Genomic DNA, 133,011 nt, shown 5'->3' on the forward strand with positions numbered 1-133,011 from the left:
ATCAGCTCTTTCTTTCAGCCTTACTTCTAATTAGCCTCAGAGATTCCCACTGGTTCCATGAAGCTCTTCTCAACAAGAAAAGGGTGACCTACAGTGACTACACAGAACTTGTAGAGCAAGTTCTGTGATGCTTTACAAGGACATAACGAATCTTTCCAACTTGTTGAAAAATGGAATATTGTGGCATAAAATACACTTCACCAATTACCAAATCTATATGCCCTTTTATTCCACCTCCCCATAATGGTCTTTGTGCTGAAAACAAAAGTATTTATTTCACAATCCAGCTAGAATGAGAAATCAGTGAGTCAGAATGAAAACTTGGCGATAGGATTTTGCTTATATCATGTTCTTTTACGTTCTTCTTTCTATTCCAGAGGCAATATGAATATTTCACCCAGTTTACTAAGTTTTTTCTTACAAACCATTGAGCCTTCACTGTCATTTGTACAGTCTTATCTTGCACCTCCTTCAAAATGGAGAAAAGACATTAAAATGTAATTTTTATTACATTTTATGGGGCTGTCGGAGATTTTTGCCCTAATCCCTTTTGGTGGGGCTTCATCACTCCAGTTCCCCCAAACACCTATTACTTTCCTCAACTTCTACTCAAGTGCCTTGGCCATTCCTCCCTCCTCCTACCAATCAAGGAGCCCAGTTTCTTTGCAGAACTGGGTAACTGTAGAAATCTCTCTGCTACCAGCTGCTGGAACCAGCCTTTCCTGAGGAAATTGATTCCTAGAGGAGGAGGGAAGACAAACGTTGGGTTTAGAGCCTGAGTTTTTTAGACTTCCTCTCCTTCCTGGCTTCTTCCTCTATGACACAGATTCAATGTTTCTTCTTTCTTTATAACCATCCCTAGAAAGCCAGGGACACCTCTACAAGAAGATCTTGTCTTTTCCACAAGGAATCCATAGAGTGGGTAGTTTGAAAGTACAGGTGCAGAGAGGTTCCCTCAGGCTATGACTGTCAAGTGAGTCTAAGATGTCCCCAAATTGGTACATGGGTTTGTGAAAAGTTTTGGAAGAAGGTGAGGCAAAGTTTCTAAGTCCTGAGATATGCCCTCAATTCTCCACACCCACACATTTATTTTAAAGTTGAATCTACAACTTCATCTTTGCATAGGGTCAGACAAATATTGTCTAAAGAGAGGAAGACAAATTGTGTTCTAAATATTCCCAGGACTTTAATTCTGGGAAGCCTCATTTGGTGTAATTCATATGCAGAAATTGTCTGGTTCCTCACAATTTGATCCATCCTATGGCCAAGCACAAGCTTCACCAGGTATCATCTTTGGACCCCTTTCTCCAGGAAGCCGGCCTTCTCTTGTCCCAAATACTCAATTCTTTTTACGTACCTATAACATCAATCCCAAGAAGCAACCGGAATGTTCTTAGGTCCTGAAACATAATACTCATCCATTTAAAATACTACATTACCTTATGTTTATCTCCGTTACTTGGAATTCCTAAGATTTCTCTCTTTTTTGTTGCTTCAGATTCTAATTGAAACAAAATCCTTCATCAGACCAATGGCACATGTCGTGTACCATGAATCTGCCTCAAAATGACTTGTTGCATACACTGGTACTTCTTTATACAAGGCTCATGGTTTCTTAATATTTATTAAAAATCAAAATGCCATCCCTTAGTTTTCATATTTCCCTTTATAGGCCATGCGTCACCTTTAGTTCTTTGCTAATCCTAGGCACTAGTAGGTTTTTCATTTATTATGTTGCTTTATAATTAATTTGAAGAGTGAAATTTAGATGCAATATATTGTTATGGTTTTCTAATACTAAGGGGAGTATTTCATTTGTTTTTAATGTTAAGGCCATTGCAATAAATTTGCTTCCCCAAATTCTGACACTTACTGTTCTTAGTTTTTGTAGGAGACAGCTGTAACTTTCTATTTGTAAACATATAAATGTCATCCAAGGGAGGAAAGAACTTTGTGCTCTGTCATATGAGGGACACAGATTTTCTAACAGAGCAACTTGGGAAATGGAAAAGTTGAGAATTCCTGAGTCAGGTGCAAACTCCCTGCAAGGCAGGGAGCCTCAGACTTCGTAGATGTCCCACCCACTCTCCCTCCCCACTCACTCCTCCCGGGCTCCCCCCCGCCCCGGGCGCACTCACCGCCACCGGCTGGCCGCGGTCGAAGCTGCAGCTGACTCTCCGGCTGGCCTGGGCAGCGCGCGTGTCCTCCCACCATCCCGCGCCAGACTGACCGCCCACTGCCCGGGGAAGTGACAGTCGCAGCACCTCTCTCGGCCGCCAGTCCCAGGGCGCCCCGAGGACCATGTTTTGCAATCCGCGGAAGTGGGGCGCCAGCGGCTCCTACGAGAGGGTCCCCAGGGGGCTCGAAGTGCAGGTGAAGCTCCCCGGTGTTGGGGGGACAGGAGGGACAAGTCTTTGGCCAATCTGAGTAGGGGATTGGAAGTGGGAGAGCTGACTCCTAGGACCTGAACGTGGACTGATGGCTTAGAGCCTTGTTTTAGTAGCAATCACACACACAGACACACACACACACACACTCAATCGTGAGAGCCGAGATCAGTCCCCAGGGTGATGTCGAACCGGAGCCATCACCGTTTCAGTTTGTGTGGTGGCTGGAGGAGAGAAAGAGGCATCTTTGTGTGAGGAGTAAACAGAAACAAGCTTTTGAGAGAATGAATGGAACTGTCATCGCTCAAGAGGTAGGATTGAAGTGGAATTCTACAGCCGTGGGTGATCCCGCTGAAACCGCAGGCGCGATTCGGTACGAATGATACATACTCACCGTGTTGACTGACGCGGGTACTGGGGCACTGAGGTCTGCGGCAAATCCACAAACTGCAGACACTTACTGTGCTTTTGCAGTGCACCATAACTCCTGCTTCCTCTGCAATAGGAGTCATATGGTACTGGGGCACTGAGGTCTGCGGCAAATCCACAAACTGCAGACACTTACTGTGCTTTTGCGCTGCACCATAACTCCTGCTTCCTCCGCAATAGGAGTCATAGGCTAAATAAGGCAGTAGTCAGAGAAATGAACCCTTTGGTCGTGTATTAGGAGCAATTTCCCTAACAAAAGTTCTATTTTTCCCTCTTATCATCACTATAAAAGACATGGGCTTAGAAATTGCCCTTGACACAAGTAGTTCTGTAGCCCTAAGAATGAAAAAAAAAAAAAAAAAAATCAGATTCTGGGGACCTTGCTCTATTCCTGGCTATTGTTAGTAACTCCAAGTGTCAAATAGATATGACAACTATTCTTCTGATAACATATAAAATGAAACTATAAATTTCTTTAAAAGTAAAATAAATTACAGTGTATATATAAAGTACTCTTTTTAAAAGTCTCTAAAATAGAGGGACTAAGTCCCCTGAAAGTGTGAAAAAGCTCCCTCCAATATGCATTTTTTCCTATACTGTAGAAATGGCAGGCTTAATCAGGCAAATTTGTGTAATATCATCAGTGTAACAGCAAAAGTAACCAATGGCAGATAATTACAAATTTGTGAGGTGGGAAATTATAAAACTCAAACAATTTTCTCACCCCAAATCTCAGTCAATTCTTCTTCTCGGATTTGAACAAAGTTTATTTCCTTGATTATTATTCAAGTTTGATAATCTTCATAGATCAGGAATCCACTTAGTATTGAAAATACTCATATTTTTAAAAAAGATTGATGGTTTCAAAGCATGTCAAAACCTTGCATTATTAAATTTCATGGTTGAAAATTTAAATTGTTCATATACTAGATCTCAGGTAAAAATTTCTACATAACCTATAGCTGTAAACACGCCTTTGTGATCGAGTTTCTAGGGCTGGCATGGTGACCTGTGAATAGAATGCTCCCAAATACTTTTTGTTGATAGTGATTAGCATCCATATGTTCATTCCTTCATTCATTTATGCATCCAAAACTGTTTATTATGAGCTAATGGGCTATAACTGGAGATACAGAGATAAATATAGTGTCTGTCCTCCAGGACACTGAGTTTAAAAGGAGAGAAGCATCAGCCAGGAATTGATGAGATATTCTGATAAGGTGAGGGTAAATTCAGTAAGTGCAGCTGAGCCTTGGATGCTGGAATGAGAGAAGAGAACTACCAAAGGCTGTAAACCCTGAATAGGATAGAAATCCAGAGCCAGGAGAAGCCAAAGCCACTATCTTCTCTTGATATACTAGATCTCATATACATGCTCTGATATACTAGGAGGAAAGGTCTCTCTAAGTAGTGGAAAAGTTTGTAACAATTACAGAGTTGGGAGTGTGAAACTGTGACCAGGAGATATTAACTAACTGGATTAAATCCAGTTTCTTATTTTTCTTAGTTGGAAGAACTTGGGCAAGTTTCTTAAACTCTGAGTCATAGTTTCCTTATCTGTAAAATGGGGATGACAAAAATGGTTACATCATAAAGATATGTTATATTTAGTGATATAGCAGTACAGAATCGGTTACACGGCAAGTGATAAAAAAACATTCTTTTTTATTTCTAGATGTTTCATTTTCTTCATAAGATATATGTAAGCCTTTTTGAGGCTTAGAACGGAAGCTTTTTCAGTGTTACTATTGTTGCATTATCGTGATCAAAACAAGGCATAATGCCAGCCGAGATTCAGGGAGTGGGAAGTAAACTCGACCTCTTGATGGCAAAAGCTGTAAAGAATTTGTAGCCATTTGCACTCTGCAACAGAAATAAACATGCTTTGGATATATATAAGATGTTCTCATCGGTTGCAAATTATCAATTTGGCAACTCCCTGTGAAATTTGAAAATATGTCATAAAATATGTCCTCTAGTTGATTAGAGAATTTTCAGAAAAATTTCCCCATTAATTTGTGTACTTATTTTTCAAATAATATGTTTGGTGACAATATCATAGTTCACATAGTTGATTGGTTGTTTTGGGCCAGCAATGTGATAGATGTTTTATATTCATCAGTGTATATATAGTTCTTACAACAATCCTATGAGGATTGATAACCATTTTGCTAAGTTACACATATCTTAAGTGATTTATAGTATATACTTTGCTGTAACACAGAGAATAACTTGGAGTTGAACATCATGAATTCTTTTCTATACTCAGGACATTTTGCTGTATAAGACGGAATTTTGTTTTACTCATTTCTTCTAGGTTTAGAATTTTTAAAATGCGTAAACACTTTAAGTTTGAGTGTGGGATCAGAATTGGCTTAGAGAGGATCAATGTAAAAGTTGTTAAATGTGGGACAATTTCTAAGAATCAAATTTAACTTGGTACTCAGTTTTACTTTTTAAATTATAAAGAGATTTATGCTGACTCTAAAAATGTAAAATGATTTTTGAGGTCTTTTCTCTGTAGAACCCTCTTCTCTTGATCAAACCCACCAAGTCAATGGGAAGAATTTTATGGAAATGTTATAACCCAATTCCCCCCAATAATATGTAATTGTAATAAATATATAATTGTGTGGGTAATTACAAAAATTTGTAATTAAACACTCTACACAGAAGTAAGCCAAATACCGATTATAGTCTTTTATTTTTCTATTTTTGAGAAAAAAAAGGTAAAACCATCTTTTGTAGCAATTAAAATACTTTAAATTTGGATTTTACATATATGTATAAGCTAAATTATGCATATATGTATATGTTCATATATATACATGTATACACTGTCATATCGTTATATTATTTGTAAATTGCCTTTATGTACTCATCAATTCAAGGAACTGTACTGAGATATACATATATATACACGGAGAAAGAGAAAGAAAGGAATTTTAGAAATAATTTTCTTTTCTAACATGATTTATTACTATGTAAACAAAGCCATAATTTTGGGAGATATCTGAAAAATTCTATAGTTCAACCATCATTCAAGACTATCTTCACTTAACTATATCCCCTAAGGTTTATGATATCAACATATCTGTAACTGTTAGTAGAACAAGCATGGTTAGAAGCTAGTTTCTTCTGAGTCCATGTTTCATGCTTTTATTTGTTTATTTATTTATTGTCTCTGTTGTTTTATCTTTACTAGGAATACTCTTATATATACTTATATGTACTACTATTAACACACATATGCACACACAAACACACAGCTAATCATTTTTATAAGATATGTATTATGGTTTATCTCAGAATAATTCACCCATAATGTACAATGAGAGCTCAGAAGTTTTTTAGGAGATACCAGTGTAATCTCTGACTTTAACACAGGAATTGAATCATATTAAATGAGAAGAGTTGACTTTTTCTTATTTGATAAATTCAGAAGCTTTCTTTAGAAATGTATTTTTCCTTCATTACAGAAAGTTCATGATAACATGAAATTAAATTTGCTTTCTTAGCTTTATGCCCCTTGCTCTATAGTTGGTAGAAACAAAATTGCCCAATTTAATCTGCAAGAGTAGATGAATCCTTAAAAAAAATTGATTGGGTACTACTAGACACCCTAAACTCTACTAACCTTTAAAAATGCAGGGATAGGGCTGTGGCTCACTTGGGAAAGAGCGGTGCTGGGAGCTCAGTGGCGCGCCATGGCTGCAGGTTCGGATCCTATATAGGGTTGGCGGGTGCGCTCACTGGCTGAGCATGGTGCGGGCAACACCAAGCCAAGGGTTACGATCCCCTTACTGGTCACACACACACACAAAAAATGCAGAGATAAATGACTTTATTTCTGCTTTCCAGGAATTCATAGTAGAATTAGAAAAATTAAAAGGTAGACCATCAATCACCAAAAATAAGCAAAAGGCAACATAAGTATGAGCTAGAAACACAAATTTTCTGGAGTGTCATCTAACCAAGTTTGCACAATTAGGGAACATTTCACAGATACTAATGCTTTAACCCAACATTTAAAGATGGGTAGGAGTGAGTCAGGTGGCCTTCCAAGTTGAGCAAATACCATGTGCAAACCGTAGAGGTGAGAGATAACTGCAAGTGTTGGAGGGAGTGGAAGGAGATTAAGGTGGAGAGAGAGATCATGATGAAGAGTCCTCTAGGACATCCTGAAGGCAACGAGAAGCCACTGAAGAATCATAAATAGGGGAGTGTAGTGGATAGAATTATGTCCCCCCAAAACTCCCTGAAGCTTGAACTGTGTCCCCCAAGTTTTATGTATTAGAAACTTGGCCCCCACTGTGTCTGTTAAGAGGGTGGGAAATCCTATTATGGTAATTGAAAGGTGGGGCCTTGAAGAGGTGATTGTATTGTAGGACCACGCAGTAGTGAATGGATTAAAAATGGAGGTCAGGGGCATGGTTCTGAGGGCTTTACAAGAAGAGGAGAGTCTGTCTCTCTGCTCTCTCTTCCACCAACTTGCAATTTGAGACCCCTGGGTCACTGTTGCTACCACCAGGACCCTCAGCAGATGTGTTCCCTGGACTTTGGACTTTCTAGCCTCCGAAACTGTAAGCAATAAATTTTGTTTTCTTTATAAAATACCCAGTTTTGTGTATTTTGTTATAAGCAACAGAACAGACTAGTACCAGGAGTGACATGATCCTCAGTAATCAAATGGCAAGAGGAGGAGGAGTCCACAAAGGAAGCTAAGTAAAGGTGTTCAGAACGTAAGAGAAGTATCCAAGGAAAGAGTGTGAAAGAGCATTTCAGAAAATCACCTTTGCAATTGTGTGGATATGGTTTATAGAAAATGGAAATGAAGACAGGCAGAGTCATCAGGAGGCTCTTCAGGTATCCTGGAAGGTTTATGGTCACAATCTGAACTATGACAATCATAAAGAGTAATGAAAAGGAAGGAACAAGTTAGCAGAGCTCTTTAGGATGGAGTTGATAGGATGAGAAAATTGAGGATCTGGGAAAAGTGTATGATAAATGTCAGTTTCTAGCTCAGATAACTGTGAGGTTCAGGTGCGGCGAAAAATTGTGGGTTCAGTTTGAGGAAGCTTCAATTTGAAATGCCTGTGTAGTATCACATGACATCGTTTGGATATGTGGTTCTTAGGCTTAGGATAAACCTTTGTCCTATGGGTATGGATTAGGGAGTCATTGATTATGCATCAGTAGTTGAAGCTGTGAGTATGAATGAGATCACCCTTAAAAAGAGCCCACTGTATAGGAAGCACAAATGAAACACTGACAGGTCTCAGTATTCAAATGGCAAGAGGAGGAGGAGTCTGCAAAGGAAGTTAAGAGAACTATCCAAGGAAAGGGTACGATTGACAGCGAAGGAAAGAGAAACCTTCAAGAAAGGAGAAAAGTAAGGTGGTCAATAGGACCAAATATTGAAAAGGGGTAAATTAAAATAAGAAATGAATATTCTCCATTAAATTTGGTAATGTTAAGATCATTGGTGTTTTTTACGAAAGCAGTTTAAGTAAGTAGAAAATTTATATCCTTGTAAAAAATACTTGAACAGAAGAGGTTGAATTATAAGATGTGCAAGTTACACAATTCTAGAAATACCATAAAGAAGATGGCCAAAATTTTACACCGCTATATAACATTAAGCTGCACATTAGAAAAAAGAAAAGTTAGATAGAAATTATGGGAATGTGGGCTATTTACAGTTAATGATGTTGATTTTTCATAGAATTGTTTTTAAAACCTGAATTCTGTTTCGTCCATGAGTTGAGAGAAAGAGTGATGTCCATTCTGACTTTAAAAATTATCAGTGTTATTTTAAAGTCATAAGTATCATAGAATTTAAATAACACAAATAAAATTCATTTTAAGTAAACGTAATTGTAAAGCTTGTATTTTCAAACTATAAAAAAAGTACATATATTCAATATTACAAACACCATTTTAGGAGGCCTAAAGTAAGAAGCTGAAATTAATTTAATACGTAAGATAAATTGTAGCAATTCAGAAACATGACAACTTAGTACCTTGAAATCCATAGCTTAAATCAATCATACAAACTTATGAACTATAGTTGCTGAATATCACATTTATTTTCTGTTTAAATTTAACATCTCAGAACTAGATAACAAATATTTTCATAGCATGCTGTTATCTGGAACTGTCATTGGCATAAATTTAATTTGACTTCATATCTGGTAATTAAACAATTGCAGTTGAAACAAAACTATTGTTTAAGATAATGTGACTTTGAAGACAATAGCTAGTTGTATTCTCAGATCTGTTTTTGGAGTTACAGTATGAAGTCAGAAATTATTTTTGAGGCCAAATTCAAATGCTTATAATTATGTGAATAATTTAATTAAAACATGCTCAGATGATACAATAATTAGGAAATTATATGCTTATGAGCCTTAATTCCTAAGACAGTAGCTGTCTATATAATTTTGATGATCAAACAATTACCAAGTCTTTACTAGCAAGTATAATCTATCAGTATATAATAATCATGGTCATAGAATAATCCACTCGATACACATGGAAAAATGTACTTAGAGATTTTATAGGTCACAGTTGAGTCATCATTCTAACCACGGATACGGCATTCAATATGTCCTAACTTTTCCCCACACCCTAATAAAATTCGTACATTAACTGACTTTGTTCCCCATCCTGTAATTTTGGGACAGACTGACTTTATTCTTTTCACCATAATACAATCACCTCTTTCCAGAAATGTTTGAAAAGGTGGTAAATAGTAATAAAATTGATTTTGCTACTACATATTTATATTGTCCAAGTATTCAAATATTACTCACCTACAAAAGTTACATTTTACCTCATCATCCCAGCTGAATGCCACTATTTTGCTATTCACTTTACATCAGTTGGAGGAGACATTTATACATACTTGTTAATGCGAAATATACTCAAAACTTCTCCCTAGGATAACAAAATTAAAAACAGAGAGGAAGTAGTGCATTTCAAGTCACTGTTTGCCTTATTTAAGCTAGCACTGGTTTATGTCACATATAAAAGACAGTGGCCATCCTCTGGAGTTCTTGGTGTTTAACCACCTTTAAAAATGAGAATTTAATACTACTCTACCTGCTTTAGGAAGCTGTGAGGATCAAATTAATTGAAGTACATATCCTTTGAAACAAAATATCATTCTAAAAATAGAAGATGTAGATATGAACCTTAACATTGCTTTAGGCATAAAGTCCACACGTTTGTGGGACTTGGTGCATGCTACATTCAACTCAATGCTGCCTCAACGTTTGATTTTAAAAAATACCATTTTTTTGTTTTCTCTTTTCCCAAACCCTTACGCACGAAGGTAAGATCAGCCCATGTGATCAGAATACTTAAGTCTACCAGAAGAGAGAAAAAGACAGGGAGGGATCACACGCTTGGGAAAAGGGAAGTCAAGGTAGTTGAGCATCACAGCCATGAAAATCCCCACCAATTTCGTTTAAGTGTGACTTTTAGATGCTGCATTATTTGGAGCCTCAGCATGAAAACCAGGGGTCACTTATCCCCATGAACCAAATGACTGCTGAGTTTTGCACAGTTCTAACACAGAATGCTGAGGCAGTAAATGTTATTAAAAGTACTTTTGTGAAAATCAATGCAATCTTATTTTGAAAATGAATATTTTATGGAATGGAATAGAAGGTCTTACTATGACATGAAAATAGTTTATTGCTTAATATGTTTTTAAAAGTGCATTGCAGGAAAATGTCCAGCATATTTGGGCCAACAGAAACATGATTACTGAAGGTCTTTTCTTATTACATTTAAGCATTTTTGTTAAGTATGAATTGTGGTACAATATTATGTATTATAATAAAAGTAAAATTGAGTCCAGTAGAGACTCTGGTCACCACAGGGTTTAAATTCATCTCAATATAAGTCAATTGAGATTATTCAATAACGATGACAATGAAAGCAGTCTCAATTTAGAGTAGTGTAATGCTTTGTGATGGTCTCTTGGGCACATGAAGTTTATAACGGAAAGAACTGAGGCTATAGAGTCAGAAGGACTGAGTTTAAATATGGGTTTTATTTCTTATTGAACAAGTTGTGTCACCAAGCTTACAGAGTATATCTGCACTGTATCATTTAGGAGTGCATATGGCTTCAAGTAACAGAATAGCCAAATAATAATAGCCTAAATAAATAGGCATTTATTTTCTTATGTTATTGGGAAGAAGTCTGGGAATAGGCTGGTGAACTACCTCAGAAATATTATAAAGAGCCCAGGTTTTTCCATCTATCCATTTCCCATCCTTATTATGTGGCTCTTCACCCATGGTGGCAAAGAGGGTTCTATATCTCAGAGCATTATGTCTTCAGTGCACACGGGAAGGAGAAGGGAGGCAAAAAGTGTCTCTTCCTGAAGTTTTGTGCTTTCCTTTGAAAATGAAAGTTCTTCCCAGCATGCTTTTGTTTAGGTATCATTAGCCATAACTGAGTTATAGTATTCATTCTACTGGTTCAGACCAATCATAATTAATAAGTCTGTGACTGGAATAAGGGCTTATCCTGAGTTCATATCAGATTCCTGTTAGCAGGAAGATGGTAGGGCAGAGATATGGCTGTGGTTAAGAACAACTGTCCCTGGAAATAACTTTTGAGGTATAACTAAACCATGCATCTTTGTTTGCCTCCCAGTTTAGACCCACTGTTCTTGCATAATTATTCATAGTGCCTCTGTGGCAAGCTCTTTGAATGGAGGAGAGTAGTAACCCTAAGAGGCAGGCAGAAACTTGCCATGCTTCTTAAGGAATCAACTCAGAAATGGCACTCTAACATTGACTCATGTTCTATTGGTCAAAGTCAGTCATATGGCCAAGGCAAAGTTTATGGAGTCAAGACCAGTACTCCACATCTAGTTGGACGATATATAATGCCTAGTGGCAAAGGGTATATTAAGTCCAAGTGGAAAAGGAGAAAGTTGCAAATGTAGAAGTTGGATCTATATATCTTCTAATGCAACCTAAGGTAACTATAGGTTATTGGATGGTTGGGTGAATACCTTACTGTAAAAGTTTGCTATTTAAATTTCAGAATGGGAGGTGGGGTAGGTGAATTGTATATCCCCCACATATGAAATGAGTAAATTAAGTTAGTGTTTCACTGAATAATTAGATGTCTAAACAGCTCTTCTAAAAATCTACAAAAGATAACTGCATGTTATTGAATTTTGAAATAAAGTTGTATCATTTTTCAAACATACAATCTAGTCATTGTATACTGATCAATAAAATAATTTATAAATCAAGGAATGAAATGCATGCATGCAAAACTATTTTTAACTTGATTATTGGTTTTGTTGAATTATTTACCTTACTCTTTCATTTTTTTAGAATAATAATTTTAGGATATTACAAACCTTTGGAAAGAGAGGATCTTTGTGAACTAAATGAAAGTTATTCCTTCTATATTGTGTGTCCCATCTTTGAAAAACAATGGAGGAAGGAAGTTTTAAGAAATCAAAAGAGGCAAAAAATAAAGGTAATTAATTATTAAGTCCCATTAAAGTTAATTACTATCTAAAACTAGATAAAGCTTTTTTCAAATACGAGATATTATTGTAATTAATATAGAAAACCCCTAAAATATGTGAAATGACAAGCCATTTTTATGGTATAATTGCAATCCATTTCTGCCCTCAGATTATCCAGCATCCCTTCCCTTTAGTGTTTAGGAGCAAATGCATTCATATGTATATGTGTCTTTGGCTTCCCACCTATGTAAGGAAAAATGGCCTCTGTATCTCAAGCATCATGTCTGTTGCTCCAAGTAAGTCACACGGTGGCCAAAGCCAAAGTTTACAGGGGCTGGGTTAAGTACAGTAGATAAAAACTGTATTTATACTAATGAAATAATTTCAAAACTCACAAAAATGATGAAATATAACTATTGCTCTTACACTTTTATATCATGTGGTATAAATAACACCAAATCATCTTGATACATACCATACAAATAACATGGGTCGTATTTTCAAGTTTAACTAAATTCATTCCCTTCTTGTTACCTTATTGTGTTGGAGTACATTGCTAATTTATGATTAGTTTATATATATTTGATTTTTACTCATATTTGTTCTGTTCAATTTTCTTCTTGTTTCTATTTTTTTAATTATGTAGGCATATTTTCATAAAGAGGCACATACCAGCAAACCATCTTTACTCTCTGCATTGTGGATCACCTTTAAGTCTGTCCTGATTCAAGTTGCTTTATTCAAAATGTTTGCTGATATCTTGACCTTCTTTAGCCCACTCATAATGCAGTAGGTTGAAGCCTTGCTGGGTTTTCTTTTCCTCTCCCCATAGGTAAATGATAAGCAAGTGTTCCACTATAAAAATTCTACTAAAAAATGTAGGGAGGGTTGTTATTGCAAATTTTATTTAGGAAATGGGTATTCTGCTAGGATTGTCTGTGATACAGATGAGAATTATGATAATATAGTCAGTATTTACTAAAGCCAACTATGTTATAAGCACTCTTCTAAAGTCTTTAAGTTAATTGTGTTAAGTTAGGGTTCTCCAGAGAAACAGAACCAATAGGTGTATATATTTATATATGTGTGTGTGTGTGTGTGTGTGTGTGTATATATATATATATGTGTGTGTGTGTGTGTGTGTATAACAGAGCCAATAGGTGTGTATATATATGTGTGTGTGTGTGTGTGTATAACAGAGAGAATATGTGTGTGTGTATATATATGTGTGTGTGTGTGTGTGTGTGTGTGTAACAGAACCAATAGGTGTGTATATATATATATGTGTGTGTGTGTGTACACACACACACACACACATATAGATATATGAGATTTATTATGGGAATTGGAGGCCCAAAAGTCCCACGATCTTCTGTCTACAATCTGGAGACTGAGGAAGGCCAGCAATGTAATTCAGTCTGAGTTTGAAGGCCTGGGAACCTGCAGCTCTGATGTCCAAGGCCAGGAGATGATGGATTTCCCAGCTCTAGAAGACAGAGCAAATCTTCCCTTCCTCCACCTTTTTGTTCTATCCAGGCCCTCAACCATTGGATGAGGCTCTATGCTTTCAGATCTTCTTTACTAAGTCTCCTGATTAAAATGCTAGTCTCTTCCAGAAACATCCTCTCAGATATACCCAGAAGTAATGTTTTATCAGCTATCTGGGTATCCCTTCACCCAGTCAAGTTGGTACATAAAATTAACCATCACATTAATTATACTATTTAATCTTAAGTGGAAAATATTATTACACCCATTATTAAAATGCAGAAACAGAGGCAGAAAGGCCCAAGTCAATTGCCCAAGTCCATACAAGTTTGACCAGAAAATGCCAGAGTCATGATTAAAATCCAGGAAGTCTTGCTTCACTGTGTGTTTAGAAAATCAAATGATAGATATTTTCACTATGTTTCTTAGCTGTGGCCTTTTGAGAACTGAACTTTATCAGCCAAGATAATTACATATGTAAACACACACACACACACAAAACTCTATACATGATATGTAAATAATGTATAGTTTTGCTACTTTATGTATATAATGTGATATATGTTTGTTTATATATGTTTATATATGTATATACACACACAGAGAGACACAAGGTTATTTCAAAACGTTCATGGAAAATAGAATTAAAAAATAATACAAATCTTTCCCTAAACTTTTTGAAGATAATCCCTTGTTGGATATATAGCATGCAAATATTTTCTCCCATTCTATAGGTTGTCTTTCTGCTCTGTTGATTGTTCCTTTTAATTTGATATAGTCCCATTTGTTTATTTTTTCTTTTATTGCTTGTGCTTTTGGGGTCTTATTCATACCATTCCAAGTATGTTTGTGAAAGTTTGTTTTGGGGGATATATATATATAAATAGATAGATAGATGTGTATGTATGTCTCTCTCTCTATATATAGTGAGATGACCTGAAGTATTTCTGTAATATTGTCTGCAAGGATTCACAGCGAGACAATGAAATTGAGGCCTTGACTGTGTGCCACTTTTCTCAAGGAGACATTGCCTTAACCTCTGTCATATGAAGAAAACACAAAGAAACATTTTTTATTAACCTGTGATTATATTTTTAGTACTGAAATTGTTTCCAAGTTGTTAGAGTTTTGAAGAATTCTTTAATTCATAAAAATATTATTAATCCTGAGTTATCTGATACCCAGAAAATACCCAAGAATATACTGATTCAATATTTATTGAGCACCTACTACATGCCAAACACTGTTCTAGGTGGACTGTGGGGATACAGCAAAAGCCAAAATGCAGAGATTAATAATTAATAAGTGAATAAGTATAAACAGTATTAAGAAATAGTCAGTGCTTAGGAAAAAAGTAAAGCAAGGTAAGGAAATGACACTTTGGACAATTGGAAGTTGCTGTTTTATGTAAGATGATTAAGGAAGACATCGATGAAAATTTGACATCTAAGCAAAGTCCTGAAGGAAGGAGGGCAAGACAAAATCTATTGCAACTAGAGGGAGCAGAAAGGGCAAAAGCCATGAAGTGGGAATGTGCTTGGTATCTTTGAAGGCCTAAATGAGGCAAGTGAGTTTGGAGCAGAGAGGCTGAGAGGCAGAGATAGGATTGAGGTCAAAAGGGTCCAGAAGGAAAAAACGATCTTGTAGGGCCTTATGGAATATGATGGAGATATTGGTTTCTATTCTGTTCGATGGGAAGACTTTTGAAGATTCTGAGCAGAGAATGATATTATTAAACTTCAGTTTTATAGGAATCACTCTGGCTGCAGTGTGGAGAATAAAGAAGATCAGTAGTGGAAGAAGGAACACCAGTCAGAAGTCTATTGAGACAATCCAAGCAAAAGTCAGTAGTGCCCTCCACTAGGTTGTAGCTATGAATGTGATAAGAAGCGGTCAGATTCTGTCTCTATTGTAACGGTGGAGTCAACAAAATACACTGCAGGACTGCATTTAGGTTTAGAGAGGAAGAGAAGAGCCAAGGATGCCTTCAAGTTTTTTATTTTTTATTTTTATTTTTGTTTAAATTACAAGGTAAATGAGTCACCATATACTATACTGAGATATAGAAAACTCAGAAAAGACTAGAACAGGGAATGGACTTTACTTTTGAACTTGCTTAAATTTGAAATATGTATTAGCTATTGTGCAAGAAATAATTAACATAGTAGGCCTACTGTGGACTTTGGAAGGCCTGCTTACAGGAGTGGTCTTCAGCTGGCATCTGGATGCTGAGTTTCTTGTGAGCTTGCCTGGCAGACAACATTTTTCATGTGTTGCCACAACTAGTTGCTGGGGGAATTAAGAATGCTCTGTGTCTTCCTTGGGAGAGGACTTTTGGAAGCTCGTGCCTGTTTTCCCCTAGACTTCAACCCCATGCACCTTTTCTCTTTGCTGATTTTGTTTTGTATCCTTTCAACATAGTAAATCACAGCCATGAATATGACTACATGCCAAGTCCTGTAAGTTCTACTAATGAATTGTTGAACTTGGGAGTTGTCTTGGGGATAAAAAAAAAGGCTGAGAAAGCAATTGTCTATATAAGTCTTGACTTAAGAAAGATATAGGCTAGAGAGATATAGGCTAGATGGATAAATTGAAATTGTTCTAAATTGCATTGAGTTTGTCAAGTCATTGTACTGGATGAAACCACCTTGGCATAAGTGAAGAGAAGATGTCCACAAACAAAACCATCAACTATTTCAATGTGTAGAATTGGTGAAGATGGGGAATCTATCAAAGTGTATTGAGAAGGAGTGGCTAGTGCAGAAATAAAATAACCAAGAGAGAATGGTATCAGGAAATCTAAGGTAAGGAGGTGTTTATTGTTGTCAGAAAACTGTTCCTGTCATTTTTTTACCCCAAATTCTGTTTGGCTCCTTGTCTATAGAAGTATAAGCCAAATGTCTCCTGGATTGAAGCCCTTCCCCCAGACAAAATAAGGGACCTCTTCTTTCCCCTGCCCTTGCCCTTCATCTCAGTATACCCCAGGTGACACCACAGGATCATCTTATGTTTGACCAGAAATCTGTCTATCAGAGGTACTGACCGGCGTCTTGTTTTTCTCTTGCACTGTTCTGATTGTCTAATGCTGCAAAATTAACCACATCTTAATTTAGTGGCATAAAACAACAATTTTATTATGTTCACATTTTGGGGATGAGGACTTTAGACAGGGATTCCTATATTTTGCTCAACAATGATTGACTCCCTCCCCTAGTTATCAACCAGTTATTCAATCCACAGATACATTTTGTTCTTACTTTTAACTCTCCTGTAAATTGTGGACTCTTCAAAATTTGAAACAGAATTTACCAGTCATATCCTTATCATCTAAGACAGTGAGTTTTACACATTTTTATAAAAGTTGGATGACTGAGTAAATGAACAAATGAATGAATGAATGAACTCCCATTTTCAAGAAATTGGGGAGAAGTGTAAGTGCAAGTAGTGTGTGAAATTAAATGCAGATTTTATAAGAGACCAGATGAACAGGAAATCTACAAGGGTTATATAAAGTTAAGGATGTTTTCACATGGAAACAAAACCTTGAAATGATTTTTAAGAGAGCTATAGAATTTATATAAGTGGAAAAAAATATTACAATTGAGGCTGAGCTGGGTATCAAGTGTTATAGGTCATTTCACCCTATTAGGCCAAAATGGGGACATGGAGTCATTTTCGGGATCCTGGAATGACCTAGGACCAAATGAGGCAGTAAATGGGAACTGAATTTGCAGCAGAGACTAGCTCTGTAGAGTACATCCCAAAAACACAGTCAGAAAGACTGTCCCAGTCCTGATTCTGCAGCGTATGCTGAGGAATCTAAATATGGAGAAAATATATAAAAGAAGCTCAGAATCGGTTTAAATGCTAACACTTGTTTGTGATGTACGGTCCATATGGAACATGATTTCATTCAGTGATTTGAGCATTGGAGTTTGGGCATGGAATGTGGGTGGATTTACAAGCATGAAAGAGTAAGCTGCCATAAAAGAACACAAGCATTGAAGAGTGGGTTTACAAGCCTAAAAGGTGGAGCACAGAGGATTTTTAAAGCAATGAAACTACTCTGTATGATGTCATAATGATAAATACATATCACTATACATTTGTCCAAACCCATAGAATATATGACACCAAGACTGAATCTGATTGTAAACTATGGATTTGAGTGATAATGATGTGTCAGTGTAGGTTCATCTGCTATAACAAATGTACCTTTCTGTGGGGGATGTTGATAACTGGTGAGGCCATTGATGTGTGGTGGCAGGTGATATATGGGAACTTTGTACCTCTCTCAGTTTCCCTGTGAGCATAAAATTGCTCTTAAAAAATAAGAAAAAGTCTTTAGAAAAAACAAAAAAAGAGGCTGGCTGGTTATCTCAATAAGTTAGAGCACAGCATGATAGCAAGGTCGTGGGTTTGGATCCCCATACTGGCCAGTTGCAAAAAAAAAGTGGACAGCAGTAGAAATAAAAAGGGAAATCAAGAATCCTGTGTGAGTCCATTACAAGTACAAAGAGACCCTGGAGATAATGTAAGTAAGGACAATGACTATAGGGGAGAGACTTAAGCTTTCCTTAGAGATTGCTTAAGAACAAGGGCACTGATACAGTCAAGCCTATTCAGTGGACCCTGATACAGCAATTACAGTTTAATACCAGACACAAGTCTCTCTCCATGGGGTTAATCGGGGTTGTTAAATTTCCTTTCTCTTTCACAGCTTTTGGGATTCTAATTTGCATATATTTAGATATCTTTAAGATCCTAAGTGGCTCTCATAGTGGACACCAGATGACAAATATTCATCTGAAATTGGTTCTACTTCATCAGGGACTTGTTTCTAGAGTGGAGCAAAGCTGGTCTTAGACTCTTTTCTTGATGAGGAGTAGAGGTGTCAGGACTTATTTGTTCCTTATCCATCCATATGACTACTGTTGGTTTGGAATAAAGTTCAGGGAATATCATTTTTATGTTTGCTCGGAGAAACACAGGTCTCCTTCCCTAGATCACTGTAAGAGTCTGTGGGTCTCGAAACTCAGGTTTTGTTACCCCTTAGATCACAAAGCAGCATCAGTTTATCCTGATCTTTATGTGGGCAGTCTGGGGGCATTTCTCCATCAAACACCATCCAATAGAAATGTTCTTAATTTTAAAAAAGTTCTGTATCTGCACTTTGCCATATGGTAGCCACTAGTCACATACGGAGTTTGAGCCCTTGAAACGTGACTAGTATGCTAAGGAAATAAATTTTTAATTTTAATTAATTTAAATGTAATAACCACACCTGGCTAATGGATATCATATTGGACAGTTCAGTGTCTAGACGGTCTCCACTTGTAGTTTAAAGGTTTTATCTTACTTTAATTATGGTAATTATAAAACAGAAAGAAAACTGATAAAGTTAAGTTGCATTCTTTAAAGTAGAGATACTTAAGGATGGTCAGGAGGAGAGAGGCAGAATTCAAATCCTGCACTAAGAATTAGAAAGAGAATCCTGGCATACTTTTAGGCACAAAAAGGGATTGAAGAAGAATAAATTCTTATAAATGTCATGAGGTCTCCTCTTTAGATACACCAGTGTCTTCTACAACTGGTTGAGGATCATGGAAATAGGAATTTTAGCACCCTTCCAGGTGTACATTATATGATATGTATGAACTCCAGCTAGGATGGTCAGGAAAAGTTTTACAGTTAATATTGCATGATGTGGGTCTGAAGGTTGTACTGTATAATGCAAAGGCTCTGCTGTTCCAATAACGAGGGAAAAAATTACGGAAATGAGTACAAGTTCTGGTCAAAAAATGGTGAATAGGTTAATTCAGCTAGAGACAGTGTTTCATGTATAGAATGGTAAAGAGATGTAGCAAAGATGGAAGGGATTGCTTTTTCAATCTTTTTTTTTTTTTTTAAAGAACCTTGAAAGATGCATTGTAAAAACATACTTTAATTCTGTAGGGAGTTGGGACTCAGTTGGATGATCAGGACAAAAGGATCGAAAACAGATGGGCCTCGAAAGAACTAATGCTTTAAAGTTATTGTAATAGTTCAAGAAATAATGATATGAAGTAGAACCATAGCAATGAGTCTAGAAAGAAACAAATAGAAAAAGAAACAAAACAAAAAAATAGAAAAACAAACAAAAAGAAAGAATGTGAAATTGCAAAACAAATTTAATCATCAGGTAAAATGAAATATTAGTGAATTGAATTCAGTGATAATCGAAATATTTCTAGTCAGTAGGAAGGGTTTGTGAGGCTTGCAAATATATCTGATTTATCTGGTTGTCCTTAGAGCACAATTCAAAAAGTGAAATGAGTAAGGTTTTGAAAAGAGGTGAGTTACACAGTTGTGCTTTATGTGTGTGTGTGTGTCCTAGGATTCATATGATATGAAAATACTACGGAAAAAAATCTAAAACTTGGATAGAATTTAAAAATAAGAGTTTCTCGGAAAAGTGATCATGATCACAATATCCCTGGCTCATTTTCATTTTGATTGAGGCGGCCTTATAAACTCTCAAACTTTTTACATTATTTTAGATATTAAAGGTGGAGTCCTTTCTTTTTACCAAAGTCACACTTTTCTTTTATAGGGTAAAATACTTTCTCTCAAACAATTCTAGAAATGTTGCAACCATCCACCGTAATTGTGGTGCGCCTTGCAGTATTCTTTCAAATTGTTTCATATAATAAAAAAGCAGTTTAGATTGTATAATTTGGCAATAAATGTTAACTAACTTGGCCTTCGTGGCTTGCGAATTTTGTCCTTTACAAAAATAAAGATTTATTTGGCAGAAAAAAATTATTGAAAGAAGTCAGTTCTCCTAATGTTAAAAATGCAGTGCAAACAATGTTCAATTATATGATGCCCTTTAGTCTTTTCTTCAGTATTCTGAAAGCAACTCATTCTTTTCTCTTGTTATTGTAAGAACACTTAACATGAGATCTATCATGTTAACACATTTTAAGTGTAAAATGCATTATTGTTGACTGTAGGTACCATATTGTACAGTAGATCTCTAGAGCTTATTCATCTTACTTATCTGAAACACTGTATCTGTTGATTAAACTCATAAGTTTTCCCTTCCTCCAGTTCCTGGTAACCACCATTCCAGGCTTTGATTTTATGAATTTGACCATTTTAGATACCTCATATAAGTGAAATGATGTGGTATTTGTCTTTCAGTGCCTAGCTTATTTCACTTAGCATATTGTCCTTGAGGCCCTTTCATGTTGGCACATATTGCAGAATTTCCTTCTTTTTTAGGCTGAATAGTAATTTCTCCAAAGAAGATATACAAATGGCCAAAAGTTATATGAAAAATGTTCATCATCACTAATCATCGGGAGAATACAAATCAAAGACATTATGAGATATCACCTTACACCTGTCAGGATGTCTATTTTTATTAGAAAAATAAAGAAGAAAGAAAGTATTGGCAAGGATATGGAGAAATTGGGACCTTTGCACACTGATGGAAAGAATGAAAAATGGTGCAGCCACTGTGAAAAACAATATGGAGGCTCCTCAAAAAATTAAAAGTAAAACTGCCATATGATCCAGCAATCCCACTTCTGGGATGTCCAAAAGAATTAAAGTCAGGATCTCCAAGAGACATCTGCACTCCTGTGTTCATTGTACCACTATTCACAATAGCTAAGATGTGGGAACAACCTAAATGTCTATGGATAGATGAATGGTAGAGAAAATATGGTATATACAAACAATGAAATACTATTCAGCAAGTTATTTTTAAAAAGTATTTTCTCTTGTTCATTGAAGAAAATACGTTCAATGTATAAAACATGAAAGAGAAAATAACAAGCATCTATAATTCTAGACTCCAAAGGTAAGCATTGGTGTATTTCTTCCAGTATTTATTTTTCCAAGTGTACATATGTATGAGGGTATTTCAAAAAGTTCATGGAAAAATATAACTGAAAGATAACACAATTCCTTCTATGAACTTTTTGAAATACTCTCATGTATATGATTTTTTTTTTTTTTTTTTCTTTTTGGGGGGATTTGTTTTCTAAAATTTGCATGATATTGTAAACTTCTTTTTTGAATGTTTTATTTTGCCTCTTTTGTTCAAAAATTGGACATCTCATCAGTGTAACTCTAAACATACTTCTAACAGTTACATAATCTATCTTGTGTCTGTAAACAAAATCGATTCAACCGTTATGAGCAATGCTGCAAAAAAAATCTATGCCATGCAAAGATATCTGTGTTTTTGTCCCAGGAGTAGAATTTCTGGGCTTAAAGATGGATGGACATAATTTTAATTTTTATAGGTATTTTTCAAACGATCTGGAACAATAGACAGTTATTCAAGTACCTCCTCCCTTGGTATCCATTGCAACATTGTCTTCTGATATTAGGTATGACAGAGATAGCTGCAGCCAATCCCCCAACTCCACCCACCATTTTAGGATCATCTGTTTCATTTTGATTTTTCCCTGTCTGGATGCTTATCACAATTTCTTTTTATCCTTAGAGTTCATAAATTTCAACAAAATAAGTAGAAGTGCTGTTTTCTAATTAATTTGGCTGGTATTTCTTGGCTACTTTTGGTTTGAAATCTTTCACTCAGAGAAAGTGTTTTCTATTTTTTTCTTTAATGATTTCTTCTTATTCTCTACTCGTGAAATAATAGTATGCTTATATATTATATATAATTAGTATATTAGTATATAAATTAAAATATTTTGCTTCTCTTTTTACAGGCCCTACTTTTATCAAATGCTTCTCAAAAATTTTTCCACTGGGGAAATTATTAACTTGATGTCAGCAGATGTGCAGCAGGTCATGGACTTGTCAGCAAACCTCAGTCTCCTCTGGTCAGCCCCTTTTCATATCCTGAAGGCCATATCCCTCCTTGGGCAGGAGCTGGGTCCAGCAGTGTTAGCAGGGGTGGCAGTCCTTGTGTTTGCTATACCAGTAAATGCTTTAGTTGCAACTAGAGCAAAAAAGCTGAAGGTAAGAGAATGACTGCCTCATGTTACATGTGTCAAACAGAAGCTGAGTTTTCTGACTTGAGTTGACAGTAACAATCTAGCTAATTCTCTATACATGAAAAATAAAGGTTGTAAATGGAAACCATCCAGATTTATCATTCATTCATTCATTCAGTATTCACTGGGCATCTATCCTGTGCTGGCGGCTGTTCTAGGAACAGGAAGTACTGACAAGTTCCAGCTCTCCTGGGGCTAGTGGGAGAGACAGACATGAGCAAGTAAATAAACATATAGCATAATGTCTTGTGGTAATTTGCACATGAAGAAAAACAAGTAAGGCAAAGGCGATAGAGAAACAAAGGGTGCCATTTTACCTACAGGGACAGGAAAGTCCTCAGGAAGGAAATGATATATCAGCAGAATAAAGGAGTAATCTGTGTGGATGTCTGAGGAAAAGATATACCAAGCAAAGGGAACAGTATGTGCACCTCCTAGAGGTAAAGGCATGCTGGGTTGTCTAAAGAGTGGGAAGGGCTGATAAGCTAAGGTGAGCAAGCATGCAGCCGTGGACAGGAAATGCTTCCCTGATCATTCAGGCAGTCTTTCTCCTTACTATCAATATGTTTTGACATCTGCCATGTGTCAGACAGTGTGTGCTATGCTGTACTGTAGGAATGGAGAAACAGCATCGCTCACTGCACTGAAGGAAAGCACACCCTGGGGAGGAAGACAAATGATTTCAGATATTCAATACCTTGCACAGATGCAGTTGTATTCTGAAAACACAGTTTTTTAAATATTATTTAAGTGGACCAAAGATTAACAAAATCTATTTACTGACATGTAAATGTGTCAATCATATACTAGAGGAAAAAGCAAATTAAAGAAATACATATGTTGGCATATATGTGTATGTATATATACATACACATATGTACATATATGACTAGTATCACCAATCCAACTTTTAAATGTGAATATACCTATGTACATGTGTACTGACAGAGAGAGAAATAAATGAAGCCATATAGCTACAAATGGATTTGTATGCACATAGAAATAAACTAAAGATAAAGCAGCACTCTTTTAAGAATAGTTACCTGTGGAGTGGAGTTAGACAGAAGAAGGGGAGATTTTTACTTATTATTTTAATACATTTAAGTGATGAAAATTTATACCTTCTTTTCTATTTTTTTAATTTTTCAAATCAAAAATGACTAGTCTATAAAGGTGAAAACTAGAAAATAGCATATAATTATATACTTCTAAAGGAGAAGTATTAAATACACTAGTGTTTAGAATAACAGGTTTGTTTATAATTACAATGACTACTTTTAAACTAGTTTTTTTTTTTTTTAAATGTTGTGAATTTTAAATAATGCTATTTAAAATCAACTTATTAGCCACGGAAATACACCCTTAATCTAGGGTCCTAAAGCCTTCAAAGAGACTTCAATATTATGTGCAAATATACCAAACAGAAAATATGCCTTTAAATCACACAAACTATTATGGGTATTAACATGTAAATATGTTCTTTATAAAATATAGAAATACTTATTATTACAAAAATATAAAGTGGCAATGCTAGTGGAGAAAACCCCTAAGAACCGATACCCAAACAATGATAGTACAATATAGTATAATTGGTAAATATTTAAATAAATGTATATTAATTACACAGTATTTATTTTTAAAAAAGAGCTGGTCATTGAAAATATAAATTTGAAGTACTCTAATTTCCAAATAATTAATAAAACTTATTAGTTTTATTTTTATTTCTGTGATGCTTCTGTTACAAATACATAAATATATATATAATATACATATATATAGGTAGTTGGTGGAGTTTTTGAAAATTTATCCCATTTTAATAGAAAGTGGGTGTTATTATTTTATTCAATCTTAAATGAATCACATTTAGGTAACTATTGTATTTTCTAGTATTTTTATCCTGCTTTTATTCTACTGCTGGCTACTTTTAAGTTACCTATTTATAACTATTTTCTAACATTATCAGTAGAAAAATATTGTATAAATATTTTAAGGTGCTTTGCTCAACTAAATCTTATATAAAATAGAGAAAATGGCTTGTATTTAAAAAAATAACTGAGCCATAAAAGTGAAATTATTGCCAACTTTTGACAAATATGCTTTCCATTTCTTTCCATTAAGTAGAAAAGCCAAACAAAGAACAAAGATAAACAGATAAGACTACTCAAAGAAATCTTACACGGGACTAAGGTAATAAAAAGAGACATGCCTTTGATTTGACTATTTAGAATGTAATAACAAATTAGCCAATAAATGAAGTTTGCACTATTCTCAATATCTCAAAATGATGATATATATATATATAATTGCTGGGAGGGGATTTCAGAGTTCAAATATATAAGAATTCTTATTGCTAAAATAGTATTTAAATGTAAAGACAAATAAAATGCAGGCATTTTTGTTGTTGCTCAACCAACAATTAATCACAAATATCCTGAGATACACAATATTACATAATTTAAGGAATTACATGGAAGAGATGGGATGAAGCAGGCAAAAGTGACAATAGCATTGTCATCAGCATAAAGGCAGATCTATATGAGGGAAGTGGCGAGATGTCATTTAGGCTCTTTTATGTGGGATAGAAATAATCGTATAAGTGCTATTCTACAAAAGGTATACTGAAAATTATTTTTTCTCTAGGAAAGTTAACCCACGTGTGGTGCTAATATTTTCTCCTCAGCAAAATGAGTGAAACCTCATGAACTTTTATATATATAAAACTTCAAATCCTATTGCTCCTACATTGTGCTTTATCAGATTTTTCTAAGGGGCAAAGTTTGCAAAGCCCACATGGAATTTCTTTCTGGCATTGACAATCGCATAGGAAATTCCCTCTATCTGGTGCATCTATTATTATATACACATGATATACCCGTAATATGTACAGATTAATTCACTTTAGAATCAGTAAATGCTCTGCTGTATTGAGCTGTGTAGGACTTCCATAAAATTATAAGTTACTGAAGTGAAAGAAATTATTAGATTAAAGATATCTTAAAAAGGGACTAATACCCACATATTTATCTGACATTAAGCCTTAAGCTGCTCTGAAATTTAGCTCAAATTATTAAATAAATTCACACATTCCAAAGCAACATAATCTGAATACAGCTCTTAGTGAGTAAATTGATAGCCCTTGCACCCCCCAAAAAGTATAGCAATGTATGTTTGTTTTAGGTATTAAATATTGATATTTGCACAAGGAAATTTTTATTATTACTAAGACTGGTACAGTGTAGGTAAAATAGAAGAACATTTCCTCTGGGTCTGAGCAAAGTCCAAGACTTGAAATAGCAGACTCAGCAGGGACTAGGCTAGAAAATCGGTAGTAGTCAAATGACAATCAATTAGGGTAGTTTAAAAGAGCGAGCAGTCAGCATCCTGGAGGTCTGATAACAGGTGCCATGAGGCCGCTCTCTGTTAATACTGCTGGGAGCTATATTTATTGAACATTTATTGAATATTTCCTATGTGTCAAATCCTCACTTTATATCTGTTTCCTCATGTAATTCTTACAGACCCTTAGAAAAAGATTTCTCATCCCCATTTTGCAAATTAGGAAACAAAAACTTAGTAGTTAAGTGTCATGGCTAAGTTTACAGAGCCAGTGAGAGTACATTAGGATTCTCCAGAGAAACAGAACCAACAGGAGATTATTTACACAGTCGTTTCTTGGTATCCATGGGGAATTGGTGCCAGGACCTCCTGCAGATACCAATAGCAGTGGATGCTCAAGTTCCTTATAGAAAGTGGTGTAGTATTTGCATATAAGCTGTGTACATCTTTCCATAACCCTTAAATCATCTCTAAATTTCTTATAATGCCTGATACAATGTAAATGCTGTGTAAATAGTTGTTATACTGTATTTTTAAATTTTGTGTTATTTTTATTGTTGTATTGTTATTTATTTGGATATTTTTGATCCACGAAAATGAGATGCAGAACTTGTGGATACGGAAGGCCAACTGACTGTATACGTAAAGGGGAGAGAGGTAGGGAAGATTTATTTTAAGAAATTGGCTCATATGATTGTGGGGGCCGGTGAGTCTGAACTTTGTAGAAATGTCCAGGAGGAGGAAGTGATGCTGTCTGAAGGCAGTGTGGAGGCAGAATTGCTTCCTCTGGAGGGATTACTCAGTCTTTTCTCTTAAAGCATTCAACTGATTGGATGAGGCACACCACACTATGGAGGGTAATCTGCTTTACTAAAAGTTTACAAATTCAAATGTTAATCATATCTAAAAAATACCTCCACTGCAACATCTAGACTGGTGTTTGACCAAACAACTGGGCACCATAGCCCAGTCAAGCAGACACATGACATTAAACATCACAAAGAGATAGAACTGTGATTTGAATGTAGCTCTATCTCACTTTAAAATCTATGTGGTGAGCCAGTGTATGACCCTGCTCCCTTACAGTTTATGTCTGAGAAAATAGTTTACAATCTCAAAACGCTAATCATCTTTCAGACAATGGCTTGAAGCCCCAAGACATCACTCCTGAAGAAACTAGGAAGCCAGAGAGAAGAGCTTAGCTATGAAGAAAAGGGGGGTAGGGAGAAGTGAGAATTGGACTACCAGGAAGAATGACAGGATGGAGCTAGACAGAAACTGCAATGAAGCTTGTGCCTAGAGTTGGGATGTTGCCCAAGTCTGGCTCAGGAATAGATACTGATGAGTAAAAGGGACATAAGACTGGGAAATGGTGATTCCCTCATCTTACACCCCCCACAAAACCCATAATTCTAAATAGTAGAATCAATTTACTTTTCTTTATGAGTGTTCCATTCTTTTTTACCTTCACAATTGTATGTGTGTGTGTGTATGATGTATGGTATGTGTTTGTGTGTATGCATTTTTTCTCCTATGATATTGACTACCAAATATTCATTATTTTATTCCTTTACAGATTCTCAAACTTTGTGCATGGGAAGCCTCCTATGAAAATAAGATTACTGAAATTCAAAATCAGGAATTGTAATTTCAAAAATGAGCTAGGTATCCTGCTGCATTGTCTATGCTGACATTAACGTGCTTACCATTCTTGGTGAGTGTATACAATACTTCCTCTTTTATTTTCAAATTTGTTTTATAGATTTACCTCCAAATTACTTGGAATTAAGGTGTATAAAGTGAAATCTTCCCTATCTGAATTAAAATTTTTAAGAAATGCATTAATTAATTTATGTAGATTAGTGAACAAATGTTTTAAAGAAGGGAAAATATTACATGTGCTCTCATTGGTTGTATTTTTTATATTTTATTTCTTTGTACATTTCTTAGAGATTGAACATATGCCTTTCTAATTCTTAAAAAATATAATTTAAATTTTAGAGTTTTATTCCAGCTCTAAATTTTGATTAATATGATTAGTCCTTTTTAAGTAGACCCCAATGGCACATTAAATGGAGCTAGGAAGGGAAGTAACATTTTTTGACTATTTTTACTTCATACTAGACGATTTCTATATATTGCCTTATTTCATTCTCACAATAATAAATGTTATTTTTTCATTTCATTTCACAAAAGAAAATAGAAGTCCATAGTAGTTTGGAAACATCCTCAAAGTTAGAGAATTAGCATTTGGAAGTTAATTGATACGAAGTGAGGTCATTCTTTTTCTATCACACCATGTAAACATCGGGAATCCCGTGCTATTTAAACTAGAGTATAATTGTATCAGAGTATGAATGGGATGCGCAAAAGCCAAAGGATAAGAAAACCGCATGTAACTGGGGCATTAATTTTAGTCAAAGTTACAACGCTAGGTGATGATGAGAGTCAAGGGAAGTTCTATATGTCTCACTTGTTTATTTAAACAAACGTGGATATTATGGAAGTGAAAACAATATTTGTATTTGGAATGCTTTGGTAAAAATGTCCAAGAAGCATATGCTTAAGCCAGTACTATGTACATAATAGTCAATACATTCTCATGCATAAATGAACTTTCCTGCCTTTTCTCAATGAAACTTATAAGAGCAAATATAAATCTTATCAGCCATGTTTTATTTATATCTTCTACAGTTAATCTTATGACATAAGGACAGCATAATTATTACATATAAGTAAGAATATATGTACACACAACTGGAAAATAGGTTTACATAAAACTTCTCCATTTTAAAGAAAAGATGAGCTGGTATACATTTTAAATGAGAATAATAACACTAGCAAAAATATAAGTCTTTAAAAAAAGCTAGGCCACATGGTCTCAAGGTTGTCTGAGATACACGATTATATGATGTATACTAAACATACATTTTATATATTTCAGTAAGAGTCCTGAATTTCAGTAAACAAAAAAATATTAAATTTTTTCCCTTATTTTTGAGATGGTAACACATAATGCTGTTAGCCGTGAATATTTGAGGAAAATCACAAAAATCCATTTTTTAGGTATCTCTGGCAACCTTCGGTTGTCTGTTTCTTACTAGATGAAGGAAACATTTTAACAGCCACAAAAGTGTTCACATCTATGTCTTTGTTTCATATTTTAAGATTCATCTGTTTGATTTACCAGTGATGATATCACCTGTGGTCCAGGTATGTCCAGAATATCCCTAAATTAAGAATCATTCCTCTACTGAAATCTATGCTTTTGGACATTTTGTCTTTTTTCTCTACTTATTTCGCTTTTTGTGGTTGTTTAACATTGCATTCAAAATTAGTCTCCCTGAATTAATGAGAACAGAGAACATTATCGATTGAAAGGAATCGTGTCTTCCTCGCTTATACTTTTCTCTCATCAAAGTGACTTTTAAATATATATTATATTTTTTCGCTTGTTAGGTGGTAGTTTCTTTTACTTAACTTTTTGAAAACTGGTGTTAGACACTATGCCATCACAGCCGTTTTCCGTTTTCAACTGAAAATTTATAATTAAGTGCTTTATACGAAGCTGTATCTGAATGTTTTTTCGGGGTTCAGCAGTATTTCACTTGTGCTGAATAAATAAACAGGGAGAAAAGTGCATAGTTAATAATCAGTCTGCCAACAAACCATGTGTGAGACATCTGGTTCAGACTGCTTTTAGTTGTAGTTTTCAATCTCTGGAGGCTGCTTAGATACTACAATGAGTAGAAGGTTGCTAAAACCACAGGGAATCCAAAAAAGTGAGTGCCTCAATTCTTTTGCCTTGAGATTTACTCAGTTAAATTTTTTGCATGTCACATTTGGGTTGTCTGTGCATCTTCCCTTGACTCATTCTCGTCAAGTCTGGGTTCATAAACAAAGTGTATCTTTGCTTATTGGAATCAGCTCTTTGATTTATGAAATTTTTCTTTATTATATTTTATTAGTATTTGAATAAAGTGTAACATAATTGAATAGTAAATACCAATGATGCCATTTTTGTTACATACCTTTTTTATATTGTTTTTCTTATAATAACCAACAGAGGGCATAGAAGTACTATTGATGTGATGCTTTTAACACTTGTTTTCACAGCACAATTTAAAGAAAATGTCAATTCTTAGAGTAACAGTTTTGCTTTGCTTTTGAAATTATAATTTAGCTAAAGGTCTGGTATCTCAAAGTGTTCTTCAACCTTTAGCAGTACACTGCTGCCTTCATTTAATTAATAAGGAGAACAATTGTTCAAAGAGAAAAAAATAAAATAATGATAATAATAATGATTTAAAAAGCTATTATGTACTGGTATGACATACTTGGTAAACAAACGACAGCTCAGTCACATCTCATCTGTTAAACATAGAAGTCTCCAAGCACAAAGTAAATAAAAATGTACTTGAGATTTTATGTAAGTGAGTTTCAGGAAAAATAATGTGATTTTGTCTATCTTAACAGTAGCAAAACATGTTATAGCTATTTTACTAAAATTGAATTTTATTATTACCAAAACCCTGGTTTTGTTTACTGTCAGAAGCAGAATTCATTCATCAATCTTGAAGTTGCTTTTTAAAACTAATCTATCTGACCCATGAGATGTCACCGCACACCTTTTAGGATGGCTGTAATCAAAAAGTCAATAGATAAGTATTGAAGAAAATGGTGAGAATGTAAATTGGTACAGCTGTTATGGAAAACAATATGGAGATTCCTCAAAAAACTAAAAGTAGAACTAACATATGATCTTCTGAGTATACAGATGGTCCCCGACAGACCATGGTTCAACTTATGAGTTTTCAGCTTAACAATGGCTATGGTTTTATTGGTATGAAACACCATCATAAGTCGAAGACATCCATATTTCCAAAAAATAAAATAAAATCACTGTTCTTGAAGGGATATCTCCATTCCCACATTCACTGCAGCATTATTTACAATAGCCGAAATCTAGAAATAATGTGTTTGTTGAAGGATGGGTGGGTAAAGAAATTGTGATATGTATACTAATGGAATATTATTCAGCCTTAAAAAAGAAGGAAATCCTATAATTTGTTACAACATGGATGAACATTATGCTAAGTGAAATAAGCCAGACAGAGAAAACGAATACTGCCTGATCTCCCCTATATGAGGAATCTGAAAAAGTTCAAGTCAAAGAAGCAGAGTAGTAGGGCGGTTCCCAGGGTTGGGGGTTGAGGAAAGTGAGGCGATATTGATTAGACTGCACAAACTTTCAGTTATAAGATGGACAAACTCTGGAGACCTCGTGTCCAGCATGGTGACTAAAATTAATAATAATGTGCTGTATACTTGAAATTTGCTAAGAAGTAGTTCTTAAGTATTTTTACCACACACAAAAAAGAGGTAATTATGTGAGGTGAAGGATATGTTAATTAGCTTGATTGTGGTAATCATTTCACTACATATTTGTATATCAAAATATCACATTGTATACCTTAAATATATACAACTTTTATTTGTCAATAACACCTCAATAAAGGTGGGAAAAACTAGTTTTTCTATAATTATTGATTAACCAGTCATAGTTTTTCTAGAATAATGAAGAATTTTTGTTTCTTCTCCTCATGCCTTCGTGCATAGATGGTATTCATTTTGATCTTTGATTCTTGAAACTGCTCTTTCTCTTTAGAGACAAACTTATTTATAACATTAAAATGATTCAAACTATGCTTGCTGAATATTTATATCAACATCTTAAATTTCTACCAAAACATTTTAATCATGGTGTAAATCACAATAAATGCTTTTCAGTTTGAGTTCAGTTTGAACCCCATGTAAACTCCATGTTTATTTTGATAGACAAGGATATCATTGGGTCGTTTGGAAGACTTTCTCAACACTGAGGAGCTTCTTTCTCAAAATATTGAAACAAACTACACAGGAGATCAGCACTTCCTCTTTGCATTCAATATTTATTTGACTTCCGGACTGCAAGTAGTTGGTCCTAAAGTAAGTCATTGTTTTTGTTTTTCTTCCTAGATCATGCCATTGAATTTACAAATGCTTCTTTCTCCTGGGATAAAACAGGGATTTCAGTACTTACAGAGTAAGTTGTGGTTTGGGGAAAATTAAAAAACTAATTAGTATTGGGTTCTATAGTGCCCCATATTTTTATTTCTTAGAGTTTTTTTAAGAAAGTAAATATATTGAAATTAATCAGACTTTTTTTTAGCTTCTCAGTGCACCTTTTGTTTTCATGGTGATTTTACTGTCCCTTATTTCTATTCATTTTATTTATAATTGATTGTTCATGTGCTGCTTGTGTTTTGGAAGGCTAGGTGTTTGTAGAATAATGTGAAAAGCAACAATGTTAGGGATGATACTCAGTGCTGTGTCCTGTCCAGTACTTATCTAGGAATATACACTAAAAACACCTGTAGCAAGAAGTTTCTACATCATCTCCCTCCTTTTCTTGTCATGCAGCTTGAACATAAAGTTCCAGAAGGAGCTTTAGTGGCTGTTGTAGGTCAAGTTGGGTCTGGAAAATCATCTGTGCTTTCTGCCATTCTGTGGGAAATGGAGAAACTTATGAGAGTAGTCCAAAGAAAGGTATGATCAACAATACATTCTTTCAACATCTCCTAGTGTAAGAGGTTGTAGCCAACTAGTCGTTAGTGTCAATAAGAATTTATCAAATTTAATTGAAAGTGCAAGTATTTAATGGGCATTTCTAGTTTATAACAAACATTTCAATTTCCATAGAATTGATTAGCTATGGATGGATTAGTAACAGAATTCTGTCCTCCAAATACTTCAGCAAATCATTTATAAATGCTTACGGTAATTGTTTGATGGTATTAACTGAATTGCAACCAATTACAGAGAAATGAATGTGATTTATATGGTAATTTGATTAAGTTTCTAATTACCTTTCATTGCAAGGTTTCCTAAGTAACTATGGCCGCTCCATTTCTAAGAAGTCTTGTAACTGCTCATGGGTAGAATCTTTGACAAAATAAACCTCAAAAAATAATAACATTAATAGGTTACACTTATGATTTAGCCTTTGTACTGTGGATTCACACATTTATTCTATTCTTAAGGATCCATAAGAATAAGAATACAATTTTTTAATCAGCTGTTTCTTTATTGAAAGACTAGACAACGAATTGGTTCCTTTTGTTTGTTTATGGCAGTGAGGCCGTTAAGGGGATCTGAACCCTTGCCCTTGTAACACCACACTCTAACCAACTGAGCTAACTGGCCAGGGCCTAAATCAGCCTTTCCTTAGACCTAATTAACTCTTAGGTAAAATACTAGCCCAATCCTTCCTCCTCACCTCTGACAAAATGGAGAAATTCTTTGTACCTGAGACCAGTTTCTGTTCACACTTATTTTTTTTCTTCTCTGGGAAAAATCAACTCTAACTACTTTTATCTTTCCTCATAATATATCTTGTTTCATGTTCGTAAATCTTTCCTGATTTCACTCTTTTAGTGATTTTTCTTTATTCCTTTTTCTCTCAGCATTACTGTTACCTAGTTTGGGATCAAATATGATTCCTATGACTTTTTCTGCTAAGATTACATTTAATGAACACCACTAGTTTTTAACCTTCTGTATACTCTTTGTAACTCTGTGCTCTTCATAATGATTGCAATCACTTATTTCTCTGTAGTTCAAGATGACTGTAACTTTTCCTAGACCAGTGAGTGTTCTTTAAAAACATAATGAGTGTCATCTTAACTTTATTTTCATTTAGTTTTTTCAGCTATTTCCACCAACTAATTATTGAACACATACTATATGCCTAGCACTTAGTATCAAGGAAACAAATATGAATAAAATATGCCCCTCATCTTACAGAGTTCGTAGTCTAGTGAGAGAAATACCAAGGACAATTAAGGAAAATGATTAAATCAAATATAAAAAAAGAATCAAAGCATAAAAACATCAAATTCCACTTCGAAGAGTTTAAAAAGAATCAGAAAGAAAATAGCCTTTTATTTGATTTTTGAAAATAATTAGGAATTGATAAAGATAAAAATGATATCAATTCTGGGTTTCAACTAATGTATTAATAATGGTAATGAGCTGAGAAGGCTGGGTGAGGATTGAATAAGATAATGTGCAAAGACCTAGCCTAGTCTCTGGCCCAGAATCATCTAGCTCCCTGTGAATATTTATAAATATCTTTTCCTTCATTATGATTGCTAAGGCTTTTATGGCAGGATTTAAGGATTATTTCTGGCATCTTTAGGTGTTTGTAATTAAGAAAGTGTTTATGGTGATTTAAAAAAGAAAAAAAACCCCATAAAATGTCACTCTAATGTAAAGCAGAGAGGACACCCTTTGTTTATATTAAATAATGGGTGTCCAAGTCAGAAGATATTATTTGTCTCTATAACTCATCACTTTGGCCTTCGGGAAGCTTTTGTTCTGGACCAATAGCAAGATTTGAAGTATCACTCTGAATTATTTCCCCAATATTTTTTATCCTGAATTTATGTGATGTGTCATCCTGATTATCTCTAGTTATGTAACATGACCAACTTAACATTCAGAGTCTACAAAGTGCTTTTGTGTACATCTTTCTCTTTTTAATGTTTCAGATGATCACTTTTTTGAGGCATATTTTATATCACAGTGTTCAAACTCTAAGTCCACCAATTCTCTCTAAGTTTTCTCAAAAAGACTCCCTCCTCTTCTCAGTATCAGATGCTCAGACCAGGCACTATTCATGCAGAGTATTCAGTACTCAGTGTTCTTTGGTGAAACGTCAGAAATTTGGAGACCACTTTGACTTAGACACATTTTTATTGTAGTTTTATTAAGAATGAAGCAAAAACACATTTTTATTTTTATGTGAGAGGCAAATAATTATCATAATAATAATAAAAGGAAAAATTTACATCTCCGTGAAAATTGGTCAAATGTTTTTCAGCTCCTATAATACTGATAAAACAAGGCCATACCTCTCAGTGTAGTATTTAGTTTCTGTTTTATATTATATGTCCTTTTTCATGTTTTTCAGTCTTTTCTCCTGTGTTCTTTGTCCTCTGTTCTGCTTAAATTGCTTAATATGTAGTGAGTATTCAAAATATCTTTCACCCATGGACTGATTTAATATGCTATTCTAATCAAAGATTAGATTATTCACTTCACAGGCAATTTAAGAGCGATTACTTTTGTATTGAAGATCAAGTCTGATCAGAATTATATTATTTTTGATCAAAAGCCACTCTGTGTCTTACATGCTAAACAAAGAAGAATTAAAAGCTAATCTTTGAACTTTAAAGTAGTTGGTCAAAATTAAAAGGCTAGTATTTGCATACATGCCTATGTCAAAGAACTTAAGTGTCTGGTATTGTTACAGAGTACACAATAGTCAAAAACCTCCCAAATCAGTGTTTGGATAGTTCATGGAGCAGATTAAAAGGTAGGTCTCTAGTTCAAATACTGTATGTTCTTTTCCAGAAAAGACTGATTAGTTAAGAAGATATTTTATGCAGCAAACTGTCATATATTTAGGAATCATTTCAAGCCATGAAATTATCAAAAAATGAATTTAGAAGCAGTGATTAACATGAAAGACACAGAGATGTGCTGCCCAGATCCCCCTTCTAGAAAGGACTTGATGCCTAGCTGCAGGAGTAAGATCAGCAATTCACCTCCTTTGGGATTGTCCTCACTGCAGATAGTGCCATAGCCCAGGTTCCACTCTTGTACAGCCTAAACTGGGACAACTCTGGTGGGAGATATTCCTCCACAGCTCTCTGGAGGATTGGCCATAGCTTCGTCAGATATGCATCACAGTGTGAATTCTCCCTCTACCTAATATCTTTCCTCCTTTCCTTCCACAGAGGTGGGCTCCAAATAAATAACTTGCACCCCAGGCCCTGTCTCAATGTTGTGGACTGAATTGTGTTCCCCCAAAATTCACGTTAAAGTTCTAACTCCCAGTACCTCATAGGTGACTGTATTTGGACATGGGGTCTTTAAAGAGTTAATTAAGTTAAAACAAGCTCATTAGATGGACTCTAATCCAATGTGACTGGTGTCCTCCTGAGAAGAGAAAATTAGGGCACAGATACATGCACAGCAGGAAGATCACGTGAAGCACAGGGCAAAGGTGGCCAGCTCCAAGCCAAGAAGAAAGGTCTCCAAGGAAACCTGCTGATAACTTGATTTTGGACTTCTAGCCTCCAGAACTGTGAGAAAATAAATATCTGTTGTTTAAGCCACCCACTTCATGGTATCTTGTTACTGCAACCCTAGCAAACCAATACACTCAGCATCTGCTTCCAGAGAATCGTACCATAGGCAAATAACTTTGATAAAAGCTACAGTGAAAGTAAATAAGAAGCACAAAGTAATTCATTTGAAAAAAACCTAATAAACATATTCATTATAAGATTAAAATAGGATACTATGATCTATATAATTATGTTTAAAATTTTTCATTTTAAAGCTAAAAGAAGGCAAAACCATGGACTAAATATTTTCCTTTAATGTGGTGCTTGTAACTTCACCTTTCCTTTATTAAGAATATTCCTTTACTTCCTCCTTGTTTTTTTTTTTTTTCAGGGCTCAGTGGCTGATGTTTCTCAGCAGGCCCGGATTCAGAACTGTATTTTGCAAAAAAACATTCTCTTTGGCTCCATCATGCAGAAGCAGTTTTATAAACGAGAATTGGAAGCCTGTGCTCTCCTTCCCAATTTGGAGCAGTTATCAAATGGAGATCAAACTGAGATTGGAGAAAGAGTAAGGAAAATATAATTTATGATCTGCAGGAATAAAATTCCATTCAGCTGTGCTAATAAAATGTTCGTAGCCTTTTTACTGAAATCTTGAAGAGCTATATAACTATAATTTTTAAAAATCATTATATATTTCCTGTGAAAGACATGGCAGGTTTAAGGACAAATAATTATTTATAATTGACTATTTGGAAAACAGATTGAAAATCAGTAGGACATTCTGTTGTTAGTATCCATGTGAGGAAATAAAAGCCCAGCAACTAGATCATCAAACGTTTTTCCTTTGGCTGCTGGCACAATGCTGTTTGCTTTCTAATGAGTGGATAACGGTTTTGTTTTTTTCTGTATCTCGTGTGCACAAAGTCCAGGCTAGAACAGGAGCAACAGAGCACCAATCTCCATTCGCAAGTCCAGGTTCAAAAGAGGTTCTAAGAGGACTGTTGCTAACATGCCTATCCCATGCTTGCTCACTCCTGCTCAAAAGGAACTTGTTTCTTAACATATTACTCTTTGTTGTATTTTATTTTTGTTGTGTTAATAAATAGACATTATTCTGCTCAGTGTTTTGGAGTTAAACAAATAAACAAAAATGATACTATGAGCTGAAGTATGAACCCGAGAGATTATTCCCAACCTGTGACTCAGATCTCCATTAATTAACCATGAATGCGATAGGAGCCTCTGCCTAGGATTCGTGTGTGCTATGAAGATGAATAAATAGTCCTTACTGAGTGCTCTGAATTTCTGAAAAGAGAGTGAGCATGGCATTGGTAGGCATTTTTACCTCTGGCCTCTTGTTATAATCCTATTATATAAATTGATAAATAAATATATAACAAAATTGTAGAAAGTGTAAATATGTAAAATTTAGGATGAGCCAAAATTCATAGTCTGTTACTTCACAGTATTTTCTCAATAGTAGTAAAAAGATTTTTTTCCAGCCCCGGGAGTTTTCTGGTATCTTCATCGTCCCTAAGTAAAATGGCACCATAGCTAAAATCATGCAGAAATGTTACTTCTTTTTTAAACTTGTTAACATATACATTGAGCAATATGCTGTTAAATACAATTTCTAAAAATATGAAATATCTGGTAGTAGGTAACTGTAAAGAATTTAAAAAGGAAAAAATCCCAAATAGGAGGTATAGATTTAATATAGGCATTGAATGCTATTGTCATTTTTAATTTCTGCTTTTTATAATTAATTTTTCCCAGTCTGATCCTGTACTTTAAAATAAACACGTAATTGAATATTTCAAAGGGAAATCTGTTTACAGCTGTTTATGAGATGACCAATACAATGAATGTAGAACTTTTCCTCACTTTTATTTATGTTTTCCTTTGGCATCCTTCGATTGACCACAAAACTTATTGATTTATTATATACCCTTGTTCTGCTGTCAGGTACACAATGGTGAGCAAGAGACCTATCACTCTGACTTCAAGGGATTTGCAGTTTAGTGGACCTCTGCCAATGATATCAATCAATTGTCTTTACCAATATCTATTAATCACCTAGCGTCCAACACTAGGTGTTGGGAATATAAGAATAAACTAAGTAGGAGCTTGTAGGCTAGTGAAAGACATGGATATTGCTAATTCTAACAATGGGACAAACAGACAAAGCCCTACAAGACAGGAAGGGAGGGAATGAATCACTTTACTTGGAACACCAGGTAGAAGGTTGCTTTCAAAAAGCACTTCTTAGCATGAGCAGACTTCAAGCTGAAAAGGGAGGCCGTGGGCTCCACAGAAGAGTGAACAGCCTTGACCCAGTATGAAAGGGCAGGTTAGTCTGGTTTGCAAGCCATAGACACTTGAGGGTAACACTGGGAGGGTGGTTGAAGAGGTGAGTTAACACCAAATTATAAGCATCTTAGATTTATACTAAGGAATTTGCTATTGCTTACGAATGATGGAGAGAGGAAACTGTGGGTATCCAAGGCTTTTAAGCAAGACTTACATAATGACAGGATAGGTGATGACAAGAGAAAGGATGATTGAAGAGAGGAGTGATTGGGTGATTACAGCTAATGTTGATTGTGTCCATACTCAGGGTTGGATTTGTACTAAACATTTTTACGCTCATCTTACTGAATGCTCCCAACAAACCCATGAGTTGGGGTCTGTGATAATCACGCACACTCTCTCTCTCACACACACACCCCACATTGCTTCATATATATTTTTTCATACTTTTCTCTTTTGCTAAACTGTGACCTCCTCGTGACAGAGGCTTTGTTTCACTTATCTGAATCCCAAGTGCTAGTACAGCAGCCAGAATATAGTCACACTCAGGAGATGTTTGTTGAGTAGGAGGAGGATGGGACGGGCAAAGACGCATGACGTTTTACAATTATAGGTCATTGGCTAAGTTCTGTGCTGCACTGAGAGATTTTAAAGTAGATATGTGAATACTAAATATAAAATAAATCAAATAAATTGGGCCCGGCCTCACAATTCTCTATATGTGGCTGTACGTGTCAACTTTAATTCTCATGTGGACTGATGTGTATTCCTTATTCTTGCTACTTAGAATAGGACATTTGCCAACAAGATTTGTACTACAAGTAAAAGTCTACAGGAGAAAATAGGGCATGTTGATTAGTGCTTTGGTAATTTAGCTATTATTCTTGATTTCTTGTGTGGCCATTTAAAAATAATCACTAGGGTCAGTAGATGGCTGGCAACCAGAAGTCTTATTTAATATACCACAGACAAGACTTTTCAGAGTTAAGGATTTGGAAATTCTTTTATCCTTAATGATTAGGATCTCCTTTTGAGAGTAGGCAGTTTTTAAAAAGGGGACATATCTGTTAATTTGCACAAGGTAGTAAGTAGTGCTAGGACATAGGACAGGGATAAGCCTAGGAAACTGTGGATAAAGAAAGATTTGAGTGTTCATCTTGGGCTGTTATTTATCCATGCTATAAAACAGCATCTGGATGTAACTGCATGTGCTTTGAGATTTACACACTTTTGCTCGGGTCTTGTTTTTCTCCTGCTTCATTTCCAGGGTGTGAATATAAGTGGGGGCCAGAAGTATCAAGTCAGTCTGGCCAGAGCTGTCTATAGTGGAGCCAACATATTCCTCCCAGATGATCGTTTGTCTGCCATTGGTGTTCATGTTGGAAAGCAGCTTTTTGAAAAAGTGATAGGTTCTCCAGGCATTTTGAAAAACAAGGTAGCCGTAGTGTCATTTATGCTTTTTGCGGGGGCAGAGGGAGGATAATCTATCTAGTACTGTGCCTAAAATTTCAATTATTTTGTTTTATTTGTTTAAGCAAAGTAGTCAAATTTCACATGAAAAAAAAATGGGATGCTCATATTGCTCTTTTACAGACACATTTCATTGAATATTTTCTAAAGTTTTACTTATTCTCTGATGACAACTTATGTGATTGTTACCTCATCAACTTATCCCATATTCTAAGGGGATTTATGTGTCATAATGAGTTGTTTTAGTTTAGTTTAGTTTTTCTGTTTTAAAAAATGGTATGTTGGTGCATATTACTCTTTTTAAAAGTAGAATCATTTTACTGATTATTCATAGCTTAAAATTTGGTATTATTAACATAGTAATAATAAAGATTCAACTGTTTTGTGAAGGGGCCAAGAAGACGGGAATTAATATATACCAGGTACATGCCATATTTGACACTTTAGATTAGTTCATTCAAGTCTTATAGAAAGTCTCTGAGATAGGCATTATCATTACAGGTACATGCCATATTTGACACTTTAAATTAGTTCATTCAATTCTTATAGAAAGTCTCTGAGACAGGTATTATCATTATTCCTATTTTATCTATGCAAGGACTCAGAGCTCAGAATGACTTGATATACGGTGTTCAACTTAAGAACAGCAGAGATTTTTTAAAAGTCTTTTTGACTACAAAACCACATTCATTCCTTCATAGTAAGTGTTTATGGACTTATTAATATTAAGCACTCTAGAAAAAAATAACGTGTAAAATTACAGAATATATTTCCTAAGTAAATAATACGCAAATATCTTTTTTTACTGAGATGAACCCAAGATACAAACATCGCATTCAGTTGTATGAATATGTATAAAATAATATGAAAAATTTAAAAATAAAGACTATGAATTATGACTTGGAACAAACACTTCTTTGTAATGGTATTGTACATTTTTAAAAAGTAAGCAAGAATGACATACATGAAACTATTTTGAATTTTTTATGAAATCCATTCATTTCTAACAAATAAAAAATACCTGAATCAAAGGGTTAAAATCACATTTGAAAACTATTTTCTCATCTAGCAGCATGTTTATTCGTTGTGAAATATATAGATGCTGCCTTAAACTGTCACCTACCAAAAATTGCACTCTGAAATAATAAAAGCAAAAAAAAAAAGTGACTGTGGCCTTTTTAAAAATAGATCAGTTATGCCATTTTTTGGTAACCTACAGAATGAAACACTGTGTTTTTCAGACTCGTGTTTTAGTGACATTCAACCTCACACTTCTGCCACAGATGGATCTTATTGTTGTAATGGAAAGTGACAGAGTAGCACAAATGGGAACATACCAGGAACTGCTCTCTAAAACCAAAAACCTCACTAATTTGCTTCAGATCTCCGGTGAACAAGAAAAAGGTAAGGATGCAAAGAAAAATAAATTTAAGATACAGTATGCTTGTCCATTTAGAAAGTCCATTAATTGTCTGATTTTCTGTGTACATTCTTTTTCATTCATCCTGCTATAAGTCAGGGCCTGGGCACCTTTCTTTCTTTAGGAAAGGAACAAATACAATGCTACATACACATCACAAGTTTATTTCTGATTTTTAAGAAAAACTTAAAATGCCTTGGGGTATGTTTCTTCATCTATAAAATAAGAGTTTAGATGATTTATAAACTCTGTTCCAGGTCTAGAATATAATGGGTCTAAACATTCTCCCTACTTTTAGACTAAGAACAGGGAGCATAAATCCATGTGAAATAAATAATAAATACTTTAAACATCCGAGATGTAATATAGTGTATTGAGGGAGAGAAACAAAAGGAAAAGAATCTGGGGAAAGGCAAAGGGGAAATACATGTGTCCAACTCTTAAGAATTAACAATTTGTTTTATTTACTAATTTTTGTTACTGTAGTCCTGATTTTTAAATTAAGATTCATAGACATGTAAAAGTTCATGAAGTGGTTTGATCCTTATCTAATGCATAGGACACAGGGATGTTTGAAATCCAGCATTAGCTTAATATTCCATAGAGATCAACCTTGCCTACTCTAAGTGTTGGATGTGCCATCATCTGTGTTTACAGCTATAGACAGGGTGTCACGTATACCATCATATCATGATTCTTTTCTTATACTTTTCCAGAACATCACTGTGAACAAACTAAAACCAGTTACCTATTTTATAATTTCAGGGTAAAAGAAGAAATAATGGGCTATGTCTCAGTATTTTTGCATGAACTGATAGCCATTAACTTGCATTATGCTTTACCTGGATATAATGGTCATAAAAATATGAAATCAAAATGATTTTGTATCAAAATCAGAGTAATTTATTATTTTAATGCCATGAAATTTAAGAACAAAGTCATTTTGATGATGTATTCCCCTTTTGGACCTAAGGACCTAAGCTAACACACATTAATTGTGCACTGTTATTTTTTTTTATTCCTTGCTGTTATTCCTTTCTCATATCACAAATATTCTATTTGTGGATGCATTTAAAAATATTTGACACATCATCAGATGACTGTAGCCATTCTTAAGAAAAAAAGCATCTCCTCTTTTCTTCATGGCTAGCAATTTTGAAAGTGATTCCTTGCCTTCCCAGGCAGTCTAAGTACTAATTTATGCTTTGTGTGTAGGAAAGAGATGTCTCTGAGTGCATCTTAGGATTAGACTGAGGATGGGGTCTGTCATTTTCTCTATCCCCAGCACTTAGGTAGCCTCATGCTAGGCAAAATCAGGTGTTCAGTAGATGTTTGTTGAATAGGTGAATCTGACTCCACTGTTTCTACTGGAAGTGTATCTCCTCAGGAGTTAACAGGATGATTTGGAATGCTGTAAGCCAGTGTCTCTTTTTTTGGTCATTTATTTTAAAGGCCTCATGAAATATAGATTGTATTTACTTTGGAAAATACAGCTCTAAAAGCAGGTAATATGCTTAATACTTAATTTATCACAAAATATGAATAGTGTATCTTTTGAAAGCTGTGGAATTTGCTATTGTTTACTTTTTAAATTTTTATTATTTATTATTAGCATATTCTTTCTTACAAATTGTGATATCTCTTTATGCCGTTTACCTGACCTGTCACTTCTAAAATCCCCTCCCTCCCTTCCTCCCATCTCTAGTATCCTTAGGTTTGTTCTCTCCTTCTCAAAGTTCAACATATTGCTGTGGTCTTTTCTTTCTGGGAGGGAGGGAGAGAGGGAGGGAGGGAAGGAAGAAGGAAGGAAGGAAGGAAGGAAGGAAGGAAGGAAAGAAGGAAGGAAAGAAGGAAGGAAAGGAAAGGGAGAGAGGGATAAAAATAGTCAAACTTTGGCCTGGATTGGATTTTGTTATATTAAGCTTCATTTTTTAAATTTTTTTTGTAGATTACTAAAATAACCAGTGACTGAGGCTAATTAGCCTAAACAGCTTTTCCTCCAATATTTCTCTTAGCAGTTGCCCAAACAGGAAGCTGAAAGATAAAAGAAAATAATAGTTATAAGGGAATTAAAAAATAAGTGGCTAGAGTTATAGGGAGCGGCCACTGGTCAAAATGATTAAAATGGAGAATTGGGATAGATTATGGGGAAGAAAGCACTTTAGCTCAGAATTTTGTAGATATGACTTTGAATAAAACCTTGAATTTATTTATTTAACATCTACTTGTACATTTTTGTGGGTACAGTGTATCGTGTCATATATTTGCAATGATTCACTTAGGATAGATAGCATAGTTTTTTAAAGGATCTTGTATGCTAAGGACATGCGGACAGTGTGGGTGCTGCAGGTTGGAGCTTTGTGTGCATATGAGGTTTAGCTGACTCAGTAAGTCAACTAAATTTTTCCTCATTGATCATAAAAACTTTGCACTGTTTATCTGTTATCTTGGTGGTGTCTTTCTATGATGATGTCATCCAGTCTCATGACTTTGAATTCCTTCTATACACTAACATCTTTAAGTTAATATCTCTTCTCCAGACCTGCCCTCTGAACTCCAGCGTTGGACAGCCAGCTGACCCTCTCAACATCTCTCCTTTAATGTCTAAATGAAACCTCTGACTTACATGCTCAACACAGAACTCTTGATTTCCCACACCATATGCAAACCTGCCCCACATGCAATCTTATCCGTCTCAGCTAAGGGCAATGCCATTCTTCCAGTTATTCAGGTAAAAATATCTTGCAGTCATTCTTGACCTCTCTGACTCTACATCCAGTCCATCATCAAATCCCATTGGCTGTATCTTCAAAATATATCCAGTAATCCAGAATTCAGTCAGTACTCATTACCTTAATAGCTGCAATCTTTGTGCAAATCACAATCGTTTCTCACCTGGATTATTGTAATTACCTTGTTACAGGACTTCCTGCTGCCATCCTTGCGCCAAATATGCTGTTTGCAGTGTAGCATCCAGAGTGTTTCTCTTACAAATATGTCAGATCATATCACTCTTCTGCCCCAAACTTCCAAAGAATTCACATCTCAGAGTAAAATCTCAGATTCTTACAAGGATGTGTGAAAACCTACAGGACCTGGGCCGGTTTAACTTTCTGATGTCAGAACCTCCTGAAGTTCACCTCTCACTACTCAGCTCCAGCAACACTGACCCTTTGCCATTCCTGGAACAGCTAAGCATTCCTCTACTTCACGGCCTTTCTACTTTCTGATCTCCTGTGTAGGGCATACTTTTCACAGATAACCATTTGGCTTGCTCACCTGACTTCTATAAGTATTTGCTCAGATGTTACCTCATCAATGAAGACTTGCTTAGCCACCCTGTTTTATATCACAGTACTTCTTACCCCCTTCCCAAATTGTTAGTCCCATTAATTTCCAGCGTACTGATAATTTACTGATTTACTTTTATTTTGTCTTTTTTCCTACCTTTGGGTTATAAGTGCATAAGGGCAGGAATTTTTATCTGTTTGTTCATGTTCTATTATCAGCTAGAACACAGAATGGCACAGAAATTGGTGTTTAATAAATGGATTTGTTAAATGGATAAATAAATAGAGACTAAAAGAACACTCAAAGATTTTCTAATCCATCATTTATTTTATTTTTTGACTAGTGTAACTTAATATCTTTTATTTAAATGAGTATCATTTTTTAAGGATCTCCAAGAAAAGCTAATTCAGAAGCACTGAAACATACTTTGAAATCCATGTGCTATGGGGTAGACACATCTCTAAATCATAAAAAGAGCTTTCACCTGTGTATTGTCTCACTGTGCACTAAGTTGCTTGATAAAATCTTAAACTTAAAAACCAATACTGTTGTAAGCTTAATTATACATTTTCCTCTGCAATGAATCAATTTTCCTTATTTATAAAATCACTATTAATCATAATACCTAAATTGAACCCCTTGAAATTTCTGTGAACCACTTCTGAGAAAGCATTTTCTCTATTTATCCTTGAAAAAGGAAACTCAATCCCTATAAAGATTTGTTTGCAGAAATGGTACCTAAAACATTTTTAAGTTGCAGAGACTCAAACTGGAACCAGCGTTCTGAAACTTACTTCTTAAACGAAGAATAGATTGGCACGATCACCTCAGTTCCAATAGGTCTTATTCTCATCAACACAACCCAGAGTCGAGCTTACTTTTGTGGACAGTGATAACACTAGTTAGTTTTAACCATGAATCAGCAAGGTCCACACATTGATCTTTTCTTGTTTTTCACCATAGGAATTAAATTTTTTTATCTTATGGTTGAGAGACCTATTTTAATTTTTCCAATTATTTGGCTGTCCTAGTATATTACTTTCTATGTTATTTTCTATTCTTGCTTTCATTCTTTTATCGGCTTTATTATGAGGGTACTTCAAGAAGTTTGTGGACAAATAGAATTAAAAGATGGTATGAATCTTTCCACGAACTTTTTGAAGTACCCCCATATTGATAAGGTAGTATTACATGGTGAGAATTTTCCTAACTTTTTTTTTTTTTTCCTTTTTGTCTTTTTTCGTGTCCGGCAACGGATCGCAACCCTCAGTGTCGCGCCCGTACCGGACCAGGACCGGCAACGGGATCGCAATCCTCGGTGTCACTCCCACACCTCGCTCAGCCAGTGAACGGGAACCGGTCTGTATGTGGGATCCAAACCCTCGGCGGGAGTGCTGCCGTGCTCCCAAGCGGCGCACTGTAGCAGTGCGCCACTGGGCCGGCCCCTAACTTTTCAACCTAATTTTCTATTCCTTAGAATTACCCAATTATTTCCAATTAGTACAGAATTAGAATAGACTAGGGATTAAAGGATGTAAGCAGGCAGGAACTTTTCAACAGTTAGAGCCTCTCCACAATGGGGTGTACTGAGATAGAATACATGGAGTCTTCCTCATGAAAAGGTTCATGGGGAAATCGGCTAACTGCTCATTAGGAATGAGGCAAAAAGAAAGGGGATTGAATAGAATAATGTCTGAAAATTTCTTCTTTCAAAATTTACGAATTAGAGTTAGTTTATTGATATTAGCTCAGTTTTCTAATAGGAATTAGAATATTCTGAACTGATTTCACATTTTATTTTTTCATCTTCTAGTCTAAATTTACACAGTATATATTAATTATCTTCTTAAATCTCTATTCCCATCTTCCGGGAATGAAATAAACTGGGAATGTTAGTATCACAGTATATATACTGCCCCTCTTCTGGCTTTTGTGCCAGATATTCTTAGTCACTTTAATCCTCCCATACATACTCAATACCTTGCAATTGTGTGTTCAATTTGGGGTTAATGGCTTCAGTATGTTAATTTTATATAATCTATACAAAGATATGTAAATGGGTATTGTGCCAATTTTCCTGAGGATTTCTGAAGGGCAGAGCAAGACTCATTTTTAGAACTTCTCTACCAGCATAAAATAATTTGCTCTTTTAAGAGACTCAAATGAAAACTGTTATTCACAACAAAGTGCCCAGAACCACATGTGGTATTTTTGTGGAAAAGAATAAATAACCTTTTAGTTTGGAAAAGCAATACCTTTCTGTAAAGTGTCCAATAAATTATTGGTTTTTGTTAGTTATGTCTAATTAGGAACCTTTAGTTCCATTTTAACAGTTGGATTTCATAGGATTTTATGTCCAGAAACATTGAGAATTAATTTTTGGCTTAGTACCAATGCTAAATTTGCTTATCCAAATAGAAGCTATGCCAGGGGCTTGAAGGATGATGACAGTAATTAACCCAAATCACACACCAGGAGCTATTCCAACTAAAGTATCTGTTAAATAATGTATCTTTCTCTGATGCTGAAGCTGTTCTACAAAAGGCATGTACTGCAACCTCCCACAAATTGTTTCTTGACACTAGTGCTAGACACAGGAAGGGAAAAACTACCATGCTGATCAAATAAGGTATTTTTCCCTCTGATAAACAAAATGGAAAACATGGAGAAGTGGGGACGTCTCATGATATGCTGAGGGATGTGTGCAATGGTTCAGTATTTCCAGACGTCAGTTTGATAGCAAATATATCAAATGACTACCCCATGATTGTGTGTTTATGGAAATTTATTACAAGGGACAATGAGAGAATGATGATTACAGCAATATTTAATTAAAGTAGAAAAAACTGCAAATAGTATAACTATTGACGTTGTTAAATAAATGATATTATAGTAAAATGATAAAATATAATGCCGTTATGGAAGGATATTTGATGTTCTTATATATTGAGTAGCAAAGACCATGTATAATTTTTTTAAAGACCAGTTACAGAGCAACAATACACATACCGAGAAAATTTTACAGCAATATTCATAAGCATGTTAGCGTGGTTTGTCTCTGGAATGTAGGATTATGGATCCATTTTCTTCTCTTTTTCCTCTTCTTTCTTTGTCTTTCCTCCTCCTCCTCTTTCTTCTTGCTCTTCTTCATAATGTTTGGTATTTTCCAACCATTTCTCCAATAATATAATTCTGGAGATATCTAGAAGGTGGAATTGACAAGTACTTGGTGATTGGTTGATAATATGCCATGATTGAGACAGAGGAAGTATTGTCACTCTTTGCAAAGCCAGAGGAAACTTTAGAGGAGATAGGAAAATAACTGGTTGAGTTTAGGGTATGAGTGAGACAAGCAAGCAGAGATAAAGTAGATGGCATGTAGGCCTTTCACCTGTGGATCTGGAGCCCAGGGGAGAGATTTGGGCTAGAGATTCCAATTTAAGAGTCATCCACAAAGAAGAAGGTTATTGAAACTATGGGAGTGAATGAGATTACTCAGGAGAATGTGAAGTATACAAAGGCATTAAAGACTAGAACTGAGCCCAAGGAAACTTACACATTAAAAGAAGAGAGAGAAAAAAAGCATAAAGAGAAACTAATGGAGGGCCACAGTGCTGGGAGGAAATAACAAAAGTATGGTAGTAAAAGAAAGTAAAAGGAAGAGACCCTTAAACAAGGGAGCAGTCAACAATTGCAAATGTCAAGGAGAGTTTAAGTGAAATAATTTTCAAGGTATTCAATGGATATGGCCATAAAGAGTTGACTGGCACCCAGCCAGGTGCCAGAAATTTTGAGGAGGAAAAGGTGATTTGGCAGAAAAATATTTGGCTACAAAAGAAAGGCAAGAAATAGGATAGTAACTGAAGGAGGACATAGAGTTGAGAGTGGGATTGTTTTTGTAGTGATGGTATTGGTTTTAAAATGTGAAGAATGTTCATCTCTGTAGGCTGATGGAAGGAGTCAGTAGAAAGGAAGAAGGTGAAGATTGGAAAAGAGAGGGAGCAATCCAGTGTTTCTCAGACTTGCCGTAAGATAAGAATTCCTTAGATTATTTGTTTAAAAGGCAGATTTCTAGAGGAGAAATTTTATAATCTGTATTTTTAATCAGGTGACTCATTAACAGGAAAGTGTGGAAACATAACTAATAAACTTGTTTTGAGAAAGTGGCACAGAGTGGGATTTAGGTCATAGTGTTATCCTTAGATCTAAGGAGGGAACTACCTGTGTTTATTGCAGGAGAGAATCAGAAAGGCTGGGTGGAAATACAAATAAATGTAAAAGTTTGGTCACTGACTTCACTGTCTGCTTCTATTTTCTCCATGAAGTAGGATGTGAGGCCCCCTTCTGAGTGATGCAAAGATTTCTGGGCACTATTGAGAATCCAGGTAGAAGGAAGATACTAATTTGTGGTGGAACCAATTTTTTGCAGCAGCACTTCACAGGAGTAGGTGTGACCAAGACTGACATGTGAGTTCTAACAGAGAGTTTTAATGGAAGGAAAGCATGGAATGGGGGTTCAGAATATTACTCCAGTTTGAATGAAATGACAGTCATGAAGTATAGGCTGAATAATGAAGGAAATAGAAAAAGGAAGCAGATTTGACCGGGACTGAGGAGTTTCCCTCAGGTACAGACTTCAGGGACAGCCAATGTTAAAAACAGGAAAATCCCAGGTAAATCAGGATCATTGATTGTCCAAGAGGGCAAAGACTATAGAAAGTTGGGTCTGATAACTGGAAATCTAGGTGGAATAAAAAAAAAACAAACAAAGGTAGTAGGAGTAACTGAATTAACAATTTAGAAATAGAACAGGTTATGGCCAGAGACTGAAATATTTAGAGGTTTTCAGAGATGAGTTAATTTCATGTAGTAAGACTCATGGTCTAAGGTCATGAAAGCTGATGGCCAAAGTAGAATGAAGATGAAGGACCCTGGAAGTATGAAGGCCATGAAACTTGGGAAGAGATTGAGTTTAATTCAGTTGTCAGTGTAAGTTATGCCATTACACAGGATGGTGGAAGAACAAAGTAAGAAGATTGGGACTGACAGTAGTCCTCCGATACTCCAGGAATTAAGTAGATGCTAGTCTATGCCAGGAAGTGAGTAGATGAACAGGAATAGAGTTATGGCACAGCAAGATGGCATTAGCTTTAACAATCCAGGGACTCGGCTCAAATTTGAAGGATAATTATTTGGAACAGTGAAAAATCAGACAACATGCCCTGTCCCTAAGTTATGTGGGGGATGGGAGAATAAACAGTCTCCCTCTGATAAGACTAAAGGAGAAATGTTATCATCAGGGCAAGCCAGATTGCTGTAAAGGTAAGGAAGTAAAGAAAATGCAACAAAATGGTTGAGAATGTATACTTCTTTTTAATGTTTGGTTGATCTAAAACCTAAAAAGTGGATTGTTTTGCTTTATCAGGCCCTCCCTGGATCAAGGGAAACAGTTCTCCGTGAAACAAGAACAGATCCCTATTGGTGGGGTAAGCAAGAGAAGAACTAATGTTATTTGTTATTTATCACCCAAATATAGAAGATTACATTACATTATTAATAAACGCTATAGATTTTCTATTTAATTTAAGGAGGGTTGTTACATAATAGTTTGAAGAAATTAAATTAAATTAAATTGTCGGATATTACAATGATATTTAGATAGGATTACATGTTATCTAGTTACTTAGTTATTTATATCTTGTTTACTAATGATAGCAATGAACATTAATTGAGCACTTACTTTTAAGTGCTCAGGAATGTGCTTGACAATTTACATGTACTTGTAAGGTGGCTACCGTTATTATTTCAACTTACAGATGAGTAATATGAGAGTTAGAGGAGTTAGTAACTTGACCAACATCACATAGCTTAAGAAATGTTAGAATAGGATTTAAATCTAGCTTGTCTGACTTTAAAGTACAGCTTTGAAGTCCTACATCATGCTGTTTATTTAGTTGATGCTAATTAGAACCTATTGGTAAAGAAACCTAGTCAGAAATGGTGTGCCACATTCTGATATTTCTCAGTAACTTAATTTTATATCAGTTTGCCTTTAGATGAAGTTCTCAATTATTCTGCAGTACCTCCAAGCCTTTGGTTGGCACTGGGTGTGGCTGGTTGTGGCCACTTACCTAGGGCAGAATTTGGTGAGCATTAGATAGAATCTATGGCTTAGTGCCTGGGCAGAAGAAGCAAAACACATGAACAAATTTATAGAATGGAAGAAAATAAAAAGCAACAAACTCAGTATCTATGGATTATTGGGATTAATACAAGGTAAAAAAAAAAATGTCCAGCTGCTTCTCTTTTCTCTTTCTGATGTAATTGATTTGAACTCAAGCACATAAAATCATGTTATTTCAAATAAAACCTATGACATAATTTTCAAATATTTGAGGATAATTCAAAGCATATGTTTTCAATTCACCATATTTGAGAGACTAAACCAAAACTTGTAGGTATCAGCTACATGGCCCACATTAAATAATTTATATATTTGTCTCATTTAATCTTGACAATACCTATTTAGGAGGGTGCTATTGCCCTCATTTTACAGCTGAGGAAACTGAGACTTATACGTTAAGTCATGCAGGATTCAAAAGTCCTGACCACATGGCCATTCTCTGTATGTGTGAGGGTTGTGAATTATGTAAAGATCAATAGGTGAGTCTGTTAAGAAGTTTAAAGCCAAATGGTGCCTAGGTCAGTTGCACAAACTACATGGTAAACAATAGCTGCAGTAAAGGTAGTAAAAGAAAGCACTATGAGTATTCAGAGCAGGAGAAGGCCGTACTTGGTTGAGAAATTAATAGTTTTGTAAGCAGTACTTGGCATTTGAGGTGACACTAAAAGGATGGACAGCATTTTGTTATATTGACATCACAGAGAAGGAAATAAGGTGGTCGAGGCAGATAGAAAGGTGTGAGCAAAGACATGATGAGGAAGATAAGAAGGAAGTCAGGCAAAAGTGAGGGTGCAAGTGGAATAGTCTTCAGGTTATTGGTAGGGCCGTAGGAGATCTAAAGGTGGGAAGGTGGTTGGGAGATATGTTGAACATGATAGTTTGAAATGCAAGTGGAACACTTTGGGAAATTAGGAATGAAGTGATATAATTGGAGTTATAGTTTAGACCAAGAATAAATAAGCAATGATGATAAAAATATGGGTTTTTTTGTAAGGACTAAAGTTAGACAGACCAGGGAGAAGTTGGGGTTGGTAGAGGAAGAATAATCAAGTATATTCAGGAGTCTGGGGAAGTAATTTGGTACAGAAAGATCTCTTATCTGACCCATGTTTGTGTTGCCCAAAGCATCTAGTCCAGTGCTCCAATTAGGAACAAAAGAGAACTGAATAAATACATGATGAATGAATGAATGAACAATTGGCAGAGAGATTCAATGAAATTAGACAAAAGGAATGGATAGGAAGGACATTGCAGTGAAAACATATATAAGAATTGCTGATCTGAGGATGAGTGAGTAAAGGGCATCATCAGTGATGATTATGAGATTTAGATTGGGTAACTGGGAGAACAATGACGACCAAAATGAAGAAACCAAGAGGAAGCTTTAATTGGTGGAGCAGAGAAATGGTGAATTCGATTTGGGGCACATTTAATGGGAAGTGTTATTACATTTTTCCACTGTTCCCCCCCCCAGTAGACAGACTAAAATGCATATCTGGAAGTTTGAAAAGTAGGTTTCCTTATTTGTAAAAAGTGAAGGGCTTAGACTATATAATTTCTACATTTCCTTGAAGTTCTAACATTTGTAGTTCTGTGGTTCTACTTAGATCTGAAATCATTCTATAGAGAAAATAATGAAGCCATAAACATAAATGTGATCACAGTGAATGAGGTTTAAGAACCACAAAAGTGAATGACAGATTCTTGAAGAATATCTGTGTAGAACCGATTAGGGGACTGGCTTCACAGAAGTTGAACGGTTCCCGGTCAGAGAAAGAGAAAGAGATGGAACAACCACCACAATAAAGTGAATGCTTTCTCTGTGCCTGGAAACCCAAAGAGTTTTAATTACAGAGGTAGAACCAAATGAAATTGGCTGTATTTAGCCTTTTCTGACCTACAAAAATGGCAATTCCGTATGGTTTAAACTAGTACATTAATTCATTTAACATACTAATGAGTAACTCCTTAACTTTGGGTATGTTACTTAAACTTTTGGTTTTATAAATTGTAAAATGTAGATATTCCCTACCCAAAGATTGTTCCAGTGATTGAATTAGATAATATGTATCAAGTATGTAGAAAAGTGCTGAGCATATAGCAAGAGTGCAATAAGTTAGTTAATACTTAACAATGGAGAAGACAAATAATATAATCAAAGTCCTATGACTAGTAAGTTTTGGAGGTGAGATTTGGATCCATGTCTACTAGATTCCTAAGCTTATGTTCTTACCACTAAATTAATATTTCCAAAAGGGTTTTACATGAGCAGTAATGAGATGCTCCACAAACACAGCATTCTATTTCAATAAGTTTGAGAAACTAAGAACTATATTCCTCTATGAGTTTGAAATCTTCCCTCTTTTTCCTTCATTAAAAATTTTGAGATATTCTACAATAAATGGACCTGTTTGATTCTGTTTAACCCAATGTTTCTCAAATCCCATTTGACCATGGAATTTTATTTTTTCAGGTGTTGTCCCTTAACATCTTGAGCAGCTTGGATTCCACAGAATATACTTTAGGAAACTCCATACTATGATATGCTGATTTCCAAGGTAGCCAGAAAGTACAATGTAACAAGCCAAAAAAAAAAGAAAGAAAAACAAGGTAGTGGTTCAGGAAAGTAAAGTTTGCAATGGTCCTGAAATGCTGCAGTTACGTTAAGGAGAACGAAAATTGAGAAAAGACCCCCGATTATAGTCAAGGAAACATCATCAATGGGGTGGAAAAAGAAGGCAGATTGTAGAGAATTAAATAATTAAGAATTAAAGAAAAGATACATTATATATACATTAAGTCCTTCAAAGAAGTTAGGTAATTTGAAAGAATAAGAAGGATACTCCCAGGTATAGTATAATTAAGGGGAAAATTTTAAAAATAGAAACAATTTGTTGCATTTATATGAAGAAAGGAAGGCAACTTGAGAGAGAGTGATAGCGATTCAAATAAGAAAATAATAGAGCCATCTAGTGGAAGTCATGATATGTAAGGATATTCATAAGGGAAAACAGAGAGATACATGCTTTGGGTAATAGAAAATGAAGATAAAATTTAAAAATTTAGAACTTAGGGCTTTGCTTCTCTTTTCACTTCTTTTCATCTTACTTTTATTGTATGGCCATAGTACTGCTTATAAATGTCTCCATCAGAAGATAAACAAATATTATAAGACAGATTTATATTTGTTTTGTTATTGTTAACAACATTGGGGAAATAAATGTTAATAACTAGAATGAGATTATCTATAGTGAGAAAGAACAGGACTTTACAATGTGTTTGGTTTTGAATCAGTGACAGCCAAGTTTATCAACTTGCAGTTTGCTACGTAATGAGAAAAATTTAGATATAGAGGTCTAGATTATTTAGCAGAAAAAGAAATATCCAAATACACATGAATCTCTATATCTATGTATATCACATATACCCATGAGGGTTAAACTCATACCAATCCAGTGAATTCATGTTACAGCTTTAGAGTAGATTCAACAACTTTAGAAGAATGTTTTAAGTGAGCATATAGCATTTCCTATAGAATATAAAGTATGCAGGTTTAGTATCCACAATATTACTTGTATAAAGTTTAATTTTTATTAACCATCAGTAAATATAGGAAATATTTTGTAATGAAGGCAAGAGATTATGCACAGTTTAATGATAAACATTTTTTCCTGATTGATTTTTTGTTTAGAGTGGTCTTTACAGTCATTACAATACTATGGCAGTTACTATTACAATTATTCTTGCAGTTATTACAATACAGATCTCTATAATTTTTTCTTCTTCACTTTTAATTTTTACATATAAAAAATTTCAGTTTTTTCTCAAACACTATTAAATGCAATTGTAAATTTCATTTCCATAGGGAAGGTGAGCCTAAGACATGAAAATCTATAATTTCTGATTTTTTTCAGCACACCACAGCTACATCTTATGAAACCTGGTCCAATCAAGAGCAGACTTTATCCACAGACATCAGCATAGCTCACATTTTTTTAACTTTAAAGCACAAACAGCACATTCACAAGTTAATACTGGAGGTCTGCTATGGATAATATAGAAGGTTAACATTCAAACAAAACTGGAGTACTGAAGCAGAAAATGTTACATCTATATTTTATAACAGTAATAAAGATCTTACCTCATTTTCTAAAAAAAGAAGTAGCCCTGAACATTTTTTTTCTTGGGCCTCAGCTGTTTCAATCGCTAGGACATTCTGCCTCTGCACATCCCTAATCTACTGTGTTTTATATATCACTGTTAGGAACTTCCTTTCTCCAACTCGATGTGTAAAATATAGGCACCTTATTTTCCAAGTGTAGTGTTTAAGGACTACACTGCTGCTTCCAAATTAAATGGCCAAGTGGATCATTTACTTATCTCACAAAATTTCACTGAAATGATAGTGAATAAATATTAAAGAAAAGGCTTTTAGGGAATTTCAGGGTGATAGATTTCTACATAAATGATTATACTGATAGAGAGCCAAGGGCAGAAGCCAAGAACAGATACTGGAGACGGTATGACAGAAGGGGAGATGTTCTATTGAGCCATGAAAAAGAGCTAAACTCCTGGTTACAGGTACAGAGAGTAGAACTGAGTTTCATGGACATAATCAAAGTAATTCACCAGACCATGGTTCTGCTGGCTTGTCAGCCTTTCCTAGAACACCTGCCAGCGGCACCAATGTATACAGCCCCTGGCACAGCAGCAGTACGATGAAAACTAGAAAGCTGATGTTTAAAGAGGAAGTTATGAGGGGTCTTCAAAAAGCTCATGGAAAGATTCGTATTATCTTTTAATTCTATCTTTTCATGAACCTTTTGAAGTAACTTCGTAGAGTTTCTCTCATGTGTGGCATACATAGAAGAAAGTTTCCTTATTGTGCCTCTTGGAGAAGCCTTAGCCTACGTGTCTGGATCTCAGTATGAAGACTTCCAGGGACATATCTGTCCATTCAGGGGAGAGAAATGTTGGGGAAAATTAGAGTATACAATGGAAGAAGAAAGTCACATCAAGCACCTGTATTAACTAACTACATCTTTCCCTTATATTTTTAAACTGATAATGATGGATGGTCATACATTTTAATTAAACCAACAGCATAAATAAGAGTCAATGAATAGAGCCACCAAACTCAAAAGTAAAGCAATAATATTTGGAATAGAATTAGACCTTAAAAAGGTCTCATCAGTATCTTCAAAGATTCAAAATATTGCATCCATACAGTAGGTGAAGAATATGCTGAAATAAGTTCAATCTGAGAACAAGAAAGTTCTTGAAAAGACTATAGAAATTTTAAAAGATTGTACAATGTAAGAAGATAAATTGGAAGAAATTATCTCAAATGTACACCACTGAAAACAGAGAGGGCAAATGATAGATAAGAAGAAATTAGAGGAACAATTCAAGAAGTTCAACATTTATATAAAATTTTCAGTATGTTGAGGAGAAAATTATCAAGTACATAACATTTTTAAAATATACGTATTTTCCATAACTGAAGACTACAAATGCCTGTTTCAGCAACCATTCTAATTTAGAACAAAAAGACAGAGGGTTCCAGGAGGGCAGTTTGTGTTGCAGAGGGGTGGGGGCTAAACTGGATGAAAGAAATAATAGAATATCTGATGAGTTTGAATATATTCAGAAGAGATTTGCTGGCTATTGAAGTGTTGAGAATAAAGATAGTAGCACAAGCACAATAGATGTACTGAACTTCATGAATAATACCTGTTTAGTAGTAACATAAATACTGAATATTTGAGAAAAAAAGGCTAACCTATTTTTTTGTTGATGTTGTTTTTATTTTTTATTTTTTAAATTTAATTTTTCAATATACAATGTAGTTGATTTTCATATCCCTTTACCAAGTCCTCCTTTTTCCTCCTCCCTCTCCCCTTCCACTGCCCCTCTGGGGTAACCTATTTTTGAAAGGGGAAGAAGAAAAGATGGGGGAGGGAGGAAGGAAAATACAATATTTAAGACTGAGAAATCAGTTAACAAGAGTATATGATATTATTTTAAAATATGAAGAAATGAGCTAAAAGGATTTAAGGTGATGAAGGTCAACTATATTTGATTTGTTTTGTTTTAAACATGACACCTAAAAAGGAACAAGGATCATATTGGCAACACACTTTTATTATCAATTTTGTGTATTAGAATGTAATTGAGCAGTTGTGTATCAGTTCAAACTCAACAACAAACTGGCTGAAGTAACATGGAAATTTACCCCAAAGTTGAAAAGCTCAGGCAGGGATCTTTAAACACACTTCAACCAGAGGCTCAGATAAAGTGTCCATGGCTCTCTTAATTTATCATCTCTATTTATTTTCCTCATTGGTTTCAGTTCAGGCTTCACATGGTGATGGAAATGTACCTTTCAAAGAACTTACTTCTATAGAAGTTCATGAAATTACTCTGCTTGAAACAATTTGAGTCATATTCCATCTTTGAATCAATTATTGTAACAAAGCATTTCTTCTTTCAGCTACAAATTTCCCAATTTGGGGACTCTTTCCTTCCATTTCTTCTTACATGCTGGATAGCTCTTTTATGAGGTTGTCTCTTTCTTGCATATTTTGTCAGGTGCAGCTAACAGTTAATGTGTTCTACTAACTGTTTTCCAACCTCTTCCACTAATGCTGCAAGTTTTTGTATATGTTATCTGCTTTTTTAGTTATTACAGGAACAACCCTCTGGCCAACCAAATCTCAGTAGCTTACCATGCCAAAAACTTTATTCTTCACTCATACCATGTGTCCACTGTAGGTCAGGAAAGGAACTCTGCTTATCCTAGGGACCCAAGTTGAAGGAACAATCCGACATCATTTAAATGTTGGCAGGCACTGTGCAAGGGGAATAGGAGCTGTAGCAGGTCTGACACCAGCAATTAAATGCTCTAATCTGGAAGTGGCATATGTTTCTTCTCTCGTAATTCACTGTTCAGATCTATTCATTTGGTTCCATCGACCAGAAGGGGAACAGAAAATTAAACTTTACCATGTACCTAGAAGCTGAAAGAACTATAACTATTTGACTAACAATACTGGTGACTACCACATTGTTCCACAGGATATCATAAAATTAATAGTTTGCTAAAATTCCACGACCTAGGTTGATCTATTATTCTTTTATCTTCTGTGCATTTCTATATAGGAGCTATGACCCTGAATGAGGACATCTCTGTGGGGAAGCATGTCCAACCATCAGCAGTGTCTGTCTATTTCCAATGAACCATATACATTTATGTTTAGTTCGGTCCACAATTACTGACCAAATTTGGTTTTAAATTTTAAAATGTTATTATAAACAACCTTTTGAGAATTAAAACACGTAATTTCTTTAAGAGATTAATATTATCCTGATAATAATGTGTGTTTAGGTCTCCTTGTCTGCTCTGGAGCTTATATCATCACCAGAGGCTCCCTGGCTGCTTCTCAAACCTTATTTACTCAGCTGTTGAATAATGTGCTGCACTTCCCACTCCAGTTTTTGGAAACCAGTCTCATAGGCCAGATCATCAAATGGTTTACCAAGGTAAAAAAAGACATACCTTGTTAAATAGCATGCCTAAAAGTGATGGCCCATATTTAGTATAATTTCATTTGTACAAAGTATCATACTAGAAAGATGGGATTGTGGTTAGCATACGTTTCATTGTTAAATTTCTTTTTTTTTTTTTCTAACTGGTATATAAAAGAGTCACATCTTATACATATAATTAAAAGAACCCTTGAACATTGCTTAATGAATACAAGAAATACATGTGCTTTCATGTCTGCCATTCTAATTCTCACATGCTTTGAGTTTGAGAATCACTGGTTTAGGCTAAGAAGGGAAAAAATTGTAAGTCTGCATGGAGATATCTGGACTTCAAAAACATTCTGGCTTTATGAAAACTTAAGAAATCACTTACAGTAAGTGGGGGATGGGTGCAGATTGCCAGAGTGCCTCTGCTTAGCTATAGGGCTTTCCTCATTGTGTTTGCTATCAAGCACTTATAATTGCACTGTTCAATAGACATATAATGCAAAACACATATGTAACTTAAAAATTTCTAGTAGCCACAATAAAAAAGTAAAAAGAAATAGTCAAAATAATTCATTATAATAATATATTTTATTTAAAATATATCCAAAATATTATTTCAAACTGTAACCAATATAAAATTATTAATTAAATATTTTACTTTTTTTGGACAAAGTCGTTAAAGTCTGGTTTTTATTATGTATATTTACAGCACACCTCAATTTGTAGTAGCCACATTTCAAGTGCTCAGTAACCACATATGGCTAATGGTTTCTGTATTAGACAGTGCAGATCCATAACTTTGAAATATGTTAATATGTGTATATGTAAAAAAAAATTCTTGTATGAGGGGAAGTGAAGACAAAACATGAAAATATAACTAAAAGTATCTAGCATGACAAATTCTTAATGGAATATTAAATCTTGCTTAATCATATCAATGTACACACTGTTCATTGAAAACTTACAGAAGGTCTTGATCACCAGTTTTCTGTCTCTCGCTGGACATTTCCCACGGTGACCCTACTAAATAATTACCATTTTTATACAATAAAATTTTAAATCATTAGGTCTTGAGCAGATGAGAATATGAGAAGGTAAATTGTAAAGACAAGTAGGAAGTTGCATATGAATATGATGCTGTTACACTATTTGGTAAATGAGATAATCAGGGAAATCCCAAAGCAAGACAGAACTAATAAAATTCTATCTATATTCTTTGTACCAGTTTTCCCTGAACTCAATTGTTCATCCCTCCAAGGTTCAGTGTCTTTCTATTCCCTGGGAACTGTTAGATCACACTTTCTACCACATAGATTTGATGAAGTTAGTGCAAGAAAGTGTGAATTAATGCATGGTCTTTCCATTGTCCTTCTCTCATTCCTGTTGACCACCTCCATCTTTCCATTTCTAATTTTGTAAATGAAGATTATTTTCTTTTCCTGCTCCTTCTGGTATGGGTAGGACCTAGCTATGCAAGAAAGCTGTTGACATGTTCACAGTGGATAACAATGCCCCAGGAGTGTTTTACAATTTTTGAATAGTAAATAGTGGTACCCCAATGCCTGGAATACTGGATTTTGAAAACTCAGCTACTGGATTTTGGATACTTTTTAAATTTTTTATCAGAATCTGACTTCAGTTGTGTAATTAATTGCCATGCAGTTGTCACTGGGAAATATAAACTGCTTGATCATAGACATCTTGTTACTTCAACAGCCTTTTAATTGTTATAATCAACTATGAGGGTGGAAATATATGCAGACGGGTTAGAGGTGGGCAAAGACCATGTAGTTAGACTTATTTAATCATCAGATTGTCACACCTGGATAAACAGTTTTTTAAAATTTTTCCATTGAATGATATATTTCTTCTTTCCCTCATTCTAAACCATAAAGAGCTAAAAATAAAATGACCTGATATCAAATTTTTCAGGACATGTTTGTAATTGATATGAGTTTCCATTTCTACTTATGGACCTGGATGAATTGTACATTGGATGTAAATGGAACAACTTTGGTCATCATGGTAGCTTTGCCACTCTGCATTCTGGGGGCTATTCCCTTGGTTTTCTCTTATTTCCCTCTACAAGTAAGTGCATTGGATTTTTATTTGTATTAATAACCTATAAGTCCACAGTCAAATATAGTTTCAGACCCACTTAAACCTTCTGTTAACCCAGGTTCTTCAAGAAGCAGAGTCTGAGAAAGGATTAGATGTACTAGAGATTTACTGGGGGAAATGCCTATTGAGAAAGGAAAGGAGCAGGAGAAGGCTGGGCTGGAAGAGCCCTCATACAATGAGGCAGTCTGATCCCTGAGGAACAAAAAGGAGGAAGAAGGGTTGTGTAGGAAGAGTCTTGACTGTAGAGCGGTTCCATACAGGTATACTCAAACTAATGGGAAGTCTTCAACACAATTGCCTATTGTAGGGTCCCATGTGTCTCCAGAATGGGCCTGCTTCAGCACTGTCTGCTGTTCTCAGTCATTGACTGGGAGCAACTCATGGACAAAAGGCCTCAGTGCTAATACAGCGGCTGATCCAGAGGTGCAGCAGCTGGTGCTGTCAGTCAGCTGTGCTCCCTGCAGCATGACAACTGAATCCTGCATTTTTATTCCCACCACAAAAATCTATATATTGTTTACATTTTAGCATAAAGTTAATTTACCTGCATATTCAAGAAAGAAACAGATAGTACCTTTTCATCCTGTAATCCCAAATATTAACAAATGATTGTTGGAAGAGCTAAATATGTCTCTCGTGATACTTATGTGATCACTTTATATTAAAATGTGGTCAACCAATTTGAACTCCACAATTATGTCACTGTGAGGCTACAGTATAAGACAAAATTTCTTAATACATATTTTGAATTAAATATAAAAATATTTGGAGGCTTTTTTCACAAAATGATGCAGTTCTTGTAGTTTAATGTTTTCCGAAAACCTAAGTTTTTAAATTCATGTTGGAGTTTAGTCTGCTAAAGAAGGAATGTTAATCATTTTCTCATTTCTGCACCTATGCTATCATTATTCTTCTTACCTCATATGTTTCTCCTGTTTTCCTTGTTTGACTACATCTTATTCACCCTTCATGACCTAGGTCATATTCCATCTTCTGTGTAAAACATTCTCTACCAAAATAGTGCAAAGAGATCAGACTCACCTATATGTTATGGATTTATACTGCTAAAATGACAAGCTATTTTTCTAGGAGACCACAAATTATCTACTTAATGACACCGTAATTCTATGTCTCTGGGAGCAGCAGAAGCCCCTTGTATATCATATACAAGGGGCTTCAAAAAGTTCATGAAAGGATTCATATTATCTTTTAATTCAGTCTTTTCACGAACTTCTTGAAGTACCCCCACACACATGTGTGCACGCATGTGTGTGTGTGCATATTTAAATCGTAAAGGAAATGTCCATTGTTGGACTACTGGATAAAGCAAATGTGGTATAAATACACAATGGAATAATACTGTGCAATAAAAAGAAGGAAATACTGGCATTCTCAGCAACATGGATGAACTCAGAGAAAATCATGTTACATGAAATAAGCCAAGCACAAAGAGAGAAATACCGCATACCCTCACTCATAAGTGGGAGCTGAAAAATAAACAAATTTTTAAAAGAAAGAAAGATACAACAATCACAGTAATACGTTGAACTTTCAAAAGGAGAGAACAGAACTGAGGTTACCAGAGGTAGGAAAGGGGAGGGGGAGGTGGGTAAAGGAGGAATTGGTAAAGGGCCACACAAAAAAATTTACATTGTATAATGTTGAATATACCATTTATCCTAATTTGAGCATCACATATTACATACAGGTAATAATATTCAACTCTGTACCCCACAGAAAGGTACAGAGATAAACAAAATAAATAAATCTAAAAACAGAAGGATGGTACTGAGGATCAATTATACCTGCTTAACAACAACAACAAAAACACTCATGTCACGAATGAAATTTTATGTGATGATCTCATGTTTGGTAGACTATAACAGGGTGACCAGGAGTAAAAAAAAGAGTCTAGAAGCAATATCTTGTTAGGGAGAATTGTATAGGATGAGCCTCAAATTTGGATTCAGGAGCCTTGAGTTCTGGTCACCTTCCTGACTCAGGTGCCTGGAGCATCCCTTCCCTTTCTGGGCTCCTTTTTTTTTTCTCCTGTGAAATAAGAGGTTTGATTTAGATATGTGCTGCTCAGAGTGTGATATGGGCCATACCCTAGATGTGCTGAATCAGAATCTCTCAGGGTGGGGCTCAGAAGTCTGCATTTTAACAAACCCTTCAGGAGATTCTTATGAGGAGCATTGATCTTGATCAAAAGTTCTTTAAACTAGATTTCCCTGAACAATTTCATGGTAATACTCTGTGGCTTCTATAATTCACTGAAATTTTTTGAAAAGTTCTGAATGTGTATGCATATGCACATTTGTCTAGGGAAAAGTGTCTTTCCCTTAATCAGCTACTCAGAGAGTCTGTGTCCCCAAAAGCATAATTCCTGATTTATGCAATCTCTTTAAGTCCCCTGAAACCCCAGAATGCCATAATCTTTTGTATTCTCCAGAGCATTTAGCACAGAGCAGAGCTCATGAACTGCAACCTAACAGGACATGTTTGAGATAAGGGTTTTTTTTAGCTTGCTCAATGTTTTTATCAAAATGAAGACATTTTAAAATCAAAAATTTTACATGAAATTCCATATCTGTAGACTTTCCTGAAAAATTTGCAAGATCTGTTAACTTCCAATTTTTATTTCCAGTTGGTAGCAATTTTCTGATACTAATTAATGATGATCTAGTTAATTTGGGGCATGCTCCCTCCAGCTCTCCACAGTTTCTGTCTATTCTTTTTATTTGTTTGTTTGTTTATTTATATATTTATTTATTATGAATATTCATGAGATACAAAGCTAACTGTTACCCCTTGTGCCCATGAAGTGAGGGCCAGATTCATACTGGGGGCACACCCACTACTAGAAATTACTTTTGTACCCCATATCCCCCACCCAATTATACCCCAACCTCCCTCCCCTCCCTCTTCCCTCCCCCCTCCACTTTGTAGCCCTAGGAATGTTCCCTCCCTCTGTAAGACCAATGTACTACCATGGTCTTTCTTTCCTTTCTTTCTCTCTTAGCTCCCACATATGAGTGAGCACATGTGGTATTTACCCATCTATGCTTTGCTTATTTCACTCAACATAAGTTTCTCTAGGCTCATCCATGTTGTTGCAAATGGGAGTATTTCATTCTTTTTTCTGATAGAGTAGTATTCCATGGTGTGTATATACCAGTTTCTTTATCCAATCATCCATCAATGGACATTTAGGTTGGTTCCATATCTCAGCTATTGTAAACAGAGCTGCAATGAACGTGGGAGTGCAGGTATCCCTTCAACATGATGATTTCCATTCCTCTGAGTGTATACCCAGGAGAAGGATTGCTGGATCATATGGAAGATCTACCTGTAGTTGTTTGAGAAACCTCCATACTGTTTTCCATCATGGTTGTACTAATTTACAGTCCCACCAACAGTGTAGGAGTGTTTCCTTCTCTCCACACCCTCACCAGCCTTTGTTATTCACCATATTTTTGATTATAGCCAATCTAACTGGAGTTAGGTGGTATCTCAATGCAGTTTTAATTTGAATTTTCCTGATGACTAGTGATGTTGAGCATTCTTTCATGTATCTGTTGGCCATTTGTCTTCATTTGAAAAATTTCTATTTGGCTCCTTTGCCCATTTTTTAATTGGGTTATTTGTTTTTCTCACTGTGTTATTGCTTGAGTTCTATGTATATTCTGGATATTAAACCCTTGTCAGATGCATAATTAGCAAAAATTTTCTCCCACTCTGTAAGTTGTTGTTTCACTTGTTGTTTCCTTTGCTATGCAGAAGCTTTTTAATTTGATATAGTACCATTTGTTTATTTTTTCTTTTGCTTCTTGTGCTTTTCATAAAGCATGTGCCCATACATCATTGCTGAAGTGTTTCACCTATATTTTCCCTTAGTATTTTTACAGTTTCAGGTCTTATACTTAAGTATTGAAGTGTTTCACCTATATTTTCCCTTAGTATTTTTACAGTTTCAGGTCTTATACTTAAGTATTTAATCCATTTTGAGTTGATTTTAGTGTATGGTGGGAGATGCATATCTAGTTTCATTCTTCTGCATATGGATATCCAGTTTTCCCAGCACTGCTTGTTGAAGAGGCAGTCTTTTCTCCAATGTAGATTTTTGTAGCCATTGTCCAATATCAGATGGCTGTAAGCCTGAGGGGTGATTTCTGGGTTCTCAATTCTACTTGACTGGTCTGAATGTCTATTTTTATACTAGTACCATGCTGTTTTTGTTACAATAACTTTGTAGTATAATTTGAAGTCAGGTAGTGTTATGCCTCTGGCTTTATTTTTTTTTTGCTCAGGATTGCTTCAGCTATTTGGGGTCTTTTGTTTTTTCATATGAAAGGTAAGATTGCTTTTTTCATTTCTGTGAAGAATGTCATTGGTATTTTTATGGAGATTGTGTTTAATCTGTAGATCACTTTGGGTAGTATAGACATTTTCACAATGTTAATTCTTCCAATCCAAGAGCATGGAATATCTTTCCATCTTTTTGCATCTTCTTTAATTTCTTTCAGAAGTGGTTTGTAGCTCTCATTGTAGAGGTCTTTCACCTCCTTGCTTAAATTGATCCCTAGGTATCTTTTTTTTTTTTGAGACTGTTGTAAATGGGCTTACTTTCTTTATTTACCTTTCTGTTAATTCATTATTTACCTTTCTGTTAATTCAGTATCTGTTAATACTGATTTGGGATCAATTATTTTATATCCTGAAACATTACTGAAGTTATTAACCAGCTCTAGACATTTTTTGATAGAGTCTTTAGGTTTTTCTATATATAGTAGCATGTCTTCTGCAAATAGAGTTTGACTTCATCTTTTCCAATTTGGATTCCCTCTATTTCTTTCTCTTGCCTGATTGCTCTGACTAGTACCTCAAGTACTATGTTAAATAGAAATGGTGAGAATGGACATCCTTGTCTTGTTCATGTTCTTAAGGGAAAGGCCTTCAGGTTTTCTGCATTCAGAATGATACTAGCAGTGGGCTTGTCATAAATGGCTTTTATTGTGTTGAGATATTTTCCTTCTATACCTAATTTGTTGAGAGTATTTATCATGAATGGATGTTGAATTTTGTCAAATGTTTTTTAAGCATCTATTGAGATAATCATATAGTCTTTGTCCTTGAGTTTGTTGATGTGATGTATCACACTTACTAATTTTCATGTGTTTCATCCTTGCATCCCTGGGATGAATCCCACTTGATCATAGTGTATACTTTTTTTATATGTTGCTGTGTCCTGATTGCTAATATTTTGTTGAGATTTTCAGCGTCAAGGTTCATCAAGGATATTGGCCTATAATTTTCTTTTTTTGTTGTGTCTTTATCTGGTTTTGGTATGAGAGTTATGTTGGCCTCATAGAATGAGTTTGGGAGAGTAGCGTCTGTTTCAACTGTCTGGAATAGTTTGAGGAGAATTGGTGTTAACTCCTCTTTAAAAGTTTGATAGAATTCAGCTGTAAAACCATCCAGAGCTGGACTTTTCTTTGTTGGAAGTTTGCTAATTACCACTTCAATCTCCTTGCTTGTTATTGGTCTGTTCAGGCTTTCTATCTCTTCTTGGTTCACTCTCAGCAGTTTATATGTGTCTAGAAACTTATCCATATCGTCTAGATTTTCGTATTTGTTGTCATACAGTTGTTTACAATAGTCTCTAATGATTCTTTGTATTTCTGTGGTATCAGTTGTAATGTCTCCTTTTCATTTCTGATTTTTGTTATTTGGGTCTTCTCTCTTTATTTTATTTTATTTTATTTATTTTATTTTATTGTTAACCTAGCTAATGGTTTGTCTATTTTATTTACCTTCTTGAAAAGCCAACTTTTTGTTTTGTTGATCTTTTCTATTGTTTTTGGAGTCTCTATTTCATTTAGTTCTGCTCTGATCTTAATTATTTCTTCCTGTCAACTACCTTTAGGTTTGGATTGTTATTGTTTTTCAAGTTCTTTGAGGCATAGTGTTTGGTTGTTTATTTGAAGTCTTTCCGTTCTTTTGATATAAGCATTTATTGCAATAAATTTGCCTCTAAGTACTGCTTTTGCAGTATCCCGCAGGTTTGGGTATGATGTGTCTTTATTTTCATTAGTTTCTATAAATTTTTTGGTTTCCTGTTTAATTTCTTCTTGGATCCATAGGTCATTCAGGAGCCTATTATTTAGTGTCCATGTGTTGTATATGTGTATAGCTTCCCAAGTTTTGCTTATTGTTTATTTCCAATTTTAGTCCATTGTGGTCTGAAAAGATAGTTAGAATGATTTCTATTTTTTAAAATTTGTTGAGACTAGATTTGTGACCTAATATATGGTCTATTCTGGAGAATGTTCAATGAGCTGATGAGAAGAAAGTGTATTCTTTAGTTGTTGGGTGAAATGTTCTGTATATACTGCCAAGTATAGTCAGCCTAGGGTGTGGATTAAATTGAAATGTTGCCTGGAAGATCTGTCCCATACTGAGACAGGGGTGTTCAGATCACCTACTATTAATATATTAGGTCCTATTTCTTTCTTTAGGTCTAAGAGTATTTGCTTTAAATATCTGGGGGCTCCAGTATTGGGTGCATACATGTTTATGATTGTTATGTCTTCTAGCTGAATAGATCCCTTTATCATTATATAGTGGCCTTCTTTGTTTTTTTTTAATGTTTTTTGTAAAGTCTATTTTGTCTGATATAAGAATAGCTACTCCTGTTCATTTTTTATTTCCATTTGCGTGGTATATCTTTTTCCATCCCTTCACTATTAGTCTATGTATGTCTCTACAGGTGAGGTAGGTCTCTTGAAGACAGCATATACTTGGGTCTAGCGTTTTAATTCAATCAGTCAGTCTGTGTCTTTTGAATGGAGAGTTGAGTCCATTCACATTTAGGATAGTTATTGACAAGTGTTGCTGAATTCCTGTCATTTAGTTGCTTCTTGTTTAGATAGTTTAAATATGTTTTGATCATTATTTCCCCTTTTATTTCTCTTCTTCAGTATTAGCTGGGAATTTAAGGTGGGATGATTTAGCTTCTTTCTCTTTCTTGCTGGCATTTTTGTTTTAACAGTGGGTTTTGATTTTTCTTGTGTATTTGTGATAGTGGACACCATTATTCAGATTCCAGATCAATGACTCCCTTGAGGATTTCTTGCAGGGCTGGTCGTGTGGTGGTGAACTCCCACAACTTTTGTTTGTCTTGGAAATACACTATTTCTCCCTCATTTCCAATGGAGAGCCTCGCTGGGTAAAGAATTATTGGCTGGCAATTTTTTTCTTCTAGTATTTTGAATATATCATTCCACTTTCTTCTGGCCTGTAGTGTTTCAGTTGAGAAGTCTGCTGTTAGTTTGATGGGGGTTCCCCTATAAGTGACATGATGCTTTTCTCTTGCTGCTTGTAGAATTCTCTCTTTGTCTGTGAGCTTTGCAAATTTAACTATAATGTGTCTTGGGGAAGGCCTTTTGGGGTTAATCTCTTTGGGGACCTTTGAGCTTCCTGGATCTGAAGGTCTATATCTTGCCCTACACCTGGGAAGTTTTCTGTTACTATTTCTTTGAGTAGGTTTTCAATACCTTTTCCTTTCTCCTCCCTTTCAGGAATACCCATGATTCAGATGTTAGAGTCCTTGAGGTTGTCTGCTATCTCTCTTAGATTTTTCTCATTATTTTAAATTCTTTTTATGTTTTTCTGTCTGCCTGAGTTACTTCAAAAAGACCATCTTCAAGCTCTGAAATTCTTTCTTCTGCTTGCTCTATCCTGCTGCTCAAGATCTCAGTTGTGTTTTTTATTCTTTGAGTGAATCTTTTATTTCTAGAATTTCTGCTACACTCTTTTTTAAGGTATTACTCTCTTTGTAGATTTCCTCCTTCATATTCTGGATATTTTTTCTTGTGTCATTGTGTTCTCTAATTGAGTCTTCCTTTATTTCTTCAAATTTTCTTAAGATCATTGCTCAAATTTTTTTTTCAGACATTTCAAAGATTCTCTGTTCCATGGAGTCTGACTTTGGAGCACTACTGTATGCTTTTGGTGGTATCATTTCTTCTTGTTTGTTTGTACTTCTAGTATTTTTTTGTTGATGTTTGGTCATTTGGTAGAAGGTTTGCTTCTTCTATTACACTGAGGTTGGCTGTGGAATGGCCCTAGTTGCTACTGTGGTGGTGAATTGTCTTTGCTTCACAGTAGGTGTGGTGGTGATTATATTAAATCACCTGGGTCCTGTTCCAGAATCTGTGGTTATAGAATGAGCCCCTAGTACCACAAGGTTCTTCTGGGCACACCTCGGTGGGTCAGATCCCAAGGGCTGGTGCTCCCTTCCAGGTCTAAGAAGGGGGGAGGGGTGGCCTCTAACAGTGCAGATCTGCCACAGCTGCTGGGCTCACCTCGACACAGCATGGGTCAGGGTGTGGGGTGGGGCCAGCACTCCCTCTGGATCCAAGGAGGGGGACAGGGCCACCACTAGCCATGCCAATCCGCCACTGCTGCTGGGCTCACTTCAGCATGATGTAGGTCCTCGACCTATTCTAATTGTCCTCAAACTGAGGCCAAGTAGGAGTAGCCCACTTGTAATTCTGGCTGTACTGGTGGTTTTTGTAGAGAAAAAAATCAAGAAAGAAATATTTTTTCTGTAATTATGTTTAGCTACAAAAATAATGTTTGTATACTTGGTCCACTTCTCTCATTTGATGGATTAACTGTTTGGTCACATTTTCAACATGGGACACAGAGGTTTTTCCATGGTAGGTATTCCTTAATGGTCATTATGGAGGATTATCAAAGTAAATTTTGTCGAGTTTTGTTCTAGTTGTGCTTTCCAGAATCTGGGCACCAATTTTTACCACAACAAGGGCAAGAATTTTTACTGGTACAAGAGTATATTAGTTTCCTAAGGCACCTGTAACAAAGTACCACAAACTGGGTGGCTAAAAACAACAGAAATTTATTCTTTCACAATTCTAGAGGTCAAAAGTGTAAAATGTATATGTAGGCAGAGTTGGTTCCATCTGGGGGCTCTGAGAAAGAAATCCTCTCTTAGCTTCTGGTGGCTGTTGTCAATTTCTGGCATTTTCCTTGGTCTGTAGACACATCACAATCTCTTCCTCACATGGTGCTTTCCATGTGTTTGTGGGGTTTTTTTTCTATCTCTTATAAGGACACAGCATTGGGTCTAGAGTCCACCCTAAATCCAAGCTGATATCATCTTGAGGTCCTTAGCTTTACATCTGCAAAGACCTGTTTTCCAAATAAGGTTACATTCACAGGTACAGCAGGTGAGGACTTAGACCTAACTTTTTGGGATCACTCTTTAACTCAATACACAAGGGTCTTGCAAGTTTTTAAACCATTGGGGTAATTTCTGCTACATGTTTCCAACTGCCTCTTTCTATCCCCTGATCAGAGATACTACATGGCAAGTTCTTGGCAAATTTGGTGGTTGGCAGGAGCCTCCCATTCTCTCATCATTTCCCACTTTAGCGAGACTCTATCAGGGGTGTCTACCATCAGAGCATTTGGACATGAACAGAAGTTCACCCAGCAGAACAAGGATTTGGTGAATGAGAACTTGGTCTGTTTCTACAATAATGTAATTTCAAACAGGTAAGTCATATCAACACACCTAGCTCAGGATCAGTCTTAAATATTTTGTTCACCAACTTCTAAACAGAAACGGTGTTTTGTAATGGTATTTTATCAAACTAAAAATATAAGTATATTTAATTTTTAAATATTTTTTGGTATTTAATATATGTTTAAGTTAAATTACATAGATTATATTCATACGAAAGGACATCCTACTTTATATGAAAACAAGGTCCGAAATTTTTTGAAGGATATGTGGGGAGCTATTAGAATTACCAATTAACATGACTCCTTCTACATTGTATTTTATATTTGTAGAATATATTTTTCCATATACTACTTTAAAATATTTTTCCATTTGAAATTATAATTTGACATAAAGGAAAAAATAAAATATTAAATAGTAGTTGGGCACATTTTAATTTTTAGAGACTAATTTTATCATATAACTAGTGTATGTAATCAGAGAGGTAATCGATTTTCCAGTAGGATTTTTAAAATACAGTGTATCTTTTCAGCTACTGTTCTTTCCTTTTATCCTTTAATTCTGATTAAGTTTTAAAGCAAAGTTCTGCAAAAGTGCACTTTTATGCAGAGGAATCCTTTCAGCTATCATTATGGTGACAAACTATGTTTGATTGAGTTCTAGGTACAGGGAAGAAAAAAGAAAGCAGCTACTGATATTTACTTCTCAATTTCCCAGAGGAGAATTAGTGCTAAATAAACCAGACTTTTTCATCTGTTTCTCAGGAATATATTCCATTTGTTGCAGGTGGCTGTCCGTTAGGCTTGAATTTCTTGGCAACTTGATGGTGTTCTTTGCTGCACTGCTTGCTGCACTGGCTGGCAATTCCATAGATTCAGCAATAGTTAGTCTATATCCTATGCCCTAAATGTAAGTAGTAGTGATTTTGTAGTATGTAGTATATGTATAATCCAGTTAATTAAATATTCTCTTTTGCCTGTCTGAATTATAGAGTGTATTAACCAAGTAATGAGAGACAAACCTGGATGATCCCGGAGGCTCATTTCTTTCTCTGTTTTGGTAGTAGCAGGAAGCTGGCTCAGCAGTTCTAAGTTAGCTTATGGGAAGAGCAGGCTGATACTTAAGTCTGAGCACTGGAGGACCAGGAAACTCCTGCTGTGACACAGTTACCCGAAGTTTCCTGTTCTCCTATCCTTATAGATTTAAAGTGTTTATTGGGTTAGGGCTCCTTTGCACCATGGCCGGTGCATCCAATTTGCCCATCTGAAGCAAGAAGATAAAGCAAGGTCTGGGGAGAGTATATGCGGTGCTTCTCCTCTGCTTGTAAGTTTTTCCATAATAAGCCCAATTTTATATTATACTGCAAAGTACTAGTGTTATGAGTGTGTTCATTCTCCCTTTGTATAATGGCAAATGCCTTAAACTTCTTAATATAATTCCACATTATTTAGAAGGTAAGTCTAGATGATTTGGGTACATACCCTTAGTCCCTTACCCAAAAACTTTGAGGCCAATTGTATTTTAGGATTCAGAATTTAGGCTTCTAGAAAGGGAATATGGTACATATACATATGCAGGTTCTGGAGTGAAACTCCATAATCTAACATTGCTATTTCTGCAGTGAATTATGTGAATATACAAAATAAGTGTGTTAAATAAACACTTAAAAGAATTTAAGTTAGGTGAGCCATCAAATGGGTTGGCACCAAACTCAAGAAAAAACTAAATTGTCAGAGTTTTGACTTTCAGAATTAGGTTTGAAGTTACAACCTCGAAGAACCTACGTTATGAAGGTAAGGTGAGAAGAAAGTAGAATTTTAAAAAAAGGAAACAGAAGTAGTCAGAAAATTCAGAGAATCTTCCTTCTGATGGAAGGTAGTAAAGAATGCTGAAGTGTTTGTGCACCATTTTTTTTTTTCTCGTTTAGGGTATACATTTCTTGAGGCATATAGCCCACCTGTCTTGGTATTTATCATTTCTTACACTAAGTATGGACTTCTTTAATGTATGTTGAATAATGGTCATTCTTTCTGCCAAATAATTCCATTATTTATGATATTAATGAGTTTAATATACTTAAAGAAACACAGATATATATATATATGTATAAATAAGCTTATTTCTAGAGTTGTTAAATAAGCAAAAGAGGTAAAGTATATGAAACAAAAAGAAATCTTACAAAAATATGTATTATTTATAATGTATAAAAGGCTAAAGAACATGCATTAAGCTCCTATTTCCTCCCCCACCCACTCCAGATTACACGATCTCTGAATTTCTGGGTAAGGAATGCATGTGAAATTGAAACCAATGCAGTTTCCATTGAAAGAGTTTGTGAATATGAAAATATGAATAAAGAGGTAAGCACTCCTAAAGAACCAATAAATGGATGCAGGGTTGAGATACTGTAATACATCCTGAATTGACATTTTAAAAAATGAATTTTAAACAAAACCTGCATTTCCAAACTTATGTTGTAATATTCAGTAATTCCATGAAATTAAAACCAAAATTATTGTGAAACACATTATTTTATATATCTCTAAATTAGGAAAAAGCACTGCTAATTAAATTAGGACAATCCATAAATCGTAAGAAATATGATAACCTGTTTTTAAAAGGCTGAGTGATTTGTCCTCTACTGATGTAAGGTAAACTATACAATTTATGATTATAACTTTGCAGGGATTTTACGTTGAGGAAAGTGTCTTAATATACTCATTTTATTTATTTATTTATTTATTTATTTTTTAATGATGACCGGTAAGGGGATCTCAACCCTTGGCTTGGTGTTGTCAGCACCACACTCAGCCAGTGAGCCAACCGGCCATCCCTATATAGGATCCGAACCCATGGCCTTGGCGTTATCAGCACCGCATTCTCCCGAATGAACCACAGGCCGGCACTTAATATACTCATTTTATAATTATCTAGAATCTGCACAACTTTTAAATTAACTACACCCTTATTGCTTACACCTTCTGTTAATTTACGCATCATTAACATCTCTGTGGATGGGAAGGAGGAAGAGAATAAATCAGTCTGTTTTGTTCTCTTTAATTAACTGTAATTTGAGAGGGTGAAGAATTAGGCTACTGAGTTATCTGTTTATTTTACTCATCTGGGTTACTTCTGCCTCCCAGTTTCATGAATTAACAGGGCAGATGGTAAAGGTTACTTGAATTCCTGTACCTTCTTCAATCTGTTTATGAGAGTATCTTTCCTCTTTTGCTCATAACTCTTCCTCTTTTGCTGGTAAGTCTGAGAAAGAGGTATCCCCCTTCAGATAATAATCTAGCATTTCCAGTCGTATTTCTGGTCATATCTCTTCCTTTCTTCTCTCAGACCTTGCTCCATTAACTACTTCCTCTAATTCCTATATCTTAACACCCCAACCTCTTGTTCCTTTCAGCCTATTAAATATTAAAAGTATTTTCTACATTCTCCAATCCCTGCCTGGACTTTGAATCTTCCTCTGAATTCTTCCCTAGGTCTTGCCTTCTCTTTTCATACAAATTTCCTGAAAGATTAGCCTACGTTCACAACCTCCAGTTACCAATATTCAGTTTGCTCAGTCTATTTGTCGTCTGATGACTCATATAAAATGTTTTTTTCGATTTCCTAAATTTTTGCTATTTATATATGTATTTCCTTTATATTGGAAAAGGACAATAAAAATATGCATACACACACACAGACCTATTTTTAAATAAGAAAAACAAACAAAATCCTCTATGTAACTTGATGTAAGTTGTGACAAATACTACTACAAAATCTCTTGATGTGGAAGAGGTAAATTTGTTCAGATAATCCTATTCACCCCTCTCTGCTACCTTTTCTAGATGAATTCTTTGTAAGATTTTCCTGCATTTGCTGTTTCGTTTCTTTTCTCTTTTTCTTTTTTGGACCCTCTCCAAATAGGCTTTCAATCCCAGCACTTCATTGAGCATACCCTTGTCAAGATCACAAATGGTCCATTCTCAGCCCTCAATTTGCCTGCCCTATCATTTGGCATTGGCGATCACTTCTTCTCCCAGGGAACACATCACCTCACTGCCCAGGCTCCACAATGTCCTGTGTGTTCTTGTTCCTCCTGCTGTTCCTCCAATATTCTAGACAGGCCTCTGTCTCAGGTTCTGGGAACAAGCAGTTAGTGTCCTTTAGTTGGAGTGATCTTTCACTAATATTCACATGATGTGTTTCCTCACTGTGGCCGGTCAAGCTTTCCCTAACCACCTACTTAAAATGACACTCCCTCCTCCTGCAGCCCCTCCTATTTCTGTCCTCCAAAGCTGTATCATCATTTAACATTTTACACATGTTCTGTGGTTTTTTTTGGCTCTCCCCACTAGCATGTATACTTCACAAGGGGAAGAATTTCTGTTTGCTTCACTATTGAATCTCCAGCAGCCAAAACAGTGTGACTGGTGTTGTAAATACTCAGAAATTGGGGAATGAATGAATGACAGAAAGTCCTCATCTCAACTAAAATTTCAGGTTATCTTCGGTCCCTTTATAGGATTTTAGAAGGTTTTTTCTTAATAACTTGATAGGAGATGTGAAGTCTCGTTATGCCTAAAAATTTATTTCTAAGATTTTCTTATAACTAGATGAGAAGTCTTATGTTGGTAATATTTAAAACTATTTTCAGAAAATCATATCTACAAATGTCTTTCATCATTTATCCTCATTTTTGTTTAAATGCAGTAGAATTTTTTTATGTTTAAACGCAGGTGAAGGTATTTTTAATTGTAATTGTAGTGTTACGAATATTTCTTTTAAGGCACCTTAGATAATGTCTAGAAGGACTCCATCACAATGGCCCGATAAAGGTATAGTGGAATTTATTGATTATCAGGCTTGATATTGAGATGATCTTGGTTTAGCATTATAAGATATCACCTTCCAGACTCATGAGGAAGAGAAGGTACCATATATATTTCATGTGTCTCTTTTTTCCTGTTATCTGAATTGCATTCATTGTCAAGTATAGTATATTATTGAATATAAATGGTCTTTTGTTAAAATTTTATATAAAAGTAATAAAGACCTGTGATTGGTGTGTACAGAATAAGCTTTTGCTTTGAAAAGGAAAAAAATGTATTTTTAAAATTGCTCATACACTATCGTGAAACATGATTTTAGTGTATTTTTACCTCCTCTATAAAAGTGAATTACAACAATAAGTAAACAGTTACTTAAAACACATTAAATCTATATGATGGACTATTTGTATAGAAAATGACTTCATGTTTTCCAAGACTATTAGTGAGATGGGAAGCTGTATGAAATACAATTTTGTTAATAAAAGCTACTTACAAAACTGTTGATAGTATGATGTCAGTTTTGTGTTTCAAAAAAGCATACAGATATACACATAAGTGAAAATACTTTTGGAACAGAAATATTTTTGTAACAAATGAAATTATTCTAGGATTTTGATTACCCCAATTAATTCAACAGATTTTTGTCTTTTTCTAATGTATTTTGTCAGATTTAAGATTTAATGTATTTTATTAGTGCAAACCAGCCACATTAATATTCTCTCCTTCTAATGTTCCTATTAACACCAAGACACAAATCGGCAACTAAAAGAGATTGCTTTAGGTCTCGTGGCCAAAGGAACATGTTCAATCACTGGAATGTTTGTGACAAGCTGATAATTTTGCCCAGGAGTCCAAGATCCTTAAACATTATATAGGGTCCCCCTCAATAGTTTTAATGCAGAGCTGTTTTGACACACCAGAAAAATTAATTTGCAGGCATTCCTTTGGATTTTCTAGCCTATCTGGCAAGCAGTTTCAGTTACCTGTTTGTTTGTTTTGGAGAAGGGGAGGTAGAGAAAACCTCATTTGGAAAGTTCCAGTAGAACCATCTCATCTTCAATGCCACTTCTGCCCACACCCTGAATGTTCAGGGATGGTTCAGGGATGACCTGCTCTTCCTGGGGCTGCTGGGGTTCCCTAGTTAGGTCGTGACTAAATTACTCAATACTAGAAGAACATATGTTAGCCAGAGCCTTTCAAGTGAATAAAGAGTGTCTGGATAAAGATAGATGCTTAGAAATCACAGTACATCTTCCATAGCAGTCAAGGTTAGTCTAGTTGGCAAAGTTAGATCTCACTGACCTGACAACTAATGTATTTGTTGTCAGTGTAAAGGCCTTGTTCCCCTAGACAAAGTATAGTGTGAAATATTTATGTTCATTTCATTACAGATTGGAATTGTGGGAAGGACTGGAAGCAGGCAAATCAACACTGTCAAATTGCTTATTTGGAATTCTGGAGAGATCAGGAGGCAAAAGTATTATCGATGGAATTGATATATCAACTATTGGACTTCATGACCTTCGTGGCAAACTTAATATTATTCCGCAAGTAAAGCCTGTTTTGACAGTAGTCTTTTTTAACTCATTCCGGTGAATTTTTTTCTTTCTTTTTAAAAAATTTGTTCCTTTCAAGTATACAAATTTATTTTTGGAAGCCAGATCATTTTAAAGGTATTATGAAAGACTGCTATATAATTGAACCCTATATAAACACTCTTACTGTGAAGTATTCCTCCTAAAAGCATTTATCTATTTGAAAAACCAGGATATCTCTTTGAAAGAGAACTTCGTAATAGTAAGTGCAAATAAAATTCAAATGAATAAATCAGAAATGCATTGGTATTTTTTGTAAGAAAAAAAATTATTGAGGCCTTTGTAGTTTGAGTGTAAAATTTTGACTCCTTTGACTTGAAGTTTAGAAACATTAAAAAAAGAACAATAATTCAGTTAGATCTTTTTTCTCAAGGCCTTTGATTTTTTCATTTGTGGAATCAAAACAACTTGATCATTAACAAGTATGCAAATAGGCTCAAGAATATGCCTCTAAAGTCAAAGACAGCTTATTTAGTTGAGTGTGAGAGAATTAAGGTATTTTCTGAGCATTTATGAAATATCTTTGTACTATTTTCTAAAAATATCTTAAAATACTAAAATCTCTTTGTCATATTGTTTAGGCATATACTTGTATTAGTGAATTTACTTCAAAACAAATTTGAGTAAAATTTGGAATTCTGGCGGGGAAAACAGTGCAAAAAGGAGACATCAGTCATTCCTGTCTTATAAATAAATAACAAGTGTGGTAAAATACAGTTTCACCAGGCATCTTGATTAGTAGGAAAAAAAATTACTTAGTCCTTTTTGAATTCTACTCAACCACTCACCTTCTGTGTGGCCTTAGGTTAGAGAGCTCTTTGGAACCTCCAGTTCATTATCTGTAAAACTAGGGACATTAGCTTCTATCTTTCTGGGTTGGTATGCTAATAGATAATATTATATACATACTATATTTTGTATTATTGTATTATATCCATGACTAAATGGCAGCTATAATCATCATCATTATTGTGGTGTTTCTTGATACTGTTGATAGTAGGAAGAGGAGAAAGAGAATCAGGAAACTTACAATGATTTAATGTGAATTATAGTTATTCTGACCCGCTTCTGTTTTTTGTGTTAAATATAAAATAAATTTGATGACTATATTAAGTTTGATCAGTTTGCTTTTTTCTTATTTTCTGTGTCTGACTTTTTAAAATGTATTTATGCTTCAAGTGACAGTAAGATTACAGGGAACTATTTTATTCTCTAGGACCTTGTTTTATTTCCTGGAACCCTTCAAATGAACCTGGATCCTCTGGACAAGTATTCTGACAGTGACTTGTAGGAGGTGCTGGAATTGTGTCACCTAAAAGAGTTCGTGCAGTCCCTTCCCAAGAAGCTGCTGCATGAGATTTCAGAGGGTGGTGAAAACCTCAGGTAAGATGCTAAGAACAGAGCTTGCCCCGGCTGTTCATTGCAAGCTCTTTAGAAACCCCAATTGGTCTCAGGAGGGGTGTAGCTCCTCAGCCACCAAGGATCTCATTGGGTCTGTTTAAAGCTCACTGTTGCTGATTCCCTCTAGGGAAAGAGGACAAGGAATAAAATGGTAGCCACAGGTTGGGAAACTGCTGGCAAAGGGAAAGAAAGGAAAGAAAAGGAACAATGCAGTATAAGAAGTCACTATTTAGTTGAACCTTCATTTGTTAGGACTCCTACTCTGCTAGCCTTATTCCTAAAAAAATGTTGTAGAGGTTACTTTCTCTTCATCACGGTTGTCATCTGAGGACAGTCCTCTTCCTGTAATCGGAGACACAGGTGAGCTGATCCCTTTAATGGCCTGGGCAGCATGACTCCTGGCTCTTCTTTGATGACTCTCTCTCTCTTCCTTTCACTGTTTGTCATGTAGGACTCCTTGCTGTTTCATGTGTTTGCTGGGCCGGCTCCTGCCTGCCTCAGGGATTTTGCATCTTACTCTGAGATTTTGCATCCTCTGTTCCCTTTGCTTGGAAATTTGCATGGCTTACTCTCCACTTCCTTCAAATCCTGACTTAAAAGGCAACTTCTCCATGAGGATTTCTTTGGCATACCTTTTGAAAATGCCCATCCCATACCCACACTTTATACACCTCCCCTGTCTGTGTGTTTGAATTCTTCTTAGCACTTATTACATGCATATTATATATAAAAATACTGTATATGCTGGTGTACTGTAATCTTATACTCTTTTTCCAAGTTTTTTTTAATTGAAGCATAATTGATTGCACATATTTGTGAGGTACAGTGTTGACTATCAATACTTGTATACAATATGTGATGATCAAATCAGGATAATTAGCATATTCATCATTGCAATCATTCTTTGTGCCCATGTAATCTTATACTCTTATTACTATTCATTTCACTCAATTATCTTATTTTTTTCTGTCTCACCCATGAGAATATAAACACCGCACAAACAAAGGCTTTTGTCTGTTTTGTTCATTGCTGTTCCCAGAACCTGGATGAATGTCTGGCACATAATCATCACTCAATAAATATTTCTTAAATAAAAGAACAAATAAATGTGTTGGTTAGAAAAAGAATGAATAACAGTATAATTAGAATTTTGAAAAAGGAAGTGTGTTACCATAAAGTCCATTGTTGAAATTATTTTTCTATATTTTTCTCAGCGTTGTACAAAGACAGCTTATCTGTCTTGCTCATGCTTTGCTTCGAAAAACAAAAATTCTCATCTTGGATGAGGCAACAGCCTCCATCGATTTTGAGACTGATAACTTGGTGCAGACCACAATCAGGAAGGAGTTTTCTGATTGCACCATCCTGACAATTGCTCACAGACTGCATTCCGTCATTGATTCAGACAGCTATGATTTTTTTTCAGAAATAAAACAGTTTCTACATAGATTGATACGGACATATGAAACACACTAATTGCTTGTCATTAATGAAGAATTTTATCTGTGCTGAGAGTTACAAAATCTTCCCTAATGGTATAGAAGATATTTTCCAAATACTTAAAGAAAAATTTTAATTCTAAAAGAATATTAGAAAACTTAACTTATTTCCTGAGTTAACTACTACCTATATTTTGTACTGAAATAACTCATCACAGTAATTTAAACCTTACACTAGCAAGTACAAAAATGGTGAGGTGAAACACTGATTATAGGCTACCTGATTGGATTCTTTTCACATTGCAGGGTGCTTGTTCTAGACTCTGGAAGGATTATAGAATTCGAAGCACCACAGAATTTGATACATCAGAAAGGACTTTTCTTTGAAATGACAACAGAAGTTGGAATAACACAAGATTCAAAGGCAAAAAGTAAATTATTTTAGAAGTATGTTGATTATACCGAATCAAACAACTGCAGCCTATCAGTATTTAAAAAACAACGATAGGGGAGAAATGCACAAAGGCATGCCCCTGGCTATGAGTATGCACAGATGTAAGCACCATAGTTTCCAACCATCCTGGGCTGTACCCAGGCTTGTCTTTCATTCATGCCTGCCTTCTCCGCCCAGTCCAAAGTGCTAAATGCCACTTATCCTGTAAGTCTCTGGCTTTGTTCAGGAGTCACCTCCTCAACGTAATGTCTCCTGATCTCCCCCTCTGCCCTCCAATCTTATCTAAATGCTCCTTTTCTGTGCTCTCACTGGCCCCGTGTGTATACCTGTATCATGGCAGGGACCATACTCTATTATAATTCTCTAAGCCGTCTCCCTCACTTAGATAAAGCTACTTGAAGGCAAGTGCCCAGTTTTAATAGTATTTGTATGTTAGATTTCTAGCATAGCGCCTTTCACATAACTGATACCTCAACAAATGCTTGTAGAATGTATAACTAGGCATTTTAGAGTAATAGGATGCAAGTACTAATACACATTGTTGGGAAAATAGAATGATTTAATCAGGCTGCCCTCTCCTCAGGGCCGGTTGGGGGTGGTTCAGTAAACAAATTGTGTGTGTGCGTGTGTGTGTGTGTGTGTACTCAGTGCGCATGCACGGCACCGTCACCTTGGCTGGAGTCTGCTTCAGGTGTCTGTGCTGCATGGTCATGCATTTCCAGTCTGCGGTTTCCAAGGGCCTGTTTGCCAGTTACCTAGCTCATAGACCTGCGTGAAGGGGTCTGGTGACCCAGCCTGGCGTGTGAGGGGTCTGGGAATCCAGCCTGGCATGTGTGGGGTCTGGTGACCCAGCCTGGCATGTGAAGGGTTTGTGACCCAGTCTGGAACGGGCTCGAGGAGTCTGGGAGCTCCAGACCCAGCCCTAGCTCAACCATCGGCCTGTCGGTGCAGGATCACCGGCAGGTAAAAGAGCCCAACAACTGGTGACGTCCTCGGGATTCTGACAGAGCCGTAGCTCTACACACATATGTGTTGAGCTACTGTATAGTTTATAAAATGATGTCAGAAAAAATATGAGAAGTTATTTATTTTTTGGAAAGACTAATTATATTTTAACTAGATTTTATAATCTGCTTTGTTTAAAAATGGTGTATGGTGTTTTATAATATTTTTACTGTTTGCCTTTGAGTAAAAAAATCAATATTTTCTGTGGAGCATTATTTTGTGGCAGGATCAACTTAAGTGAGTTATGTATCAGGTCATATATATTCATGAGTAGATTGTTGATTTGTAGTACAAGTCAAGTTTTGAAGGGCTTTTTCATTTTGTGTTTTTATGTAATAGAAGCAACATTATGTCTCCGAATTTGCCCTTCAAATTTGAAGTTTTCCAACTTCAATAGTATTTCTTTTCAAGATGATTTCAATGAAATATTTAAAAATGTACTTTAAGGCTCATCAACCACTTCTTTTATCCTTCTTTTCTCATTCCTATGCAACCTTGTTCAACCATGTTTCATTTCCTAAGGATATTTATGAGAACCTGCCTTAAACTATAAAACGCTATATTATCTAAGGTCTCTTCCCATTAGAATATAAGCTACTTAAAGTGTTGTACTGTCTTTACAATGCCTGCAGTGCTTTGTAAACAATGAATAAATATGTTGAGTTGCATTAAAAAAAGAACCTAGATATTTCATTAATATCAGCTAAAGGATGTTTTAGTAACTCAAAGAAGGTGCATACCTGTAAAATCTAATGGGTAATCAACAGTAGCCTGGATCAATTGTGGTATATTCATACAGTGGAACCCTACACAGTTATGAGAACAAATATACAACAATTACAGGCAACATGAGGAATCTCACAAACATAATGTTGGATGAAAGAAGCCAGTCACAAAAGAATATCATATGATTTCATATTTCTATTTGTATAAAAGTTAGAATAAAAAAACCCTAATCTATACTGTTAGAAATTGAGATACTGGTTATCCTTGGTTGTGAGGGGTAATCCTAGATACAATGCACGAGGTAAACTCTGGGATAATGGTTATGTTCTATTTCTTAATCTGAGTCTAAGTATTAGTTAAGTTTATAAAAATTCATCAAGTTGCATACATAGGATATGTGCAGTATTCTGCATATATGTAATGCATATATATTATCTTTATAATTATTTATTATTACATATAAGTAATAATTAAAAAGTAAAAAGAAAGCAAAAATAAAAAATAAAAGTGACTAAGTCAAAATTACTCAAAAATAATTTTATTGTGTTTTAAGAAATTACTATTTTATTCTCATTTCAATTAAGTATATCAAGTTTGCTTAATCACTGAAATATAGTAGAAACCAAGAGCAGGATACTCAAAATGCCTATATTACAGGGAGGTAGCACATTTGTCGTTAAAAAAAAAAGGTTATATCATGATTGTCTGATTTGTTTAAAGATTGTAACTTCAAAATAGATTAAGAACAGAATGATAATATTTACCTTAGCTGATAGAAGAAAAATGCTAAACAGTATTAAGCTGATTTCTTTGGGGATAATGTGACTATTTATTATTAAAAGTCCATCATATGCCAGGTAATGTGCAATGAATTTGAAACATTTGTCACTTTCTATATTCACTAACATATTGGAAAGGTATTATCCACCCTATGGTACCAAAACGATACTAAAATTTCAAGAGAATGTTGGCCAATAAGACATAGAATTTAGGCCCATGTGGCTATGAAATTGATGATGCTTTTTCCAGTTCGCTACTAAGATGTCTCATTTCTAGAAGAGCCATTTAAAAAGAGTCTATAGTTCAAGAATGAGGGAGAAAGATTTTAAACCAGTAGCTGTATAAGTAAGCCTAGTAAGTGAAATTTAAGTTTGCAGTGGGGGTGTTATGCCTCTTTAAATATGCACATGAAATAGTCATTTTTGTAGATTAAAAAAAAATTGAATAATGGCAATTACGTATACTTCAGAACACAGCTTTGATATCAAGCTTAGTGTTAAGATTTAATGTTGTATTTTTTAAAAATATGTACACAAGTAATAAATAGTTCTGCCTGATCTAGTGGGCCTTTCTTTTAGGAAAAATAATCAAGAAAACTAGAATAACAAAATATTATAGTAGTTAACAATTCAGGATCTCAAGACAGGGTGCCAATGTTAAATCCCAACTCAACCATTTAATAGTGTAAACTTGGGCAAGTAACTTTCTTCTCTGTGCTTATTTGGGAGTAATAATTCTATGTACCTCCTAAGTTTGTTTTGAAAATTTAATCATATAATACATACATTCACGTAGGACAGTGACTGGCATATAGAAAACATACAATAACATATTACTACTATTTAAATGACAACTATCCTAGCTTCTTATGATCATAGTATTATATTTACATAACCATATCATAGGATACCTTATTAATAAAAAGGGAAAAATGTTTATAAAAGTCTATTCTACGCCCAGTAATATTGCAATAACTGGAGATTAAAATAAGACATGGTCCCAAATGAGGCACAATATGATTTCAGTGACATTGAGTGAAGGTGAGGAGGCAGCATTTAGGGCAGCTCAAGTTCTTCTTCTAGGTGTCTTTCTCGTTCCACTTTTCTAGTTGCAAGAGGCCCATTGGTAAGATACAAGAAGTCAGGACTTCTGGCTGTATCGTGAGCCACATTTCTTTAAATCTTCTTATGATAAGGACGACTGTTTGGTATTTCATGTGACTGCTATGCCACTGGGTTAATGAGGCCAAGGTAGTGATTCTGATCCTATAAAGGCTACCTCAATTCTCTTGTTGATTACTACTGAGGTAACGGGGGTTGCTCACTTGTTATTTGTAAAATGACCAGTTTAAACTTAGGCATTATTGCCCAAAGATGGCAACCTTTCATGTATCTCAGGAATGCAGCACGAAGAGCAAAAACTAAAAATGAATAAGCATATGAGTAAAATAGATTATAAGTTGAAAAATATTTGCACTAAATTTGCTACAAACATTTAGAAGAAAAATGACACAAATGCATTTTGTGTGTGTCAAAAGGGAAGTAGTATAGGATAATGTTTTGAATTCATGTTTATAAAACTTGGGTCATCATCAATGCACTCGTGATTATTGGTTTATTGGCATTTTTCAGCTCTGATATATATAATAGAAAATGTAACGTGGAGATCAAAGAGGAAGACTAAGATGAAGGATTTGGGATGCATGGTAGTGAAGTGCAACAGAAACTAGGGATTATATTAATACAACTTCAGTCATCACTAATTCCCTGTGAACATCTGCTTCTGGCTTTCTGTTCTGAGCATTTGTATAATTTCCAGATATTACAGAACATCCTACTGCTTGACCTATATTGCCACACCTGTCATAATTTTACAAAGGTAGCAGATAAGAATCTTTGTGGCCATGATGCATTAGGTCTTGAAAAATATTGTTTTATATATATTATTCATTTTTTTAGTTGATACAGGCAGGAGGAAACATCAGTGCCTTTTTATTCCATCTTGAACAGAGCAGAAGTCCAACAAAGGACAATTTGACCAAATGTTTAACCACAAGCACAAGGTAGAAAAGAAAAACAAAGAAAGGAGTGTAAACAACTGAGGGGCTTATTGTTTTCAGGTAGAAAGAAGTCCCAAAATACAGAGGACAAAGTTAGTTAGGGTGGCTCCATAGCACCACTGGGCTGCTCCTATTTTTACCTCAACCATTCCCAGCATGTCCATTGCATGGTAGTTACAAACCCATTGCTTTATGTCCAGCTGTCTACATTCCAGGAAGGAGAAATGAATGGTGAAGAGCAAGATGTTTGTATAATCTAAACATATAAATGTTTTTTTAAAAAATGTTCTTTTTCCATTTTATTTACATTTATTTTTCTTGGATAGTGTGTTGTTTCAACACATTCATATACTGCAAATGATTCACTTAGGGTAAATAGCATAGTTTTATACCCGTTAGTCGGCAGCTTCTCCTCCTTCTCCACCTTTTTTCCCTCCGAGCCTCTGATAACCATTATTCTACTCTCTACTTCCATGAGAGTCTCTTTTTTTATTTTTATTTTTTTAGATTCCACATGTGAGACCATGCAGTATTTGTCTTTCTGTGCCTGACTTAACATGATGGTTTCCAGTTCCATCCATGTTGCTGCAAATGATAGGATATCATTTCTTCTTGTAAATGATCAATAGTATTCCATTGTGAGTGTATACCACAGTTTTCTTTATCCATTCATCTGTTGATGGGCATTTAGGTCTATTCCATCTTTTGGTTATGGTGAATGTGTTGTGATGAACAGGCATGCAGGTTTCTTTTTGACATATTGATTTCATTTCCTATAGATAAATATCCAGTAGTGGGATAGATCTATTTTTAGTTCTCTGAAATCTCCATACTGTTTTCCACAATGGCTGTATCAATTTACATTCCCACCAGTAATGTAGGAGGGTCCCCTTTCCTCCACATCCTTGCCAGCATTTGTTTGTTTTCTGTCTTGTTGATAATAGCCATTCTAACTGGGGTCAGATGGTATCGCATTGGGGTTTTAGTTTGCATTTCCCTGATGATTAGTAATTTTGAGCATTTTTCATCTGCTTGTTAGCCATTTTTATGTCTTCTTTTGAGAAATGTCTCTTCGGGTCTTTTGACCATTTCTAAATTGAGTTATTTGTTTTTCTGTTGTTGATTTGTCCTTTGCCCATTTTTTAATTGGGTTGTTTTTTTTTAATGTTGAGTTGTTTAATTCCTTATATATTCTGTATATTTGCCTGTTGTCTGATGTAAAGTTTGCAAGCACTTTCTACAATTCTGCATGTTGTCTCTTCACTTTGTTTATAATGTCCCTTGTTGTGCAAAAGCTTTTTAGTTTGATGTGGTCCTATTTGTGTACTTTTGATTTAGTTGCCTGTGCCATTATGGTCTCATTCAAAAAAGTGCTGCCCACTTCCATTTCATGTAGCATTTCCCCTATGATTTCTTCTGGTAGTTTCATAATTTTGGGTCTTGAATTTAGGTATTTTATTCATTTTGAGTTTATTTTTGTGTATGATGAGAGATAGGGGTCTAGTTTCAATCTTCTGCATGTGGATATCCAGTTTTCCCAGCACCATTTATTGAAGAGGCTGTTTTTTCCCCACTATATATTCTTGGCATCTTTGTTGAAAATCAATTGGCTGTAAATGCTTGGGTTTGTTTCTGGGCTCTCTGTTCTGTTCCATTGGTCTATTTATCTATTTTTATGCTGGGACCATGCTGTTTGGGTTACTATATCTTTAAAGTTTATTTTGGAGTCAGGGAAGTGTGATGCCTCCAACTTTGTTCTTTTTGCTCAAAATTGCTTTGGCTATTCAGGGTCTTTTGTGGTTCCATGCAAATTTTAGAATTGTTGTTTTCTCTTTCTGTGAAGAATGTCATTGGCATTTTGGTAGGAATTGCATTGAATGTGTAGATCACTTTACATAATATGAACATTTTAACAATATTAATTCTTCCAATTTATGAACACAAAATATCTTTCCATTTATTTGTATCCTCTTCACTTTCTTTCATCAATGTCTTATAGTTTTTACTGTAGAGGTCCTTCACCTTCTTGGTTTAATTTACTCCTAAGTATTCATTTTTTTTTTTATAGTAACTGTTGTGAATTGGATTATTTTCTTGATTTCTTCGTCAGCTATTTAATTATTGGTGTATAGGAAGGCTATTGATTTTTGTGTGTTGATTTTGTATCCTGCCACTGTACAAATTCATTTATTAGTTCTAGTAATTTTTTGGAGGAGTCTAGAGTTTTCTATGTACAGGATCATCTCATCTGCAAATGAGGATAATTTCACTTCCTCCTTTCTGGTTTATTGCTCTCTTTTGCCTTTTTACACAGGCTAGAACTTCTAGTACTATGTTGAATAAGGGTGGGGAAAGTGGGCATCCTTGTCTGGTTACAGGTCTTAGTGAAGGCCTCCATTTATTGTCCATTTGGTGTGATATTAGCTGTGGGTTTGTTATATATGGGCTTTATTGTGTTGAGGTACATTCCTTCAATAGCTAGTTTGTTGAGTTTTTTTTATCATGAAGCGATGTTGGATATTATCAAATGCTTTTTCTGCATCTATTGAAACAATCATATCTTTTTTCCCCTTCATTCTGTTCATGTGATGTAGCACATTTATTGATTTGCATATGTTGAACAATCCTTGCATAGCTGGGATGAATACCACTTGATCATGCTGTATGATCTTTTTAATGTGTTGTCAGATTCTATTTTTAATATTTTGTTGAGGATCTTCACATCTGTGTTGATTATGGGTATTGATCTGTAGTTTTCTTTTTTTGTTGTTGTTTTTGTTTGTTTGTTTGTTTTCCAGTTTGGGTATGAGGGTAATTCTGGCCTCGTAGAATGAGTTTGGAATTATTCCCTCCTTTCCATTTTTTGGAAGAATTTGAGAAAAATTGGTATTCATTCTTCTATAAATGTTTGGTAGAATTTGGCAGTAAAGCCTTCTGGTCCTGGGGTTTTCTTTGATGGGAGACTTTTTATTACTGCTTCAGTCTCATCACTTGTACTTGGTCTGTGTAGGTTTTCCAGTTCTTCATGATTCAAACTTGATAAGTTGTAAGTGTCCTGGAATTTATCCATTTCTTCTAGGATTTACAATTTGTTTGCACATAGTTGTTCATAGTAGTCTCTTATGATCCTTGTCTTTCTGTAGTATCAGTTATAATGTCTCCTTTTTCACTTCTGATTTTGTTTGAGTCTTCTTTTTTTCTTTGTTAGTCTAGCTAAAGGTTTATTAATTTTGTTTATCCTTTTGAAAAACCAACTCTTTCTTTCATCAATCTTTTGTATGTTTTTTTTGTTGTTGTTAATATCAATTCATTTTTTCTGCTCTGAACTTCTATCAATTTAGGGTTTGGTTTGTTTTTGTTTTTCTAGTTCCTTGAGGTGTAATGTTAGGTTGTGTATTTGAAGTCTTTTTTTCTTTTTTGATGTAGGCATTTATTTGTGTAAACTTCCTTCTCAGAACTGCTTTTGCTATATCTCACAGGTTCTGGTATGTTGTGTTCATTTTCATTTATCTCCAAGGATTTTTTAATTTCCTTTTTGTTTTCTTCTTCAACCTATTTGTTGTTTAGGAGCATGTTGTTTAATTTCCATGTATTTGTACAGTTTCGAGTGTCATTTCTGTTGGTGATTTCTAGTTTTATCCTGTTGTGGCCAGACAAGGTAGTTGATATAATTTTTTAAAAATTTGTTGAGGCTTATTTTATGACCTAACTTATGGTCTGTTCTAGAGAATGTTTCATGTGCTATTGAGAAGAATGTGTATTCTAGGGCTGTTGGATGAAATATTCTACATATATTCCTTAGGTCCAATCAGCCTAGAGTAGAGATTAATTCTGATGTTTCCTGGTTAATTTTATGTTTGGATGATCCGTCCTTTGGTGAGAGTGGTGTGTTAAAGTCCCCAACTATTATTGTGTTGGAGTTTATTTCTCTCATTTGGTCTAATAGTAATTACTTTATATAACTGGTGCTCCAGAGTTAGGTGTGTATATATTTAGAATTGTTATATCCTCTTGTTGAATTGATTCCTTTATCATTGTATAATGACCTCTCTTATCTTTACTTTCCTTGCCTTGAAATCTATTTTAGCTGATAAAAGTATAGCTACTACTGCTCTTTGTTGATTTCCATTTGCATGAAATATCTTTTTCCATCCCTTTACTTTCAGGTGATATGTGTCTTTATAGGCAAAGTAAGTCTCTTGGTTGTTGTTTTAAAATCCATTGAGTCACTCTGTGCCTTTTAATTGGAGTATTTAATCCATTTACATTTAGAGTAAATATTGATATACAGGGACTTGTTACTGCCATTTTGTTCCTTTTTTATGTTTTTTTTATTGATCCTTTTTTTCTTTTTTCTGATCTTACTGTTTTCCTTTCTGATTGAGTGGTTTTCTCTAAAAGTGTATTTGATTTCTTGCTATCTATTTTTAGTATGTTTCATAAGTTTCTGTGTAATTGTTACCATGAGGCATACAAAAAACGTAACAGATTCTTTTAGACTAATAATAACTTAAATTTGATATCTAAGAAAAAAAGTAAAAAGAACCAAAGCTAACTCTATGCTTTGATGTAATTCTCCCTCCACTTTTTGACATTTTGTTGTTTCAAGTTACATCTTTTAATATTGTCTGTCTCTTACATGGTTGTTGTATTTGTTATTGGTTTGTTGGGTTTGTTCTTTAGTCTTCATACTAGGAGGTAAGTCGTTTATTATTCCCCCTTATGACATTGGAATATTTGGAGGCTGTCTGTGAACTTACTTTTCTAATGAGTTATTTACCTTCAAATGTTTTCTTGCTGCTCCTTAGTGTCATCTTCCTCAGACTGAGGAATTTCCTTTAGCATTTCTTGTAAGGCAGGTCTAGTGTTTGTAAATTCCATTAGCTTTTGTTTGTCTGGCAAAGACTTTATTTCTGCATCATATTTGATAGTTAGTTTTGCTGGATAGAGAATTTTTGGTTGACAATCTTTTCCCTTCAGTACTCTGAATCATCCCATTCTCTTCTGGCCTCTAGAGTTTCTACTGAGAAATCTGCTGAGAGTTGTATTAGGGTTCTGTTGAATGTCTAATGTTTCTTTTCTCTTGCTGCTTTCAATATTCTTTGTCTTTAGTTTTTGATAATTTGCTTGTGATGTGCCTTGAGGTGTTTCTCCTTGGATTGAATTTGATTGGTAACCGCTGAGCTTCCTGTACCTGGATGCTGTCATCTTTCTCCATACTTCAGAAAGTTTCAGCCATAATTTCCTTGAATATGTTTTCTAATCTCTTCCTTTTTCTTTTCCTTTGGATATAGCAACTATGCAGATTATTTTGCTGAAGGAGTCCCATACTTGCTGTATTTCTGATTTTTTTCTTATTCTTTTTTCTTTTCACTCCTCTGATTTGATAATTTCATGTTTCATTTTTGAGCTCACTGATTCTTTCATCAGTTTAAGTCTGCTGTTGGAGTTTTCTATCAAGTTTTCAGTTCAGATAATGTATTCTTTATTTCTATAATTTCTATTTGGTTTTCTTTAATTGATTTAATTCCTTTGTCAAGTTCCTCATTCTGCTCCTGAATTGTTTTCCAGATATTAATTTTCTACTTTTATTTTCTTGTGACTTCCTGAACAGCCTTAAGAGTTATTCTGAATTCTCTCAGACATTTCATAAATCCACTGTACCTCTAGGTTAATTGCTGGTGCTTGGTTTGTTTCCTTTAATGGCATCATATTTTTTTGTTCTATCTCAATCTTTGTGTCTTTACATTGATGTCTGAGCATTTGAGGAGACTGCTCCCTCTTCTAGGTTTTATAGGTGTTCTTTGGTGGTGTTATACCTTTACTGGTTAATATCAGAGCAGTGTCTCTGATCTGTGGGGTATTTATTTTTTTTAATTTTTTAATTTTTTTCAGTTCTGTGTTAGATTATCAGCCAGTAAAACCACTTAAACTCTGCACTGGAACTTATTTGTTGTCCTTTGGTTAATTCCAAAATTGGGGGAACTTCCTGTGGGACCAAGACTTGGGCCTTATGGTTGAGCTAAATTGCTGCTTTGCTAATTCTCTGAGGAAGGCCTTTTAATCAATTCTCGGTCTTGTGTAGCTCAGATTGTAATTGTTGGCCTTTTAATCAATTCTCGGTCTTGTGAGGTAAGATACACCTGGGTTGTGTGGTAATTATGACCCAGGACTGAGTCTGTCTGGTTCACTGTGCCCCCTGAAGTTCTATCTCCCTGACCAGTCTCCACAGAGTGAGCCTGTGCTGATCATAAGGCAGATCAGCTGCCCATGATGTGCCTCAATGCTCCCCCAGTAGGCCAGCCTCCCCCAACACTCCAAATGCTTTCAGTGGGGTAGGCTGTGCACCAGTCCCTCATGATGACTCACCAATGTCTCGGTGGCTGCTTTCTTTGGTCAGCTGCAGCCCTTGCTATGTGGGCCCACAGGAACCCTGTCAGTGATCTTGCTGGACTGGGAGCTGGTATGGTGCAATTCAAGGACCTCTTCTCCCATGCAGACTCCAAGCGACTTCATGCAAAGTGCATAGGTGTGGTTGTTTTCAGCTTCTGCTGCATGTGCTACTTTCTGCTCCTCACTGGGGCCAGCCCTGAATTGGCTAGGTCTCAAAACAGTCAAAGTGGTCCCTTCTTTCTCTCTCCATGGCTTCTCTCACCTTCATGAACTTTGCAGATCTCTCTTACTCTTCATCCAAGCTCCAGTAGTCCCAGGTCAGCAGTCTTTGCTTTTTAATATTTGCAAATCTATCAGTTGTAGGAGTGATGCTGGGGACCATCTATTTTGCCATCTTGATGACACTTCTCAAAGTATTTTTCAACTATGTCGAAATTATCTTATTTTAGCAACTTGGGAGACAACAGGAAGGGTAGTGATTAAGACAAAAAATTGAGAACGAAGTTCCAGTTTCCTATACACCATGTTAGATAATTTAAGGTGAATGAATGAACTCTGAACAGATGAAATGTGTGTATCATATAAACTTTATATATATATGTTATAAAGTTCTAAGTGGTCATAGCATTTAAAATATTTTAGGTCTCTTATGTAAGACAAATAATAGCTAATTCAATAAGGTGTAAAATTAACTGTTTTTTCCTGCTTTAACATTCAAATAACTTAATGTGAGAAAACTACTTATTAATTCTTTCCAAAACTAAGTAAATGCTTTATCAAGGCAAATTAACTCTTTTCATAATTCATCAGAACTCTCAGTAACTTGCAGAAACTTTTGACTCACAGGATTTGGCTCTTGAGGATATTAGAGAATATAACATACTTTGTTGTGCCAGTTTTTTATAATCCTACATGAAATTGGCAAGTCACTGAACTTCTTTGTTCATTTTCCTATCTCTCTACCATATCCATTTATAATATTTATCACTTTCTATGTGCCAGACACAAAACCCCAATGAAATAGGTACAATGATTTCCATTTTGTATATAAGAACTCTCTAAATTCTATAACTGCTGTTCAAAAAAAGAAAGGATTAAATAGCACTAAATCTTTAATTTTAACATTATCTGGTAAAGAAAAGGTCTTACATTGCTACCATCCAGCAGTTTAGTAACTGAACAAAAAAGGAACTATGGGATTGTATTATGTGATGGATAAGACAGCAGAGCAACTGAGGTTAAGAGCATAGACTGGATTTGAATCTTGACTCTGCCACTTATTAGCTGTGCAATACTGGGAAAATCATCTAACACTTCTTTGCCTTAATTTCTCTATCTGAAAATTGGGACTATACTACCAACTCATGTTTGCTAGGAGAACTAAACTAAATTGGTTAGTACTAGTAAAACACTTAAGAGCAGTACTTGGTACATAGTAAGAACTCTATTATGTAATGCTGTGTAAAAATTAATGCAAGATTCAGTACTTTAAAACAACAAAAGTGAATGATGTTTCCTTGGGTCAGGAATCTGAAAGTCACTTAGGTGGTGGATGGTAACATTCAGGTTGTCAACCGTGGCTGCACCACCTACAGCCTTGACTAGGGCAGGATGATTCATTTCAAGAAGGCTCTCTCACATAGCCAGAAATGGATGCTGGCTGTGAAGAGGGTGCCTACTCACCTACATGTGGCCTCACATCTTCTAGGAGCTCTCTTCTTTACTTGTATTCACCATCAGGTATTCTGGTCTTCTTTACATGGCAGCTGGACTCCAAGAGTCAGGGAGCCAGCAAGCAAGGGGGTGCACCAAGACAGAAGCCACATCTTTTTTTATAACCCAATTTTGAAGTGACATCATAGCACTTCTGCTATCTTCTGTTCATTAGCAGTGAACACAATTAAATTGTGCCCAAATTCAAGGGAAGAGAATTACACAAGGTGAATAACCAAGAGGTGGGGATCATTAGGAGCCACATTAGAGACTGCCTACCTCAATGAGGCACTGTAAATTTAAATAAAATAAATGTGGAACCATAACTATATTTCTTCATATATTTGAGTCCCAGCAAGGGGTCAAGTCTACCATTTTTAAGGGCTCATCTTAAAAGACTACACTAATCAATGAATTTTTTTAAAAACCAAAACAATTATATTTGTTGTCCAAAGTATAATACAAACTATTAGAAAATTATAAAGTATTAACCACCAACCAATGGATTACATTACTCTTTTATGCATGATTACTTATCAACTATCTAGACTAGTTTAACTTAGCTTAGCTCTTGGCTCCATTACAGTCAGAAGCCAATAACTGATATTCTGAGTTCTGAAAGTACTGTTCATATAATGCAAGAACTCTTTCTTATAAATTGGGGAAATAAACAGAAAGTGTATAAGCAATCCCAGAAACAGGATGCAGGGAAATGTACGTTTCTGGAACTAGGCAATAGCTACTAAGGTCGACTGCCATAAACATCAGATTAGCTCTCTTCACTTCATATTCCTCAAAAATGTACTCCAGCCAAGTCCTGAATGGAAAATAAAGTACACAGTTTAAAAACAAACTGCAAAATGGTATTTATTTACATTAAAACATGAATTACCTGTATACACACAAATATAAGAGGCATAATCTGTTATGCACAGTAACTGTAATATTCAGTACTTTACATACAGTAGTATTTGTCAGTGGTTTGAGTGAAAACACAGTACCAAAACATTCCTAACACAAAATAAGTTACTCATTCACATATTCTAATCATATACAACACTAAATATTTTAAAAGGTATGTACTTCAAAAAACACTAGCTAGATGTACAACTAAAGTGTATTAAGTTTATGAAAAATGACTTCAGATTGTTATTCATAAATGATCCCTTTCAGGAGGCTTTCTTATCTTTCAAATAAATAAACTACATTGATATCATATAGTCCCCCGAAATAGGACTAAAGACAGACATTCTTCCTTCATTTCTTTTAAAGGTGTAACTATACTAGAGAATATGCTAAACTACTGCCCCCTAATTCCAACACTGTCAATCTATTTTTTTAGACACAAATTATTTAAATTCCAATTTTAGTATTAGATTAGCTACAATTTTGCAAATTGTTCCCTTTAAAAAGCATTAACAGATTGTCTTGAACCATATCAAACATTTGAGAAATCCAAGCTTTTTAAAAATATTAAAATGCTTTAGGTTAAAGCTGATATACTATATGTGGAGATTTTGAGATAAATTGAACTTTTCTCTTAAAGACCTTCACAAAAAGACATTATTCAATTCTAAAATTTACTAACAATTTATATAAAGGCCAAGAGAATACTTGAATATTTTCATAATGCAGTGAAGGACTCATCTTTGGCATTTCTCCACTAGTTCTAAAATAAAACATATCAATAAACATTTTATATTTTTCTATCTACCTACAACAGACATTTTCTATACACAAAAGGATTTGATTAAAATTTCTTTTAACAGCAATTTCATTGCTAAAAAACTTTTCTTTTGGATCTGCAAAAAATATTAACAACATACAGCTTTTTACTATGAGAAGCTGAAATGTTTCGATGTGTTGAAATAAATTTGCTTAGTCCTCTTTTCCAGTGATTAGAAATTCAACATACTTTCAAATTCAACAATGAATAAAGCAGACATACTCATATTTTACACTAACAAAAACGTTGACTAGGGCTTAATTTTTCAATATTAAAATGAAGCATGCCTCTATTAGGGGAGAAGAAACCCCACATATATTTACATATTCAAATAATATGGGCATCACAGAAATCAAACTGTTCTTTCTTGGTCTCTATGACTTTTCTTAAAGGAAACACACAACTGCTACAAATGCCGATTTGTGGAAATTTTTTCACAATGCTTTCCACACTAGATTTACAAATTACTTCCAGTATTCACCAATTTTTGCTCTCAACACATACTAAACTTATGACTGAAAACAGTCTAAGTGTGTTTAAAAATCATAAGAGGAAACAACTGGGCTTTCACAATTGAGTACATTTTCCTTATTTGAAACTAAATATGGAGAAACATCTCAGTAAAACTGAATCAGATACCATTTGACAGCTCAAATGCAATCTATGTTCCCCAGGGCTTACTGAAAATATAAACAAAGTAACAAACAAGTAAAACATATAAAGTAGAAAATTAATACTCTTTACCAATGTCTGTAAAGGCCTGGGATACCAAAAATGAGATGGTAATGATGAGTTTATTTTGACATTAACACATTTAAAAATGCAATTAATTAATAATTAATTAATTAATTCCCTATTGTTTTCTAAGTAGGCAGAATCGTGGAAATCCAAGCAGAAAGTGATGCATAGGAAATAAAGAACTGAATATAAACTGGGTATTTCTGTCTGGCATTGAAACATTTCAATAAACCTGTAGTGATTCTAGAAAGAAAATAAGTTGACCTACTAATACATAAAAAAAATCTGAAGAATGCAGATTATGAGAATGACACGTAACAGGATGTTGAAACTGTGAAAGAAAATTTATTATGGCAGTTACTGAATATTATGTATTGCAGCTTATATTAATAATACTGCTATCTCCCAGCCCATGTAAATACCTGACACCAACACTGTCCTTCAAGTATAGTCCAAATTAAGTTACATGTGAAAACCAAGTAAAGAAATTATCAGCTTCTCCTAATACAGTATAGTAAGAACTGGGAATGTTATAATTGGCACTATTTAATGATTACAGAATATAATGTCAAGTGCATATGATCCTCTACTTCCAGAATCCACAAAATATAGTCACCCATGCTCCTAAGAGAATTTTACCTCAATTTTATCATTTTAGAATTTGTTGGAATTGAATCTCTCCAAAATTAAATAGGATCAATCTGGTCACATCCAATCCTAAAACAAAATGCTATGTAAAATTTTCCTGTATCTAAATGTTGCCTTCTAGATAAATCTGTGGGATATTTTAGATAGAGACTTTCTTTTTGGACGAGGTGGTCTGATAAAGGGCAGAAGACCATCAGACAAGATCACAAATAATAAACACTCCTCCAAAATTCAGTTGAAGTTGGTTTTTTGTAAATGTTTACTGGGAATTTCTAAAGCACTAACTTGGAGAGGCCAAGAGCCTCCATCAATCCCTGCTTGGATAGCCACTCCTGTCACCACTGCTAGGTCAGGGTCCACAGATGTGTTGGGATCCTTTCCAAAGAACTCCTGAATGACTTGGCGGATTCGAGGAATACGAGTAGAGCCCCCAACTAAAACCACCTCATCAATCTCGGTCTTTTCTAGGTGGCCTTCTGTTAATACTTGCTGAATGGGTACAAGTATTTTCTGGAAGAGATCTTCATTAAGGGTGTCAAAGAGTTTTCGTGATATTTCTGTCTCAAATAAAACTTGCTGTTCTCCACTTTTCTTTTCAGAAAGGCCAGGTCCAAACACACCATTCACATTGTGGCCATCTGCTGGGGAAAGTCTGTCCTTTGGCAGTTCATTGTCACCACTCTGAGGTTGCTTCCTGTCCTTTTCCTCTATCGTTAGTAATACTGACAGCTGAGCAGAGTGATGAAGAGTCAGATTTAATTTGACCATTTCCACAGCTTGTCTTAATCTGTGGATTTCCTCTTTCCTAGAGGGGAGAAAGCCATATGTTTGATAGATCTGTTTATATAAGTACTGAAGCAATCTCTGATTGAAGTCCTGTCCTCCAAGTTTATTGTTTCCTAAATGAAAAAATAAAAAGTTTGTGTTATTGTTTATGTATCCATATGTGTGTGTGTGTGTGTATACACGTGTGTCTGTGTATTATATGTATAACATTATGTCCTGGGAATAACAAATCCCTTGTTGAAAGTATTATTAAAATTTTATTCATACAAAGGCTAATTAAAAATAACTGTGTTAAAGTGATTTTAACCCAAATATGCATTATTAAAAAAAAATAGTGTACATTGGAATTAAAATTTTTGAATGATGTAAAAGGAAGCATCTCTTAATGATATAAAATAATTTTTCAGAAAACAGAGGTTGACAACACAGACTGGCTTTTAAGTATTTTTAAAACATTAAATGTTATTACTGTCAACTAAAGAAAATGCTTCTTATAATGAAAGAATACCAGTAGGTATTTTATCTTTTTTTTTTTCATTCTTTTACTTGCATGATTAAGAGCTAAAAAGTAGAAAAAAATGATTTCAAAGGAAAAGGTTAATGTAATACAATCCTCAGCATTTAACTTGGTTTGAAAGAGTCTGCTTAAGAAAGAAAAATACAGAGGTTAGGATACCCATGAGGGTACCTCTAAAAGTTCACAGACAAACAGAATTGAAAGATAATACAAATCTTTCCATGTTTTTAAAGTACCCTCATATAACTTACTGTTCAACTTTTCAAACAGGCTTAATTCCTTATCCTATATTAAACAAAACAAAAAACTTTAAAAATGATTTAAAATGAAAAATCCAATTATCTCCTAAGGAACACTGAAATTAGATTTTAAAAAGATATCTATTTTATAAAACTTATTATATTAAATAAACTGATCGCCCTTCATTTTAAAAGAATTTTTCTTCCCTTCTGTTCTTTTCACCATTTCCATGAAAAATCCTATTTGCTCAATGAGCTACAACTGGTAGTGTAGGTATTTATTTAACTTACAGGGTTTCCAGTCATTTTTTGAGACTTAACTTTTTGCTGTAAATACACATAAATGGTGGTATATGGTATGAGATGACATATACAAAAAATTACCAAAATAAAGTCAAAGAATTCTGAAAAAAAAAAATAAAAAAAGAACACATTACACATTAGATATGTTAAGGAAAGCATTGCCTGAACCTCTCCCTGTATTTTTCTTACCAGACATTGCTTGGGTTACAAACATTCCTCCTTGTTTATTCAGTAACGACACATCTAGAGTTCCTCCACCCAAGTCTATCACTAAGACATGGAAGACATCAGCCTTGTGGAGACCATAGGCCATAGCTGCTGCTGTGGGTTCATTTATGACTCTCAAGATCTTCAATCCTATAAGATTGGATGGAAGGAAGAACAAGTCATGAGAGCACACTACTAAGAAATTTCTTTCCCACTCAACCTCATAGTATGTTTGTGTCTTCTGTGACATGAATTCTGCTGAGTAATAATGACAGCAGCCACAAACCCAACAGAAATAACAAAATGGGAATGATAAATATAGGCTCTTATAAATGGCATCCTTAAAATTATTCTAAAAGAAGATTACAATATAAGCCCAGGTTTAATGGAATAAGTCACTCTATTAATACTTAATTTTCAAAAAATCTCTCAGCCTTTTTCTAATATTCATATTCTACTTGGAAATATATGAGCAATAAAACTTTAATCATTATATACCATAACTAACTGCTATGAAAATGAAATAATCTCATCTATGTTGTGCAGGCTAAACATCAGGTTTCATTGAACAAAATTCCTGGTTTAAACTAACTGCAACATTTAACAAGTGGTCTGAAAAGTAATATGGCATTATGTATCAAGAGCCATAAAAACATTCAGACTCTGAAGAATTTATCCAAAGATCATAATACCCTTCCCTTTAGCTCTCCGATTTCATCACTCACTCTGCTCTGGCACACTAGCCAAATTCCTATCTTCTTATGTGCCAGCAGCAAATTCCCATTTTCTGGCTGCTGCTCTAATCATTTCCTCCCTCTGCAACCCACTTCCTCCATATGTCTTCATGGCTAACTACTTCCCTTCCTTCAATCTGCTGAAATGTCACTTTCTCAATGGGGCCTACCTGATCACCCTTTTAAAACTTACAGACCCCACATTCCCTGATTGCCACCAACAATCCGTTCCCTTATCCTGCTCTTTTTGGTAACAGCATTTACTTCTCTTAAACATCTTATCATCGGTTCTCAACCAGGGATTTTACCACCAGGAGACATTTTTGATTGTTCCCATTTGGTGGGGGAGGGTGCTGCTAGTGTCTAGTTAGTAGAGGCTAGGGTTGCTGCTAAATATTCTATAATGCACAACTTTATTATTACTTATTTGTATACAGATTTTTGTAAATTTATTTATATATATTTATTAACACCGAATTATCTATCCAAAAATGTTAATAACACTGAGGCCAAGAAACCCCATATTAATCTTATCTTTTATGTTTATTTTGTTTCTCTCTAGTAGAATATAAGCTTCTTGAGAACAAGGATTTATCTGCTTTATTTACTGTGGCACTCAATATTTGTTGGTGTTAAATGAATTCTCTATCATCTCAGATTTTTTAAAAAAACATTATATTCACCTTAACATTAAAGAAAGTTTAGAAGATTCCTCACTAACATGTGTCCATGTTCTCTCAGCCTTTGTCACATGTTTGATTGGTTCTTGCTATAATATATACATTTTATATTGTGCTACAGAGCTTTAAAAATTATCGTTTACAAACCTTTATAAAAATCCATCTAATTTACCTCCATATAGTTTGTAGCTCAGGCAAGGGCAATGTTACCTGCAAGGTTAGCAGCTTCAATTGTTGCATTTCTCTGTTTTAGATCAAATTCTGCTGGTACGGAAATGACAGCATTGATAACTGGCATTCCAAGATATTCCTCTGCCATTTCCTTTAACCTCAACAACAGTCGAGAGCCAACATATTCGGGGGAAACAGTGACGGTCTCATTACTTGACACAGAAAATTCAGCCATTCCATTTTTGTTTAAAACCTGTGAATGCAATTTGTGGGGGGTGGAGGGGAAGTGTAAAAGTATGTATGTATATACATATAGACACACATACATACATTCTGAATGTATTAAATACCTACCTTTAACTTTACAAAATCATAAAATTCATTTGCAATCTATCCAGTATATTTACCAAGATTAGAGTTTATTAAATGTTATGCTTTAAAATCTACAAAATGAATCCAAACTATATTTTTCAATAACAGCAGAATAAAATTTATCACCAATCATTTAACTAGAACGTAGATGATTACTGATATATATATTGAATGAATGAAAGAATGACAAAATATAAGAAATAACAATGGCCCAATCATGTATCAAACTCAGGATCTATCTCTGCTTTTCCAATTAACTTGTTTCCATAAGTAACAAATATTTGAAAGACTTTTCTAGTTCATATTAACAAGAATAATTTTAGTACTTCATTATGATCTTACCTAAGACTCAAATATCACTTATCTTCGTTTCCATAAAAACACGTGCTATGTGTTAGCTCATTATCCCTGTTAATGTGGGTGTACCTTTGAAAAATTAGATTAACTCTAAAACATACTATCCTACTTTCACCAACAGATTGTATTAATATCAATAGTAGAGAATGAATCTGTTCTAAAAAATTAAAAGAATTTTTTCTAGTCATTCTTGACCCGATAATTAAGTTTCAATAAAGAAAACCTAACCTACCAAAAAATATCTCACTAGTTAGTCTAGTGAAAACAAAAACAAGTTACCCAGACACCATCAAAACAAGGTATAAATACACCAGTACCATATGAAACAGAAACAACAAAAAATCATATCACTTAGAAACTTAAGTACAACTTAAAATTACTGTTGGATCAATAAACAATGTACGCAAGCTGTAATTTAGATGATTTTAACTTTACATAAGGAAGATTATAAATCAATAAAGAATCCCAAGAAAAAAAGGTAACAAAGAACAAAGTAATAAACCTAAGAAATGCAAGGAGCAAATTTTTTGAAAATAATAAAAAACTTGAGAATTTTTATGGAAGGTATTACTTAATAAATAGCATTGATACAACTGTCTATTTTAAAACTAATTCATTTATAATCCCATTTCATAACTTTCAAGAAAAACCCTAAATGTAAAAAAGATTCAAATGTTTAAAAGGCAACAAAACAAAACAAAACAAAACAGCAAAATCCAAACTAACAAAATACTCCCAAAAAAGAATTAGGGGAAAAAAAAAAAAAAAAAAAAAAAAAAAAAAAAAAAAGAAAACAAGTGGACAAGTGGACTAAGATGGTCAGTTAAATAGTAAGAGTCCAAAACCATTTTTTAAAAATCATTGAGAAGTTTTTACCACATAAAAATTTAAAACTTTGACAGCTCAAAAACAAAATTATATAATCAGTTAAAAAAAAAAGGTAAAGAAAAAAAATAACAAAAACATACAACAATGGCATTTTATAGTTGTTAAGGAAAAGAAAAACACACCAAAAGAAAATAGGACAAGGGCCGGCCCGGTGGCGCACTGCGCTAGTGCGCCGCTTGGGAAGCGCGGTGGCGCTCCTGCCGAGGGTTCGGATCCCACATACAGACCGGTTCCCGCTCACTGGCTGAGCGAGGCGCGGGGGCAACACCGAGGGTTGCGATCCCGTTGCCGGTCCTGGTCCGGTACGGGGGCAACACTGAGGGTTGCGATCCGTTGCCGGACACGGAAAAATACAAAAAAAAAAAAAAAAAAAAAAAAAAAAAAGAAAATAGGACAAGAACAAGAAGTGGATCACTAAAGAAAACAAAAAAATACCAATAAACAAATTTCTAAAAAATCTGATCTCACTAGAAATAAAAAGAATAAAAATTAATACATGATACCATTTTTCACTCACCTCACTGGCAAAGATTAAAGAATAACAATCAGTGAAGATACAGGCTCTATCAAACATAATGGTTAAGAGAATATAACCTGCCTGGTGTGCAATTTGGAAACATAAATCAAAAGACTTAAAAACATGCACATTTGACCTATCAATTCTACTTTTAGAATTCAAACTAAGAAATTTTCAGAGACATGTACAAAGATATGTGCCCAGGGATACTTTCATTGAACCTCCAACATTACTGGAAAATCAGGAAAAAAAGAAAATGTACACTGACAGAGATCGGTCAGTTAAATGATGGAATAGTAGTTCCAGACAACCATTAATGATAATGATGTGAACCTACAGAGTGACTGTCCATGACATACTGTTGAGTGAGGGTTTCAAGTAAGTCATAAAACAGCATGCCTGGTTTGATATTTTTATCTTTTTGCATGACACACAGAATATCTATAGTACATGGGGTTTCATCAACATTCCTGCTACCCTGAAAGAGCGAAGCAGACATTCTGAGGATGGCAGCACAAGAATATGGTAAGGCCCTAAGTCCTTGATACCACTGTGGAGTCACTGAATTAACTCTCTCTGAAGCTGCTGTGGAATTTCTTCTTATCTGAGATAATGTAAATTCCATCTAGATTAAGTCAAGTGAGATAGAATGTTTTGCAATGTGAAGCCAAAGCATTAATTGAAACAGTATGCTAAACTAAAATTATTAGATTTTACATTAATCACTTACCTTAAATGGGTATCTGCCAATTTCAGCCTCCAGCTCTTCTGGAGTAAAAACCTTGCCTATGAACCTTTTGGCATCATATATTGTGTTTTGAGGATTTGAATCTGCCAGCTCTAAGCTTTCATATCCCACATACACATCATCATCTGTAAAGGACACCATACTGGGTATGCTGATATGCCCGTTTTCATCCGGAATCACCTTTACTTTTCCTGTGCCAGGAAAAAACACCCCAACGGAACAATAAGTGGTGCCAAGGTCAATTCCAAGCACTTTAGGAGTAGGCAAAGGTAAATACTGTTGTGCCAAATAGCCAGCCAACAGGAGAGTCAAAACAGCTGAACCTGAAATGTAGGCAAATTAAAAGATATATCTTATCGAACTAGTACAATAGGCTAAATTACTAAAAATACAAATCTTAAAATATTCTTTTACAGGACTAATAACATTTCTCTCAGACATCAAGTTTTTCATAATGTAAACTGGCTATAACACAATTAAAAATAATGACCAAAACAAAACAAAAAAACACAAACCTCTTTAACTGTATGTTTGTGTGGTTCACTAACGGGTGAATAAAGAAATAAAACGTAAAAATGTTTGCTGATGCTAACAGGAAACACCATTCATCTGGAACAAAAGCTAGGTAGAATTAAATTTTCTTAATTATATATTTAGATTTTATAGCTTTACGAATAGCTTTAGTTATTAAAAAGAAACTACATTATTAAAATTCTCATAGCAAAAACTTTGTTATTGTAAGGCTACAACTCTTTATCCTCATATCTACTCCTTTTCTCTTACACAAGGATGAAATGGATAAATTGGATAAAGTAATTTTGAAAGCTGCTCAAGTATGAAACTGTCATTTCATAAGAGAACGCAGTTAAATTTTTACGTATTTAAATATGAATTAAGGACATACTTCTTGTAGAGGTAATATAAGAGAGGAGAAGCATATAAGTGGGCCACTCTGATGGCTACACATATGCAAGCTACTTGAAGGCAGATTTTATTCAAGGTTGTATTCTCCATTCCAGAAACAAAAGATGTTCAACAAATACTAAAGAACCCCCCCCCCCCCAAACCCAAATGCGAACAAATGCCATGCAGTTTGTAAATATTAAATGAAGAAAGATGCCATTTTAAATTTAGAATTCATCTCTTAGTTTCAGGAGGCTGTGTCATTCACCTGCGTCCACTCATGCTATATATCATCCAAAATGTCAATCTGTAGGACCCCGTGTTGCTAATGGTTAGCTCATTCTCATCAACACATAAATCAAAGGAAGGAAACCAAGTGCCAACCCCACTTTCCTCTTCCAACTAATGACAACATTTCAGGACTTTCATCACCTTCTCGGAGAAGGATAATGTCCAGCCCGATTTGATGGAAAGGGCCATCAAAGGGGCCTGAATCCCTGCAAATTCAGCATCCCATGAGCCTACAGCTCGAGATGCTGCTGTTCCACCTCCTCCATCCTCCACAACGGGGTCCTGAAGTTGCACGTTCTTGCAGTCTCCCAAAGGCACCAATTCAACCAACAATTCAAAACCGATGTTCTGCTGGAAAGACCACTCTCCTAAGCCCGATATCCCGGGGATGTACGCAGCTAGCTGCCGCCGGCCCTCCCTGGGCCTACACGGGCCTGGCCCTCTTGGAGGCGCCCCACCCCCACCAGCTACAAACAGCCAAAAAAACCTCTTAGTCACCTTTCCGGCTCCTCTCCTGTTGCGCCGGCTGAATCCAGGAGGAGAGACAACCATACCCGCCCACCCCGGCCCCCCAAGACAGCCTCGAAGCCCGTAACAGCAACAGGGAACCCCGAGCACTGACCTAAGATCGTCATCTCTCCGGCCATCACAGTCCCGCCGAAGAGACTAGGGATGACTGTACCAGACGTGAGGTGCCGCCCCCGAGCCGCCAGGCAGTCCCGCAGCCCCCTGGGAAATGTAGTCCGCTCGCTTTGACGCAGCCGGAAAGGCTACCGTTCCAACCAGAGCAGGGACTTCATCTACCTTGAGGCCGCAGGGCGTAGAGCCTCCATTCAACCCCTGCCAATGACGACTGAGCCGTCCTGCCACTCAGGGGCCGCTGAGCCAATAGGGCTGAGGTGGAGGAGAGTCACGGAGTAGGATTGGAGTTTCTGATCACACCTGAAGCGCTTGAAGTAAAATCCAGCTTGAGGTTAAAAAAAATAATTAAAAAAATAAATAAATAAATAATGGCTCTTTAGCCCCGCCCCACCGCTTTGCATCCTGGGAAGTGTAGTAGTGGAGTTCCGGCCTATTTGCGGGAGGGAGTATCGGAGAGGGAGAAAAACCTTTAGTCGCGCCGCTAATCATACCCAGGATTCAGTCCTTTGTTCCTTCGTTATTTTTCCATTTAAAGCGTTTTCCTGGGGTGTAAATTCTAGATGAAGTTCTTCTAAAACCACCCGTCCCCCGCCAGCCTCGCTGGAAGAGCCCCTGCAGCAGTGCGGACGCAGGGAAAGGCCTGGTCGGGCGGCCCTACTTATCGCTCTGGAAACAGCCCTGGAACTCCAGTATGACTCTCAGCCCTCTGGTTTTTGGGATCAGTGAACTCAAGGAATCTTCAGTCGTTGCTATTTATACAAGAGAGCAAGGACACATTTTCTCTATGGCTAACATTGAAGTGGGCCATTAGAAACAAAAACCAAGTTAAAAACAACAACAAAACCCCCCTAGCTTTCTCTTGAATTGAACTGTAAGTGGCTAAAATTACCTTTATGGACAGGTCCAATAACGTGTAATAGCCGTTTAGGACACTTGTAAAATGTTTTTTCAGGTTCTAGTCTGTAATAGACCCGGTTTTCCTCATTTCTTAGTGACTGGTAGTACTTAATGGCTCCTTTTGAGAGTGGTTTTGTCTTTATTGCTGTTAAAGTTGATGAGAACTAGGGTCCTGGAGAACTGAATCTATTTCCTCACCTTAGATATTAATCAGACGTTCGCTGTTGACAACAGGTCAGCCTATTGTGGAAGTATATCGCTACTGCCTCATTTAAAAACTATAAATGTAAATGTCGATGATTATCGAATCTGAATTATGGCTAATGAGGATTTACCATAATATTCTTTACTTTTGTGTATTTTGGAAGTCTTTTGCAATGTGAAGTACAAAAAGTGTGTGTCTATACTGAATACTACTTAGTAAAATTCTTATGAAGGATGCATAATTCAAACACCCAATTCATGAGTAGTATTAGGTGTAATGGGCAGTGGGCCGGAGGTGTTCCAGGCAGAAGGAACTGAATTACCAAGAGCACAGAAGCAGAAGATCATCCCATAGATTGGAAACTGCTGGATCATAAAGCGTGATGTAGAAGTCTGAGAAATAGGATTTATACCAGATCAGGAGGATTAATCATTTGTGGCAGGCATTGGTCATTGTCATTCTCCCTGCTACCGCTCCCCCCCCCCCCCCCCCCCCCCCCCCCCCCCCCCCCCCCCCCCCCCCCCCCCCCCCCCCCCCCCCCCCCCCCCCCCCCCCCCCCCCCCCCCCCCCCCCCCCCCCCCCCCCCCCCCCCCCCCCCCCCCCCCCCCGCCCCTTTCTAATAGGATTCTGATTTGTTCAAGAAGTAGGTAGAGACTAGGTGATCTCAGAGTGAAAGGCCTCTACCCTAGGGGAAAAATTAAGATTGAGCTAAATAGATTGTACTTGTTTTCTATTTCTACTTTAACAAATTACCGACAATTTAGTGTCTTAAACCAATACAAATCTATTAATTTACAGTTCAGCATATCAGAAATCTGGTACAGGTCTCATTGGACTAAAATCAAGTTATCAGCAGAACTTCATTCCTTTCTGGAGGTTCTAGGGGTGAATCCATTTCCTGTTTATTTCAGTTGTTGGCAGAATTAATTTTTTTTTTACAATTGTGGGTTTGAAGTCCTCATTTTCTTGCTAGCTGTGAACTGAGGGCTTAGAAAGAGAAAGATTTATTATTCAATAAATCCAATCAGATAATTGGTTTTTTATAAAGTTAAAAGTAAAAAGGGTTGTCACTCCTTAACACCAAAATAAATCCAGATGTATGAAGATTTACTTTTTTCAAAAAAAAGATGTACTTTTTTAAAAAGTACAGGTAGTTTTATTAATTAACTTGGGTTTGGGAGAGGCAGTTAAAATTAAGACTTAAAACTGAGGAACAAAGCAAAACTAAACTAAAACAGATAAGTTTGAGTATATAGAATTTAAAATTATCTAGAGGGCAGAATTAATTATCTAAGTTAATATATATGAAGTCAAAAGACAAAACAACAGAAGAAATATTAAATATACATGATGTACAGGGATTAACTTCCTTACTTTACAGAGATCTACTTGAAAGTGTGAATATTTACAACCCAACTGAAAAATCAGAAAGAATGTGAATAGGCAATTAATAGAAATTAAAAATCGCAAATAAACATGAAAAGAAATTCTACCTTAATCACATTTAAATAAATCTAAACAGAAAGAGTCATATTTACTTATCTGTTATGGGTTGAGTTGTGCCCCCACCCCACCCCCCCAAAAATGTTGTCCTAACCTCTGGTACCTCGGAATGTGACCTTATTTGGAAATAGAGTTGTTGCACATGTAATTAGATTATATGAGGTCACACTGAAATAGAGTGGTCTCTTAATCCAATATTCCTGGTGTCCTTATAAGAAAATGGCCCTATAGAAACACAGAAACACACGGAGAATGCCACATGATGATAAAGGCAGAGACTGGAGTTATGCACTGGCAAGCCAGACAGTGTCAAACATTGCCAACAAACTAGCAGAAGCTAGGAAGAGACAAGGAAGGACTCTTCTTTAGGTGTCAGAGAGACCATGGCCCAGCTGACATCTTGTTTTGAACTTCCAGTCTCCATAATTAGAAAAAAATTATGTTTTTTTAAAGCCATCCAGTTCATGGTACCTTGTTATGGCAGCTCAAGGGAACTATACACTATCCAACTGCAAAGATATTTAAATAATGATGACCAGTGCTGATGAATGTGTTTGCAACTGCTCACTCTAGGTCTGTTTGTGGAATACCTTCTGAAAAGGTAATATTGGTTAAAATGCAGAGTGAGTAGACTTCTGTTTACAACCATGATTAGAGTGCATGGAATTACCCTTTTTTCACAAAGGGATGGAGAACAGGACAAAAATAGGTGAAATGATAGTTTCAGAACTTGGAAGAGAGGAAGGGAAGGACTGTGATCACCGAGAGAAGAGAAAGAAATGAGGTAAGCTCTATAGTAAATGTGGATTTCTATTCAGAGACACATTCAAGACCTCAGTGTAGAGAAGGAAATCCCAAGTAGAGTACAAAGGCCTTGCTGTTAGGAGGCAGATCATAAGAGTTCAAGGAATCTGTGGAAGCCGAAGTTCCAGGAATGGACTCTGCAGAGGTGAGAGCTATGCAGAACACCAGAAACTCTGGAATATCTGAATATTTTAACCTCATGTTATACACTAAAATTAACTTGAAATCAATCATTTACCTAAATATAAAACTAAAACTATCATTTTTTTAATTGAAACATAAGTGGTTATACATATTTGTGGGATACAGAGTTGACTGTCGTTATTTGTGTATAATATGTGATGATCAAATTAAGATTATTATTACATTCATCAACATAAAACATAAATAGTCTTTGTGTCCATTACTCAATTTCTCTTTAACCCCCTCCCCCTCCCTCTTTCCCACCTCTAGTAACCATAGTTCTGTTCTCTTCTTCTGAAGGTTCAACATTTTATTGTGGTTGTTGTTCCTTCCTTCCTTCCTCCATCCCTCCCTCCCTCCCTTCCTTCTTTCCTTCCTCTCACTTATGAGTGAGGACATGAGGTATTTCTCTTTCCATGCCTGTCTTATTTCACTAACATAATTTTCTCCAAGCTCATCGATGTTGCTGCAAATGGTAAATTTCTTTTTTTTTTTTTATGACAGAGAAGTACTCTATTTTGTGTATATACCGCGTTTTACTTATCCAGTTGTCCACTGATGGGCATTTAGGTTGGTTCCACATCTTGGCTATTGTAAATAGAGCTGCAGTAAACATGGGAGTGCTGGTATCCTTTCAACATGAGGATTTCCATTCCTTTGGGTACATACCCAGTAGTGGGATTGCTGGATTGTATGGTAGTTCCATCTGCAATTGTTTGAGAAACCTCCATACTGTTTTCCATAATAGCTGTACTAATTTACAGTACCACCAACAATGTAGAAGGGCTCCCTTTTCTCTGCACCTTTGTCAGCGTTTGTTATTCTGTCTTTTTGATAATAACCAGTCTAACTGGGGTGAGATGATATCTCATTGTGGTTTTGATTTAATTTTCCCTGATGATTAGCAATGTTAAGCAGTTTTTCATGTACCTGTTGGCCATTTATATGTCTTCCTTTGAGAAATGTCTATCTAGCTCCTCTGCCCATTTTAATCATATTTTTTTTAGTTACTTGTATATTCTGGATATTAATCTCTTGTTCAATGTATAGTTTGCAAATATTTTCTCCCATTCTGTAGGTATCTTTTCACTCTGTTGATTGTTTCCTTTGCTGTTCAGAAGCTTTTTAGTTCATACAATCCCATTTGTTTATGTTGGGAAAATAGAAAAGTTTGGTCAGGGCCCTCACCTCAGGTCCAGTTGGGTGTGGTTTTAGCACATCCTTTGTATGCAAGTTGTGCATGTGTGTGGAGTTAGTGTGCATGCGCACACTAATGTATCATTTTACTTTTGTTGCTACTCTTGTGTTCTTCAGAGATAGAGAGAGAGAGAGAAGAGTTTGAGTGAAGCAGGCAAGTGGGCGTCTGCCTCAGACGTCTGCCCAGTGCAGCCATGCTTTCCAATCTATGGCTCCAAGGACCTTTTGGCCAGTTACCTAGCTCATAGACCTGCGTGAAGGGGTCTGGTGATCCAGCCTGGTGTGTGTGGAGTCTGGTGACCCAACCTGGCAAATGAAGGGTTTGTGACCCACTCTGTGAATGAGAGCTCCAGACCCAGCCCTAGCTCAACAATCGGCCCAGTTGGCAGGATTACCAGCAGGTAAAAGAGCCCGACAACTAGCATGGTTCTGGAGCTAGACAATTGGTGTCACGAACATGATTAAGAGCACTACAATTGGCTACGTTGATAGGATTCCAGACATTAGCTGCAGTGCCATATGGTTTATTTTTTTCTTTTGTTCCCTGTGCTTTTGGGATCTTATTCATAATGTCTTTGCCCAGTCCTACATCCTGAAGTGTTTCCCTTCATGTTTTCTTCTAGAGTAATACTATAAAATTATGGAAGGAATCATGGGAGAAAATATATGTGATCTTGTAGGCAAAAATTTCCTAGGTAAGATGTAGAAAGCATGGACCAAGCAAACAAACAAACAAACAAAAACCAATGATAAATAGAATGTCATCAACTTAAACACTTCTTTTAGAAAGACACCACCAAGAAATAAAAAGCAACCCATAAACTGAGAAAATATATTCATAATATGTATAGTTGGCAAACAACTTGCATCTACAGTATATGAGTAACTCTTACAAACTAAATAATAATGTGACTGAAAATACCTACTTAAAAATTGGTCATAAGATATTAATGGAATCTTCATAAAAGAATGTATACTAATAGTCAATAAGAACATGAAAAGATACTTATTTCAGGAACATACAAATTTAAACCACTAAACATCTACAACAATGGCTAAAATTTAAGAGTTGTCTCACTAAGTGTTGGCATAGATGTGGACCAACTGGAACTCCCATGTTACTGACAATAACATGAAATGATATAGTCACTTTGCAAAAACAGTTTGACAGTTTCTGATGAGGTTATACATGTACTGACTGACCATGTGACCCAGCAGTGCCACTAGGTATTTAATCAGGAGAAATAAAAACATATTCACAAAAAAATTGTTGAGGAATGTATGTAGCAGTTTTTCTTACAATAGCCCCAAACTGAAAACAACCACATGCCCATCAACAGTTCAGTGAATAGATTCTTTTATTGTATAATTGTAAACAAGGGATATTAAAACATGTCCATACAAAGACTTGTACTTGAATGATCTGGGCAACTCTATTCATAGGAGTAGTAGCCTACAAATAGAAACAGTCCAAATGCCCATCAGAAGGTGAATGTATATGCAAATTGGGGTATATCCATAATAAAGGAACACTACTCAGTAACAGAAAGAAATTTACTGATATATAGAACATTATGCTGAGCTGAGGGGAAGATTCCATTTATGGAAAACTAGAAAAGAAAAATCTAATCTGTAATGACAGAAAGCAGAGCATTCATTTCTGGGATGCAGGGAGGTAATTGACTGGGAAGGGGCTCAAGGAACTTTTTGTGGTTCTGCAGATGTTCTATATCTTAAGTGTGGTGGGAGTTACAAGGATATACATATATATATATATATATATATATATATATATATATATATATATATATATATATGTATATATATGTATATATATATATATATATATATATATATATATACCAAAAAATAACTGGAAATGACCTCATCAACCATTTATGTTTCTGTCAAATAGTGGAGTACTACGCAGCTACAACCAGAAATGGTATGAAAATATTTCTGAGCCATATTGTTAAATAAAATTAATCAAGGTTTAGAACAGGTATTGATTAATTAGATCTTAATATCACTTTGGGTGAATAGACTAAATAGTAGATTTGAGGCCCATAGTATGTCTATTTAACATTAATTTTAACTACTTATTAATAGTTTTACTGTATTTTCTTATTTCTATTGTTTTTTCTTCTTTGAACCATTATTTATTTTAGAAGTATGCTGCTTGATTTCCAAATATCTAGTTTCCTTTTTGTTATAATTTCTAGTATAATTCTGCTGTGATCAAACAACATATTCTGTATGATTTTTAATCCTTACAAATGTATTCAGACTTGCTTTATTGTCTAGAATGAATTCTGTTTGGTAAATATTTCATGTTGGTGTGAAAAATGTGTGTTCTACAGTATTTTGGAAATATCATTTAGATGTTGTTTAGGAGGGAAGAAATCTAAGGTTATCAGAGGTGGGAGGGGGAAGGGAGAGGGGAATGGGGAGAGACTGCACAAGGGACATAAAGAATAACTATGATTTGTAACAATATATATGCAAGTAATATTGATTTGATCAACCTATGTCAACATTGAACCCTGAAAATATGTATCATCAATTATGATTCAAATAAAATTTTTTTAAAAAAGAAGTATTCTAGGTTATTTTATGGCTTTCTAGCACCACGTGGCTGCTTCTAAGTAAAATGGTCTTGCTCCTTACTTAATTGCTGGTGGCTCCCAGCTCCAAGCCTCAGTACCTTAGGCGGGTCCAGTAACAGATACAACATGCAGGACACCAACAGTAACAACAAAATTAACATATAGAAGCTCTGATAACCAAAAGAATCTGCTCTGACCAGGACAGCTATAGTACAGTGCCTTGGGAGATCTGGGATAAATTAGTAATCACATCCACCTGTCCTGGAAAACGTTTAGAGCCGTTGACTTAAAAGAATCTGTTGATTTGTGGCCTACATGATCTGTCCAATGCTGAGAGGTGTGTTCAGGTCCCTGAAGGAGTTTGGATGTGTTGTCCCCTCCAAAACTCATGTGGAAATTTGATCCCCTGTGTGGCAGTGCTGGAAGCTGGTTGAGTCTTGGGGGAAGATCCCTCATGAATGGATTGATGCTCTCCCTGGGGTAGGGGGGATTAATGAGTAGGTTCTCGCTCTGTTAGTTCCCACGATAGCTTGTTGTTTGGAAGACCCTGTTACCTCCTCTATCTCTCCCTCTTGCATCCTCTCTCTTGCTTCCTCTCACCATGTGATCTGCTTGTACCCGCTGGCTGCCTGCCACTTTCTGCCATGAGTCAAAGCAGCCTGAGGCCCGTGCCGTATGCAGCTGTCCCAGAATCATAAGCCGAATAAACCTCTTTTCCTTATAAATCACCCACTTGCAGGTATTCTGTTACAGCAACACAAAACGGAATAATACAAATATTATCGTAGAGCAGATGCTTCTTCTCTCTCTCTGGAATGGGCATTGTGGAAAGAGACATTCTCTCTTTGATCTCTGCTGGTGACTGGGAGTGGTATGTTAAAAAGTCCATTTATGACTGTGGATTTTACTGATCGTGTGCACATTTGTGTGTGCACATGTGTGTGCGTGTGCTATCTTCTTGCTTTATATATTTTGGTGACTCTCTTGGAATCAATGCACTCCGGTGGCTGGCAGACCATCTGCATTCTGGCTGTGGTGTTTAGCTGCTTTTGTGGCAGCTGTGGTTATTGTGGTGGATGTGGTGGGCCACCCACATGGAGGTGATATTTTTGGCATGCCCCGTGGCATTGGCAGTGTGTCATTTTTGAACCGTTGTCATATATTGTATATATAATATATTATAAACCCCACAAATAATTATTACTATTGTTTTAAGCCATCAATATTCTTTTAATTGTCTGGCTAGTTAACTCAGTTGGTTAGAGCGTGGTTCTGACAACACCAAGCTCCAGGGTTCAATCCTTGTACCTGCAAGCCACCAAAAAAACCCCAAAACAAACAAACAAACAAAATATACTTTTAGTTTGCCCACATATTTAACTTTTCTAGTGGTATTCATTTCTTTTATATTTGCATCTTTGATTAGTTTTCTTAAGCCTGAAAAGTTCCTCTAATATTTTTTGTTGTGTTGGTTTGTTGGCAACAAATTCTCTCAGATTTGAGAAAGGGCTGACAACATTTATTTCACTTTCACATTTGAAAAAATTTTTTATTAGATATAGGATTTTTGGTTGGCAGTTTTAATTTTTTCTTTTATCATTTTAAAGATGTCCTTCCATGTCTTTGTCTTTTAATTTTTGCCCTGTAACGTCATCCATAAGTTTCATTCTTATTTTCTGAAGGTGAAGTGTATTTTTCTCTGCCTGATTTAAAAATTTCTCTTTCTTTTTGAGCAGTTTTACTATGTTTTGCCAAGTATGGTTTCTTTGCATTTATCCTTCTTGGGGTTGTCTGAGATTCTTAAATCTCTGATTGATGCCTTCATCAGATTTGGAAAAATTCTCATCCATATTTCTTCAAACATTGTCTCTGTCTCTTTTCTCTTTTTTCTGAGATTCCAATTACACATATATTAGCCCGTGTCCTTTATTATTTTTTTGTCATATATTCATTAATGCTCAATTCTGCTCTGTCAATTGCTTTTTCAGTTTGACTATTTTTCTGCCTTTACTTTTACTAATAATTTCTTTGCTTTGTTGTCTGCTACTTAAACATATTCCACGAGTTTTTAAATTAATATATATATATTTTTTAGTTCTAGAATGTTCCATTTGGTTTTTATATTGATTCTTATTACGTATTAAAATGTTCTATTTTTTTTTACATTTTGTTCAACATTTATTCTTCTTTTTTTTATATTGATTATTATTACGTATTAAAATGTTCTATTTTTTTTTACATTTTGTTCAACATTTATTCTTCTTTTTTTTATATTGATTATTATTACGTATTAAAATGTTCTATTTTTTTTTACATTTTGTTCAACATTTATTCTTCTTTATTTAAAATTGTCCTTTTTTAAAAAAACTTTTATCTGTTAATTCCAATGGCATCCATGGGGGTGGGGGGAGGGGGCTTATATCATCTGATTTTTTTTCTTTTTCTTTTCAGATACATTTTCCTGATTCTTCAGATCTCTCATATTTATTTTTATGTGCCAGAACCGTAGAGAGGTTGATGTTATTTTCCCTCAAATGGGATTTGTCTTTCCTCTGTTATGCAAATAGACTGAGGGCAAATCACCTCAGTTCAGTTGGGAATTTAGCTAAGTAGGTGTTGGATTCTAGCTTAAGTTAAACTCAGTCCTTTTTTAAAGTAGGGGCATGCCCTGTGTTTCTTGCAAACCCCTCCCTCTAGAGGGGCTTTGTCTTCTAAGCATTGCAAGAAGGTGAGAGTTTCTGCTTTGCTTTTCACCATCTCAGCTCTCATGTTTGGAGCTCTTTTAGATTCCATTGCCAGTGACCACCCAAAGCCCTGCTGGTTTCTCTCTTTGTCCTAGTAGTGTTTTCTGCTTAAGTTAAGATGGATCTTTAGTATGTATACAGATTTTGCAAATGTTCTCAATGAATGAAACTGCTGGTCTCATCTTTCCTAAGAAGAGATATTTTATATCTGGAAATAATTCATTCAGTCCTCTTTGCTTCCTCATTACTTTGATATTTTCACAAACTTAACTTTTGGATGTGTGCATTTTTCCCTATTTGTTGAAAAGGGGGTTATAACTTGTCCCCTACATCTGCATTCTGCTCAGAGGTTGAAATAGACAGGTATTTTACCCTATTTGTTCACTCTAATTGATTGGTCATGGTGTGAGTACTGTGAAGAAAAGGATTTTAACATCACATTCAGACTCTTGGGGAATGAGAGCCATAATTAATTAACAGTGTCTGCCATGGGACTGGGTATGGGAATATGTCACCTTCCTTCCATAAATATTTATTTTATACCTCTCATTTCCTAGGCACTGTAAATATAGTGAGGAACCAGAATGGAAGGATTCTTGAGCTCAGGGAGCTTATAGCCTAGTTGGAAGAGCCCAGACATTTAACTACTAGTTGCTGAAATAGTGATATAATTTTAAATGTGATGACTGCTTCAGAGAAAAATTTACATTGGTGGAAGGGGGCTTTTTGATATTAATTTATGTTTAATTTATATACATTTACTTCCATGTATTAAAGGAAAGTGTTTCCGTCATTTTTTACTATAATGAAGAGGGAGATTTAATTAGTAATGGGCCAAAATTTCAATAAAGAAAATAATACTTGTAAGGCAGTCTACAGATGATGATAATCTTTCAAATATATATTTAGTAAAATTATTTGTTCCTTTTCCTAAAAAATTTCTTTTGTAATATTCTGGGGATAGGCTTAAACCTATTTCAGTGCCATCTACTTTAAGAATTTCAAATGTTAGCAATGAGTTATTTTATTCATGAAGATGATGAGCTCAGAGGACTGGGTGAAATATATTCATGCCCTAGATTTCTCCTTTTTTTAAATGTGTTTTTTTTTTTTTTTTTTGGTAAATTTTAGGCCAGGTGAAAACATTTTCTTTATGTAGCTTATTGTAAAAATTTAAACAGCACAGTAGTATGTAAAGTTAGAAAGAACACTCTTTCTCTTTCAAATGATTTCACATCCTTTGTGATTAGTTTTAAAAATTTTTTTCTGCATAGATATACATAAGTTCTGCATTTTTATTAACAGAAGTGTACTCATATCACACACACATTGTTCTGTAATTTGCTTATGTCACTTAAAAATTTGAGGGTACTTCAGAAAAGTTAATGGGAAGATTCATATTGTCTTTTATTTCTATTTTTACACAAACTTTTTGAAGTACCCCTTGTATATCTTAAATATCTTTCCATGTTGTTGTACATAATTCTGTTTCCATCTAATCCCCACATAATTTTCCACTACACTAATGTACTGTAATTTATTTAAACAATCTCTCTTGTTGAATACTTGAGTTGTTTCTAGCTTTTTATGATTATGCATCTGTAGTGAAATCCCATCTGTCTTTCCCTTTTCTGTAGTTATTTCTGTGCATCACTTATTAGAAGTTAAAAACTATACACAGAATTTTAACAGATATTGCTAATTTGCCTGACAAAAAGCTGTACCAATTTATATATTTGTATATAAATATATATGTGCCCTGCCCCTCACTGCCTTCTCGCTAGTGCTGTGTATGATCAACATTAGCTAATCTGATCTGGGTGGGGGAAGGGGTGGATTATATTATACTGTAGTTGCTTTATTTTTACGTTTATATATTTATTAGTGATAATAAATATGATGATAAAAAATCTTTGCTGATTTTTATAGTTCATTTATACTTAGTTTGAGTGAGCTGTTTGTTCATCCCATTAGTTGATTGTTTTTATTTATTATTTTATAGATATTTTTAATCAATATTCACATTAAAACACTCTGTTATGTGTTGTATTCCCAATATGTCTTTGTTTTTTTATTTGTTTACACTATATTTTAAGTTGAAGTTTTAAATTTTTATATAGTCACATCTTTTCCTTTATGGCTTCTAAGGTTGGGGTTTTCCATTAAAAGAAATTCCCAAATTAAGATTTAAACAATGCTCCCACATTTTATTCTTACACATTTATTTATTTTTTTTATTTTCAAGTCTTAAATTTAATAGAAATGTATTATGATGTAAGCTGTGAGACTGATTTCCAGCTTTATTCTTAAATATACAAGCAATTGTTAAAATAGCATTTATTGAATAAGCTGCTCTTTCCTCATTGGTTTGAAATACTATAAATACCATATACAAAATTTCTATATTCACATGGGTCTTTTGCTTGACTCTGTATTTTGCTAATCTGATTATCAGGATAAGTACATACCGTTTTAATCACTGAAGCTTTATCATAAATATTTATATCTAGTTGGACAAATGTATACTTATTCTTCATTTTGACGATTTCTATTTTATTAATTTATTTTTCCACGTGAATTTAAGAATCAAGTTAGTTCCCTTTCCTCCAATAAAATCTCTCATTAGGATTTTAATTAAAACTTTAACTTTACGTACTGATTTTAGGAGAATGTACATCTTTACAACAATGAAATTTCCCATGTAGGAACAAGATATATTTCCACATCTAATGAGGACTTCTACATCCTGTGGTAGTTTTATAATTTTCCTGAAATAGGTGTTATGTACTCTGTGTTAGGTTTATTCTAAAGTATTTGATAGCTTTTGTTGGTATTGTGATGCAGTCTTTCTTAGAATTACATTGTCAATTAAAAACTCTTAAACTATTGATTTTTATACATTTAATCTGTTTAATTGATTCTTACTTGATCTGCCTCTGATTCTAAATAACTATCATCTCCAAATAATGATGATTGGTTTCTGTTTTGAAATGAGAAAATAACAGAGGAAATGCAATGGCAAATGTGTGGAAGCATTTTTATTTTCATTTGTACTGTGGTGGAGTAGAGTGATGTGGGAACACTACCTCATTGCTTCTCTGGCTATGAGAACCATATTAGGAACTGCTGCAACTTTATCCAAAATAGAATCTTCACTGGTTATACTGCCTTAGCACTTACAACAGGTAAGTTGATCTGCTGTAAACCTAGGGTACAAAAACAGCATGCTCCACTCCTAAATTATTCTGATTTCTCCGTGGCTTGCTTCTGGGCCAGCACATTTTTCTAAATTCTTCTGTTTTTGAGGATGGTTTTTTCTAGGGCTGGTTCAGAAAACCTGTTGAATTGCTGATTTGTTAATTTTGTTTTCATGCCCTTCTTATCTCAGTGCTCTATTTTTATTATTCTTATATATTAAATATTAATTTTATATACACAAAATTATATATATAATCTATGTGTAAGTTGTGAAGCAAAATAATTTTTAAAATGAAGTCCAGTGAATCCCCTCTTTCACCTTAAGAACTTTACCACCTCTGTTCTGAACACCATGGAATCTCTCAATGTATATCTTCCTATCCTTTCCTATTCCTGCCTCCCTCCCAGAGGTTTACCATTTTCTGTATTTTAAAAAAAGCTTTTTTATCATATATGATACATACCTAAACAATATATTACTTGGTTTAGTTTTGAGCTATCTAAAAGGCCGCACACTGGCACAAAAAGAGCATGCCTACTGTATCAGTTAGGGTTTGCTCAGGGAAGCAGGACCCATATGAGTGATATGGATTGAGGGATTTTACCACAGGAAATAGAATTTATGCAATTATGGAGCTCATTAGGCAGTTTGTGTAGGTGCTTTCTTGGCTCTCTTAGCCTGAAGCATACTGGCCCTAAGTCTGGAAGTGAAGCTGGACCTGAAGTAAGTAATAGATACCAAGGACAAACTGGCAGCATGTCTGTCTCTCACAACCTGCAATCTTGATGATTTAGGTGACCTGAAGGATAAGATGATTCTCTTCACTAGGGAGCTGAACCTGGCCAGAATCAGAGAAGCTGAAGGAGGAGATCTGGAGGGATTTGGGGAAGCTGCAGGCCTGGCTGCTGTCCTCTGCCAAGATCAGTGCCAACGTGTGTGAGCTGCCACTACACATGAATGATACCGACATTTTGAGAGTTAAAAAATTTCACCTTCCAAATCTTAGACAAATTTCTCTTGTAGCAATCTTAACTCAAAATCCCACAAAGACAGCAATTCTGGGACATGTAATTTCAAATTAGTTAAATTGACATAGTGGAAAGGTACCCATTCTTTACAGACTTGTGACATTTTTCTCTCAGTACTTAATTTGTAAGTTGTTTTGTGTAACCTTAATTTTCATAGTCCATTATGTGAAAATTACAAAGTTTGCCTATCCATTCTCTTGCTTATGGACATTTCAATTGTTTCCAGTTTTTGCTGTGTGAAGAATACTACTGTAGATATTCTTATATGTTTCTCCTGATGTAATTGTATAAGCATTTCTCCATGGCTTGGAAATCGAATTGCTGTTCAGCTTTTCAAAATAATGTCAAATTGTTTTCCAGAGTGGTTTTACCAAATTCATACTCCTACTAATGCCATATAGAGTTTTAATTGAGCCACATGCTTGCCAACAGTTAGTATTTATCATATTGGTCAATGTTTTCTAGTCTGATGAAAGTAGAGTGATATATCTTTGTGATATTTATTTGCAATTTCCTGATTGTTAATGAGATCAAATATTTTTTCGTATGTTTATTCTCCATTTCTTTTTTCTCTTCTGTAAATGCCTGTTGATGTAAATGTTCCCATTTTTCTAATATGTTTTCTTTTTCTTTCACATTTGTAGGAGCTCTTTATATATTTTGAATACTAATATTTTGCAGGTATATATATTGTAAATATCTCTGTGGCTTATCTTTTGAGTATCTTTATAATGTCTTTTAATGACATAAATTCTCGATTATATAGTGTGGTCAATTTTATGATTAGTACCTCTTGTATCTTGTTTAAAAACTCCTAACCTACTCTGAGGTCATTAAGATATACTCCTATACTACCTTTTGGAACCATCCAGATTGAGTCTTTAATCAAGCTGGAATTGATTTGTGTGTGTGGTTTGTGATGAGGATCCTATTCCATTTTTTTCTATATGTGTAACTCTTAGCCCAGTACTATTTACTGAATAGACTGTAATTTCTATAATGTTTTGCAGGGCCATCTCTATCATATATCAAGTTTCAATATGCACAGGTCTGTTTCTGAGCTTTCTATTCTGTTTTACTAGTCAATTGATCTAATACTTTTTTATTATACTTTTGTAATAAACTGTGCTATTAGGGCAAATATCTTCACTTCTCTTTTCCAGAAGTGTGTTGGTTATTTATTTATTTATTTATTTTGTCTTTATTCTTTATGTAAATGTTGAAAAAAACTTAAGAGATGATCTAACTTGATCAGGGCAAGCAACCTGGGGCCACTTTAGTCCTGTTCAATGCCCTTGGCTAAATCCATGAGTCTCAGGTTGACTTTCCCTGTCTTTCTACTGGCCCAGGATTTAGGGTAATGATCTTGTCATTTGCGCTGAAGACATCTCTGCCTCTTGATGGTTCTTTTGGGTTTTCCCCTTGAGCTTCAGCGAACTTATTTTATTTTTTAATCATTTAGAGATTTTCCTCAAATTCTCAGGAGCCTAGCCTGCAATGAAAATAATGTTTTATGGAAGCCTTCTTTTTTTTCGTAGTGAGAGGGCTCTTCAGTGTATCTAATATACAATTATTCTAGAAGTCTAAGTACTTCAGATGTTCCTTGATGCAATCTTTTTAAAAGTCTGAGCCAAAAATGTCATATTTTGAATTGATTGATGACCTCTGAAATGGTAGTTTTTACTTGTGAGTCAGGGTCAGTGAGAGTGACGAAACACCTTAGATTCTGCCATTAAAGTCAATTGACCCAGATCCATTTCTTTATTGCACATTTTTATAAACATTGGAAAGAACTCTGCACCTAGACAGCTAGCAGCCCTTGACTTTCCTTCTCTGTTATTTAAAAACTATAAACCAGAGATTATTTGCTGTCCAAATAGGATATACTATTCAATACTAGTGAAAAGCCATGCCATAATGACAGGCAGCCTAGAAAAATCTCAATGTCAATAGTTTATATCAAGAACTTTAACAAATAGGTCAGAATGGAGAATTGCCTGAAACTTAGAATCCCCCAAACTTTGAAGTAACTGAAAGAAACAAACAAAAATCAAAAAAAGAAAACTAGCAGAAAATTATTATATGGTTATCAATTATTCACAGTCAGGCTTCTAAAACTCTAGAATGCTTAAAATGAATTTTAAAATTATGAATTGGAACTCTGCCATTTGAGTCCTTAGCCAGGCCTTGCTATCAATACTCATGCTTTCCATGATCACCAATGATAGTAGTTCACTCACATTTTGGCATGCTATAATTTGGATGTAGTTTGAAGTGGCCTTTAACTTTGACATTTAGCTTTACGAGGATGAAGCAGGGACAGGAATCATTTCAAGCAGTGTCCTCACCAGAGAGGCTGGGTGGGAACATGCAGAGAGTATAAGCTTTGGAGCCAGACAGACCTGGCTTCAAATCCCAGTACACAGTCTGAGGGAACTTCTTCCAGAGTCTGTGAGCTTCAGACAGCTGGTTGCAAGAGTGGAGACTACAATCCCTCTTTTGCAGGGGAGTTGTAAGAATGAAGTGAGATAATGTATGTTTTGTGCTTGGCAACTGCTGTGGATTGATTGAATTGTGTTCCCCAAAGTTCATATATTAGAAGCTTAATTCCCACTGTAACTGCTGAGGGTGGGGAATACTATTATGGTAATTGAAAGGTGGGGCTTTGAAGAAGGTGATTAGATTGTAGGTCCATGACCTAGTGAATGGATAAATAGTGGTGGTCAGTGGCTTGGTTCTGAGGACTTTAAAAGGAGAATGCATGAGGAACTATCTCCCTCTCTCTTCTGCCATTTTCTGCCATGTGAGACCCCTGGGTCACTGTTGCCACCACCAAGGCCTTCACCAAATGTGTTCCATGGACTTTGGACTTCCCAGCCTCTGAAACTGTAAGCAATAAATTTCATTTTCTTACAAAGTACCCAGTTCCAAGTATTTTGTTATAAGCAACAGAAATGGACTAATACAACAACTTATAGGTAGTCATTAATAGTCACAGATATTATCTTTATCCCTATTATCATCATTACTGTATACTTTTAAGTTTTGTATAATTCAGGACAGAATCCCTACCTTTTCTTGAACAGAACTTAATAATAAAAGCAAAATGATAATTATTCCTTTCTCTTAAGCAGTATTTTTCCTTTGATCAGGGACTGGAGCGAGGAAGGTAGAAGAGAGTAAATATGTGGGTCTCATTTACTATGTTGGTCATCAATAGGAATTAAATTTATTGCTTAGCTTTTTTCTTCATTTATTATTGGCATAGACAACAAGCATGTAATTTAATCATCAGATAGTACATATGAAGTTATATATGAACCCCTTTCTTTGTAGCTGAAGTTTGAATCCAAATATCGTTAGTACAGTAACCCAAGTGGAGCCAATCCATATTAGACCACTCATGGTGAAGGTTGCTGCCAAACTAATCTTTCTTAAATAGTGAATTTATCAAGGATCTGTCTTTTTGAATTTATCAAAACTCATCTTTCTTATGTCCTGATACATCAAATCTAGATTTTTCTGCCAGGCTTTCAAGTATATCCTACCCTGGCCCCACTCTTTCAAGCCAAATATTTCTTGCTATTCCCTCATTCCACTCTCTGCTTGAGCAAGAGGTACTCCCTGCCCATAAATAAATTCTCACCGAGCTTTGCTCCTTTCTCATTACCCATGTTGTTGCATTTCCCTGAAATAACTTTCCCTGGGACTTCCTCCTACTCAAATTCAGCTCAGTATTCTTATGCCTAATCAGTGCTCCTTTCCACCATAAACATTCCTCTAACTATCTCAACACTTACATAGGAATTTTATTTGACTTTGGGTCATCATCACTTAATTTAACTTATAGTTAAATGCTGACTTTTATCGTACATTATTATTTATGTGAAGAAAAGTGGTCTACCCAATTAGAATATGGGCCCCTTGAAAATAGATTATATTGCAGTTCTGCATCTCTTACAGTCCTAAGCACAGTATTGAACACAGAGTGTTAATAAATACTTGTTAATTGATGAGCTAACTGATTATAATAAGCACTATTTACATTTTGCCCCTCTTGAAAATTTGGTCATGTACGATATCTAACTTACTGAGTTAATTTATGCTACATGCTATTTTAAATTCTGATTTTAATTCTTGGTTTTTGAAATATTTTTAAAATCTTTTTTTTTTTGGAAACATGAAATTTGAGGATGCTAAAGAAAATACAAATTATATTTTCTTTGCCAGAATTATATTTATTGATAGTACCTTAATCAATCTGAATTATATAAGGAAAAGTGTCCTCCCACTAACACCAGCCCTATGCATATGACACATTTCAATACCTATTCTACTATCAGGTATCCCCCCTCAAACCTAAGAAACATGTCTGACAAAAGACTTACTCTAATAGAGTAAATAATAGAGGTCCAAGCCCCCTTGTTTCTAGAATTATGGGGATTGAACCCACTCCTAAGAACTCAAAACTCTCTGTGCTACCTACTACACCACATTCTACAGTAAGGTCAGCTAAACAAGCTATCGGGCCCATACCTCGAAAATGTTGGTACATACCCTTCCCATACTAATTAACCCCATAAACTTTTCCATCATTCTCACAACCCTATTCACAGGCACCATACTCACAATACTAGGCTCTCACTAACTAACAATCTGAGCTCGTCTAGAAATACATACTAATTAACCCCATAAACTTTTCCATCATTCTCACAACCCTATTCACAGGCACCATACTCACAATACTAGGCTCTCACTAACTAACAATCTGAGCTCGTCTAGAAATAAGTACACTTGCCCTTATCCCAATCCTGAAAAAAAAAAAAAAAAAAAAAGAAAACCAAAAAACCCACGATCAACAGAAGCAGACACCAAATATTTCCTCACACAAGCAACAGCATCCATACTCCTAATAATAGCCGTCGTAATCAACATAACAGGCTCAGGGCAATGAGCAGTCAAAAACATAAACAACCCCCTAACAACCTCACTACTAACACTAGCATTAATTATAAAACTAGGCCTATCCCCCTTCCCAAGTCAAAGTTCTCTTAGAGACAGGAGTCCCAACTTATCCTTCCTAATCACTGGATCAATCATGATATCTGACGGCTTTTACATACTGCTGTTGTTGTTATGGACTCCTCCCATCAGTGTTGAATTATATAGCAGTGCGAGGAAACAAACCAGTTTCTTTTATTAGTTTATTATATTATAAGGTAAACTTCTAATATTTCTAGATAATCATGGTTTCCATTCCTTTTCTAAAACAAAAATCCTAACTTGGTGTCTTAGATAACATTTGTTTTATAATTTTTCATCTTTTTCATTAACCGTGGTATTATTGTGTACTATCAGACAGCAAAACTGGTTTCTTTTCTGCTTAAAGAGAGTTGTATGGAATACTTTCGTCTAACTTTTAGCGGCATATTATACAAGACAGATTTAATTTAATATATATTAAAATGGCATTAGCAACGTTATCTTGCTGCCAGAGGTTTTTCTTCAGTTTCAATGTGAAAAATACACTTCATTGATTTCATTATTATCTTTTTGGTATGGATTTCTCATCATGTTCATGCCGTGAATTTTCAAAAGATTAGAGACTATCTGGGGGGGTAGGATATAAAGAGTGAATGAACAAATGTATTTTGAGGGCTTGAACAGTGAAATATATAGTGACCAGCAGGTGTCTCTGTTACACAATATAGATGAGATTCTCAAGGCTTTTCTAATATTGACCCTATTTTACACCTAACTAAATTCACTTTTCAATTTTTACATTTAAGTTTTCTTCTTCCACTCCATGTGAAGAAATCCTTACTCCTCTTAATTTTTTAACCATGAACTCAGCTCTTTTTTTCTTAAAATGCTTTATCCAAAATTATATCTTAGTGTCTGACTTCTACCCTCCTTTCTCCAAATTTATCTTACTTCATATTTTAAAATGATTGCTGGATTAAGAGCTTTGTTTAGAAGCACTAAGCCTTGAAAAGATTGTAATATTACACCTCCTCATATGTAATTAAATCAAAACAATAGTAAACTGTAAAGAAAAGGTAAAAAAAAAAGTTTGAAAATTTTTTAAAATTTAAAAGTTAAATAATAACTATAGCAATGTTTTCTTAATATATCAAATGTATTTTTCTCTTAGAAATTTAGAAAAAAAATCTGATAACCTTATATTGAAGGATTTCTAAGTTTAGTCTGCTTTGTATAATTTGTCACTGTATAGAAGAGACTGCCAAGATGAAACCAAGAATTACACAAAATACCCCTACAAAGGATTTAAATCATAGACTAGGCATATATGAGTGAATAAAGGTAGCCAAACACAAACTAAAAGAAGGGAGAGGAGGAAGGAATGCACATACCAAGACATTGCCAGGGGAAGTGTGATTCGTACATTCTTTCTAATAAAAATGAAATTTAACATTTCTTCATAATTTTTTATGTGCTAAAGTTTGTATGCATGCTCTCTTTTTTTTCCCCTCACAATGGTGCTGTTAAATTGGTGCTATGAATAATCCCATAGTAAAATGTATGAACAAAGACTGAGAGATAAGTTGCAAAAGTTTATACAGTAAGAGGTCACCTAACATTCTTAACCTCTATGAAGTATTTTTAGAAGATAGTTTGGTACTATATATAATTTTTAATTAAAATTTTGTATTCTCTTTGGCTTAGCATTTCTAAGAGTTTAACTAAAGAAATAATAATGGATAAGTGCAGTATGTATCTTCAGGGTTTTTATTAGAGACTTTTTATAATATTGAAATCCATGTAACCATGCTACAGAACCAGACCGACTAATTTTTACAAAAATTTATTTGTTAGAAAGCTCCCTGGGAGTCTTCAGAAGAATGAAAAGCTGATTAAATGGCAATCAAGTTATCAAGAAGGAAGAGGTAAGGAGTACAGTTACTGTCTTGTAGCTACTGGAGCTGGTCAGGGTGCTCTCACCACTCTAGCAGACACTACCCCTGTAGTTCATCTCTGGATAAATAAACAACCCCTAACATTTTCCTCCTGTACTTGATTCAAAGTTCAAGGTTCTAAGTCCTAGGAGAGGGCCTCCAACTGGCCAATTTAGGCTACATTGCCAACACTGGCTATATAGTAACCAGGAGAGAGTTTCTTTCCTTTGGCTTCTTTAGTAGAAAGTGATCACCCAAACTTCTCTCTCAACACTAAAAACAACGAAAAAGAACTACTTTCTTGTTGGAAATTAAAGTGTTATTGGGGTGAGGGAATGAAGTTGAACAAACCTAAAAAGAAAAAAGGAAGAAATGACTACTAGACCACTATAAAATCAAAGTATCCAGAAATTGAGGATTAATTAAATTATGCAACATCAATATAATAGAATACAAGTGAACAACTAAAAATGAAATTATAGAAGACTATTTCTTGACATTGGAAGATGATCATGATATAGTATTGAATTAAAATAAAAAGCAAAATGTAATGTATGAATCCTTTCTTGTAATACAGATACACACAGTCACAAATATGCATTCCTTTATGTAGAGTTAGGAAGCACTAGTTCTTGGTTAGTGGAATCAAATACATCCTTGAAATTGCCTGACAATTTTCATTCTTCTTAATTGTTTGCTCTTTCTTTTGTCATGACTCCCTTATTAGGTCTCCCTAATCACTTATCATGTCCAATTATTCTTTGGGGAAGGAAAGAGTGTTTTGGGGTGGGGGGAAGAGATCTTCCAGAATTATAACTTTTCCCTTCCTTTTGTCACTTGTTTTGGGAATAGAAGTGCCTGTATGCATGAATAGATGCACAGGACGAATTATGAGGGAGGAGCAACTCATAGGAGCACTAATAAAATAAATAAGAACATTCATAAAATGTGTTGTCATAGGCAAATATCATTATAAAAAGCATTAGAAAGTAATGATAAATTTCTATTTATGAAGATCCCTAATTTTTCTGCATCTAATTTAAAATGCCTTTTGAAATATTATCTGGCTTTGAAAACATATCAGAAAAGAGCTTGAAAAACAATCTGACAATATATGTAGGATTATGCTGATGTTTCTTGAATGATTCTTCTAAGGCACTCCAAATTATTAACCACTGCAATGCCTCATCATCTAAATATCACCCCCACCTGTGCTGACATGTCACTTGTAGTTGTCTAGGTGTCTTATTAGTGTAAAGAAATATTTGTTTAAAGTAAATATGATTTTGAACCTTCCTGTTTTTCCTGGTCTGCTGAGAATGATCTAATTCACACAAACTTCCTTATTTCCCCATAAGTTGTGCAGGAAGTCACAGCTGAGCATATTTTGAGGTTGAGTCCAATGTTAATGAGGTCAGGGAGATGGGCTTTACAGGCCAGTTAGCTTTCTTGTATTCCTAACTTCATAAGAGCTCTGTACAATTAACTCCATTCGATCACTTGTCAGACCCATACTGCAAGAGAACTGTGTTGAAGATAGAACGTGATAGAAACAGGAATCAAAGTTTACATTATTTTTTTATTGTAACATGGTTGATTGTATATATGTGTGGGGTACAAGGTTGAATATCAATACCTGTGAGTAATATGTGATCCTCAAATCGGGATAATTAGTATATTCAACACTATACATTATATGATGTAATCATTTTTCATGGCCCTTTACTAATTTCTCTCACTTAACCCCCTCCTTTTCCCCTTTCCCACATCTGGTAACCTCAGTTCTGTTCTCTCTCTCTCTCTTTTTTTAATTCTTAGCAATAAAATATTTTAAATTAAGATATGTACATTGTTTTTTTCATAATGCTATTGCAATGCATAATAGATTACAGTATATTGTAAACATAATTTTTTCATTGTGCAGTATATTTCCATATGTTTTTTTTATTTTTTTGAATTTTATTATTACTTGATTATAAGCATAGTATTATCACAAATTATGATTCTTCATTATGCCCTTCACCCAACCTATCCCTTCTCAAACCATCTCCATCTTCCCCTCCATCTCTAGTATTCTTAGGTTTGTTTTCACCTTCTGAAAATTCAATATATTGTTTTGGTCTTTTCTCAATTTCTTTCTTTGTTTCTTAGCACCCAGTTATAAGTGAGAACATGATTTCTCTTTCCTTGTCTGGCTTATTTCACTTAAAATAATTTTCTCCAGACTCATCCATGTTGCTGAAAATGGCAGAATTTCATTTATTTGTATGGCTGAGTAGTATTCCATTGTATGTATATACCACATTTTCTTTATCCAGTCATTCATCAAAGGACATGTAGGTTAGTTCCATATTTTGGCTGTTGTAAATAGAGCTGCAGTGAACATGGGCATGCAGGTATCCCTTTGACATGATAATTTCCATTCCTTTGGATATATATCCTGTATGAGGATTGATAGATCATATGGTAGTTCTATCTGTAGTTGTTTGAGGAACCTCCATACTATTTTCCATAATGGCTGTACTAATTTACTGTCCCACCAACAGTGTAGAAGAGTTCCCCTTTCCCTGCATCCTCACCAGCATTTATTGTTCTTGGTCTTTTTAATAATGGCTGATCTAACTGGGGTGTGATGATATCTCAATATGGTTTTGATTTGCCTTTCTCTGATGACTAGTAGGCCATTTGTATATCTTCCTTTGAAAAATGCCTATTCATCTCCTTTGGCCATTTTTTAGTTGGATTATTTGATTTTTAATGTATAGTTGTTTGAGTTCTTTATATATTCTGGATATTAATCCCTTGATGGATGTATAGTTTGCAAATATTTTCTTCCATTCTGTAGGTTGTCTTTCAGCTCTGTTGATTGTTTCTATTGCAGTGCAGAAGCTTTTTAATTTGATATAGTCCCATTTGTTTATTTTTTATTTTGTCGCTTTTACTTTTAAGGTCTTATTCATATAGTCTTTGCCCACTCCTACTTCCTGGAGTGTTTCCCCTATATTTTCCTCTAGTAATTTTATGGCTTCAGTCTTATATTTAAGTCTTTAACCCATTTTGAGTTGATTTTGGTATATGATGAGAGGTGGATATCTAGTATCATTTTTCTGCATATGGAAGTCCAATTTTCCCAGCACCATTCAAGAGGCAGTCTCTTCCCCAATGTATGTTCTTGTTGCCTTTGTCAAAGATCAGTTGGCTGTAAGTATGTAGGTTGATTCCCAGGTTTTCTGTTCTGTTCCATTGATCAGTGTCTGTTTTTATGCCAGTACCATGCTGTTTTGGTTACAATAGCTTTGTAATATAATTTGAAGTCAGGTAGTGTTATGCCTCCAGTTTTATTTAATTATTTTTCTTTGCTCAGGATTGCTTTGGCTATTCAGGGTCTTTTGTAGTTCCATATGAATGTTAGGATTGCTTTTTCTATTTCTGTGAAGAATGTCATTGGTATTTTGATGGAGATTGCATTGAATTTGTCAATTGCTTTAGGTAGAATAGACATTTTACACTGTTAATTCTTCCCATCCAAGAGCATGTTATGTCTTACCATCTTTTTATGTCCTCTTTAATTTCTTTCAGTAGTGATTTGTAGTTCTCATTGTAGAGATCTTTTACCTCCTTGGTGAAATTGATTCCTAGGTGGTTTGTTTGTTTGTTTGTTTGTTGGTGACTATTGTAAATGGGCTCACTTTCTTGATTTCCTTACTGCTGGTTCATTACTGGAGTATAAGAATGCTACTGATGTGGGGTGTTAATTTTGTATCCTGCAACCTTACTGAAATTGTTGATCAGTTCTAAGAGTTTTTTTATTAGAGTCAATAGGTTTTTCTGTATATAAGATAGTGTCATCTGAAAACAGGGATAGTTTGACTTTGTCCTTTCCAATCTGGATGCCTTTTATTTCTTTCTCTTGCCTGATTGCTTTGTCTACTACTTCCAACACTATGTCAAATAGTAGTGGTGAGAGTGGGCATTCTTGTCTTGTTCCTGTTCTTAAAGGAAAAGCTTTCAACTTTTCCCCATTTAGGAAGATATTGGCAATTGGCTTGTCATAAATGGCTGTTATTGTGTGTAGATCATTATCTACTATACCTAATTTGCTGAGAGTTTTATCACGAAGAGATGCTGTGTTTTGTAAAATGCTTTTCTGCATCTATTGAGATAGTCATTTGGTTTTTGTTCTTGATTTTGTTGATGTGGTGTATCACATTTTTTGACTTTTGTATATTGAACCATCCCTGCATCCCTGGGATGAATCCCACTTGATCATGGTGTTTACTTTTTTTGATGTGTTGATGTATTCTGATGGCTAATATTTTGTTGAGGATTTTTGCATCTATGTTCATCAATGACATTGGCCTGGAATTTTCTTTTTTTGTTGTATCTTTGTCTGATTTTGGTATCAGGGTGATGATGGCCTTATTCAATGAGTTTGGGAAAATGGCTTCTGTATCAATTTTTTTGGAAAAGTTTGAAGAGAATTGGTATTAATTCCTCTTTAAAGCTTTGACAGAATTCGGCTGTAAAGCCATCCCATCCTTGGCTTTTCTTTGTTGGAAGATAGTTGGTTACTGCTTCAATCTCTTTGCTTGTTGTTGGTCTGTTCAGGTTTTCTATTTCTTCGTGGTTCAGTCTTGGAAGTTTTTATTTGTCAAGAAATTTATCTGTTTCCTCCAGGTTTTCACATTTGTTTGTATATAGTTGTTTATACTAATCTCTGATGATTCTTCATATTTCTTTGGTGTCAGTTGTAATGTTTCCCTTTTCATTTCTGATTTTCATTATTTGGGTCTTCTCTCTCTGTCTCTCTCTGTCTCTCTCTCTCTCTCTTTAAACCTATGTATTTGTCCATTTGTGTTGCTATAACAGAATACCTGAGACTGGGTAATTTAGGAGGTTTACTTGGCTTATGATTCTGGGACACTTGCATCTTGCATGGGACTCAGGCTGCTTCTACTCATGGTGTAAAGCATCAGGCAGCCAGTGAGTACAAGCAGATCACACAGCAAAAGGAAGCAAGAGAGAAAAAGAGGAGGTGCCAAGGTCTTCTAAACAATCAGCTCTTGTGGAAACTAATAGAGTGAGAACTCACTCAGGCCCCCCAGCCCCAGGGAGAACATTAACCCATTCATGAGGGATCTTACCCCATAACTCAAATTGCCACATGAGTTTTGGAAGGACAATATATCCAAACTCCATCATCCTGCCCCTGTCCTCCCAAAACTCTTGTCCTTCTCACATACAAAATACAATCATTCCATCCCAATAGTCCCAAAAGTCTTAGCTTGCTCCAGCACCAATTTAAAAGTCCAAAATCCAAAATCTCATCTGAGACCAAAGGCAAAATTCCTTCCAGCTGTGACCCCATAAAAATCAAAACCAAATTTATCTGCTGGCAAGATACAATGGTGGAACAGACATTGCGTACACATTTCCATTCCAAAAGGGGAGAATAGGACAGAAGAAAGGAGAAACAGGCCCCAAACTAGTCTGAAACCCAGAAGGTCAGATATTATGTCTTAAAGCTCCAAAATAATCTTTCTTGACTCCAAGTCCTCCATCCTGGGCATAGTCAGGCAGCCTCACTCCCACAGCTCTGCCATGCACATTGCTAGTGCCTGTGGCTTTTCCAGCCCACTGTTGTATGTTTCCAGTGGCCTTACCATTCTGGGGTTCTGACAGAAACCCCACTGCATTGGCTGTACTAGACATTTCCCTGGTGGGGGCTCTCTGTGGGGGCTCCAACCCCACTTTTCTGCTTGGCATTGCTCTAGCAGATGGCCTCTGTGGTGGCTCTGCCCTTGTGGCATATCTCTGCCTGGGTCCCCAGGCTTTTCCATACATCCTCTGAAATCTGGGTGGAGGGTGTCACAGCTCCAATTCTCTCATGTTCTGCTGACCTGCAGACTTAATACAATATGGACACCACTGAGGTTTCAGGCTTCTACTCTCCAGAGCTGCTGAATAAACCACACTTGGGGTTACTTGAGGTAGGGCTGCTCCAGCCAGAGCAGCTGGGATGCAGGAAGTAGGTTCCCAAGGGCAGCTTCACCCCAGGTCTGTCCTCTGGGACAACTCAGTCTTTCTAGGCCTCATGGCCTGTGATGGGTGGGGCACCCTTCCAGAAATCTCAAATGCCTTTAGGGCTTCTTTCTCATTGTCCAGGTTATTAGCATCTGGCTGCCTCAATGCCAAGCTAATGTCTTTAGCAACCAGTTTATCTGTTTCACACTTGCATTTTTCTCCTGATGTCTGCTTCTCTACCACATGGCCAGGCTGCAAGTTTTCCAAATCTTTATGCTCTGCTTCCCTTCTAAATTCTGGCTTTACATCAGGCCTTTTGTGCCATAACTCAGCATAGGCTGTTAAAAGTAACCATGCAGCTTCCTTAATGATTTGCTGCTTTGAAATATCTTCTCTAAACATTTTGGTTCACAACTCTTAAGTTCCACCTTCCACAAAGTCCAAGGGCATGGACACAATGCAGCCAACTTCCTTGCTACAGTGTAGCAAAGGTTATCTTTTGTACAATTCCCGATAAGTTCCTCATTTCTATCCGAGGCCTCATCATCTGCACAGTCTTTACTGTCCACAGTTCTATCAGCATTCTGGTCACAACCATTTAACCAATCTCTAAATGTTCCAAACTTTTTCTCATCTTTTTGTCTTCTTCTAAGTCCTCCAAACTCTTCCAACCTTTGCCTAATACCCAGTTACAAAGCTGCATCCACATTTTCAGGTATCTGTATAGCAAAATCCCACTCCTTGGTGCCAATTTTCTGTATTAGTCTGTTTTGTGTTGCTGTAATAGAATACCTGAGACTGGGTAATTTATAAGAACAGAGGTTTATTTGGGTTATGATTCTGGGACAGCTGCATCTGGCATGGGTCTCAGGCTGCTTCCACTCATGGTAGAAAGTGGCAGGCAGCCAGCAGGTACAAGCAGATCACATGGTGAGAGGAAACAAGAGAGAGACAGAGAGAGGAAGTGCCAGAATCTTTTAAATAATCAGCTCTTGTGGGAACTAATAGAGCAAGAACTCACACAGGCCCCTTACCCCTAGGGAGAATGTTAACCCATTCATGAGGGATCCACACCTGTTGGGAAAATGGAACGATTTGGTCAGCCTCGCCTCACCTCAGAGCCAGTTCAGGGCAATTCAGTAAACATTGTGTGGGTGGAGTGAGTGCGCCTGCACGGCGCCACTTTGGCTGGTGTTTTACTGTCTTGGGCACCCATCCTGTGTGGCCATGTTTTTTGAGACCTGCAGCTTCCAAAGACCATGTGGCTGGTTACCTAACTTATAGGCCTGCATGAAGGGGTCCGGTGACCCAGCTTGTGAATGGGCTTGAGGGGTATGGGAGCTCCAGACCCAGCCCTAGCACAACAATTGGCCCAGTTGGTGCAGAATTACTGGCAGGTAAAAGAGCGGTGACAACTAGTGTAGTCACCTATCTTTACAATTGGTGTCATGAACAGGATTAAGAGCTAGACAATTGGTGCTGTGAGTAGGATTCGTGACATCAGCATTAACCTTGCAGTAGCCCTTGCTGTACGCCAGACAAACCCTGTAACTCAAACTGCCACGCTGGGGATCAAATTTCTACATGAGTTCTGGAAGAAAGATACATCCAAACTCCA

The 133,011-nt window shown here is 35.4% G+C and overlaps 1 protein-coding gene and 1 pseudogene across 1 annotated transcript; one reads left to right on the plus strand and one right to left on the minus strand.

Annotated features, from left to right (window-relative positions):
* The first annotated feature begins 21,620 nt into the window (after positions 1–21,620).
* Positions 21,621–79,934, plus strand: LOC103597518 (annotated as a pseudogene).
* A 14,804-nt stretch (positions 79,935–94,738) lies between these two features.
* HSPA13 (heat shock protein 70kDa family, member 13) lies at positions 94,739–104,121 on the minus strand. The gene is made up of 5 exons (XM_008581372.1): positions 104,067–104,121; positions 102,233–102,573; positions 99,408–99,621; positions 97,766–97,933; positions 94,739–96,630 (listed from the first exon to the last, which is right to left on the minus strand). Exons 1-5 carry the CDS (start codon positions 104,089–104,091, stop codon positions 95,963–95,965), a joined length of 1,416 nt encoding a protein of 471 aa, XP_008579594.1. The 5' UTR covers positions 104,092–104,121; the 3' UTR covers positions 94,739–95,962.
* Between the last annotated feature and the right edge of the window lie 28,890 nt (positions 104,122–133,011).

The sequence above is a fragment of the Galeopterus variegatus genome, unplaced genomic scaffold (genome assembly GCF_000696425.1).
Source record: "Galeopterus variegatus unplaced genomic scaffold, G_variegatus-3.0.2 Scaffold2337, whole genome shotgun sequence".
In the NCBI taxonomy this organism is placed as follows: Eukaryota; Metazoa; Chordata; class Mammalia; order Dermoptera; family Cynocephalidae; genus Galeopterus; species Galeopterus variegatus.

Coding starts and splice junctions, on each gene's coding strand:
- HSPA13 (XM_008581372.1), bottom strand. CDS start 104,091: ATGGCCGGAGAGATGACGATCTTAG. Junction 99,622..102,232: donor TTGGCAGATACCCATTTAAG/GTAAGTGATTAA, acceptor TTGCATTCACAG/GTTTTAAACAAAAATGGAAT. Junction 96,631..97,765: donor TGTAACCCAAGCAATGTCTG/GTAAGAAAAATA, acceptor TTTTTCATTTAG/GAAACAATAAACTTGGAGGA.